We start from the raw sequence: 144,179 nt of genomic DNA, 5'->3' as shown, positions 1-144,179 counted from the left end.
TGCCCCCCCCCCCCCTCCACGATTTTTCTGATTGTTCGGGAACGCATATGGATCGCGCCCCACCGCTCGCTGACTTTTTTTCTTTCGAGTCTTGCGCATCTTTTAAAAGATTTGTTTTGAAAATCAGACCTACAGTTTCAAGGTCACGTGACCTTTTGTCTTTGCATGTCAGCCCGAAAATCGCTCATTTTCGTGATTTGTGTACAAAACATAAGGAAATGTCATTTTTCCTAAAAATAGATTAAACATTGGTTATTGGGTCTTGTTTAAAGTTTAGGTGGTTGTTTTGGAAGTCAAAATAGTTAAATTGTAGTTAGAAATGTTAAACAAACATCGATATACATAAGAAATTATCAAAACAAGAGATAACATAAAGAATAAGCTCGCTCTTCCAAATTTGTTGTCGTATTATTATTCCAAATGGTCTAAACTATTTTGGGCACATTGTTAGGAGATCTAAAGGTGTTGAGAAGCAAATACTGCAAGGAGCAGTCTAAGGAAAACGGGGTAGAGGTTGTCCACCAATATCTTGGACTGATGATATCAAGAAAGTGTCTGGACAAGGAATGAAAGGTGCAACACAAATGGCAGGTGAAAGAGTTGCATGGCGTGCTCTCGTGAAGACCACAGCAGCGCTTTAAGCAGGGCTCCCACTTAGCCGAGTTGTATTAGCGAGTTATGGGGAGTTGTGGTGAGTTGCCTCAAAGAGGCACTCGCAATAACTCGCGAATAATTTGGTATGGCTTAGCGTAACTCTTTACAACATTCCACGACTCTCCTCGAAGTCGCGAACAGTTCCAAAATTTGGAACATGTTCAAAAAATTTCCTCGATTCGTTGCAATTCGAGGTGAACTCGCCTACACTCGTAATATACACGCATTACTTGTAACAAGCTCCCGCTGCACTCTTCATAACTCGTAGCAACTAGCCACCTTATGAAGAGTGCAGAGCGAGCTTGCTACGAGTAATGCGAGTATATTACTAGTGTAAGCGAGTTCACCTCGAGTAACAACGAATTCACCTCGAGTAACAACGAATCAGTGAAAATTTTGAACATGTTCAAAATTTTCGCTGATTCGTTGTAGCTCGAGGTGAACTTGCTTTACACTCGTAGCAACTCGCCACCTTATGAAGAGTGCAGCGCGAGCTTGTTACAAGTAATGCGTGTATATTACGAGTGTAGGCGAGTTCACCTCGAATTGCAACGGATCGGGGAATTTTTTTGAACATATTCCAAATTTTGGAACTGCTCGCGACTTCGAGGAGAGTCGTGGAATGTTGTAAAGAGTTACGCTAAGCCATACCGAATTTTTCGCGAGTTATTGCGAGTGCCTCTTTGAGGCAACTCACCACAACTCCCCATAACTCGCTAATACAACTCGGCTAAGTGGGAGCCCTGCTTTACAGCGCCACCTGAAGTTGATGATGATGATGGTCTGATGAATATACGTAGTGAAAAAGAATGCCTAAATATGAATAATATATCATTTATGGGTAAAAATGTCATTTCTATGACCTTATTTGCATAAATTACCATAAATATGCAAATGAGTGAATTTTTCAAATGTTTGTATACCCTTCACTTGACACGCGTGCACATTTTCGCAGAGATCGGCCGTTTCACGGCCGAGATCTTAAGGGGAGCCATAATCCCCCCCCCCGGCTGTACTAAGGCCTCAAATAGCCCGGCCTTTTTATGGTTAAAGGATTTTGGAAAGATCCTCTTTTCCTATAACTATTGCACAATGGTGGTTCAACAAAATAATGATATCTTTTAAGTGTCGAATCAACATGAGATATGCTTACATAAACCTCAGAGTATGAAGTCCTTTGAAAGCATCAATAGCAATGTTGGAGATTTGGTTGTCACTAAGATATCTGTGGAGAAAAAAAGATAAGAATATTACTGACAGCATTATGCGACATCGTTTTCATATCTTTGTGGGGGGTAATTCACCAATATTTTCAAAACAAATCTGTTCGCTACGTCACTATGACGTCACTACGATTCTAAGCCGATTTAGCTACTCCTTCTCCAACGAACGTGAAATCCACTGGCATTCTGATTTCATTAATTATATGACTATTCAAATCATCGATCATTAAGAATTTCGAAGTTTGAATGTTAATATCAACACGCTGTTGCAAATATTTCAAAAATCGGATCGTAGTCAGATTATACAGTGTATGGTGCATGGGCATACAGTTTAGTCAACTTGTTCAAATGATTGAAAGTGAAATCCTCAATCCGATATATTTCATTATTTGTTAATGTCCTACAAAACCGAGAAAGAAGTTCTTCAGCAATATGGAATGTTTCTCCATAACGTGTAAATGACTAATGATTTTTTGAATTATAGTTTTTATGATTAAAATGTGATTTTGAAGTGGGGGTGACGGTAGCGACCAAACATTTTCCAATAAATGGACACTAGAACATAAATGTATTCCTGAATTGTATGCATAATCTTAAATGGACTTTAGATATATACAATATTAATATATTTTATTTTCTACGCCCGCATTGATTCCTTATCACAAGTTAAAATCTGTAGATAATCCAGGAACTTTCAGACCGTGTCTTGAATTTACGTTTAACACAATGTTTTTCGCAATAACAAGATGTATGAAATTTAACATTTTATTTTGTTATTCTTTTTTTTCCCAGTTTTTTTTCTCCAGTTTTTGTTTTTGTTTTTTTTGTTTTTTGGGGGGTCTTTTTAGTACCCTAAACAGTGATAACAATAATAATAATAATACATCCTATGTAAAAAGCGCTTAATTCTTATGTTTCTAAGAGCGAGTGATCGTTTGTTGGAAAAAGCAAATGTTTTCCAACATATACAAATTGACAATTGAGAGGAAAATCTAGTTATGCATGTATATATGAGCTGAAATAAACTAAGCTAATGTGTATAAATTTGATTGTTAAAACTTACAATTGTGTCAGACTGTTCAAACCGGTAAAGGTATTATTTGACAATGAACCGATGATATTGTGAGATAAATCCCTGTAGGAAAATGGGAAGCGTTAAAAATGTTACATGTATTAATATTACTACTACAATTACTAAGTGTATCAATCACTAAAAAAGGCTTTGCTCTTGATGTATGAGGTTCTACGTCGCTATCCTGTATTCAAAATATGATCTTCAAATATTACTTCTAGAAAGGCATATTACAGTTTGAAATACACTCCAAGTAACAGTAAAAGGACTTGTTGAGTTGACTAGTTGACGCAAGCGTTCACGCTCGCATAGAATTGGGAGAGCACAGAGTGGGACTTGGGTTCCGTACAATGAGGATTTTGTTATCCTTTATTTTCTTCCTACTCCCCAACCGTTAACCCATGGAATGCAATTTATTTGTAGAAGTTGATGTTATACATTCTAGCCATACAGCATTTCCCCCAGGTGATTGGTATTCTATAAACACCATTTAAATGTAAACATGACATACTTTATTAAAATGAACGTTTTAATACTCACAGCTTGGTCAACTTGTTCATATTGTTGAAGCTCAGATCCTCAATCCGAAATATGTTATTGTACGTTAGTAGCCTGAAAGAGTGATGGGAAGATTTAATACATAGAGAAAAACAAGAGGTCTTGATTCGGTGATCTAGATAATTTGATGTCGGTTCATTCGTTTACTCTTTACTCAGTGAAAGACAGGTTGGACTAAAACTCTACCCAAGTTTCTTCGCAACCAAATATCTGTCAATACCTTGAAAATATCTGAAAACTCACCACTTCTGTTTATAACTAGTTGCAAAGTGTATTTGAACATGTTTAATGAAAATGCATCATAATGTTTTGAAGGTAATGCAAAGTTTTAGGAAAATTTGAAAATTAGGTGGATAGTGATTCTTTACAATTTTGATATATTTGGATGCCCCTGTGGATGTTTTATAAGCTCTAGAAAAATTAGCCCCTTAAACACTTCTGCTTTCGAGAACATTTCAATATAAAAATTTACCGGTGCTCCCGGTAAATTTTGATAAATTTCAAATAGCGCCTACGGCCGTTCAATGGCAGCTGCGATCATGAACATTTCAGAATATGTAGTTGTGATACATAATTTCCAAATGGTAATAGCTAATCGGTAGATTTTAGGCAAGAAACATTGTTTTAAAGCTTAATTAATATCTTGACCTGGAGAGGGAGCTATACAACATAAAGAGTTTATTATTTAAAATTGCATAACTTTAGACTCCATTTCAACCGCGACAACGATCACTAAATATTGTAGGATGGCATATGCTTCCAATATGGTCATTTGAACCAAATTCATGACCCCATGCCAAAACTTTGTATTACCTTTAATTGTTATTACTAGCAATAGTAATAGTAGTAGTAGTATGTATTTCAATTAACAAGATGAGATAACCGGGATGAATCTGGAGAAGTGTGTTACGAAATTGACGTTAGTACCGCCCAAGGCCTAGGCAACTGGATTAAAAGCCAGGGTACTAGTCCTACTCAATAGGCACCGTGAGCATTCCATGGGATAGATATGTGCGTAATACCGTGTGAGTCAAAAAAAAGTTTACACCTAGAAAACTGCTTATTATTCAAAAAATCATAATTAAACAGTAAATTATTATACATCTTATAAAAGAGTAATTTATTCAAAATCATTTGGTATCATTTTTGTGTGGTATGTGTTCACGCTTGGATGAACAGGAGGCATTGTTTGCGAGAGTGCAAAAATCGACTTGCGCCAAAGTGATGCCTACAGCATGTACTATGTTCGGATTAGCGGAGTGAGAGAATGAATTGAATGTATCAAATGAAATGCATTGCATATGCTTTTTGCAGAAGCAAAGTCACACACGCGCACAAATGTTCGTTGATATTTGATATTCGATATTTGATATGTGTGGCATGATTAAATTTGTTAGGGATGTTATTTGGATCTGCAAAAACCGATTTAATACCCAAATCCCAATTGTTTTATGTAAATATCACAAAAGCAACTTTGGCGCAAGTCGATTTTTGCACTCTCGCAAACAATGCCTCCTATTCATTCAAGCGTGAACACATACCACACAAAAATGATACCAAATGATTTGGGATAACACACTCTTTGTATAATAATTTACTGTTCATAGACGATTTTTTAAATAATTAGCAACCTTATAGGTGTAAACTTTTTTTGACTCACACATAGCATAAAAATGATGCATTATACGATCCATCCACATTCGAGTTGAGGCTGTATGCATCTATCGTAAGAAGCCGTCAGACTTAGTATAATAGATGCATAAACCGGGGCATAAACAGACTCAACAAGAGCGGATATATTGTTAATAAATAATCGAATGAAAAAATGCACCTTTGATGTAGAACCAATTCAATTCAAAATGGTTTCGTGTCATTATCAATGACGTTTAAATCACAAGTATAGAAGGCTAACTGTAGCGTGTACAAAGATATAATCGCACTATAAACCTGTATACGCGTTTACGGGCAGGGCTACTCTCAAGTATTGGCCCACACACAATATAAGCACACAAACCTCATCGCGCACTGCTATGCATCTTGTACTCAAACCGTTGGATAGTACTGGAACGCTTTTTCATGAACAAACACCGTGTGATAGTGTGTGTTTGGCCAATCATCTGATTACGATCTAGCAGTTTTTGTTGTTTAGATGTAGATATCATAATTTTTATGGTATACCTTACTTTAAGAATCTTTCGTAATCCTGTCATGTAATTGGTAGAAAGTGAAGTTGCGTTTTTTTTACTATGCCCGCAAAAAGACGGGCATAGTTAAATTGTGCTACGATCCCCATTGGTGTATATGTAAAATATTGCTTTGTACAAGATCGAGCGCGGATACCATAATGGCAATGCGATTTGATCGCGAAATTGTCCTGTTCTACTGGAGCACAGTTCTGCTTTCCCTGTTCTACTGGTGCACAGTTTGATGATAATTTGTAAATGTGAGGACCCCATGATTTATAAAGTGAGTCGCACATGTATTCTTCGACTCTTTTTACGGTATATAAAAGATATATTGACTGCTTTAATGAGTTCGAGGCATAGTTATTTGTGTAGGCTCAAGGGGATGTTTCATCCTGCTATGACCCCGAGGCGCGCTCTCTCATAGCAGTCAATATAGTATTGTTATTATTATTATTATTATTAGTATCATTGTTATTCTTTTTAATATTATTATTACTATTATCTTTATTAGTTTTATTACTATTATTATTATCATTCTTCTTCTTGTTGCTGTTATTATTATCATTGTATATAATCACATTCCCCTGGGCATACTTATATTTCCATTTACAATTTTCTTCTTTTACGAATCCTTCACTTTACAGTTGACTATAAACTATTTTCAGTTACATATTGATTCATGATAATATAAACATTTATACAACTTACAGAATTTCGAGTTCTGTCAGAGTCACGAAGTCCGCTCGAACAAGTTCCGTTAGTCCAGTATTGGAAATATTTCTGCAAGTCATGACAAGATAAGTATTTGAAATTCCTTATTAATATAAGATGTCAAATAAGTTTCTTGAACTTTAAAGTGTTTGTCCTAGTTATTTGCATTGTTTGTCCGAGTTAAACAGTTTTCAAAACCCTTCATTACTTTAAAACATGCATTAAATGCAGGAAAAGAACAATCAACATAAATGATGTGACTCCACATCCAAAAACCACCAAAGAATTCGCATAGTTTGGTTTTCAATTATAACTCAATAAAGGTGTATTCGGTCAGGATGGTAATAGTTAAGTTTGCCACCCTTTGCATGAAAGAGTATACTTGTTTTTGTTATGTAATTTCAACATTTGAAAGAACAAAATAATTTAAAAGTGGTATTTTGGCAGTATTTTGTAGAATTATGTTTTTTCTTCTTCTGGGTTTGTTGTAAATCTACTAATTTTGATTTATTTAGGAATGATCTTATTTTGACCTTCAGCAACTGTAAAACAGAATAAGCTATTACATTGAACCCTTGAGGAAATAAAGGACAGGATTATCTTAAAGGTAAAGACCAGTAATGGTCATGCGATTGCATTGTGAAAGAAACGTTGTGGAATCGATCAGAAAAGGTTGATCATCTAGCATCTAGCATCTGCAAGGTTCTGGAATCATCAAAATGATAAGAAATTTGGCCCATTCTTCGTAAAGTTACAAGCACTATACACAGAAAGATGTATATGGGACTACCCTATCTCTCTCACACGACCATGAGAGAAATAAATTTACCAAATATATGAATTAGTAGGCGGTTTCCCGGCAAATTTTTTATCATCATGTATTAGGTAAAACATATTCTTTCACATGATTGGTAATGAGAGCTTCCATTTCATTTTTTGAAATTGGGGCGTTACCAATACTGGTCTTTACCTTTAACTAGTGCGCCAAGTTTTAGGACAACATGACTGCCCCTTTCTAGATATTTCTAAAGAGTTTTATTCCTCCTTTCGTCGCCTTGCACCAGACCTTGGGAGTCAGAGTGCTCAAATAAACAACATACTCTTAACACCCCTTTCTCTTAATTAACATTCTCTGGAACCGGACATTCTTATTTTAAGGATATCAAATTGTAATGAGTAGTATAATACAATTTTGAAGCTGAGAATCTCCTCTTTCGGAATAAACCCTGAACCCCCAAAATGCTTCTCTAACGATTCTTCGTGGTTGTGTAGTGCCCGTCATATATTGTCATTGTCAAAGTATTGCTGATGTCATATCTGTTGTTCATGGATATTAAATCACCTTTTTTCTTCTTTTTTTTCTTTCTGAAAGATGATGTTCAAGAACACTTAATACGAACTAAAGGTCATACATGTATAAATGTCATTGGCTAAGCACTGATCGGTATTTTAGATGTGGCGTTGTCCATTTGATAAGTTTTCGGACTGTGAACCTCAAGGTACGGGGTTGAAATCCCTGTCCCAGTACCGATGTCCTTTGGCTATAATCTACATTGACCACACACCACCAGGAGAGGTAAATTGATACCTGGAAGGAATTAATTACCTAAATGCTAGAGCGCTATAATGGCAGCCGTACGTGGATTTTTGTATTATCGTTCTGTGTTTTGAGGTTACCAAAGTTCAATATATTGTCATTGTTATTCATGAACATATAGCACTGACGTGTTCAGGATAAGCTGCTAATTAAAAAAATATATACAAAAAGATATTTTACTTGGTCTGGCTTCTGTCTTTTGGGGGGCTAGTTAAGAATAAGTAGTGTACACCATTTGCTATGATTACATATATGAATATACTTTTATATATATATACTAAAAATACTGAAATTCTATAATGGATATTTTACTCAGTGCTAGCTTTGTGTTCCTTACAATAGTTTTAAAAGCGGATATGTTGTCAGTTTGAATGGCATCGATAATGGCATCTTCCTTCCGTTGATCGATTCCCCAAAGAAAGATCTGCAAGGGAGAAGATGAAGAAGAAGAAAGAGAAGAAGAAGAAAGAAGGTGGCTTAAGACATATAAAGCTGTCACTTGTGCCTTTGGATTTAACGAAAAAGATGATCAAATAGCCCAAACCATCATGTTTCTTTAAATACTGTCCAACATCATTGTATGTAAACTTCTTCAAAATGATGTTTCAAATCAGCAGTCTAAATAACCAACCTGTCTGGACACACGACGTGTGGTTATTGCTAGTTGTCTTCTCATATTGCTTGAGAATTAAAAATTTAGGATAGCGAAAATTCTAAAATGTATTTTCCCCTCCAACTTACAGATTTCGTGTTGATTTTCTAATGTTGGTATCATCAACAATGGCAGGACCTTCACAAGATACATTGTAAGCAGCACATCGGCAAGACGGCACACAATCTAGCGGATCTTTAAAAAGAGAAACAATTATGTGATTAGCGTGAAAATGTCATTGATAATAAAATACACATATAGATAAAGAGAGAGAGAGGGGAGAGGGAGAGAGAGAGAAAGGAGGGGAGGGGAGGAAGAGAGGGAGAGAGAGAATGGGGAGGGGGAGAGGGTGAGGGAGGAGGGTAGGGAGGATGAGAGGTAGAAAGAAGAGAGGGGTAATAAGGGAGGGAGAGAGACAGAGATATATACAGTGTGAGTCAAAAAAAAGTTTACACCTAGAAAATTGCTAATTATTTTTAAAATCATCCATGAACAGTAAATTATTATATATCTTATGAAAGAGTGTTTTATCCCAAATCATTTGGTACCTTTTTTGTGTGGTATGTGTTCACGCTTGGATGAACAGGAGGCATTGTTTGCGAGAGTGCAAAAATCGACTTGCGCCAAAGTTGCTTACATCCCTAACAAAATTAATCATGCCACACATATCAAATATCGAATATCAAATATCAACGAACATTTGTGAGGGTGTGTGTATGTGCGTGTGACTTTGCCCTTTGCAAAATGCATATGCAATGCATTTCATTTGATACATTCATTTCACTCTATCACTTCGCTAATCCCAACATAATACATACTGCATAGGCATCACTTTGGCGCAAGTCGATTTTTGCACTCTCGCAAACAATGCCTCCTGTTCATTCAAGCTTGAACACATACCACACAAAAATGGTACCAAGTGATTTGGGATAAAACACTCTTTCATAAGATGTATAATAATTTACCGTTCATAGATTATTTTAAAAATAATTAGCAATTTTCTAGGTGTAAACTTTTTTTTGACTCACACGTATATCTATATACAGTGCATCCAAGAAAAAACGAAACCAAGAATTATCGATGTTCTATCATAACTTAATCACATTTATAATTGATAAATTACACATATTGGGAAAGCTTCGATCCTCTTCTTTCATTTGATGCAACTCATATTATACATATTTCACGCATGAGTGATTACATTGAATTTGAAGAGAGGAAACCAAAAAGTCATTTGGCGGACGGTATCTGAATTTCAAGGAGAAAATCACATTTCTAGAAAGTTGAGTTTCTGCCCTTTCATATGACACCTCAATCAGGAAAAATGAGCAAGGAATGACAAAGTTCTGTTTGTTTAAAGTAGTGCTTGCATTTCCATAATTTCATCAAACGAACTCGTTTTTACTGGGTGCCTGCCGTAGCAACAAACAGAGTTGACGAAAGACTTAACTCCATTTCGTTGACAATCAGCCGTAGACGAAAGACTTCATGCATGGCTGATAGTCAACGAATTTTGTCAATTCTGCATGTTGTTATGGCAGGCACCCAGTGAAGACGAATTCGTTTGATAAAATTATGGAAATGCAAGCACTACTTTAAACAAACAGAACTTTGTCATTCCTTACTCATTTTTCCTAATCGAGGTGTCGTATGAAAGGGCAGAACCCCAATTTTCTAGAAATGTGATTTTCTCTTTGAAATTCAGATACCGTCCGCCAAATGACTTTTTGGTTTCCTCTCTTCAAATTCATTTCAATTACTCATGCGTGAAATATGCATCATATCAGTTGCATTAAATGAAAGAGGAGGCCAAATATGTGTCATTTAGTAATTATAAATTTGACTAGGTTATGAAGAAACATCGATAATTCTCGGTTTTGTTTTTTTCTGGGACGCACTGTATATACATAGAGAAAGATAGATAAACAAAGTGAGAAATAGGGAGAGAGACGCACGCACACTCATCCCCTCTCTCGCTCTCTCTCTCTCTCTCTCTCTCACACACACACACATACACACACACACACACACACATATATATATATATATATAGAGAGAGAGAGAGAGAGAGAGAGGCAGTGAGATGGATAGATAGATATAAAGAGAGATGGACAGAAACAGGGAAAGAGATGAGTTGGTAGAAATATGATATGATTTGATTATGCAAGAGAGAATATGGAAAGTTCACGAAGTACATAGTATGCTAGGAAATCATGGTAATTATGAAACAGAATGGTAAAAGATGGAAAGGGGTCGCAGCTATTATATTTCAGTTTGCCTCTTGAGGCAATAGCATAGATAAGCACACAGATTATATCTTTTAGATCTTATAAACTGATAAATGATAGTATTTCTCTAACTGTGTTGTTACGTATCGTGAGTCACGAGGCCCACACGTTTCATTTCCATTATGTTTTCATTAGTTTGTCGCATCGGTTTGTTCCTAGTTGTTACCTATCTTATATGAACAAGGTGAGGTGTACTCCCTAATCCAGAGTCCTCATGCATTATGATCGAATACCTTACGTCATAATTCATGATAACGCAGCAAAATATTTGTTTTATATGTCTTAATGATAGCTGTACATTGATTATTGAACACAAACATGTTACGTCACTGTACCGACTAATCAACAACAAAAAGTAAACCTGTGAGACTTTCGCCTACTCGTTGCTGCAGGCATCATCCAGACTGACGTTTTATCGCGGCTGGATGGGGGTAGTACGACAGTCCGAGAGAATGGGAATGTAAAGTGATGAAAGGTTAAACTGGCTTATGTCGCGGTTCATGACATGGTAGAATTCTCTCTTGATATGCACCGCCTCCTTGATCCGTCTGCTGAATTTGTCATCTTTGGTTATGATTATTGCTCCTTTTCCAGTTTATGGTGTGGTTGTACTGTGCTACGTGGTCGCTAGTGGCTGACTTGTTGAAGGTTGTGCCGGACGGACAATTTCTTCTTGGCTCTTGTGAAGCGTGCCCTTGCTATGGACTCTGCTTCTTGCTGGTGTTCGGTCTTCCTTCCTCCAAACTTTCTGCCCTTCTCTTCTATGTAGACTTCGTTTTAGTCTTTACATGTGATGTTGTACAAAACCTCCTAGGAGTCTTCCATTGTACGCATATCTTTGAGATGCACTAATGAACCACGTAGATTTGAGAAGGGCCTCATCGTGGTGGTACTGTTGTATATCTTGGGCTCTGTCCATGAGTGTGCGGAATACCCCCGAGTTTCTGGTGTAGGGGATGGTGTGAGGTGAAGTGGAGGTATTGACCTGTATGGGTTTTCTTACGGTAGACTAAAAGCTCGACACTACCATCCGGTTTCTTTGTGACGCGTGTGTCCAGAAATGGGATGGAATTGTCTTCTTCCAATTCTTGTGTGAACTTGATGCTCCCAGTGATGTCTACTTGGTTGAGATGGTCCTTGGGTTAGCTACAGTTGTTGCCTTGACGATAGCAAGTACGTCATCCACATACCGCTTTCATTATCTTGGCTTGATGTTGAGGGTGGCGGTAGAAGAGATTGTCTCGTTAAGTTGCTCCATAAATAGGTTGGCTATAGTGGGGGACACTGGGCTGCCCATGGCTGTTCCGAACTTCTGGCGGTAGATCTGACCATCGAATTGGAAATAAGTGGTTGTGAGTATGAAGTTCAATAGTTCCACGATGTTGTCTACCGAGAGATTGGTCCTGTCCTTCACTCCACCATCCCTGGTAAGACGTTCTCGTACTTTGTTGAGAGATTGGTCGATGGGAGTGTTGGTGAAGAGACTGAAGACGTCGAAAGACACCATTACTTCACTATTGTCCAGAGTAATAGTCGTTATTTCTTCAGCGAATTCCTTCAAGTTGTTGATGTGGTGGTCCGAATTCCCCACTAATGGGGCAAGGATGTTTGCCAAAGCTCTTGATGTCTCGTAGCCTTATGAGCCAATGTAGTCCACAATGAAACGTAATGGTAGCCTTGTTTGTGGGTTAAGGGAGTTCAGTATAACCGAGGGAATGTTTTCTGCAGTGGGACAGAGAAAGTCATACTGCTTCACTGAAATTGTCCATGTTCCTTTAGTGACTTGATGACTGATACCAGTTTCCTTTTGTATCTAGCTGTGGGATCAGGTTTTAATAGTTATTCATATGTTTTTGTGTCATTAAGCATATCACCAACCTTGTTTTTGTAATTTTCTGTGTACAACAGAACAGTAGCCCTTCCTATTTCCGCGGGAAGTATGGTGATATCTTTGTCGTTGAACATATCTTTGAGAGGCTTCCTTTCCTGGCTGGTGATATTGGACTTGGAAGGGTTGGCGTCTTGAGAATACCAACAATGTCATTGCGAAGTTGGTTTGCAACTGATGCAACCACGAAATCCTCGTAAGGAAGTTTCGTGGTAATAATAATAATATTGGATTCTTATATAGCGCACGTATCGACCTTGCAATGTCCTCAAGGCGCTCCAACATTACCCGGCTATGCTAGGCTGCCGATTTCGACGCTCACAGCATTTAAAGGAATTCCTTCCTACCGGTACCCATTTAACACCTGGGTGGAGAGTGGCAAATGTAGATCAATGTCTTGCCAAAGGACATTAGTGCCGCGGCGGGACTCGAACCGCGGACCTTGTGATATACAGGCCGGCGACGTATCCACTCATCCACGAAGTTTAAACGTTTTACGATTAATGGTGTTTCGTTGGCTTGTGTTTGAAAACATTGACAACCGACTTTTTCAGTTTGTTTAAAGATAAACTTTAGTACTGGTAATGCGATTGTATTGTGAAAGAAAAGGTGTGGAAAGGATCAGAAACAGTTGATTATGTAGCATGTAAGTATTGGTGTGCACTGCAAGGTTCTGGAGTCATCAAAATCATAATAAATTGACCGAGTCTTGGTAAAGTAACAAGCACTCACATAGAAAGCTATATATGGGACAACACACATGGTGTCGGGGCTAGTACTACCTTGATTTCCTTGTCTTTCTATGCTCATTACTCAGCCAGTATACGTTTTCTTCCAAAATTGTTTGGCACATGTCATTTATTTGTAATCTTGAACATTCAGTGTAAGTTTCGTTTGATTCTGTGAGAATTTTTTTTTTTTTTACCAGTACTGGAGTTTATCTTTAAGTTTTTTTAAAGCTTATTCAGATGTTCATAATTATACAAAATGATAAATAGGAACATACTTTTTCTTACAGTATAAACATAGTACATTGTCTCATACATTATAAACGCAGACAAATTTAAAAAATAGTTTCCATGAGTATCCAAACTAATATAGTACATATTCAATCAAGTGTACAAATAGTGATGCAATTCGGCAATTCTGGAGAAAAAAATAGATTTTTCAATGTAAAAAAGGAAAAGGTGACGGTAATACTTCATATTAAAATTTTCGAATACAACATTAAAAAAAAACGAACAAATTTTAGGGCATAAACATATCTTCTATGTAAATTAATTAGTTCAATATAAATTAAGCAATCTGAATAAAGATTTTTTTATATAAACAAGAAGTATAAGGTAAAGGTGCTGCTTCATAACCCATAATAATCCAATTTGTTATATTTATATAGAATGACATGGTGCTTTTTTAACTCCTAGATTTCATTATAATTATACAAAGGGCCTTATATCAGTGGAGGTCTGTAACTATACCGTTATTAAAAAAATAAATAAAAAAAAAACGATAATAGATAAGTGTCAGGATCGATGAGTAAGTGAGGAAGTGCAGGAATTAAACAATAATGAAAAAAGATGCAAAAAAATATATAGATACAATCAGCTCCCCTGCATTAAGGGGTAACATGTTTTCATTTTTTATAATGTATTGGCAATTTGTCCTTTATTTTTGCTTTTCATGTTCAACTTTTTTTAAATTTTATCTACAGCTTTTCATATTTCTTTATTAGTTGGAAACTTTCCATTTCTACGATCACTGAAAATCATATAGTTGACTAAAATCAATACATGATTTAACAATATATTTGTGATCCTCGGACCACAGCCATCTAAACACAGAGTTTGGCCAACCCGGTTCGAGTTTGACACAACATGGCGACTACTGCTTTGTCGGGCAGCGTTATTTTTTTATGCGGCACAGATTGGGGCATGGCGCGTGTTAAACCTATGGGAAGTACGTTCTTTCCCTTCTGAATAGTGTCTGCACGTACGTGAGACTAGTCATGTTCGCTAGCGCATTAGCGCTGCGAAGAAGTTTGTTTATCCATCGCGAACTATGTGCTTAGATAACATTTCTCTTCGTTTAAGTTAGTTATGTTTTATTGACTAATTATTGTGATGTTCTCCTTATTGACGTACTGCCTCCTCTTCAGATTTACAATTTCATTTTAATTGTTGATGTAATGATTTTCCATACGGTAGTGGATTACATGTCACACTATTAAAACAGACCTCTACTACTAGTACGCACACGGTACGCACACGAACACTATTAGTCTGTAAATAAAGACCCCTTTAAAAAAAAAGCCCCAATCTGTGCCGCATAAAACGGGCAAGTAAAAAACAAAAGAATATACGCCATGTTGTGACCAAGTGAAACCAATTTGGCCAAACTCTGTGTATAGATGGCTCTGCCTCGGACTGTCGTGCTACCCCATCTAGCGGCAATAAAACGTCAGTCTGACGATGTCTGCAGCAGCGTGTAGGCATAGTCTTACAGGTAAAAGAAATACCGTTTTGATTGTGAAACTATGACTATTCAATCTATGGAATTACTACCAATCAGATGAACCTATTCAAGGATGTACCGACTGATATCTATAGTCACATTACTTAGTATATTATAACGAACTACATGTACCCTTTTCAACATAACCCTTCTTTAGAGCGAGTTCTATTCCAATAATAATATACGTAATTGTACATGACTGAAGAAAAAAGCTTTGCACATAATTTCCTTGCCTCTTTCGACTTATGATTGTTGGGGATACACAGAAGGCTACGTATGAGACAGCTTTACAAAGCTTGTCACATTCACCAGAGAGGTGTTTTTAAACTTTGATTTTAGCATTCAAAATTCGTCCCTATTTTCACGAAAATCGCATACAATTTGCGTGCGGATTTTCCTCACTACCGTCACTTCGTGAAAATAGGTACGAATTCCTCCTAGGGAACTGGAATCGAGAAACGATGTAGTTTATACCTACTTCGTTATAATGACATATTAATAAAACAAGCGGTTTTGATATTGATCACTACATTATTCAAGCAAGACAATGGGCCCTTCGATAGTCCTGTATTTACGATTTAATCAAGAAAACGGACCATAGTCTTTTTTTTTTTTTTTTTTTTTTTAAATCGTATGGATGACCTAAAAAAGATGACCTTACCCCCCCCCCCCCCCCTCCCCCAAACGGAACGCAAGGTCGATCGGTCAAATTTTCAAATTTCGGTACCATCAAAAAAAAATATATGTCCTGTTACCCACCCCCCCCCCCCCCAGTTTTTAATTGAATACGTACATGTAATGTACGTAAAATCAATATATACGAATACCCATGCACTCTAGTGCAAGTAAAAGGTTTGCAGATGCGAATATATCTGCATGTCAAGTGGTTGTAAGAAATTTAATTTTCAAGTTTATTCAGAGAATTGAAACTTATAAAACTCTTGAATTAAATACGTAATGAACGTAAAACCAATATATACGGATTATTTTGGCACTTAATGGCAAGTAAAATGTTTGCAAATGTGAATATACCTGCATGTCAAGATGTTGTAAGAAATCTAATTTTCAAGTTTATTCAGAGAATTGAAACTTATAAAAGTCTTGAAGTGAATGCGTAATGTACATAAAACAATATATACGAATACCTAGGCACTTTAGTGCAAGTAAAACGTTTGCAGACGTGAACATACCTGCATGTCAAGCTGTTGGAAGAAATTTAATGTTGAGGTTTATTCAGAGAATTGACGCCGATAAAAGTCTTGAATTGACTACATAATGTACGTAAATACAATTTATAAGCTCAGTGGCGGCTGGCGGCGGCCGCGTGGCGGAAATTGTAATTTTTGCATATATATATGTGTATGTGTATATATGTTAATATATATACATATAAAGGGTATAATATGTATTCCACACTGCTGCAAAATACCTCATAGGAAGGTTGTGTTTTTGGAAATATGAATTGCATTATTTTAATTGGCCATCTTGCAGAGCTCAATTGGTTTCCGGTGAGACCCCGATGATAACAGGCATTCCGTCCTGTCGTTTGTTCATAACCTGTACCTGCCTGTAAATTAGGCATCTGTTCGCCTGTCAAATGCAGGAACCTGTTTGCCTTCTTTGTATGCAGAGGGATGTTATACGTATATCCTGTACTCACAGTTCCAAGTGAGAAGGTAAACTCTGTTCGCCTGTTTAATGCAGGGAACAGTGTCGCCTTTTTACGGGCTGTGGGGGTTGTACACAAGTCTCGTCTGTTGGTGGCCTCGAGGCAGAGAGTACTTTGCATTGGACATGGTAGTTCCATGCTCCAGTGTTTTCAGGTGCAGATACTTGTATAAATTCATCTAAAGATTCAAAAGTAATACCCGGGTCCTTCCCTGTGGCGGATTGGAGCAGTGTAACATTTAAAGTAAACGTATTCTATATTCAGTTGGGAAAGTTTGTGTCGTAGTTGTTGCTATTGTCATGATGTTGATATTCAGGATAACAAGATTACATCCTCTATTAAATCTCAAGTACCCGCAAAACGCATCCCGTTTCATTATGTTACTGTGAATGTAAGCTGATAATCGCGTTTATGGTTTCAGAGTAATACATTACATCTCAATCAAGAGAAAACAAAGTACATCATATTTCGTTCAAAGAACAGAAGAGTTCCCAGAGACATGAATGACATTTCTGTTAACAGCATAGTCCTTCAACGTGTACTTTCATTATCATTTCTTGATGTCACTGTAGACGAATTCCTGGACTGGAAGACCCACATTAAAAATATAGCATTGAAATTATCAAGAAGCTTTGGGGTATTACCAAAATTTAAATTTACCGTTTCCCAAAATGTGATAATGTTTTTATATAATTCAATAGCATTACCCCATTCGTCTTATACTGCTCTATAGTGTGGGAAGATTCAAATTGAAAATTCTTCAAAAGAGGGCAATTCGAATTTTAACACATTCAACGTATAATTCTCAAACGAAACTGTAACTTAGCAGAATGAAGTTACTTCCAATCCAGGAACTGATTTCACTTAATACTTGTAAACAGTCCTTTTCAGGACTACACACCCCCAAGAAAGATTACCGAGTCAAAGTCCTTTTCAGGACTCCTCAATCCTCTCTCTCTCACATGGTGCACCCGCAAGCCTACTCTATAATACTTGTATTGTTTTGTATAATTCTCATACTGGTAATCTTCCGCACATTTCTTAAAATGTGTTATTTTTAGTAATCAATCTGTTCATTCCCATAACACAAGGCCAAAAAGTTATTACACAAACCCCTTGTACGTACAACCCATGCATTGAAATCATTTCGAAATGTGGGAATAAGCAAATGGAATGATTTTAAATATGGACATAAGATCAAGTTCAAATTTGTCAAGATTAAAGTTATGTGCAAAAGAGAACTATTTATTAATTTGTAAAACTGGGTAGAACTATAAGTTTTCATCTAATGTTTCGCATTCTTCATGTGCTTCCTCTTCTTCTTCTTTTGCTTTCCCTTTTTCTTGTTAATATTCTTCTCCTCCTCCTCCTCCTTTCTCTCTATCTTTCTCTCTCTCTCTTTCTCTCTTTATAATATGGTTTAAAGTGCATTCTGTGTGAGTAGGTGAGTATGGCTGAGTGTGTTTGCAAGATATTTGAAACTGTTTTGTAATAGCATAAATATAAATATGTGTTTTGTTAGTATATGTTTTGATTTTATTCAATTGTATGTTAATGGGCAAAATGTATAAGCTTTGCTTCTGAGGGGTCAATAACCTTTCATTATATTGTAATTGTACCAGTACCAGTGTCATTGTAAATTGTTTTTAATGATTGGTTGAATAAAATTGAGATGTTACCTTCACTTTTCATCATTAATTTAAGACTTTGAATAAATGGAAACCCAAAGCTGTACAAGAGGAACCAAAATATAAAAGGCCGTAGTAAAAATTTACAATGTAATGATAAATGCAATCATGTTAATGGAACCATAGATCCTAATGGTACTACACCGTATTACATGTCGTGTATTGATTACGTGCTAAGTGCCACGTTTCCTAGATTATTCCTCGATCAAGGCTTCTATATAATTTGAACACTGATGACTTATAATTGTGCTGGAACTACTTAAAGAGCAGGTTTGATTATTGCAAATTAACAGAAAATGTAATTTTTCTCATTCTTTGTGTACTAGTTGGGAAGAATATCACAGGGGAAACGTTCACTCCTTGTAAAGGATTGCTCTACGAATCCACTCACATTCGAGGTAATACAAGAAATAGCTGAAAAATTTGGAGTGTTATGCCACATGTGTTAGCATAACATACTCGTCTCTGTAAGTAGCACATGTGTTTTTCAGTATTAAAAATTGAGTAGTTGTTTTGTCATTTTCATTACCCCCTAACCTCACAGTATTCACTACTTCCTCTGTACTACATACTCAACCTTTCTAAAATAATTACATTTCACCCTTTTGCCAAGATTCGGTTGGTATGGAATGGGTTTGGCGAATTAACCGGACAATCCTAACTTAGAAGAGTTGCTTTATTTAGCTAAGGAACGAATCTATGTTTTTAACACTGTGTTTTGTACTTCGCATGGTTCCCCCTCAATTTCTTCCATTTGATATCAGATATTCTTAACGTTTTATTTGCATTACATGACCCAGAATTCAGTATAATTATACATTATATTGTTATATCTTCTTATCCGCTGAACATCTTAGACGATTTCCCTCAAATGTACATATACACACACCAACATACACACATACACACACACACACACACACACACACACACACAATTCCTCCACAATGTGCGACATCACCATTAAAAATAATTAAAGCAAACGGACACAACATTGAAAAGTGGCGGGTCATATATTTTGAGGTATATCGACAAGGTTGATAATTACAAATTTACCGACAACCCTTTGAATTGGAATTTATCACCCACCCCCCCCCCCCACCCACACACCCACATGCGGCGCTCCTGTTTCTTAAAGCATGCATTAACAATCATTTGAAAATAAAATTATAGTTATTCAATCCTGATAGCTGATCAAAAAACAACAACTAAAGCGTCGTTCAGTGATAATTCAGTTTTTAAATACATATGCTTTTAATAAAGCCTGTACGTGTGACATGAAATCCAAAAGAATGTTCTTGTAAGCGAAGCTTATCAACATTCATAAGAGCTTTACATTCACTTAGAAAGTTACAGGACAACTCACAAACCAAGCACCTCTTTAGCTCCAGAACCATGTAACTTGTTAAAACTTTAAAGATATATATTAAAGATAAACTTTAGTACTGGTAATGCGATTGCATTGTGAAAGAAAAGGTGTGAAAAGGATCAGAAACAGTTGATCATGTAGCATGTAAGTATTAGGGTGCACTGCAAGGTTCTGGAGTCATCAAAATCATAATAAATTTGACCGAGTCTTGGTAAAGTAACAAACACATACACAGAAAGCTATGTATGGGACAACACGCATGGTGTCGGGGCTGGTACTACCTTGATTCCTTGTCTTTCTATGCTCATTACTCAGCCAGTATACGTTTTCTTCCAAAATTGTTTGGCACATGTCATTTATTTGTAATCTTGAATATTCAGTGTAAGTTTCGTTTGATTCTGTGAGAAATAATTTCCTTTTTTTTACCAGAACTCAAGTTTATCTTTAAGCCCTTCCATATACGTGTACGTTTATTAAGGTGCTCCATTCGCAGGTCAAAAAAGATCATCGGTTAATATGCAAATAACATTTCTACATCGTCCTCCTGATGCAAAAATAGACCCCATTCTCACTCACTTTGCTGAATCAAAATGTATGTCATGGTACCTTCTCTGTCTATCTTTCCTTATCTTATTCTTTGTTTTTCCTTCTTTCATCTCTTATTGTATTCTTTATTTCGTATCATGCTATCATATTTTCTTTCTGTCTTTCTCACGTTATTTTTTTTTCCTTCCAACGTTTTCTTTTTCTGTTTATCTTACGTTAATCGTTGTTTTTCAATTTTTCATTTTCTGTTCTATCTTATAATTTTCAATTGTTCATCATTTTCTTTTTCTTTCTCTCCTTTTGTTAGTCTTTCTTTTTCCTTCTTTCACTATTTATGTTATTCTTTGTTTCATTATTCTATCACTTTTTTCTTTTCTATCCTTCCTCATGTTATTCTTTGTCTTCCTTCTATTATTTTCTCTTTCTGTTCAATTGTCTGATGTTCTTCTTTGTTTTTCTATCTTTCATTTGCTCTTCTATCTTTCCCTTATCTATTTTCTATAATTTTCTCTTTCTGTCTTTCCTTATTTTATTTTTTGTTTGTTCTTGTGTCATTTCTTATGCTATAGTTCGATGTTACCATTCTATCATTTTTATCCTACCATTTCTTATGTTATTATTCTTTGTTCACCCTTCTATCACCTTTCCTTATGTTATTCTTTGTTTTTATCATATTATTTTTCTCTTCCAATCTTTCCTTACGCTATCCTTTGTTTCTTTCTTCTATAACCTTCTCTCATGTTATCCTTTGTTTCTACCTTTTACAGTATAACCTTTTCTAATTTTATCCTATGTTTTTTCCTTCTATAACCTTTTCTTATGTTTTCCTATGTTTCATCCTTCTACCATCTTCTCTTATGCGGTTCTTTGTTTCTTCTTTCCATAACCTTTTCTCATGTTATCCTTTGTTTCTTCCTTCTACACGTATAACCCTTTCTTTCGTTATCCTTTGTTCTTCCTTCCATAACCTTTTCTCATGTTATCCGTTGTTTATTCCTTCTACATGTATAACCCTTTCTTTCGTTATCCTTTGTTTCTTCCTTCTATAACCTTTTCTTATGTTATCCTTTTTTGTTCCTTCTACAGTATAACCTATTCTTATATTTCCTTTTGTACTTCCTTCTATAACCTTTTCTTGTTTTTCTTCTTTACTCCCTTCTATAACCTTTCCTTAAGTTATCCTTTGTGTCTTCTTTCTATAGCCTTTTCTTATGCTATCCTTTGTTTCTTCCTTGTAAAACCTTTCCTTATGTTATCCTTTGTTTCTTCCTTCTGTAACATTTTCTAATGTTATCTTCTTTAGTTCCTTCCATAACCTATCCTTATGTTATCCTTTGTTTCTTCCTTCCATAACCTTTTCTTGTGTGATCCTTTGTTTCTTCCTTCTTTAACTTTTCTTATGTTATCTTATTTTACTTTCTTCTATAACATTTATTTTTGTTATCCATCGTTTCTTCATTCTTTAACCTTTCTTATGTTATCTTTTTAAAGTCCTTCTATACATTACGTCTGACCCTCGTAGCTCGCAAACCCGAGTAAACGGCCATACAGTCGGGTATTGAAATACCCCCTTCTTTGCTTGCTGCAGAGGAGGCCTAACCCATCAACTTGTTTTCCAAACATAGCGTTCGCGCTACTTTCGATCTCTCTCTCTCTCTCTCTCTCTCTCTTTCTCTCTGTCTCTCTTCGACACTGTTTCTTTCAGATTGCCTCCTTCAGTCTCTCTCCTCTCCTTTCTATCTATCTCTCCCTTCCCTAGTTCTCTCTCTCTCTCTCTCTCTCTCTCTCTCTCAATCCCTCTCTCCTCATGTTTGTTCATGTCTGTCTCTCCATTCCCCAGGTGTCCGTCTCTGTCTCTCTCTCTCTCTCTCTCTCCCCCTCTCTCAGAAATGTTAATTCTCTCCTCTCTCTCTCTCTCTCTCTCTCCATTCCCCAGGTGTCCGTCTCTGTCTCTGTCTCTCTCTCTCTCTCTCTCTCTCTCCCCCCCCCCCCCCCTCTCTCAAAAATGTTAATTCTCTCCTCTTTCTCTCTCTCTCTCTCTCTGTCTCTCCGGTTCGCGGCGTTTTTCTTATTCTTCTTCTTCTTCTTTTTCGCCTTCTAAGTCTATAGTGGCCCAGTCTTTTTATTATCTTTTACCTGTATGGCACCGCCGCCGATCCTATAGTCAGTCTCTGCAGACTTTCTTCTTGCGTTTCACTTTCTAATTATTCTCCATTTTTCATTTAAGCAATCACTAATGTCTTTCCAGGAGCCACCCCCTCCCCCATTCGATCAAGTTCTCAGTCCTCAGGTTTTTCCTGGTTGAAAACCCCATACATAAAATTTGAGTCCTCAATACAGGTTTTGAAACACCCCTTATGACCCGCGCATTGATAATATCAAGAAAGTTCTCTTTACACTGCAGTATTTAACTATTTTCTTTCTTGTGTCAGAAGCTTGTAATAGCTTAATTTATATTACATGTACTTTTTTTTAACAGTGAATACTCTTGCAACGGAATTCTTAATGAGGACTAATTTCTGTGCGGATTGTTATTAGGGGGACACTTTGTCCGCGCTCGGCTGCCCAACTCAGTGCAGGCACTTTAGGGTTACTACCAGAGGTCAGTGGTTACTATGGCGATCTGTCAATCTCTCTACTCCCTTCCAGCAACGATCAAAACCACATTGTTGACCTGGGATCAGTGGTTCTTGGCAGCCTCCCAATACCTCCATCCAAGCCTGGAGCAAGGGGGTATTTCAATTTTGCTACGAGGACTTTACGTCATGAACCTTTCCTTATGTTATCTTATGTGTCTTCCTTCTACAACCTTTTCTTATGTTATCCTTTATTTCTGGATCGGCCCAGAAAATTGCTTCCTGGGACGGTTGTCCGTTCTCACTCACCGTTAGACCGATCTAGCCTGGACCGGTCAAGCCTAGATCGGTCCAGGAAGTGAGTAAGAACGGTTGGTAAGAACGGGGTCATGCAGCCTTTTCACACACAGCTAAAATTCTATAAACATGATTAGTATAAACGTGTTTGAAACGTGTTTAAACTAATCACGAGCCTTTCACACACAGAAATTTCGGTGGGATCGTTAATTGTTTCGTGATTAAAGATAAACTTGAGTACTGGTAAAAAAAAGAAAATTATTTCTCACAGAATCAAACGAAACTTACACTGAATGTTAAAGATTACAAATAAATGACATGTGCCAAACAATTTTGGAAGAAAATGTATACTGGCTGAGTAATGAGCATAGAAAGACAAGGAATCAAGGTAGTACCAACCCCGACACCATGCGTGTTGTCCCATATATAGCTTTCTGTGTATGTGCTTGTTACTTTACCAAGGCTCGGTCAAATTTATTATGATTTTGATGACTCCAGAACCTTGCAGTGCACACCAATACTTACATGCTACATGATCAACTGTTTCTGATCCTTTCCACACCTTTTCTTTCACAATGCAATCGTATTACCAGTACTAAAGTTTATCTTTAACTACTGCTCGTAAAATGCGCAGTAGTGCCATTGCGCATTGAAGGTCATGTCATATCAATCAAAGCGCACGCTCCATCCAGTCTAAACACGTCTGAAACACGTTTAAAGATGAAGTTGAGTTCTGGTCATGCGATTGCATTGTGAAAGAAACGGTGTGGAACCGACCAGAAAAGGTTGATATTCTAGCATATAAGAATTTGTGTGTATTGCAAGGTTCTGGAATCATCAAAATGTTAAGAAATTTGGCCAAGTCTTGGTAAAGTTACAAACACTGTACACAGAAAGATGTATATGGGACTACACGAACACGTGGCGTAAAAAGCCGGCCCCCGATTTTTACGATGTTACATACATATTTAGAATATGAAGGCATTTGAAGAGCCATGCTCTTCAGGGAACATGTCTTATCTGATGTTCTTCCACACTTGCATAATAAGAATGAGTAACGCTCACAAATTATGTTTCACCTCTTCCCAGAACTCAACCTTCTCTTTAAACACGAATAACCTTTCACACACAAAATGTCAAGCTCTCTAGATACGAACTTCGTATCTGCAGCCTGCTTTTAGGGGCGTATATATATGGATCGCGACTTTGTATCTATCCCAACATCGTATAAACGATGTTCACACTGGGAATTTGTTTCTATAAACATGTTTAAAACTGTTGAGTTAAACACGTTGATTCTAATCATCTCTGGAAACGATGAATTTTAGCTGTGTGTGAAAAGGCTGATAGACACTTAAACGATACCTTATCATTATCAGTAGATATCAAAACTAATTAAAGTCTCTCTCTCGCTCCTTCCCTCTTTTTCTCCCTCTATTAATTTGTATGGGTCTCTTCCAAGATAGATGTTACAAATTTGATGCAGATTGATGACACAGATGATACAAATAATAGCGTGGACAAAGAAGCAAAATCTGCCCGACGGTGTCGAAACACCATACAATCTGCCTGATTGAGTGTGCAATCAAAATCGAGTTGTTATATTTTATGCTTGTTTACAACTTGCAAAATCATTCTTTACTTCATCTTAGATGAGTAAGATAAAATTGCGCACGATTCGTATCTAGATTTTAAAAAATTAATGTAAAAATGAAAGAATGAATAAATGAATGAATAATAAATTACTGAATACATACATGAATAAATGAAAACAATGCACGCATAGATAGATGAGTAAATATTGAATCAATAAATAAATATTAAAGTATAAAATAAATAAATAAATGAAACCTCGCATTCTTACTTTGGTTAGACGTGTTTCCCTGTGACTGAGCCTCGAAGTTTATGACAGCAATGACAACAATCATAACAACCAACCAACTCGTGAACGACGTCGAGTAAAGCGTCATCATGGAAAGAATATTATCACAAATCGACGTCAAAAAAAGATTGTTAAGTTCCCGTCAAAGGTACACTCTTGGTATGTATAGTAGTAGTAGTAGTAGACTTTATTGGATAACTTGTTTAGCACAGGGCTAATCTGCCACAAGGTCAGGCGCGCCGGAAGCAGTTTGGGATTGGGGGGGGGGGGCAAACATTCCAGGGGGCGTACCTTCCAGAGGGCGTACCTTCCAGAGGCAGTGACGTAATGAGAAAAAACGTTCGGAAGGGGGGGGGGGGGGCAGACGAACAATCTGCATCACCACCAGTCTTACACGTTACATGCAGGTCCCGCTGAACGTTTTTCAAAGTGGAGTATTAACGATCATGTATAGAGTAAATTGGCGTGGGGTCCAGGGCATGAGCCTCGGCAGGGGGTCAAGGGGCTGAGCCCCTGGAAGCTCTGGGGTTTCCGGTATTCAATTACGGTTAGATGAGCATTCAGGGGCCCTCTTTAAGGCCATTGACGTGTTCCAGGGGGGGGGAGCCCCCAGAAGCTCAGAGGTTTTAATATCTAACTACGGTCAGATGAGCATCCAGGGGCCACCTTAGAGCCCTTGGTGGGGTCCCGGGGGCAGAGTCCCCGGAAGCTTAGCGGTTTTAGGTATTTAATAACGGTCAGATGAGCATCCAGGGGTCCAGGGGCTGAGCCCCCGGAAGCTCAGGGGTTTTGGGTATTTAATTAAGGTCAGATGAGCATCCAGGGGCCCGCCTTAGGACCCTTGGTTGGGTCCAGGGGGCAGAGCCCCCGGAAGCTCAGGGGTTTTGGGTATTTAATTACGGTCATATGAGCATCCAGGGGCCCGCCTTAAGGCCCTTAGTGGGGTCCAGGGGGCTGAGCCCCGGAAGCTCAGGGGTTTTGGGAATTTTATTACGGTCAGATGAGCATCCAGGGGCCCGCCTTAGGGCCCTTGGTGGGGTTCCAGGGGGCACTACCCCCGGAAGCTCGGGGTTTTTTAGGTATTTAATAACGGTCAGATGAGCATCCAGGGGTCCAGGGGGCAAAGCCCCCGGAAGCTCGGGGTTTTGGGTATTTAATTACTATCATATGAGCATCCAGGGGCCCGCCTTAGGGCCCTTAGTGGGGTCTAAGGGGCAGAGTCCCCGGAAGCTCAGGGGTTTTGGGAATTGAATTACGGTCAGATGAGCATTTAGGGGCCCGCCTTAGGGCCTTTGGTTGGGTTCCAGGGGGCACTACCCCCGGAAGCTCGGGGTTTTTAGGTATTTAATTACGGTCAGATGAGCATCCACGGGGCAGAGCCCCCGGAAGCTCAGGGATTTTAGGTATTTAATTACGGTCAGATGAGCATCCAAGGGACCACCTTAGGGCCCTTAGTGGGGCTCGGGGGCGGAGCCCCCGTAAGCTCTGGGGTTTTAGTCATTTAATTACGGTCAGATGAGCATTTTTATACCTTATTTGTGACACTGGCAGGTCACTTATTTTTTCTCTCCCTCTTTTTTTTCCTTCTTTTCTTTAACATACTTTTTCAAAAAGTGAGGGGGGGGGCTCGAGCCCAGCCACTTAGCAGACCATGACATAAAGGCTTCTAAATAAGCGTATTTTTCGCCCCACTGTAATTTGGGAATTTCTTATTTTCCAACAAACGCATAAAAAGGTATGACTTACACAAAAATGGAGAAAAAATACCGGAAAATCATGTCATAACAGCAACCTTTTCTGTGAATGGAATTGTTTATGTGATTTAATTCAGGTTTTTATTATTGTTATGTTCATTTGGGTTAAAAATACAAACCATTTTTACTCTTTTACTGCTTTTTTTTTTTTTTTTTGGAGGGGGGGGGGGGCGTTTTGGGGGGCAAAAATGCGTTTTGCCCCCCCCCCCCACTTTTTTGATTGGGGGGGGGGGCAACTGCCCTTCTGCCCCCCACTTCCGGCGCCTATGCACAAGGTAGTGAGCGAGGTGAAGATTAACTGACTGTGGTTGTCTTTGCAGACCTCTAAAGCTTGAGTATTTTGCAACATGCAGGTTGAAAATATATAAAGGTTTGAGACTACCGCCGAGAACAAACTTGTAGACAATGTTTGTGGTCCTCGACTGTAACGGAACTACTAGCATATTGCGTCCCGTGCTTGTTTTATGGGTTTACGCGCGCTGGTTATCGTAAGTATTCAGGTTATTATTGTGAAGGTTAACACGGACAATGAGACTTGAATACCCATCCTTCCCCTTTTATACAGGCGGACCCAGGTTTTACAAGTACAGAGGGGGAAGGGGTGCTGATAAGTGTTGCACTTATTACTGCATAACATATAATAATAAAATATTAGGGGAGTATTAGTGATACTTTTTGTTCGTTTTTGGCACCATTTCCATGATTGCTACGAAAGTGCGGGATTTACTAGGAAATAGACAATTTTCGATGCTTCTAATACGTTTTAAATTTTCTTCACGTTACCCCATTTTTTCAACGTTAAATTTGTTTTTATTGTTGACGTCATATATGCGCAGTAGATTATATTATCGTACGTTACACATCTTTTGGACGAGAAAGTTTATACTAAAGTCTATTCATTCTCGCATTTTCTTTTAGAGGTGAGAATTTGCCACAGAACAAAGCACATTATGAATGAGACCAAAAGAGGATTACTGACCTTGAAGGAGGGGAGAGGTGTGTTATGAAGGACATTTTATATCACAAGAGGAGTCCCGTTTCAGTGGAGGATCCATCACCCCCTTGCGGGAGTGGGGGCTCAATTCTGCAAAATGTAAAAAAAGACTCTCACATTTTTAAGTTTCTTTTGGCATGTTGGGGAGATCTATATAAACCATAACGAGGGGGGGGGGGGGGTCGGGGGCATAACATATCAAAACGTGTGGGGGCGTATTTATCCTATATAGGGGTATTTTTAAGCGGGTAATTGTCCTCGGGAGGTAATCGTCCACAAGGGCTAATTGTCCTAGGGGTTTATTTTTCGGGGGGGGGGGTATTTTACGGGGGGTCATTGTCCTAGGGGGATGGTTTTCCTTGGGAGGTAATTTCCGGGTGGAATTTTCCAGGGGGTTATTTCCTTGGGGGTTGTTTTCAGGGGGTAATTTTCCTGGGAGTGATTGTCCAGGGGGTAATTGTCCGAAATTATAGGCATGCATTTTCTTTTACTCGCAACCAATCAAATGCAATGATCTTAATCACCTACTGTTAGTTGATGTTGTTGTCTTTCGAAATACATGTACTACCAGAGGCGTAATTCCTGGAGGAAAGGTTGCAAGACTATCCTGTTCAGGGTTTTGTAAGAAACCGTATATCGTCCAGATTTATCTGCATGCCAGGCCCCACGCACTTTCTGGTCACCTTAATCAATAGGTTTTGAAAAATATTAGCAGGTAAAATAACCAATATGTAAAAAGGGTATCTTTATCCTGTATATCTCGATATAGTTGTATACGTTTACATACAAAAGAGGTCATGGGTTGATATTATATTAATGTTGGCGATACTGTACTATGTCGTCAATAATTGATACACTATTGTATTTTTCCTAGCTATATTAGGCGTAAAACATAGCACGTTTAACTTTTTAAAGATCCGACTCTCCTTGTAGCACTTTAAATGACGTTACCGTGTGTATGTGTGTGTGTGTGTGTGTGTGTGTGTGTGTGTGTGTGTGTTTGCGGGGGTGTGTGCGTGTGTGTGTTGTGTGTGCGTGTGTGTATGTGCGTGTCGCATGTCACATGGTGGGAGGGGTGATGGTAGAAGTGTGTTTGGTAGGATTGGGTTATTTATTTTATGTTACAACTGATTTCATTTTTTTCATCAATCGTTCAATCAATGTATAGAAAATGCATTAAATCATGTCAAGATGAAAAACAACTGTGTTTCCAAAATTGATTTGTATTAATTAGGAATCAATAACAACAACTATGGAAAGAATTGTATTCAACAGAGCAACTGCAACTGCCAATGCCAATACCAGCACAAAATCGAAATTGTCATACATGTAATTTGCAGGTCTCGAATTCTTTGCTTTTCTTATATTGACATGGGATAATAATTGTGAAACAAGATGCTCAAATCACACCTTCAGTCTGCCTTACGTGTGAAAGTTCTCTTGTACGCACTTGGTAGTAAATCATAATTGTAACACCCCACTCTTTATTCCTAATCACTGCTCCTGTATGAAATAAAGAAACAGTGGTAATGTGAGCAACCACCAAGTTCAATTTTCTGACATATTTATTCTACTTCACATTATGACCACCAGCAACACAGCTATCATGCAATCGTAATAAGGATTCAGTTCTGTGGTTTTAAATGATTGATGAAGTAAGTTTGACAGCGGGTTAAAATATTACGAATGGTTATAAATCATAACAAATAATGGCAATAACTAGCTCTTTTTTGCATACATGAAGTAAATACAATTTCTGTTTTTGTCGCTGCTCGGGACTCAAATACTTCTAAGAGCTTGAAATGCCTTTCATTAGTCAAACAGAATTTTCATTCAATAATTAAAAGCACATGATGGTAGTGTGTACAAATAAATGTATGACATATCACCTACCATCCCAGTATAGCTTCCTGATTGAGCTGCAAAAAAAAATCGAATGACACCATATAAAGTCCATCTCATAGTGCTTTCGTCACAGTTATCAGAGTCATATCTCGGGGCACCTCGAGATACGTCTCGAGGTCTCGAGAGAAACAGAGACTGATATTTTCTATAACCCTCGGATAACTTTTTAGAAGACTCAAAAGGAGAGAGGCAGGGTGTAGAAAGATGTTACTCCATGTTATCCAATAAGCAACTGTGGAATTATGTACATGCCAAAATAAATATAAAAAACAAGAAATTTAAGCAAACACATTTTGGACAATAATGCACATAACACAAATGTCAATGGGGATATTTTAAATCACGCTTTTTATGTAACCCACAAACCAAAACACAGGCGAATTCAAATGCATTTTTTTCAAACGCGCTCAGAAACACAGCGTTTTAAACAAGACCCAAGAAAAGATATGTTGCATGGTGAATTAGAAATTCAGGAAAAGAAAAACATTAATTGAAAGAGGTAATGCTTTGTTTTCTGCAATTCAACATGGATGTGACATAGACATATCGACATACCTTTCACTGTATGTTTTACACATGCTTCTCAATTCAATTCAATTCAAAAATGGTTTTTATTATAGCAGAAACATGGTTCATACAAATACATTTTTACATGAAGGACAGCCTTGACTGGAATTTTCTTCTTTACATGTTCGGCACAATAGATAACACTTTTAAATATATACATGTAAAAAACTAGCAATATCAAAAATAAGACTTGGATTCTGTAACTAAAATCCATAAACACATTGCACAAGTTTCCAGAAATACAGCTGTAATTGTTTTAAAATGTCCTATAAAAGTCAATTCAAGCATGGTAAAAAGATTAAACTAGGTACATTTTAAACAGCCTGCTTGGGGGAGGAGACAAGCACTTAGTATACCTGCAATAACGATAAAAGAACGAAATAAAACAAGTTTTTCAACTTTTATTGAGTATGTCAACTAGAAATGACAGTGGGCTATTTTTAAAACTTTTGTTTTTAATTGAAATTGTTGATAAATGGGAATACGGCGAAGAATTATATTAGTGTTTTTTCTGAGGTAACCAGGTCTGACAAATAAAGTGATTTGAATGGGATTTTGCGAATTTTCTAGAAAGTGCTAGTCTCCTCTCCTCAAGAGTTGGTAAATTGCATTCTTGGTAAATTGCTTCAGACAACAACGCATCATGAAAATTAGATGAAAGAGATGTGACAAAGCAAGAAAACATATATTTATTTTTTGAATTGAGAGTTAATCTCTCATTTATGAAAATTTAATATTTGTTTACATCTTCTGTGATTCTGTCCAAATTAATGATAAAAATCAAAAATGGAAATTTAGTGCAGAAAAAAAAATCAATCATCTGCAATAATTATATTTGTGTGCGTGCACGCTCGGGAGTGTATGTTCGTGTGTGCGCGTGTGTGCGCGCGCGCGTGTGTGTGTGTGTGTGTGTGTGTTTGCGTGTGTTTGTGTGTATGAACATGTATCTTTCGTTTGTAATGATGAAATATTATTATAATGGACAATTTCTTAGCTGAATGATGTAAACAATCATGACTGATCTTCGTCATTGTTTTCCTGAAAACATCTCCAGTGGCGTGTTCAAACCTGGGCCTCAGAGGGGCAAACATTTCAAACTGTGATCCATATTACCTTCAGTAAGGAAAGTCCTAGTTTGCGTTACCGGGGGGGGGGGGTAGGGGCATCCCCCTAAATGACTTATTTGAGGAAGAAAGAGTTAGTCTGTTTAACAATATAATGTTTACATTGTATGCGTTTATTCGCTTACAGTGATTCGTTACCTGCTTGCTACCAGGCTTTTTCCTGATCGGAAACCTGTCAAGAGGGGAGAATTGCCCCCCTTGCTCCTCCTTTATTTATACGCTAGTGAACATCTCCAACTCCTACTGATCCTGGAAATGACTAATACAGTCAAACCTGTCTATAGCGACCACCCAAGGGAAACACAAAAAGTGGCATTTGTAGACAGGTGGTCTTTGTAGACAGGCTCATTTAGTACATGATCCAATGAGAAAACATTTTCAAGGGAAACAACAAATGTGGCCTTTGTAGACAGGTGGTCTTTGTAGACAGGTGGTCACTAAAGCAGGTTTGACTGTATAATATAATAAAAAAGTAATAATATTACATTTATAAAATGCCTTTTCATTAGATACAAAGCGCATAAGCTAGAAATACTAACAAACAACACAAAGAGAGAACATTATCATATACAACTTATATTAATTACAAAAAAGAGGAATATTACAGCTAGTTAGAAAAGATGTGATTTCAAACATTTCTTGAAAATTAGAGTATGACAATTCTTAAGTACAGGAGGTAAGGAGTTCCAGGTTTGGAGGGCAGTAACGGGAAAAGCCCTATCGCCTATCTTTAAACTGGTTCGAGGGACGATAAGTGGTTTATTACTGACTGATCGTGTATTATATATACATGGATGTGTGCGAATGGAGTAGATCTGCTAGGTATGCTGGGGCCTGATTATTGAGACACGTCTTTGGTATTATACGATTATTAACACGAAACCAGTGAAGATCAGTGATGAGAGGGGAGACATGGACAATGAATGAGCCGTGCTGCTTTATTTGAGGAGGAGTTGAAGGGAGTTAAGATCTTTAATCGATATACCATGGAGTGATGAATTACAATGATCTAGACGAGACAAAACAATAGATCTTACAACTGCATGTAAAGAATCTTTTTGTATGAACTTCCTCATTCTACTGAGGTTACGTAAGTGTAAGGATATACAGTGTATCAGAATTGAAATGAAAGTGAATAATTCTCAGTTTTTTTGTTGTCTAATTTGAAGAGATATGAGATATGAGGAAGGATGTCGATTACAGACGAGGAGGAACTATAAAGTTGTAATCGCTAATATTTCACCTGATGTAAAGACTATTTTTATAAATCAGTTTTCTTTTGTAGCTTTTCCCTTTCTCTCTTTTTTTCTGGGTAACAAGGAATTTTGTTGGGGTTAAATCGTGACATTATCAAAGGCTATTTTGAAGTCTGTGTATTGATTGTATTAACGTTGTGTGTACATTGTTTTTAAGGAATTATAAATGGCTGAATGAGTGAATAAAATCTGAAATTAAATTACGTGTAATAATTCAATATCATTGATGCTTTTAGTGACCTTTTAATTTGAAACGAATCAAGTGGATTAAAAAAAGATCAGTGAATATGGGTGGGATAGATAAAAGAGACGGGAGTCGTCAATATGAAGACTGAATATTTTGTTTGTTGTTCATGTTTTGTTAATGTATGCATGAGTCTTTGAATTGTGTGTATTAAACAATTTATGTGGTATTTATGATAGGTTACAGTATTAGGATTGTGAAATCATTAATGTCCTATTGGAGCTGCTTTCCTCAGTCAGGGGGTATTTCACAAAGACTAAGATCAACTGGCCTGTAGTGAAATGGATCAGAAATATTATGGAGAAAAAGAAAAGGGATGGAGGTGAGATAGGAAGGGATTGTGATGGTGAGTTGAAATTTGATTTCAACGTTACCCGACTTTCATCATTGTTAGTTTAAACTAAAAAACTATCGTTCTCTATTCCCTATAACATTATATTTATTTCTTTTAAATTTGTCTTTTTATTTGTACAGGATAGCCATTCCACCTATAAATATCAGCTTGACCAAGTGGCTCTTTATACATGTATAAAATAAAATTACGTTTGTATAACATGTAAACACATATAGATAATGGAATATGAATAAATTTGATTTAAACGGAAAGAAAGGGGAAGGAAAATGAATATATTCAGCAGAAAATAATTAATACGAAATTAAGTTGAGAGTATCTGTGATAGGGCATTCGCAGTATATACACCTATAAACATGCACACTATCTTAGAATGTGTCCTGAATCCTGAATCCTAACAATCGATATTGTTTATTTAATTATTTATTTTTTATATTTTTTTGTTGCATTTTCCTAGAAAGTACTGAATAATTCTTTTATCGGATACCAGGTGCATGCTCGCCATGAAGAACGCAAGCATCCCTGCCAACTACGCAAGCCACCACCAACTTGTCTTTGAGCAATGCGTGAAATATAACGTGTCTGGGGAGGCATTCGATCCCCACATCAACCCGTTTCACGACACGGCTGGCCGACATCGCAAGTCATTGAATGCGACGTCGGATGGGTGTACGACAAAATTCAATACAAATCGTCCATGATCACGGATGTAAGCTTCTTCCCAAATATATTTACTGAATGTATGAGAGGGCTTGTAAATGGAAATAACTATATAGTGAGAACTTTTCAATCATAAATAATCTCCATTAAAATTAAGTTTGTCACATTGTTTTGTTTCAACAAAGTTTATACACTTCTTCTGTTCTCTAAACGTCTAAATAATGATTTTAATCGTAGTTTATTTCATATCTGTATGTAAAGTGCTTTGAGCATGTTTATTTAAAGGTGCTATTACTTTACTGAGAAAGTTACCCTGTTTAAATAAAACGAATAAATAAATATAAAAAAACCTGTCCTGTGAATGTATATAAATAATATACATATATGTGTGCGTGTGCGTGTTTGTGTGTTTTGTGTGTTTTGTGTGTTTGTGTGTCGCATGTGCGTGTGTGCTTGTGTATGTGTGTGTGCGCTTGTGACTGTATAGGCCCCGGCCCCCCCCCCCCCCCCCCCCACTCAGAGGTCGGAATGACCGCATGCGTGTTGCCAAAATGTCCGGTAAAGGGGTACTTTTCGTGCGACAAAGTCCGGCCCGAGAATTGTAAAAAAAGGGGTGTATTTGACTTTTCACCCGGAGATTTCTTTAAAAAGGGGGTGTTTTTTCTTTTTTTCTCTCATCTCTTTGGACTTCTGAGAAATTATTGCGAATTTAGGGGGGTAAATTGAGCATTTTTCCTGATTTAGGGGGGTCTCCAAGGCAGGAAAAGCCCGCAAAAAGCCCGCGAAAGGGGGGTTCGGAAATGTTGGCAGTCCTCAGATAGGGGGTGCTTTCAAAAAGAGGGTACGAGCATATGCGTACCCTAAATAACACTGAGTGGGGGGGGGGGCCGGGGTATAGGCCCACGATCAAATGACCCCCTTGTTTGTTTTTCTATCATCTCTTATGTTATTGTTTGTTATTACCATTCTCTCATTTTTTTTTCTTTCTATCTTTCTTCATGATAAACAAATTGAAATTGAAATTAAAATTAAAAAATATTATTCTTGGTTTGATACTTTTACCAGATTTTCGTAAGTAACTCTTTGTTTTTATAATTCTATCATTTTCTTCCTACCATTTCTTATGTTATTCTTTATTTTACCTTCTACCAACTTCTCCTATGCTATTCTGTGTTTCTTCCTTCTATAACCTTTTCTCATGCTATCCTTATTTACTTCCTTCTATAACCTTTTTTTATATTATCCTTTGTTTCTTCCTTCTATAACCTTTGCTTATGTTATCCTTTGTTTCTTCTTTCTATAACCTTTCCCTATTTTATCCTTTGTATTTTCCTTCTGTAACTTTTCCTTATGTTATCCTTTGTTTCTTCCTTTTTTAACCTATTCTTAGGTTATATTTTTTTACTTCCTTCTATGACCTTTCTTATGCTATCCTTTGTTTCTTCCTTCTGTAAACTTTCTTATGCTATCCTTTGTTTCTTCGTTATATAACCTTTCCTTATGTTATCCTTTGTTTCTTCCTTCTATAACCTTTTCTTACGTTATCCTTCGTTTTTTCCTTCTACAACTTTTTCTTATGTTATCGTTCTTTACTTCCTTCTATAACCGTTATGTTATCTTTTGTTTTTTCGTTCTGTAACCGTTCTTATGTTATCATTTGTTTCTTCCTTCTATAACCGTTCTTATGTTATCCTTTGTTTCTTCCTTCTACAACTTTTTCTTATGTTATCGTTCTTTACTTCCTTCTATAACCGTTCTTATGTTATCCTTTGTTTCTTCCTTCTATAACCTTTTTTTATGTTATCCTTTGTTTCTTCCTTCTATAACCTTTTCTTATGTTATCCTTTTTTTCTTCCTTCTATTACCTTTCCTTATATTATTCTATGTTTATATTCGTGTATTGAATTGTTTTCTTCTCTTTCATTACTATCCCGCCTAAACACACTTACTTCCGGTTGAAGATCGCTTCCTGACTCGGTTTGAGTTCACACTGCACGCTAGACCGCTAAGCGAACCGGTCCAAAAGACCAAATCACAAAGTGACCTTCTGCATCAGTCTAGAAGATCGCTTCCCGGCACGGTTGTCCCATCTCACTCACCGTTAGAACGATGTAGCCTAGATCGGTCCAGAAAGTGAGTGAAAACGGGGTCATAGACACTAAAACTATACCTTTTCATTATCAGTAGATATCAAAACTAATAAAAGTCTCTCTCTCTCTCGCTCTTTCCCTCTTTTTCTCCCTCTGTCTATTAATTTGTATGGGTCATAGGCTTCGTCTCTTCGCAGATAGATGTTACAATTTTTATTATTTTGTATTTGTATCTTTCTCCCACAGTAGGGCGTTTTATTAAATAATACAGCAGTATACATTTTTCTTCATAACGACAGCTATGGAGTGATGACAACATTGACAGGATACAACATTGAACACGTAATAATAAGACACAAAAAAGATTGTAAGAGGACCTAGGGTTAGATGCCAATAATGTGCATCACAATGCCAGCCAGCACCCAGCCAACACCCACCGACCACACTCCAAACACCCAACAAGCCAGAACAATAGATGCGGTCCAGATGTCCTGGCTCGGTACCTCCACTGCTCCCGCCCGCCGAGCGCAAGAGTGCAGCCAATGAAAGCCGACCGCTATTGCATAACATACCATTAATTAAACATATTATCAGCATTCTTCAAAAAGGCCATTGAAACCTGACCAACATCTTTCAAATGAATCTTTCTTCATATTTTCACAAAACATAGTTTTTTCAAAACCAAAATAAATCTTTACCTCGTTTAAAACTTTTTGTGGTAAAAGGCGAGTTCCAGCCAATTTGTTGTTATAAATTATCCATTTAAACCAAATGATAAGTGAATTTAAAGCTTTATTACATATATTGTAAATCTGCATCAATTCTGCTCAACGGTGTCGAATAAACCATACAATCTGCCTGATTGAGTGTTCAGTCAAAATCGAGAGGTTATATTTTATGCTTGTAAACAAATTACAAATTATTCTTACTTCGTCTGAGATGAGTAACACAAAATTGTACACGATTTGTATCTAGATTTAAAAAAATGAATGTACTGTGCGTCCCAGAAAAAACGATACCGAGAATTATCGTTGTTTTATCATAACGTAGTCACATTTATAATGACTAAATGACACATATTTGTAAAGCTTAGATCCTCCTCTTTCATTTGATGCATGAGTGAATAAAATGAATTTGAGGAGAGGAAACAAAAAAGTCATTTGGCGGACGGTATCTGAATTTCAAGGAGAAAATCACATTTCTAGACAGTTTAGTTTTTGCCCTTTCATATGACACCTCAATCAGGAAAAATGAGCAAGGAATGACAAAGTTCTGTTTGTTTAAAGGTAGTGCTTGCATTTCCATAATTTTATCAAACGAAATCGTTTTCACTGGGTGCCTGCCGTAGCAACAAACGGAGTTGACATAAGGCTTAACTCCATTTCGTTTACAATCGGCCGTAGACGAAAGACAGCTTTTTAATACTTTACAACCCATGCATTGAAATCATTTCGAAACTTGGGAATAAGCAAATAGAATGATTTGTAAAACTGGGTAGAACTAAAAGTTTTTATCTCATTTTTACATTCTTCATGTGCTTCCTCTTCTTCATCTTTTTATTGAAAAATAAATTAGTCCCTTTTTCTTTTTAATATTCTTCTCTCTTCTCCTCCCTCTCTCTCTCTCTCTCTCTCTCTCTCTCTTTGTAATGTGCCTTAAAATGCATCGGATTGTGTGTGAGTGGGTGGGTATGACTGAGTGTGTTTGCAAGATATTTGAAACTGTTTTGTATTATCATAAATATACATATATTTTTTTTTAGTGTATGTTTTTATTTATTCAATTGTATGTTAATGGGCTCCATTTACAAGCTTTGCTTCTCAGTGGTCCATAACCCGTCATTATATTGTAATCGTACCAGTACCAGTGTCATTGTAAATTGTTTTTAATGACTGGTTAAATAAGTTAAAAATAAAATAGAAATGTTATCTTCACTTTTCATCATTAATTTATGACTTAAAATAAACCGAAACCCAAAGGTGTACTAGATGTCAAAATATAAATGGCAGGAGTACAATTTAACAATGTAATGATAAATACAATCATGTTAATGGTACTACACTGTATAGCATGTGTCATGTGTCCTAGATTATGCCTCGATCAAGGCTTCTATATACTTTGAACTCTAATGACTTATATATAATTGTGTTGGTACTACTTAAAGAGCAGGTTTTGATTAGTGAAGATTAAAAAAAACATTTGTAAGCTGTCTCTTTCTTTGTGTGCAAGTTGGGAAGAATTTCATAGTAGAAACGATCCCTCCCTACAAATGATTGCTTTACGAATCCACTCACATTCGAGGTAATACAGGAAATAGCTGAAAAGTTTGGAGTGTTATGCCACATGTGTTTGCATAACACACTCGTTTCTGTTTGTGGCACATGTGTTTTTCAGTAATATTGAGTAATTGTTTTGTCATTTTATTACCCCCTAATCTCACAGCAGTGGCGGATCCAGGCCCCCCCCCCCCTCCCCTGGGGAAAAAACGTGTAAAAACACGTTAATTTTTCCTTTTTTGTGGAGGTGCCCCCCCCCCCTAGCGCTAAAGGGGTGGGGTGCGATTTTTCACATTTGGGCCCCCCAACAAAAATTAGTGCTCACTACCCCCCCCCCCCCCCCAAAAAAAAAAAAAAAAAAAAAAAAAAAAAGGTCCCCTATAGTTGATAAGCATAAAAGCACACACATGCTTTAGCAGTTAGGCAAAACAAACAGTCGCAAATTATTATTCAATAAAATCTGAGAATGTACTTGGTACTTGGTACTTGATAGGATTCCTCCAAAAGACGCCGTAAAGGTGTTTAAATTGGAGGTATACTATTATCTAGATTTATAAGGAATACATAATTTTCAAAGTCATTACATAAATTAGGGTAAACCAAAATTATTCCATTATTATGACCAACAGTGTAAATCATTATAAATTGGCACAGTGGTAAACACATAGCGGAGGAGTCTATTTAAAAGGCATGGCTTGTATGTTATAGACCCCTTGATAATAAAAAAAAATACAAGTGCTCTGTAATATAATTAGAAAATATATGTATACAAATGCTTAGGTAATTCTACACCCCCCCCCCCCCCCAACGCTACAAAACAAAAAGGTTGTCTTTAACATTGGTATATTCACAGAATTTGTACAATTACCGGAAATAATAACAAATGATGACCTTTCTAGCAGTCTAAGAGACTACTACTATTACTACGACTATCACTACCACTACTTCTTCTACTACTACTTCTATTATTATTACTACTACTACTACTAATAATAATATTGATAATGATAATGATAAAATTGTTAGTGCCGATTTTATTGAATAGCGCCAACTTGTGCTAGAGTCTAGAAAGGAGCGAAATAACTTTGTGACAGCATGGTTTTTTTTTTACAGAGATAGGACCCGGAAGAGACTATAATGATAATGGAAATGACAATAATTTAGTGCCGATTTCATTTAATAGCTCCACCTTGTGTCAAGGTCTAGAAAGGAGTGAATTAACTTTGTGACAGTATGGAGACTTACAATTTGTCAACCTTCTCGTTTTTGTTCGATACTGTAGCTAAATTCACACTTTAGTAATTCGGGAAGATGGAATGATTCAAAGTTTGTTCGTCAGTTCTTCGTTAGGAATCAACTAATCAAGGCCATTGAACTCAATTAACATTGTGATGTTTCAATGGGGATCGAATGGAGATGTGAAGCATGAGAGCCCGGGTTATTACCATTTAGATTAGCACCTACAAGAATGATAATAATAATAATAATAATAATAATAATAATCTAATAATAATAATCTTTTAAAGTCCACTCCAAATTTTATAAAGTTAAACCGAAAATGGAAATTCTTTTTGCCCAATTGATCGTGAGCCCGGCAGCCACTGAGCAGCGCCAGATCGACGTTGCTCTATCCCTTATTGTTGAACGCCAAACAAGGTAGCAGCAACTCCCGTCTTTTAACGTATTTTGGTATGACGCGGCCGGGGTTCGAACCCATGACCTCCCGGTTGTGAGGCGGACGCTCTACTGACTGAGCCAACACACCGGTATTAATAATAATAATGATCATAATCATAATCATAATCATATTAGTAATGATAATAAATGATCATGTATCTCGATAAAATAATGTGCGTATATTAATCATAAGAAATGCAAAAGGCACCTTAAGTGTTTGAATATTTGATACCTCTACAATAAACTTATAAGTTATATAGAAGAAAGGATAACTCAACATTGGATGTACAAATTTGTAAAATATGTTGCAAATTGAATATTTTTGTTAATAATTTTTTTAACAAGAAACAAAGACCCGCATATATGAGAACTTGAGGGGATATGGCCAATTAGAGAAAATAGGAAACATATTCATTGGCAAATAGTACATTGAGTTAACGAAAGGCTTTTCATTTATGAAGAGATATGAAGCTCAGTTGAAAGCAAGTAAAAGTACTCTCGTATTCGGTAGTAATCATCCAACTTTGCTTTAAAAATAGGGCAGCCTTAATTATTGATAGTAATAATAATAATAGCTAGTTCTTATATAGCGCTTTTCGGGATCGAAGGCCCTCTCAAAGGGCTTTACAAATATTACAAATAGATATATATATTATTACAACGGTCATCGGATGCAGGCTTACTCTCACACAATGTATGCACATTCTCCACTCCCTGGGGAGCATTCCAGCCAGTCGCCATTTTACAAGCCCACACTTGCTCTTCCAACCACATCAACATTCGCATCCTATCGGGTAACCATTTAACACCTGGGTGGAGAGTAGCAAGTGCAGGTAAATATCTTGCCAAAGGATATTAGTGCCGTGTCGGGATTCGAACCCTCGACGTTCGCATCTCCAGTCAAGCGCCTTAAACAACTCGAACACGACAATCCCACTGATAACAAATAACTTATAAACTTAGTATTCGTATTTGAATTCATGGCTCATTTGATTAGCATCATTGAGTATATAATAGTAATAGAAATTTTGACGATAACAATATTAATGATAATATAACCAATGTTATACTGACAAAAACAATAGCAATGTTGATAATGGTAATAATAATAGCAATTAGATGGTTTTACTAATTATAATGAAAATAAAAATAATGGCAGACATCTAAGCACTCTGTGACAATAGTAGTAATGATACGGTGACCTCAAACAACCGTTTCATTGTTAGAATTGTGTGTTGCTTACATATAATATCATCAATCTCTTTGCAACGTTTGAAAAATGCAAAATGCAAGGATTTGTGAGAATAATAACACTAATTCACGTCTAGAAATAATAATTTCACCAACATATAATGTTTGTATTGTACTTTATGAGAATTTGTTATGTAAAAGTTTTAGGGAAGTGAGAAAGCCTGCGTAATCGTCGTCGTTAAAAATCGATAAAAAAAATCTTTTTTCCAAGGCTTCACATCTACATTAGAAATAGCTTAAAACTGATTAGGAAGGCTTGGGTTTTCGTAAGTCTTTTTTTTTTTTTTAACAGATGGGTATTTTTCATATATATGTTACGAAATGTAATGATGTGATCGTCTCTCAACTGTATTTTGACATCATCGGTGACGTCATGGTTTCGGTTCTACATGGTACAGTAAGAATGGCCCATACTCAAATTGATCATAGTACTTCCCATTAATCACATACACAAACAAACTTACACACAAGCATGTCAAGTTTCGAACCCACATTACTTTCTCCTTAAAGAAATTCCGACGTGGCACAATGTCACTATCATTTAATTGATTTAAACAAATACTTGAATAATTTAAGGTTTATTCGTATTGACGGATAACCGGGTATTAGTTTATCAAAGTCTGCAAATTGTCATTATTTGAGATCTAACGTCTTAACACCTATAAGGCATCTGAATAAAGAAAAAAGAGTGAAGTTGCTTAACCCTTAGCACCCCCACTCCTTTCACCGTCCCTATCACCATCATGGCAAATATTCTATCTTTCTTGTTCTTCATATGGTTATATATTTGTTGGTATTTTTATTTTTTAATAACGAATATGCTTTGGCACCATTTACTGGATTGAGTGACTCATTATATTTTCCCATGCTTTTGACAAACGTAATCATACCTGTTATGTATGGGCCACATACCCTGATTGTTATTGGTCAGGTCAAGTTTTTTTCATGAAATATGAAGCAAAATATCAGTATCAGATTTGTTAGCCAATAGGTCCACCTTAACAATGCTACAAAACATGTATACAGGGAAGTGGATTTATAAGCCAATGAGTCTACCATGAATATGCAGAGAAGTCTTAGGGCTGCCCATTATCCAGTCAAAAAACCTCCTCATGAATATGCAACGAAATTATCACGCCTGTGAACGGAAGATTGAAAAAAGAAGAGAATGTAATAGAATAAAGAAGGAACAACAGAAAGAAAAAAGAACTCCTCTTGAATATAAATATGCTACATATTGGTAGGTAAAAATACTTTATCATAAATACAGGCACGTAGCCAGAGTTTGATGTTGGGGGGGGGGGGGCACATACATGTAATCGATCGAGGTAAAAAAAGGGGTCTAAAAAAGTTCAACCGATCTTGGAAATGTTGGGGGGCACGTGCCCCCCCCCCCCCCCCCCCTCCCCGTGGCTACGTGCCTCCATACATATGCAATGAACTCGTTTGGCTTTTAAAGGTAAATCAAAAATTATGCCTCTCATGAATAAGCAGCAAAACCAGCGGGGCTGTTGGTTGGTGCAGGATAAACGTCTTATGAATATGCATCACCACCACATACATAATATGCCTCTGCGATGGCTTTGTAGGGAGGCGCGACGGCACAGTGGAAGAGCAGTGGTCTCGTAAACGAGAGGTCCCGGGTTCGAAACCAAATCGATGCGCTAGTACCCTTTGGGGCTTGTAAGGAAGCACACCCCGCCCCCGCCCCCACCCCCCCCCCCCACTCCGGAAACGGAGGGACCACATGCGTGTTCCCAAAATCTCCGGCTCGTAACAAAAGAAAAAGGTCTACCCGTTTTGACTTTACACACCGAACTTATGCTGAAAAGGGGGTGGGGGTGCTGAAAAGGCTCGTATAACAGAAGAAAAAGGTCTACCCATATTGACTTTACACACTGGACTTATGCTGAAAGGGGGGGTGCTGGGAACACGCATATGCGTACTGCGTACCCTAAATAACACTGAGTGTGGGGGGCAGGAAGCACACAGGCTTTCTTAGCAGTCAGGTTAAACAAAAAACAAAACAAAAATGAACCTCACCACCTGACACCTGGAGGGTCAATGTCTAGTACGTCATTTCTATTCCACCGCCAGATAAAGTTATCAAAATAATGAAGTTCATGCTATTAATACACATCCTGTTTTGAGGATTGAAAAAAAATGGTAATTAAAGGTATATGTACCGGATGTGTGCTGAAGTGGCAGGAATGAAGGCCGCTAAGTGCAGGCCTCTTGCACTCATTCTTCTAACACAATCGGTCTAGTTATGATTGGGTGCACAGGCAGAAAACGGAATATGAAACTCTTAAATCCGAGTCCAATAATACCGACAGAAACTGAAACTTGAACGTTGATAAGACTTGTATATTCTAAATAGAGGGGAATTTATGAGGAAATTTACATTTCCACGCGAGGTATACGTGGTGCTGGTAAATTATAGAGAACGACTTTGATTACAAATCAGCGGTTGTTGTCGGATTTGGTATAAAACAATTCAACGACGGCTTTAGGCCAAACACTTCTGTTGTGGTTGGGGTGTGGAAACGTTTCCATTTTGAGGGGATCTCTCGGATTTACAAGACTGCAAACGGTAAATATTGGCCTCGTCTTACTATCTTTAGCAGTTTTCTTGGTTTAAATTCTATTAGGGAATGATTCAAGAGAAGAAATGTTATTATGTTGTACGGCTTTTAACAATGAGTCTAATGGATGAAAGTGAATATGTGTGAACACTGATTTATAGAGCTAATATCTTTTAAAAGGCAATAATTTTTTACTTTTTTAGTGTGTTATTTTACTGTATCATGTCAGTTAAGACAAAAACATATTTACCCTAATTTTGTATCATCTTTTAAAAAAAACTATAGAATACGGCATTATTTTATAATATTGCTGCAATAATCTAATAGTCTTTTTTTTTCATTTATTAAATTGCCAGTTTGTTCTGCTGTGGGAATAATTACGACTCAGCGAAGTAGTAATTGCATTACTTGTTGTCATGGCGACAAAGAAGACATGTTGTGATCGATCAAGAGACAGGTGCTCCCATCTCATGTACCAATCATCACTAGAGACTCAAACGGCGGTTTCCTTAGGGGATATGGTTTATAATAAGCCCAAGTCAAGCCAATACATTCGTCCCTTGAGCCAGTCCAGCGAGGCACTCTGTAATGGATTGAAACGTTTGAGTTCGAACGGTCCTGATAACGGTGAAATAACAGAACACCAGCACGATGATCAAGAGGCGACATGCGCGCACTCTCAGACGCGCACTGTCGTGAACGGAGATACGGAATTCCTCAATGGCGGTGGCGACAAAGATCATCTTCTGACAGGCTCACATGGCAAGCACAATCATTACGGACGAGATAGATACGTGAATTGCATATGTCGACCACGTTACGACAGCGATTCATATGATGGCGGGAAGGAGGAGGAGGAATGTCTAGGTGAAGATGAACATGATGGAATAGTCACTGACTTGATAGTACATACCAAACACTTTGTTCGATCATTCTTTGGAAAAAGTTTCTTCAGATTCCACAGAGAGGTAGGCTCCATAATAAACAAATATACCATCCACTGAGAGGCTCTAGTTAAAATTATGGATCGAGGTGGAAGGAGTAGATAAATAGTGCTAAATTCTGTCGCCGAGGAATCCATAATTTCACTGGTGGCTTAAAATAGTGCATGATTCAGAGACGGCTGAAATATCCGTAAATATAACCATTTCTAAATTCGGTAATTTTGAGCCAGCCGTTGAAAAACGAGCGCCTTATACGTTTTATTCCAGTCAATTCCAATATTAGCTTTTTGTTGGCCTTCTCCTGTTGTTTATAATACGCACAACCAGCCGGCCCGTGTATTGTTATTATTAACGGGATAGTTGAGCTCTGTTGCAGAGGGCCCTAGACAAAATAATTTTGTTGTGAGTTAATTAAAAACTGAGTTTCAAATTTGAAAGAACATACAATTTAAATGACAAAATCATTTTGTTTGATCAAAATCGGTTCAGAGACGGCTGAAATGTACATGATTATAACGATTTCTAATATTTGTGTATCATCACAAATATTCCATAATTTGAAAAAGCCGTTACAAAAACGAAATAGCTAATTTAGGTCCTCAAAGGGCACTAGAACTGTCAAAAGAATTATTTATAAGAATAAGAGCAATATCCATGCACTTTGGAGGCAATTACAGTCTGAAAACAGAACTCAACTATCCTTTTAATTGATTAACGGTCACCGTATATATTTTGAAAGTGGAGCTGAATTGGTATGATCGTATGCAATATTCCTCAAGGACTTACATTTCAAAAGTGAATCTAAACAGTCTTGATTACGAGTACTTCAATCTGAAGAGTCAATTTCTGGTCAAAAATAAGATTAAAACATTTCAGTGATAAGAATATTAATAAATCTAATTTGTGCAATTTATATATGAAAATCTGTATACGCACTTTTTATGATTTTTCCCTTATTATTAATTCTGATAACTTTTGTTGCATCATAAGTACTTCAGGATTTCCCCAAACCGTTTTATATTGACGTCATTATTCCCAATGAATATCGACCATTATTGATGAGATGTGATTTGTATAACTTCCTCCCCCTCAGCATTCGACTGAAAAGATGGATGATAGTAAGAAAGCAAGGAGTGTGATGAACAACATCTTGGTTCCAGGCCCATTTCAGAATGGATTTGCATGTCTTGGTATCCATATTGAACAAGAGGAGATGGGGTTAAGGATCGTACATGTCTTCAGTGATTCACTCGCGTGTAAAGCTCATCTCAAGTAAGATTCATAGCCAATTATTCTTCATTTCTACGTTAACTTTGGTCTATTCTCAAACTATTAAGGCATTTTTTCATTTTGTATGTACATCAACAACAAAATCTACCCTTATGACTACCAGTGGCAGGGGCGGATCAAGCCGGCGGCAAGGGGGGGGGGGGGGGGATAATTTGTGAGAATTTTTTTAGCGGAGAATCAGCCGATGAATAAGGGAGGGAGGGGGGGGGGGTAATGAGCACTATTTTTTTTATTTTACTTGTTTTTGTTGCCAGGGGTGGGGGCTTGCTTCTTTTCTTTCTTTTTAAAGGTAAAATTGTGGCTAACATCTTTGTTTTTTACCTTTTTTGCCAGAGGTGGGGGGCCGTGCCCCCTGGCCTCCACCCTGGATCCGCCACTGACCTGTGGCGTAGATAGATGGCACATAAGGGGCAATACGCCCCCCCCTTGAATGGCGAAAAGGGGGGGGGGGCGAAAACTTTGACAAAACCCCTCCTATTCGTACGAGTGACTTCAATCAGAATGTTGACTTGTTTTATGTATCATAATATACAAGTAATTATCCGGGGGGGGGGGGGGGGGGGCAAGCGGACACTTTTTTTTTTTTTTTGGTCTCGAAATTTCAAAATTTGACATTTTTCTTCGTTGGGGGGGGGGTAAGGTCACCTTTTTTAGGTTAACGTGGGTATAATTTTTTTTTTTTTTTTTTTTAATAATTAAAAAAAAAAAAAAAAAAAAAAAAAACCCAAAGGGGGGGGGGGGGGGGGGGGGGGGTTTGGTTTTTTCAGGGGGGTTTACACACATAAAAATACCAAAGGGGGGGTTTGAACCCCCCAAACCCCCCCCCCCCCCTGCGTACGCCCCTGCCTGTTCTACATCACACACCGTTAACCTGGGTTAATCTTTTCATTTACATGTGCTTCTTGCGCTATGTCATTCGTTCTGATGGACGTATCTTTCCATTTGTTTCGATTGATTTATCCTATAAAACAAGGCTAAATTCATTGTATATACTTCTTTAGTTTAGAATGGGGCTGATTAAAGGAACACCATGTTCTTCTGCCATGCAAATACATAGATTACAGTTTAGGAGGTAAATGAACCAATTACATACACGTACATGCTCTGGATCTTACGAATATGATGTATGATAATGCATTGACGAACAGGATTGTTTCTCTTTTTTCTTTCTTCCTAATTGTCTTTCCTCGATTCTTTCTTTCTTTTTTAAAAGCCGGGAAAGGAAAAAAATGCTGGGGATTTCCCAATCTTTCAACAAATGAGAAGTTCATCTAGAAACATCCGGAAAGGCATGAACAATCTTTGTAAATGTATTTATTGCTACCTTCCTTTCTCCCTTCCTCCACTCTAAATATTAGTGAGGTTCTTCCCTAAGGTTTTTATTATAAAGTTGTTTAACCTTTGACACAAACAACGATCAGCTGATTTAATTCATCTTTCAGGGAATCTGATATTCTCACCCATCTAGACGATAAAGAACTGACCAATCAAGAGTTGGACGACATTCGAGGGATGTTCCGGGGAGTTCAAAAAGCATTCAAGCTGGTATGGATCACACACAAACAACTACAACTAAGAAGTATTTGTATTAGTTGAGAGTTATATTTCATAGACGTTAATTGGTAAATGTTGATTATGTAGGAATTACTGGATTTTATCGTTTAAGTGTTAACAGTAGGCCTAGTTTCCTATTACCCTTTCCTGAAACAATTATATTTTAATTTAGCGTCAAGGTAATGCAAAGTTTTGGGAAATTTTGAAAATTGGATGGATAGTAATTCTTTAAAATGTTGATATATTTGAATGGCCCTGTGGATGTATTATGCACTAGAAAATGTTACCCTTAGAGCGCCACTGTCCTACTTGTAGCTACTTGCTCCCTCTATATAGAAAACTTCCCCAATCGGTGCCTGAATCATTGAATATCATTGAATCGCATATGCTTCCAATATGTTCATTTGAACCAAATTCATGATCCCATACCGTTGTATTACCTTTAAGAATTCACTTTCAAATATTACTGTTTCCGTGGTTACAGACTATCTGGCGAGAAATCCATGAAGGAACCACGAATCGTTGGACTCAACTTACAATAAAAATCTCTATCACTGAAACGGGTAAGTATTGTTTTTTCTTTGTTATCGTTACCAACTGCATGAAAAATCATCAAGAACTAAATATTTGATCAAAAGTATGCTCTGAGAGTAAAGGTTTTGGAGTTGGCATCTTGTGTGTAAGTATTCTATAGTCAATAAAATGTCACGCTTAATGTATCTCTACTAATATCTGAATACTAAAGGTTTTCATTCGTAATTATTAACTGTTGTACCACTTTATTGTAAATTAAATCACATCTCTATCCTTGGTTTCTATGAATTCTTATTACGGTGTTTATCATGAGTAAAGATGATGTTTATTTATAAAATATATAACTTTCGACATATCTATTTACCCTAAATTATCTTAAGTTACTCGTACTAGCCAAACTAATCAGTACTTTATAACAACTCTTGATGGTCAGAAAGACAGCCATGGTGAGACATCGAGCCAAAGTTTTTTAACTGCAACGAGACCTATCCCGGATGCGTCAGCCATCCTATCGCTTCATTTGATTGGCTCAATAGGTATACGTCATGCGCAAGTCATCAATATTAATGATACGCACGCACACAGAATCTGATGCGATAATTTATCAAATATGAGACTTCATACAAAAATTAGAAATACAAAGCTAAGGTTACTTTAAATAAGTGACATTGCGACAAACCCGGATACATCCTCATTTCAGTTTGTGTGTTATTTTTCCTGTTCTGTATGTCTGGTAAAAATCACCTCTCTCGGATCGATCTAACGTATTCGGTTCTATTCCTTGTACTCACTATTATTCACTTTGTTTTCATCATGTGTCTTTCTCTCCTGTCTATATCCTTCCTACTTCCAATTACTTTGTCCGCGTGACGTCTTTAAAATGATTTGTTTTCTCTCTTTTTTAATTCTTCACGTTGTCCCTCTTGCTCTGGTTGTTTACAATTATCATCATATCGACAGATAATTACTTTGATTATCTCTTTAAAATGTTAACTGGTTGTGATAGCATTAATTGCGTTTCAGTCTCTTTAGTAATTTGTTCTGTTTTTGAGTTATTTGCCTTTGGAAATCTTATATTTATGAAAAAAGAAACAATTAGCATAATTATGATTTTTCCATGTAGGCTCACGTTAAATTGACATTGTTTGTAAAATTTCCAAAGAGGGAGAAAAATTACCCAATCATAATCAAATCAAAACTAATTCAACTTGTACTAGGAAAGTTTCTAGTTCATAAACAACAAACTAAGAATGATCTACACAATCAATTGAACTAGGCGTTGTGGCGTGCGCCTGTAATCCAGCTAACAGTGGAATTAAGTTACAAACTGATTCAGCCGAGGACGCAGGCTCGAAACGTCTTTCGGATGGTGACGTTTAAAGGTCGGTCCCCAGGCGTAAATAATCATATCTGATTGATACACGTCTGTAAAAACACAACACACACACACACACACACACAGAACGCACCTCTTCGACCCATGGTTCTCATCAAACAAGAGAAAAATCAATGCTGTGTAAATCATGTTGTCAAATTAATGAAAAAAGATCACGAAATATTATGACTGAAAGGATGTCATCAAACAAGGTTGAACCGAGCCGGAAGAAATACATGTCAATATAATTACCTTTCTGTTTAATTTGAATTGAATGATTGCATTTGGGTGTGGATCATGCGCGCTGACCTGTGATTGCCCTGTCATGTGAGGCCGGCCTTGCTATATGATGGTCGAGAGCATGATGATGATCAGGGACCCGTTTCACAAAGCCTTTTTGCAATGACAAATTACCAAAATCAGTGACAAATCTGCTGACAACCAATCAGAAGCAAGGATTTAAGTAGCTTATAACAAAAACTGTCATCTGTCACTGATGACAAGTTTTGTGAAACGCCCTCCAGGAACATCGTTTTCTAGATTATTTTAGGTCTAAATATTTCTTGCACAGTGTCACATCACTGTCCATACGGAATGAATTACTCGAAAAAGATATAGCGCCAATCAAAATTGTAGACGTACCATTGCCTTTTTCTATCAGTTCCTTTATTTCATTCGGTCAACGCCTATGACTGACTACTTTTCTGAACTATCTTTTCACGATCTATTTAATGATTCTCCTTCTTCTTTAAATTGTTCAGTTTGTCGTTCTTTCGAGATCGAAGTGATCGTGAGTCGTGCTCCTATTAGACCCATGCCAGCATCAACTCAATGTCATTTCATTACCAAAGACCGGATGGTGGTCATCAGATCTACATGCATTACGATGACGATGGCTCTCTCAACATGAGCGAACTCGTTCATGAAGATCCCGGATGTATAGATAGAGGTATGTTGCAACTCTGAAATCTCGCATTTCTATTCATGCCTTGATCTTTCCCTTCCGCTTTTTTTTCTCCCCTATTTTATTTAATCAGTCTGTTCATTTTGTATAAATATTGTAATCAAAACTCTTTATGCAATATTGTTATATAAATAAAGCGATACAATGCCTCGTCTGAGGAAAAACGAAAAGAAAAACTCTGAACTCTCCGTGTACAGAGAGGGGGGGGGGGGGTTAACATTTTTAAATCGGACCGAAAATTTCGCAACGACTCAGCCAGCCGCTGAATAAGGGGGGGGGGGGGTAAGAGGACACTTTTTTTTTTTGGTCTCGAAATTTGAAAATTTGTCATTTTGCTCCGTTGGGGGGGGGGGGGGTAAGGTGAACTTTTTTAGGTCAGCCATTGGTATATATTTTATTTATTTTTTAATGAAAAAAAAATTACCAAAGGGGAGGGGGGGGGTTTCCTCTAAAATACACACACCCAACCCCAAACCCCCTGCGTACGCGCCTGGGTGTAGCTATAGGTTATTGTAGAGATAGAGGTATGTTCAACTCTGAACACTCCCATGGTTACCTTGATATAGCTGTACTGGTGAGATTGAAAATGGTGAAATCCGAGACTTTTCTGGTGAAACCAGTTTTCAACGATCATTAATATTTACAACTTTAGTAAATGAACAAAATATGCTTTGAGGACATAATCATACAAATTGAAAGTAATTCATGAAAATGACTATAATTATCTATTTCTCTATTTCAGCGTCGTTTTACTTTGACTTCTACTTCTGCTCACGATCTCAATCACGTACAATCTTAGGACAGCTATGTACACTACGACACCGAACCACTAACCATGGGGACAAAGTGTTCAACTGTACGACTGGCTTGATGGAAGTAAGTTGACATATTCATGTACAAGAATAATAGAGAGGAGAGAGTGAGGAAGGGAGAGAGAGAGGGGCGGGAAGAGGGAGAGGGAGAGAGGGGGAGAGAGGGATACGTGTGTATGCGTGTGTGTGTGTGTGTGTGCGTGCGTGTGTGTGTGTGTGTGTGTGCGTGTGTGCGTGTGCGTGTGTGTGGGAGGAGGGCAGAGTTAGATTTCGGGTGAGGGGGTGATGTTATCATTAAAGGGAATTTTCCATGGCAGGAAAGGGTAGTCTTGGCTAACTAATTGTATTTAATTAATTGATTTGATTTACCTCATTAACAATTTACTTCCATTTAAAAAACTTTACAATGATAGCATGGCATGATTACAAACTCTTATCTTTATAGTTGAGCTTTGGTGATCTTACATGTATATTGAGATAGTTGATCTTTGTTGATCTTACATGTATGTTGGTATAGTTGATCTTTGGTGATCTTACATGTATGTTGAGATAGTTGATCTGAGGTGATCTTACATGTATGTTGGGATAGTTGATCTTTGGTGATCTTACATGTATGTTGGTATAGTTGACCTTTGGTGATCTTACATGTATGTTGGTATAGTTGATCTTAGGTGATCTTACATGTATGTTGAGATAGTTGATCTTTGGGGATCTTACATGTATGTTGGGATAGTTGATCTTAGGTGATCTTACATGTATGTTGAGATAGTTGATCTTAGGTGATCTTACATGTATGTTGGTATAGTTGATCTTTGTTGATCTTACATGTATGTTGGTATAGTTGATCTTTCGTGATCTTACATGTATGTTGGGATAGTTGATCTTTGTTGATCTTACATGTGTGTTGGGATAGTTGATCTTTCGTGATCTTACATGTATGTTGGTATAGTTGATCTTTGGTGATCTTACATGTATGTTGGGATAGTTGATCTTTGGTGATCTTACATGTATGTTGGGATAGTTGATCTTTGGTGATCTAACATGTATGTTGAGATAGTTAATCTGAGGTGATCTTACATGTATGTTGGTATAGTTGATCTCTGGTGATCTTACATGTATGTTGGTATAGTTGATCTCTGGTGATCTTACATGTATGTTGGTATAGTTGACCTTTGGTGATCTTACATGTATGTTGAGATAGTTGATCTGAGGTGATCTTACATGTATGTTGAGATAGTTGATCTTAGGTGATCTTACATGTATGTTGGGATAGTTGATCTTAGGTGATCTTACATGTATGTTCGGATAGTTGATCTTTGGTGATCTTACATTTTTTTTTTTTTTTTTTTTTTGTTTCTTTTATTTCTTTTATTTCAGAGTTTGCCGTCGGGACGAACTCGAGACATGCGAATATACCTTTTGGATCGTATCCACACTCCTGATGAGGAATATAAGTTTAGAGTCTTTCTACGGAATGGCAATCAGGGTAAATTCAACAAGATAGTGTTAGGCCATTAAAACAAATATACATGTTTAGCGACCCCGCCCGCTTCGTTTTTGGGGGCCGCCTCCTATTTTTTTTTTTTTTTTTTTTTTTTTTTTTTTTAAGAAAAAAAAAACATGAAAAATGCTGCTAAAATGGATCTATTTCTGATTTAAAAAAAAAAAAAAAAAAAATTGTCGGGGGCCATCTTGAAAAATAGCACGACTATCAGGGAAAATGTACCGAACGGCCATTTTGGGCGACCATTTTGAAAGAAAAGAAAGAAAAAAAAAAGGGCCTCCTCCTTCCTATTTTAAAAATATCAGGACGCCAAACATATTTTTAAAATATTTATTTGGCCTTATATTTGCAGGATGGGAATAAATCAAATGGAAATAATGACACGGAGATTTAGTTATGAAGTCAATAAGCAGAAAGTGGCAGAATATTGCTCGTTTGATTATCTCAAAACGTTCGATTACCAAATTTGAAATGTAAAAATTTTATTCATACGCGTTGACAAACCGTATTTATGAAGGTTGCCAAATTAAAGAAAGTAGCGCAAAGGTGCACAATATTCAGGGCTGCAATTAAAGTTATAATATTGAACCCAGGAATTATGTTATTGTGTCGCTTCAGAACGCGAATTAAACTTATATTTCCAAATATATAGGTTCGTGATATTAGAACCGAATCCGAGGCACAACAGAAAATGTGTGCATGTACCCTTTTTGAAGAAAAAAAAACTCACCTTTCGTTCATAATAACATACATAATATGTGAGAAATTAAAATGTTAATTGTCAAAATTTCAAAGATAATATCATCTTCTGCCTCTTATTTCCTTTTTAGTTTGCAAAAACATACTATAAGGAACGGACATTGATTAATTTTCCAGCTTCCTTTAATTGTTTTCCCCTTCCTCTTTTATCCCCACTCTCTCTCTCTCTCTTTCTCTTTTCTTCTTCCCATGCCTCTGTTAATGTAAAATCATTCTGATCTCTCATTGAACTGTTGCTCTTCTTTCGTTTGTTTGCTTCTTAATATTCTCTCTCTCTCTCTCTCTCTCTCTTCCTCTTTTTTCTTTGTTATTCTTTTTTTCTCTCTTCTTTTTTCCTTCTTATTTCTTCTTTTTTTCCTCTCTTTTTCTTCTTCTACTTCTCCTTCTTTTTCGTTTTTCTTTCTTTTTCTATCTGACCCAGATCAATACTTGACGAACGTCGATGGTAAGATTCAGCTTCGTTCTATGGATCAGGCCCGGTCAGATGCTCTCTTCAGAACTTACGATGTTTAGCCATCTTTAAAGATAAAGGCCAGTTATGGTAATGCAATTACTTTGTGAAAGAAACAGTGTGGAATCGATCAGAAAAGGGTTGATCATCTAGCATATAAGTATCGGTGTGTACTGCAAGGTTCTGGAATCATCAAAATGATAAGAAATTTGGTCCAGTCCTGGTAAAGTTACAAGCACTTTTCACATAAAGATGTATATGGGACTACGCGACACGTGCGCGATATCTATCAGGTCCAAATAGATATAATAATGTACCAAATACATTTTTGCTTCCCTTTATTTTTTTTATTTTTTTTTCTCTTCTTTTTTTTTTTTTTTTTTTAAACTTTTGTTTGTTTGTTCGTTCTATGATGGTGTGTGTTTTGTATACTGTTGTAGTTGTACTTGTTATGTGTTTAAATGTTGTGTGGGGAGGGGGTAGTAGGTGTTTTCTAGCTCTTTCTCTTTTTATATATATAATTTTTTTGTCTCAAAAGGAAAATTAAGAGGAATATAGATTAACAGAATAAAGTGGAAAAGAAATAATTTGAGATTTATAATCAAACTGATCGAGAAAATGGTACAAACGTTATTTGCGATTTTTTTTTGTTTTTGTTTGTTTGTTTTTTGGGTGGAAATATAATTTTGTTTATGTGAATATTTTTCATCTGTAAATGTGTAACTTTAGTTGGAACCTTGAATGTAAATGTAAAAGTTCATTTGCAAATTTATTAAGACCTATGTTAAAATTATTTGTTAGTTTGTATACGATGTCATAAATTATGTACAATTTTTCTTTGTGAGAGAAATTAATAAAAACCTATGAAAACAAAAAGTATATCAATTAGTAGGCGGTTTCTCGGCAAAATTTGTATCATCACGTATTAGTCAAAACATATTCTTTAACATGATTGGTAATAAGAGCTTCCATTTCATTTTTTGAGAGAGAGGAATTTCCAAAACTGGTCTTTACCTTTAAGGTTAAGTATTTGCCTCCATCCCGGCTCGGATGCTTGACCAACAAACGATATGGTCACAATTACAAAAAAATATCACAGATACACGTTTGGGAGACAAAATAGCCAATCATAAATATTTATTTTTCTCTTGCTGTTTGTTGTTTGAATGTTTGTTGTTTTTGTTGTTGTATATGTTGATCTTGATGCACATATCGTTCCGTGATAGTGAACTTTATTCGTCAGAACCCGTGTTGAGCTTCAAGAAGGAAGAAAAAAACCTTTGCTCTGTCCAGAATATTGGTAATTTCTCTAAGACGATAGGCAGTTTAAATCGCTTACGGTATAGGACTACTATGGATTACTTTGTAAATGGTATTAAGACGATATGAACTGGTATCAAAATGACTGCCAAAATCCTAGATGTGCTTCATGAATACCCTTTGCTTAACCTCTTGAAAAGAATACTTCCACCTGCACATTGGCAGTTATTATTCTAAGATGCTCAAAGTGGAACTTCTCCATGTGTAAAAGATCTGTGGATATTTTGGGTCATTTGTATCATGTGCTATCTGTAAATTCCCTTAACACCAGTACATATCACATATCATTTGATCTAGGCAATGTTCGATCCGGTTCTAAAGAAGACACCAATTCTCATATATTCAGTCAAGTGTTTTTCTTGTGATATAATTATTTTAGTGTCGATTTAAGACGAAATAGAAAAACTGCACATGTACAATTATTTGAGGTATCTGTTTATAAGACATCAGGGGCGGATCTAGGTGGGTTTTGGCGGTTTACCCCCCCCCCCCCCCCGCGGTCAAGTAAAATTTTGAAAAAAGGGGAAAAAGGGGGAGAAGAAAACAAAAAAAGAAGTATAACAGTAAAACGGCGCGATTTTTGGAAAATCCTGGATCCACCGCTGGGTCAAACCAACCCCTTGGCAAAAAGCTAGATCCGCTCCTGAACATCCCTTAATATTCCTGTATATACTTATTAAACTGTATAAATATATGTTCTGTAAATATTATAATAGTTTTTGTAAGAGATTTAACAAAATTGTTTCCTTCACTATCTTGCCTGTACAGATCGATTAGAATGATTTCCCGTCTTATATCAGCTAATTTCTTAACCCTATTCTGACTGCACGAAATCTACGACTACGGCGCAACCGCTGCAGATCGCGACTTTCTTTTTCTGTTAATTTTTTTCTTCCAAGTGTGCCGCAACTTTAGAAATTAATTAGCTTGCAAAAATCGGATAATCCTTTACGATTTTGCATGTTTGTGTACAAAATACTGCTTTTCCTAAATTGCTGTCCTATAGTCCTGCCAATTGTGTTTTTTATGCACGTTCTTGACCTTATATGTCTTAAAATTCATCAAGATGCATTTTTAGAATATGACAAATCATTACAACAAAGGAAATACATTAAAAAAAAATTAAAAAACGAATACATAAGAAAGTGTTTTTTTTTAATTAAAAAAAAAATTGATTTGAAATTTGACAATTTTTCAATACAAGATCGTTGACCATCGTAGGGCTACTTCTCAACTGTTTTCGAAAGATTGACCTTCATACCTCATTTCTAAAGTGAATATTATAATTATTTAAAAAAAATTGTAGGCATCTGATTTTCATTAATTATAATAAGGTAATAAATAGCAAATAATAAACAAATTATACGTGTCAATTTCAAATTCTTGCGTCAACTGGACTTTCCGCGGCAGAGATCTTGGGGTAGGGGCAATTTGACCCCCTCCCCCTCCCAGTCAAAACTTGCTCTCATAAAGCCCAGTCAGGCAAGGGTTACAGCTAAATATTATCACATGAGACAGCGATTGTACTACATATAGTGTAATATTAAATTGTAGTTTGGTTCAACAATGAATGATGAATGCGCGCATGGAAATGTATTTATGAAAGTCTTTTTCCTTCTTCAATCCTTTCTTTCTTTAAAGCTTAACGCCACAATTTGAGAGATTGAAGTCAGGTCTGCATCTTTTACAAAAAAATGTACAACATATGAAAATTAAAAATTGAATGATGAATGTGATGTTTATTCCTCGTTTGAGTTTGGCACGTTTTGTATAAACATGTACTAGCTGTGTAGTTAATTTTGATTCTTTTCTTCATTAATGACTCAATAGTGAGCAACATTATTATTTTGCTCAACAGGGGGGGGGGGGGGGGAATGGAGCAACATTTTTTTTGTAATCAACACCCCCCCCCCCCCCCCCCCTCCTCTTGATCAAAAAAAAAAGGGGGGAGGTTTGCGCGATCGAACCCCTTGTTTGTACGGGGTGCTGTAATATACACAATTATACTTCCGAATATCAAGCAATGATTACAGACATGTATATTGTATGTCAATAACGACACACCAATAGTCTCCCTTAAGTAAATGTGAGATTTTATATAACAAACAGAATCAGGTTAAAATGCTGAAATTTGAGTTGGTGTCCGGACAACTTATAGCATAATCAGGTGCAACTAAGATGATATTTTGCTATTTGATCAAATTTTTTATAAATTTTGATCGTACTTGGACATCATTTTTACTAGATTTAAGCATTGCCTTGTTTTAAGTTAAACGGACACACTGCAACATTTGCACTTGTATGACAATTAATTTACCCAGTCGGTCCATTTTGTGTTATTTGTTTGACGTGGTATAGGAAGTTCATATTTAGATAAGGCTATAGTACATATACATGCTAATCGCAAGACTTCACTACCTTGAACATTGTAAATATTTACTGTATGTTATATGTAATAATATTGCTGTATAAAACTTTTAAGTGTTAATTGTTCGGTATCAACGAACTTGAGCCTTTCTTGTTAGTTGGTTTTTAACATTTCAGAAAAAGTGTAGCTGTATTTTGCATGAATCTATCTACCACGCTGTGTATAAAAACATAGAAAGTTTTAGGCGAAAGATTAATCTATTTTAGACGAAGGCCTCTGTATTAAACTGAATAAAATAATTTGTATTCCATATTTTAGATTCTTAACTTTTCTTTTTGCAATCCGACAAAGGAAAGAGAGAGAAAACGTGTTGGGAAAGAGATATAAGATATAAAGAGAGAGTGAGAGAGAGAGAGAGAGAGAGAGAGAGCGAGAGAGAGAGAGAGAGAGACAGAGAGAGACAGAGAAAAGGCGGGAGGGGGGCGGGGGTGGGTGGTAACGGACTTTGTAAATGGCTTGTGCATACCTGTTGCTTATATCACTTCCAACCATTCCCCCTCTCTCTCTCTCTCTGTCAGTCTGTTTATCTGTCTCTGTCTCTCTCTCTCTCTCTCTCTCTATCTCTTTTTTTACCATTCTATTTCAACAAGGAAAGACACGCCACCATTTACATTGATAAACAAGGTAATCACCATGACAACCTCCCCTCCCCCCCCCCCCAAAAAAAAATGCCTTTCCTCTTTTATTTCTATATTCTGTTTTCTTCATCAAATCCCTCTTCTTTCTCATTTGTTCTACCCACATGAGAGAACATCATATTTAAATTGAAAAACTCAAAAGAGTAGCATTAGAATTGCAACATTAAATATTAAGCAGTTTTAACTGCATTTCGAAACATAAGGCTGCAATATGCAAAACAAATCAAAATAATTCACACAGCTTTACTTACACAAGAACTGTTATTTAATGAAATATTTTTTTCTTTTCCTTTTCGAGACAATTGGTATTTGATCAACATGGTCAAAAAGACTTGATTGAAAATCACATTTTAATACAAGATAGATTTATCAAATGACAGAATATTAAATCATTGGGTGTAGATTTACACATTTGAGACAAAGATAAAGATCCAAACCTCATTCATTATGGTAAAGAAAAAAACACCCAGCACACAATAGACCAGTTCGTGGTTGGCACATGTCCCAAATGATCCCGAATGTCCACAGATCTTAAAAACATGGAGAGGTCCCACTTTGTACATTTTGAAATAATCAGTCCTACAGCGATGGAGGTGCTCCATAAATAGCTTGTGTTTCCCCCTTTCAAAGAATACTTCCACCTGCGTATCATGGATTGTACTGCTTGTGCATAAATGAATAATGATTACATAACTTCCATGAGCATGTATCCAGTATCTTGTCTCTGTGTAATTGACAATTTGGTCTGCAATGACCTTTATCTGCTCATTCTCAGACTGTAACTATGAATTGGCAAGTGAGGATGACAACAAAGTAGTTCTGCACATCAGTAGCCTTCTAATGATGCATACTCACCTCAGTGTTATAAGATACAGAAATGTGAAATGTGCTACTCCTAAGTATTTACCTTTTTATCTCCCGCAACTTCTTTTTTTTTGGGGGGGGGGGTCAGTTTACCATGTCAAGTTTTAAAGAAGCTAAAATGTCAAAATGCATCAATATTTCAAATCCTGAAAATTATCATTCTTGCTATAAATATTAATCAATCTTCATCATGATTTCCATGAAAATTAGCCATTTTCCTAAAAACATGATATGAGAAAAATATATTAACATGAAGTAAATGTATTCATTGAGATGGTATTAATAAACAACTCAGAATTTCCCTGAAACGCAACAAGGGTTTGATAACAGTAGTTTTTATCTTATCATGGGGCAACTAAAATGGACTGACGAATGAATAAAAACAGTTTGTTTTGTTAGCCCATTTCATTTGCCCCTTTGAGACAAATCATTGCTTGTTTTAAAATGTGAAATAACGTAATTGTTATCAATTTAATATGTAATTCATATACATGTGATGCATTATAAATGGAAGACAAGTTACAAATGAAAACACACATACAAATGTCTTACATTTGATTTTACATTTGATTTATTTCTTTGTTTAGTCTTGGGCAAACAAAAATCAGCCAAGTTTGTTAGCATGACTGGACAACCAGGAATTCAAGATTAAAGATAAAGTTGAGTTCTGGTCATGTGATTGCATTGTGAAAGAAACGGTGTGGAATCTTTTAGAAAAGGTTGATCCTCTAGTATATAAGTATTTGTGTGTATTGCAAGGTTCTGGAATCATCAAAATGATAAGAAATTTGACCAAATCTTGGCAAAGTTACAATCACTGTACACAGAATGATGTATATGGGACTACACAAACACATGGCAAAAAAAATCCTACCTGGATTTTTACGATGTTTCATGTCATATTTAGAATATGAAGGCATTTGAAGAGCCATGCTTTTCAGGTAACATGTTTAATCTGATGTTCTTCCATCCTTGTATAATAACAATGATAATGCTCACAAATTGTTTTTTTACCTCTTTCCAGAATTCAACCTTCTCTTTAAAGGGATAGTTGAGTTCTGTTGCAGAGGGCGCTACACAAAATATTTTTTGTGAGATAATGAAAAACTGAGTGTCAAATTTGAAAGAACATAATATTTAAATGAAAAAATCATCTTTGTTTGATCAAATTGGTTCAGAGACGGCTGAAATATAACGATTTCTAATACTTGTGTACCACCACAAATATTAGATATTTTGAATTTTTTTTTAAAAACCGTTGGAAAAAACGAAATAACGCCTTTTACGTCATATTTCAGCCAATGGCGATGTTGGCTTTTTTGTTGACATTTTCGTGTTGCTTATATTACCCACAGTTAGCTGGCTCATGTATTGTTATTTTTAATTAAATAATTAATTAACGGTCACCGTGTTTTTTTTTAAGTGGAGCTGAATTGGTATGATCGTATTGGCTAAATTTCACATATTTTGGGGTCTAAAATTACCTTCATAGTAATTTTAGGTTCTAAAAAAATAAGAGCAATAACCATGCACTTTGAAGGCATTTGCGGGCTGAAAACAGAACTCAACTATCTCTTTAAGTTGACTCATCTAATTCTATTTATCAGAATATATTTGGGACTTATGACCCCATTATTTCCAGACATTAAACTGACTCATTTGAGTAAAAAGGAAAAAGAAAAAGAGGACTCGGGGGGGGGGGGGGGGGGGAATGGCATCTAACAACATTCCCCCCCCCCCCTTTTGAGTAAGAAGAATTGGGAAATAATGGGGTAAAATAGAGAAAATAAGGGGAAAATCGGGATAAAATCGGGGGGGGGGGGGGGGGGGGGGGGGGGAGGGGAGAATCGGGTAAAAAATTATTTAAAAAATCGGGGAAAAAAAATAAAATCAGGTTTTTATCAGGGGGGGGGGAATGGCATCTAACAACATTCCCCCCCCCCCTTTTGAGTAAGAAGAATTGGGAAATAATGGGGTAAAATAGAGAAAATAAGGGGAAAATTGGGATAAAATCGGGGGGGGGGGGGGAGGGGAGAATCGGGTAAAAAATTATTTAAAAAATCGGGGAAAAAAAAATAAAATAAGGTTTTTATCAGGGGGGGGGGGAATGGCATCTAACAACATTCCCCCCCCCCCCCCTTTTGAGTAAGAAGAATTGGGAAATAATGGGGTAAAATAGAGAAAATAAGGGGAAAATCGGGATAAAATCGGGGGGGGGGGGGTGGGGGGAGATGCGGGTAAAAAAACTATTTAAAAAATCGGGGGAAAAAAAAAAATCAGGTTTTTATCAGGCCTGCAGACAGAAAGCAATCATGAACGTTTCTGCTTAGATACCAACAACGAATCTAGGCAGTGTCAATGCATGTTTCAAAGTACCAGGATGACCATTAAAGGTAAAGACCAGTTTTGGAAATGCCCCCCCTCTCAAAAATTGAAATGGAAGCTTTTATTACCAATCATGTGAACAAATATGTTTTGACTAATACGTAATGATACAAATTTTGCTGAGAAACCGCCTACTAATTGATATATTTGGTAAAATATTATATCTATTTGGACCTGATAGATATAACGCAAGTACCATCAACCCAACATTTGCCTATAAATTCATTTCATGATTCATATTTATTAGGCATGTTTATTTATTGAATGCTTCAAAGTTGATTAATACTGATCGACGAAGGAAGGTTTCCTTGCACAGCACTGTATAGGTATACAACCTGAAAATATCAACCATTGCTTCTTGGAACTCAAATTATCTTGATTTTCCTTCCTCCAATAACATTATAATTGTCCACCAGCTTGGAAGCTGGATGTTAAAGGTCCTCTTAAAGTGTTGAGATTTCACTTAAATTGTATCATAATTTGAAAGAGGATGTCATTTAAGACACACTTCTGCAAAGATTTCCCCAAAAAAATTGTTTGAAGACAACTATTGATAGAAGAATACAAAATTGGGGTTTTCTGTTGTACATGTATGCAGAAAAAAAATTTTTGCACTCTTTCATCAATATTCGACTTCATACACATTTGTTTTGAAAATCCTTGCAAAAAAAGTGTCTTAAATGACATCCTCTTTCACATTATGATACAATTTAAGTGAAATTTTGCCATCAAATTTTGGGGGCTTCCAACACTTTAGAGGGGCTTTAAGTCTATCGAGGTTGCAGAAACCTATCGCTCTATTCCTCCATAATACCACTGTATAGAACCAAACAGACTTGCCTATGATCCTTGAGTAGAGGCTTGGCATACTTCTAGTATCAGTGTTATACGTAGGTCCAGGGGGGTGTTTCACAAAACTTGTCATCAGTGACAAATGACAGTTTATGTTAAAAGCTACTGAAATCCTTGCTTCTGATTGGTTATCAGCAGATTTGTCACTGATTTTGTCATTTGTCCTTGAAAAAAAGGCTTTGTGAATCGGGTCCCAGGTGTTGCTATTGTCATTGTATCTCAAGCTTGGCTAGATCTCTCCTCAGCTCAGTTTCAGCGCTTAGTTTATCTAACTGATTCTTCTCTAGCTCCTTACCGCTCGCTTGCTGCTCTTTCAGCTTCTCAATGGCTTTCAGTTTCTAGAGGGACAAGAGAGATAAGGCCCATAAATCATTATAATTATACTTCCCTGACTGAGCAATTACACTTTGCATTTGAGGTGTTCACACTTGTACAAGTATTGCTTTTTAGTGGACCCTTCTGTTTCCAACATGTATTTCTTAGATTTGTAATGTTTTGTTGGAAACATGAATATATATTAAATTTGAATTTGAATTTGAAATTATAACCGTTTTCTTTTAAACTGAAGCTCGCTTCTATTGATTTTTTTTTTTTTTTTTGTAAAATGAATTTATTGATAAATATATGCATTTGAACAAATCAAACAATCATACACAATCAATTGAAATAACATCATAGCATCTAAACATAGTTCAAATAAAACATGTTTCGTTTTCTTGAATAACAGTGTTTTCAAAAATGCATAGCTTTTTTGTTTTACAGTTCCTTTCGCTTCTATTGATGACCAGACAGCTTTCCACATGTGAGACAACAGTGTAGATTTTGGATTAACTGTGCACATTATACCTCAAACTCTGTTCTGCAGGTTCTTTTTAAACCAGGAGAAATTTGAGGACGCAGTTCATTCTCCAATAAAAGACTTATGTATACTTTCATTATCGATCTATTGATGTCCTGGTTTTTTTAAGCAAAACTTTGTAATAAAATCCCCCAGCCCTTTAGAAATCACTCAATACGCAGTTTAGCTAGTCAAAAGAACACAATTCATTTCATACAGTCTAATATTATACACTAAACATAAATTGTCAGTCCTGATATGAAAGCACACACATGTCTACTTCCTCCTACAGTGTAGTTTGCTCAAATTGCTTTTAGTTTCAGTTTATGAAAGAGATAACAGGGCCAGGCTCAAAGCGTCAACAATCTGCTCTCATTACTTAGTTTCATTATTTTCAATGTCTTCAAAATATTTTAAAAAGCTTTGAAGGGTCTGCACTGTAATTAACCAGACTGCAGTTTTCTTGTAGTATCAGGATGCTATAAATAAACGGACAATTTGATAGTAACTTATCTCACACTCAAGATTTATATCAATGTGAAACTAAAGTAAAACACTGGTGGAAGGTTTGCTATAATTTTAGTCTATTAGTTTCAAGAAGGAAAGGGGCAATCAATGTATTCTCCCTTCCTCAAATGGAATGAGGGGGGGGGGGGGGGTAGTGTGCATCTGGGAATTGAGAACTGTATTAAAGAGAAGGTTGAGTTCTGGGGAGAGGTGAAAAATAATTTGTGCACGTTATCATTTTTATTATGGAAGTGTGGAAGAACATCAGATGAAACACGTTGAGTGAAAAGCATGGCTCTTCAAATGCCTTCATATTCTTAATATGGCATGTAACATCGTAAAAATCGGGACAGACTTTTACGCCAAGTGTCCGTGTAGTCCCATATACATCTTTCTATGTACAGTACTTGTAACCCTACCAAGACTGGGCCAAATTTCCTATCATTTTGATGATTCCAGAACCTTGCAGTAGACACCAATACTTATATGCTAGATGATCAACCTTTTCTGATTGATTCCACAACATTTCTTTCACATGCAATCGCATGACCATAACTGGTCTTTATCTTTAAAGAAAAAGCTGATTTCTGGTCATGCAGTTGCATTGTGAAAGAAACGGTGTGGAATCGATCAGAAAAAGTTGATCATGTAGCATATAAGTATTGGTGTGTACTGCAAGGTTCTGGAGTCATCAAAATTATAAGAAATATTTGGCCCAGTCTTGGTAAAGTAACATGCACAGTACACAGAAAAATTTATATGGGGCTACACAAACATGTGGCATAAAAATTGGGCCTCATTAATAAGCTACTACCATACTCTGAAATTAGGAGGGCAATTTCTAACAGAATAAGAAAATCCTTCCTAATGCCATCTTGCCATGGGTATATAACGATGAAGTATTTCTTACCTTTCTAAGGGCTTTAATCTTCTTCTCAGCCTCTACATCTACTCCTACTGCCGGTGCTGGGGTGGGCTCTGAGAGAATGAAGGAAGCCGTTGCTAGGGCAGAACGTTGCTCAGCAGACCTGTTATCCTGAGATGTAGACAGACACACATCAGCAAGTGGATAGCCAATTTAATCAATATTAAAAACACAGGTCTTGAATTATGACCAGAACAGAAATATGAGATCACAGAATCTATATGCGAATAGCAAATTAGTAATTTGGTGACTGGATTCTGATGAAGTCATGGACAACTCTCCTTTGTGTCTCGTACAAAAATATTATAAATTTCCATTTTTCTCCCAAGTTGTCTTCTCTAAAAAAAGAAATGACCATCCCCTGCATCATTGGCATTTTAGTCATTTTGTGGGTTGGAACGATTGATAGGTTGTCCAGCACTTTGTTACATTGACACTGCCAATTTAGCCAATTTGAAGGGCCCATACTTGGTAGTGAATACACCTTTCAAAAATTCATTTTCTAGTTTTTGTGCAATATTTTCAAACTGTCACCATTTTTTTTTAGAGTAGTATATTATTAAGGTTAGGGTTTAATGGTACAGACTACAGATAACGATAAAGATACTCACTGTGATTCCTGGTTTTCCTTTGTTCTTTGCCTCTCGTTTCTTCTTGTTCTTCAGCGCTGATTTAGACAGCTTTTGTTCTAAAAACAAATGAAAACAACTTACGATAGCTAATAGCTAATTTTTCATCCCTGTCATAAGTTTTCAAAAAATCATCTTACAAGATTTCTGGAAAGATAACATTTATACTTTGTCAAGTGTTTTATTGAATAAAAAAAATAAAAAATTGATATGTTGGATTTCCCTTTAGTGATTCAGAAGAATTGAATTTATCAAACTGAACAGAATGGTGGAAGTTAATGCAAATTTGTTCATTGCATTTCAATGATTTAAAAATATTATTCTAATCATTGTATTGACAGTCCTTTCGCACAACAAGTATGTAATAGGACAACCAGCTTTTATACTCAAGTGTTACATTTGTTACGAATATGCAAATGAGATGTTGATTGATATGCTAATTCCAAGATGTGGCTCGAGTTGAGAGTAATAAACGGATCAAAGGTAACCAAATCGTCTTGATTTTCTTTATATATGAATATAATGGTGAGTTCTGGAAGAGCCAATGTGAGTTGATTGCCCTGACTCAACACATTCATGACCTAATAAGCAATAAAGCATAAACATTTAGAAGTAGCATTATAATATGTCAAGACTTGGCATGAGATTTACATTCTATTGATTCTTCTATTCAGATTGAAATATCCTCTTTAAAGAGAAGGTTGAGTTCTGGGAAGAGGTGAAAAATAATTTGGGATCGTTATCATTCTTATTATGCCAGTGTGGAAGAACATCAGAAAAGGCAATGTTCCCTGAAAAGTATGGCTCTTCAAATGCCTTCATATTCTAAATATGTCATGTAACATCGTAAAAATCCAAAGTAGGATTGGTGCCACGTGTTTGTGTAGTCCCATATACATCTTTCTGTGTACAGTGTTTGTAACTTTACCAAGACTTGGCCAAATTTCTTATCATTTTGATGATTCCAGAACCTTGCAATACAAAAAAATTCTTATATGCTAGATGATGAACCTTTTCAGGTCGATTCCACATCGTTTCTTTCACAATGCAATCGCATGACCAGAACTCAACTTCCTCTTTAAGTTTGATTAGAATTATATATCAAATTCTTGCCTTCTGTTTGTGGAGCATTCTGAGCGGGCTCTTCTTCATTCTGAAATAAAGAACAAATTAAAAGATTACAAGCTGATCTTTCAACTCTCCTTTTACATATTAAAGCCCCACTGTCCTACTTGTAGCTACTTGCTCCCTCTATATAGAAAACTTCCCCAATCGGTGCATGTTGGTCCCCCATGATCCTCTATTTCTTATGTTATTTGAGAGCTGAGTTGATGAGATAGCCACCTGTCAGTGACCTCGCTGTGTGGTCTAATCCCTCCTAGCCACACTAGTGGAAACTGGAAAGAAATTGTTGCATTTAAAATGAAGGGAAAAAAAGAATATTCAACCCAAGAAAAATCAATTTACTGTAATTTAAAGTGAACCTCAAAAAAAAGTCTGATTCTCTCATCTTACTTTTTTTCTTCTTATTTCATTATTTCAAGTACAGTTTGCATTCTGCTAAGTTTATAAAAAAAAAAAAAATGCACACACACACAAACAAACGTTACAATTTTTGTTCAATTCACGTTTTCATTATTTCAAGTACATGTACAATGTACATTCTGCAAAGTCTAATAAAAAATATAAACTATTAAAAACAAATTATAATTTCCATCCAATACTTAGAACAGCAATCAAACTAACATTTCCAACACATATCCTTCCTCTGGCTGGTTTTAGTTCATCTCAATGTTTCATTTACATTGCTATAGGCTTGGTAACGCCTGAAAACTACTTAGACATACCACCCATCCTCGCCAACCAGCGCTATAGTTCTCCTTAAAACTATAAGCTAAGAAAGATAACCAACAGTCTTTTTCAGAGGCATGAATATTCACTTCTGAATGACAAACGCCTATAAACTAAAACAACAACAACAACAAACAACATTTCAGGACTACACACAATCAAGAAAGAAAGATTACTGAGAGTCCTTTTCAGGACTTCCCAATCCTCCCCCTCTCACATGGTGCAACTGCAGGCCTACTGTATACTTGGGCGTTGTCATACATGTATTGAGGGGATGGAGGAGGGGGAGGGGGAGGGGGAGGAGGAGGAGGAGGAGGAGGGGGGAGGAGGAGGAGGGGGAGGGGGAGGAGGAGGAGGAGGAGGGGGGAGGAGGAGGAGGAGGAGGAGGAGGGGGGAGGAGGAGGAGGGGGAGGAGGAGGAGGAGGGGGAGGAGGGGGAGGAGGAGGGGGAGGAGGAGGGGGAGGAGGAGGGGGAGGAGGAGGGGGGTGCTGATACATACCAGTTTGAATGATGCTGGTTTTCCTCTTGCACCTGGTGGTCTATAAACCTCTTTAGATGCCTGAGGTTCCGCTGATTGGATGACCTTACCCTGTGGTTTAGAGATGGGTTTGTTCTTAAAGAGATCCGCTGGTAACGTCTGCCATGAAACATTGTATATATGAACATTGTCTTGTGGTACAATGTACTCATGGAGGAGCGAGCCAGACACATGCCAGATCTTGAACCTGAAAAAAGGTCAAACAAAACCAAAAAAAATGAACAAAATTGGGATTTAATAAGGAACACAGGCTTTATAAAACAATGTTTTTCATCTCAACTAATTGGAATCCACATGAGATTGTTTTTAAATGTAGGAAACCTCAGTAGAAAATTTGAAATATAAAATAGGCTAAGAAATGTTTAATTCTGTTTGAAAATTTGTCTTTATTCCCAATAATCCTTTATTTTTCTCCAAAAAGTATATATTTAGTAGTTCTGTCGTAGTATCAAATATATTTAGTAGTTCTGTCAAATCTTAGGTCAAAAGGTCAGAGTACCCCAACATTTACCAATCTTTAAAATGACGGCAGATTTGGAATCCTTATTGAATTCCCTTTCCAACAATACCAATTTTCTGATGATTGACGCATTAGTTCCCGAGATACAAGGGTTCAAAGGCAGACGGTCACCCCCATTTTTGCCAAAAATCTCAAAATTTGGAGGCCGTATCTCCCAAACCCCTCACCTGATTGACCTAAAATTTGAGATTTGGTGCTGTGAGATCACACTCAACAAGTACACCAAGTTTCATCAAAATAAAAAATGGTCAGGTCAAAACCATTGGGTGATTTGACATGGAATGACCACTTACCAATTACCAACCCTTAGTTTAAGAGCACAGATTGCTATAGCGTAACACTTACCCATTACCAACCCTTAGTCTAGGAGCACAGATTGCTATAGCGTAACACTTACCCATTACCAACCCTTAGTCTAGGAGCACAGATTGCTATAGCATAACACTTACCCATTACCAACCCTTAGTCTAGGAGCACAGATTGCTATAGCGTAACACTTACCCATTACCAACCCTTAGTCTAGGAGCACAGATTGCTATAGCGTAACACTTACCCATTACCAACCCTTAGTCTAGGAGCACAGATTGCTGTAGCATAACACTTACCCATTACCAACCCTTAGTCTAGGAGCACAGATTGCTGTAGCGTAACACTTACCCATTACCAACCCTTAGTCTAGGAGCACAGATTGCTGTAGCATAACACTTACCCATTACCAACCCTTAGTCTAGGAGCACAGATTGCTGTAGCGTAATGTTGACCATCTGGTGACCATTGGAAGAATGTTGCATCAGCTGCTTGGCTTTCAGAAATCAACTTGAAACTCTTCCTGTCCCAAAATTGCTATAAAAAAGGGAAAGATGGTAGATATTAAGGAAGGTTTTTAAATGGTCTAGGATACATCTTCCATTATGAGCAGTGTTGTAGCTTACATCAAATGTGTGAAGTTTACAGCTCATGTTTAGTCCGGACATATATACTTGAGCACTGTTGATGCAGAAACCTTTATTTAAACAAAGATATTCAGATATCACAAACCTCCAGGAATATGAATGCCATAAACCTACACTATGACCCTGACCTACAGTTGAGAAATAAAAAAATAAATGTCCCAATCACAAGGTATTCATAACTTCATATATTTATATTTTATATATTTTGGTCATGCTAAGACTCTTTGCAGCGCTAAAAGAAAATGATAGACCAAAAATGCAAATATTGTGATGCTATAATCATTTTATGAGTTTATGGGTATAAAAACTACATTGTCATCACTGATATCATTTGCTAAATTTATAAGAGAGACAGAGATTTTGACAAGATTTGTTAACTGCCACATGAAGAACAACATGAGCCTTTTCATTCCCTACATTAGGCCTAAAAAAAGAAAGATGTTGTATCACCCTTGCGACCGACCCAACAAAAAGTTATTAATTTCGCTTTAAATTTGTATTAATTTTTTTTGTAACCATTTTTTTTGAAAAAAAATGCATTAAAGGCAGGCTTTACTACTACAGCCAGAAGGGATTAGACCGCCCAGCGAGCCAGCGAGGTCACTGTGACAGGTGGCTATCTCATAAACTCAGCTCTCATTTAACCCAAGAAAAAGAGGATCATGGGGGACCAACAGGCACCGATTGGGGAAGTTTTCTATATAGAGGGAGCAAGTAGCTACAAGTAGAACAGTGTGCCTTTAAAGCATTAGAAACAGAGAAATATCAGCCCAAAGAAGGAGTTTAAAAAAAGGAAAAAGATTTCCGACCGACCAACCCATGTTTTGGCACCTAAAGGGCAATACAACATTTTTGTTTGTTTTAGGGCCTTAGAAAGATGATAGGAATGACTTACAATGTGACCTCTCAGGTTAGCGAATCCTCCAAGGGCAATAAGTAAGATAGTCAAGGAAAGTTGGAGACAATTACAAATTATTGCTATGAACAACTACAAATCAACATAATCAGCTTTTTTTAATTATCAGATTAAAGAAAGTGGCCCTCATTTGCAGACCCTCTCTAATTTCGAGGAAGATTTATGGGTAGAAGTTCTTAGGCATGATAATAACCCTCTTCTTATTTTAGATCTAACGGACCAGTAGTTTTTAATCAAAAGTGATTAGCTATTTTTTAGCACATTTAAATTGACCTGTGACCTTTGACCCTTGACCTCTTGACCCCAAAATGTAATCAGGTAATCTTTACATGGTCATAAATACTCTTACTGGCTTGAATTCACAAAGGAGGTTTGTCGACAAATCTAGGTTTATGTAGTTTCACTACGATAGCACAAGAATAATTACGGACGGACAGACAACCGAAAACATAAAGCTTCCAGTAATCACTACGTGTGGCAGAGGCATAAAACCATACAAAGACATTACATAGAGGCTCTTATTATAATCTGTACACTCTCATCATCTACTTCATGTTATGCTGATTTTGTCTAGGTTAAAATATAAATGCAGTGATTGAAAGAGGCAAAAGGAAGAAAAAAAAACGTCAGAAATAAATGGCGAAGTGGAAGATAATTTGAAATGGAAGAAAGAGGTAGATGAACTATGACAAAATATCAATAAAATATATGAGGATATAATTAAAATCATGATTTTCATTGAAAGGATATTGGTTCCTTGAGGGTTGAAGTAGACACAATTTCTTGGACCCGTGCCGAAGTCAAAGATGGATTCACATTTGAGGTTGAATAGCGTTGCTTTAGCAGGCATAACTGAAGCAAGGTCAGTGTTAAGGAACTCAAATTCTAGAATCACTCTTGAGCTCAAATAAAAAAGTAACTTCAGTTTGAAAGTAATTAAGAACTTGACATTGTTTTCATTCAAATTTCACATTTAAACATCAAAATGGCTATTAGGTGGGGAGAATGAAGAAGGGTTCATCAAAAGCGTTAGTTAACATTTAAACAATACATGTTGGAAATTAGTCCATTAGGTGGTGCAAAGGAAAATTATTTTACTAATTCATGAAGTTCTACTCGTTTCAGAAAAGAGGTTATCCTCAAATAGGCCAAACATAACATTAAATTTCTTGTGGAATCTTGTACAATTTCTTGTGGGATCTTGTACAATGTAATGTATTTTTCAATTAATTTGTAGAAGCAAGGATACATCCATAGACCACACAGAACTCTGTTGAGTTTGGACTCCAATCCACACTGTACACCGGACCTTTCTTGCCTAAGAATTAAAAGGGAGGGTAAAAGAATACAAATAACAATTTTCGTTAAATGTCAGATTGAAAAAGAAAACTTGCAAAAGCAACTGCCTCGTCAAGCCCACAGCTCCTCGTTTCTGTTTTCTGACAACCAACGAATCTATCCAAAGCCCTAGTTCAAGAGTTGGTGCCATGCAGTGACAAGGTATATTGGAAAGACACAAGAAGAAGATATCATCTGTTGAAAGACAGGCGGGTATTAACTCTGTGTAAGCAGACAATACACCCCTAGAATATTTGAGATTCTAAATCAAATCCTTATAAACAGTCACAAACCAAATCCATATAAACACAGTCACAAACCAAATCCATATAAACATAGACATAAACCAAATTATAATAAACAAATTCACATACCAAATCCATATAAACACAGTCATAAACCAAATTATAATAAACAAAGTCACATACCAAATCCATATAAACACAGTCATAAACCAAATCCTCATAAACACATAAGTATGTCACCATGGTTGGGTTATTTCTCTTGAGCTTTGTCTTCATAAATTTCTTTTTAAGTTTATCAAGGTTTAATTGAAAGAGTGGAAGAAAAAAAAAAATAATGAAAAGTCTAATCGGTATTAGATTTAATTTGAAAACAGTTGAAAAGCATTATAAACTTTTAAGCAAAGGAATTATCGTCCGGCATGTTAAACAGTAATTTGGGCTTTGAAAAAGAGCGTAGAAACTGGACAGACTTTACCAAAACTTTAATAAAGTAATAAAATTTAAATCAGTTTGAAAAGAAGAAAGAAAAATAAAGGTTTACTTGGGATCCATCTTACCTACGGTAACATTAGAGCTATCTCCATTGACAGCCAGGAAGTGAAGAGCTGTCTCACCATAGTAGGAGCTGCCTGTAGTATCTACGTCCTGTGTAGCTACTATTAAGGCAGCAGATCCTAGGAAACAAAGATTGAAAGAGAATGATGAGTGGTGATGGTGATCTCATGATGATCTTTATTGTTCTACACCGAGTTTGTTGATACCCCTGTCACATAGCCTCACCTATTCCAAATGGACTGATACTCAGTACCGGTACGTATCTTGGCCTTTCAAGATGATGTTATTTATTATATAGACCGGGCATGGTGGCTCTGTGGTTAGAGCGCCCGCCTCATGAAAGGGAGGTCGTGGGTTCAAACCCCGGCCGAGTCATACCAAAGACTTATAACAATGGGACCTTCTGACTTCAAGCTAGGCGCTCAGCATATTAGATTGGAGAAGGGAAGTAATAACATATATTGTTATGCAGGGCCCGCTGGAAGAGCAGTTTCATAAATGAAGTGGCTACCCTGGGTAAATAAAACGTTATTATTATATTATTATTATTATATTTGCTGGTTGCCTGTCATCTGGTGTTGGGTTCATCATTGTAACTATGGCAGTAGCAGCAAAAGAGCTGTATTTTACATCTTGGACAGTATTTAAAACATTCCTAACACGAAAGACATTGTAGATTTTGTATATCACTTGTTAAAAAATTGCAGGCCCCATCACTATATATAGACTCAATTAAGCTTTAGACGTCTACAGATTCAGCATTTCATGATCATTTTTCTTGCAAATATTCTACAATGGACTTAAAAAAATATTAATATAGTAATGTACAATGTATGGATCTATTCTGTTCACCTTTCTTGTTCCATATCATGTTAACGCTGTCTGCTTTGTAAAAGCTCTTATTCGCTATCATAGATCCAGGCCCATCAAAGTTTGGATACTTGAACAGTCTTACAGCATGAGGAGCTCCCTGAAAATCAAATAACATGGTAATGATTATAACAATGAGACAAGGTCAAACAAAGCTCAAATGGGCTTTAAATTTTACTGGAAAATCCACTATTGTATACCTTTGAGAAATCATAGCTTGTAATTGCTGTACCTATCCCCCCCCCCCCCCACCCCTCCCTCAGAAAGTATCGACATTTGGATTGGATAAAATTAAAATAGGACTGTAAAGCATTTGAAGATCCTATGATAAATCCTGTTGAAGATTTCAGTTGGGATATGGATAGGGGAAAGATGATAGCACAGCTGAAGAACTATATGAGGGGATGTGATATAACCTTATTGCCTGGAATGTGAGCTGCTATATGAGGGGATGTGATATAACCTTATTGCCTGGAATGTGGGCTGCTATATGAGGGGATGTGATATAACCGTATTGCCTGGAATGTGTGCTGCTATATGAGGGGATGTGATATTACCTTATTGCCTGGAATGTGTGCTGCTATATAAGGGGATGCAATATTACCTTATTGCCTGGAATGTGTGCTGGTAAATGAGGGGATGTGATATAACCTTATTGCCTGGAATGTGTGCTGCTATATGAGGAGATGTAATATTACCTTATTGCCTGGAATGTGTGCTGCTATATGAGGGGATGTGATATAACCTTATTGCCTGGAATGTGTGCTGCTATATGAGGGGATGTAATATTACCTTATTGCCTGGTATGTGTGCTGCTATATGAGGGGATGTGATATAACCTTATTGCCTGGAATGTGTGCTGCTATATGAGGGGATGTAATATTACCTTATTGCCTGGAATGTGTGCTGCTATATGAGGGGATGTGATATAACCTTATTGCCTGGAATGTGTGCTGCTATATGAGGGGATGTAATATTACCTTATTGCCTGGAATGTGTGCTGCTATATGAGGGGATGTGATATAACCTTATTGCCTGGAATGTGTGCTGCTATATGAGGAGATGTAATATTACCTTATTGCCTGGTATGTGCTGCTATATGAGGAGATATAATATTACCTTATTGCCTGGTATGTGTGCTGCTATATGAGGGGATGTGACATTACCTTATTGCCTGGTATGCGTGCTGCTATATGAGGGGATGTGACATTACCTTATTGCCTGGTATGTGTGCTGCTATAAGAGGAGATGTAATATTACCTTATTGCCTGGTATATGTGCTGCTATATGAGGCGGTGATCCTGCTCCGGACATCCGACACATGACCTTGGGCAGATGTAGTCTGCTTGCAATGCTTTCTACAATTAAATAATAATCATTTCACACATGTCAGGTATAAGATATTTCTAGATGAATTTCATGTATAGCAAGTTATCACTGTGTTAAATGAGGCTTAAGCCCAATACAAGCCATAAATAGATTTCTTAACGCTTATTGAGATAAGTCGCAGTAAACTGCTGCAGTTTTTGTGGGTGTTATTAAATGAAAGGCAACTGTGCGCAACGAAAAACTTGTACATATTCACCGAGCTCTGTTTTATAAGATACAGAAAAGATATGGTTATTACACTTTACATCAGCATAAAAAAAACATTGCGATCATTAATTCACATATAGAAAGACTGGTTAAATTCATCATTTCCTAGTGAGATTCTCAGTCTCCTGCATTAAGTAATTTATCAATATTTACTAAGTGTTTTTTAAATGAAAATTATTGGAAAGTTTGTCTCAAATACTAATGCTAGCCATCAACTCTTTCAAATCACTTACCATAGTTTCCATTTTCAAAGAAGTGTATTTCACTGTTGGCTTGTATAGCACATATCCTCTCATCATCCGTCCATTGAGGTTGCCTGTAATAGTAGAATTTTTGGTCAGTTGTAAATGTTTAATATAATGTTTAAACAGGTGTAAAATAGGTTCAAACATGTCAAGACCATAGCTTGGCCCTACTACAGAATATACAGTGCATCCCAGAAAAAACAAAACCGAGAATTATCGATGTTTTATCAAACTTAATCACAATTATAATGGGTGAGCAAGGGAATAACAAAGTTCTGTTTGTTTAAAGTAATGCTTGCATTGCCATAATTTGACTAAAAAAAAATCGTTTTAACTGGCTGCCTGCCGTTGCAACAAACAGAGATGGAAAAAAGACTTAACTCCATTTCGTCGGCGATCAGCCTTGCATGATGAAGACGAAATCACAGTCTAATGAGTTAATGATCTTACCATGCTTCATTCTGTCTCATAATAAATGACTTCACACATCTTCCAGACGCTATCTCCCATATATGTGCATTAGGAGTGGGACCAGGTGAACTAGGTGTAGCTACAAAGAGGAATCACAAGAATCCCATGAATCACAGACTCACAGTATCAAGAGGAAGACATTTATATTTCCTATTCAACACACATAGCTCATTCCCTATCAATGTCATTATTGTCATCATCATTATAACCATTATAATCCACATTATTACTATTATTGATATAATAATAATAATAATAGTAATAATAGGCATTTCTATAACACCCTCTATTCCGAGGCCCATTAATTTCTACCCCAGCTTTGGCCTAGTTGCTATTACAGCGCTCCAGCATTTCAAGGAATTAAGTCCTGCCAGGTACCCATTTACCTCACCTGTGTCGATATCATGTTGATGATATGATTATTATGATTATTATCAGTATTATTATTATCATCGATAATGATTTGCCATCTACTGTGCCTGGGAGGGAAAATGTAAATATAATCACTATGACCCCGGGGCCAAGGACTCATCCAAGGATAGATGATCTGGGGGTGTTTCACAAAGACTAAACAAATAAAAAATAAAATTTTCTTATTTTTCAATGATTTTGCTAAAATGTGCAATTATCTATTGCTCTCTTTTTTGGGGTATTAAAACCAGCTAACTATATCATGATGGACTGCCCCTTCAATAATAACTGATCTACATTTAGTGTGTCTTATTCTATTGTTACACCCTTAATTCACTTTTATCTTCAGGGGGTGTTTCACAAAGACTAAGATCGACTTCAAGTTGGAATTAACTATGGCAGGCCGTTCATGCCACTGTTTGCTCTCACCATTTACTGGCATTGGTCTCTCAAGGGATGTACAAATCATGGTCATAAATTGTTTGATAATTCATTGTTGAAGGAAAAATATTATCTAAAGTTCATAATGGTGAGAGCAAACAGTGGCACGAATGGCCTGCCATAGTTAAGTCCAACTTAAATTTGTATCCACTGTTTGTTTTTAAAAAATTTTACATGTCTTCCAGTAACAGAATAAGTTGAAAAACCAAACGATAATTGATACTTTTAGGGAACTTATTTTACAAGGCCCTTTGGCCTTATTTTAGTTCCCCTTTTCTTATTTCCTACTATTAAATTTTGGTGTCTTTGATACTGTTAACTTGTACGATTGCATGTAATTTTTTATATAATATATATTGTTGTAATGATCTTCTGTTTTTATGGATATGGAAATAAATGAACAACTGAAAAGTCGATCTTAGTCTTTGAGAAACACTCCCAAGGAACTGCAAGAGTACAGTCCACTCACTACTGTTTACACCAATGGTAACTCTACTCTTTAAAAGGAAGGCAGTGGGTTCTTTATGTTCAAGAAGTGTGTCTCTCCTACGTACACATTGGACCTCCATCATACTATATCCTACTCAATTATCCCTTAACCCTGATGAAGTGAAAAAAATGCTTAACTGACTGTGTAATGAATGTAGGTATTAGCTAGGTGACAAACCCTGTTGTCTTGGATTCGATAAAAAACCACTATTGGCTTAACTCTTATTAATGAAGAGCAATGTAGATGGTAGTGCGTGGACTGTACTCTTGCAGTTCCTGGGGAGTGTTTCTCAAAGACTATGATCGACTTTAAGTTGGACTTAACTATGTCAGGCCATTGATGCCACTGTTTGCTTTCACCATTATGATCTTTAGATAATATTTTTTCCCTCACATTTTTTCTTCCCCACCCTTCCCGTTCACTTATACAACAACAAAAATCTACCAATATTGTTTTTTTATGAAAGAGGTTTCTACTTACTGGAGTAGACTTCCCATGTAGCAAGGTATTTGCCTGAGGGAGAGATGACTAGACCAATTGTTTTAGGTTTATCAAGCTGAAGTAGGGTTTCACATTTTGCAAGCTGAATCACAAAGACACTGCAAAGAGAAGAAAAATATGTTGATTTGGAGCATTTTAAAACTTTGCGTGTGTGTAATGACCTGAAATTGGCCGGACGGATCATGCTAAATATGATTGAGAAATTATTTGTTGTTATGAAGATATGATCATGAGTAGACTTTCAGAAAACTTCACAAAATGGCGTCTGGATGACATCACAATAACCGGATGACCTTTAAAATGTGGCTGTCACGTCTTATGACAATAAGCTATAACTGTACCAAAATTGAAAGAAATTGACAGTACTGATCTCGAGTTATCCTATGCACAAAAAAGTGCGGAGAAATAAATAAAAATAAATGAAGTAATTGACGAAATCAATAGGTGATCTGTCGAATACAACAGACAACCTAATAATACTCATAATAATCATCATAATCCTCATCATTTTTGTTTACCTGACGGTATTGCAGTAAGCAAACAGTCTCCCACCAGCACCATGCGTCATCACACTGCATTTAGAATCACTGTCAAAGAAGAAAAGATGGAGGCATTCATTAAGCTTTACATCAGAATCCCTAAAACAGTGTAATGCCATTTATAAATGTAATTTATTAATGATATTTCAGTACTAAGGGAGATATCATAACAGATCGAAGACCGCTTTAGCAGTGCTCTCTTGAATTCTTTCCAACTGACATTCCACCCATCCCCTTGGAAAAAGAAAAAGTAGAAAAAAAGAAAAAGTGGAAAATATCTTTCTTAAAACACCACAAGAGTAAAGAACATTAACTATCTGTCTTGTCAAATAAACAGGATTGAAATACATAGAAGTAAAATGAGGACTTTAGAAGAGGGTACAACTATTGTTGTTTTATAGATGAATTGAAACACTTACCGTCCAAATGATTCATTAAGAGCAAATGATGGAGGTCCACTGATCATATACACACCTTCAGATCCTCGGACTATGAAAGAAAAAGATTAAAGAAGGATCGAAGAGTGCCTGAACAATTACAATTGTATACCGACAAAGGGATGCGAGCAGACCCCTGTGCGTAAACTTCACACATGCTTGCGGGCCCGCATCCCTTCGTTGTGGTATGCAATTGTATTGTAATTCTGCAGCAGTTTGCAGTGAAATCTGTGAGAAAGTGTATATTATGATGTCACAAATAAGGACATTTGATGAATATTTACTTCCTTTTGGGAAAGTTTTATGCTTTTAGTAGGGTATCTCCACGCCGAGTTACGGGTCAAATTTTGGCTAGACTTCTGAACTAGCGCCATCAAATCACCTAGATATTTTGTATGCAGGTAGACTAAGTAAATAAATATGCTATCTGGAGATATAGACTATAATCGAAAAACATATTTCGTTACTTCGTTAAAACCTGACGCTTTGAATATTCAGTCAATCTTCGGTCGGGTTGCACGTAGCTCCGGTTCTGAGCATCGCACACAAAAAAATTGATGAACGATACCAAGTGGAATTTCCCCACCTGTGGATCGATACCGTATTCACGATGTAAGCGCTTAATATAGCAGCGCTATTGAGATTGGAATAGAGCCCTGTTGATGCACTCAAAATTGATCGTGAATTAAGAGCGCGGTGCCATATGTACCGCGGACGCGCCGATAGTCACATAGAGTAAAGGAGCCGGTAATCGGCCAGCTCCAGTTTTCGGCCGATTGGTTGGATGCAAGGTAAAATCCCTCTAAAATACATCGCATAATAGCATAACACATATCCCACACATACCATACCATGCCAGTGTCACTGAAGAACCACATTTGCAATGAAAAATATATCCTAAAATATCACATTTTAGCGATGTAATCGGCGGTCCCGCTACCCGAATCTGAAAAATCGAGTATCTTTACGCGTGTCTGTAAGAAATATGGGTACCATAAAATGAGCTTTATTTCAAGTATTTTTCAGATTTAGAGCCCGATTTTGTGCTAGTCGCAAGCTCAAAAGTATCTCATCGCATGTATTAAATCAATGCAGCCGCACACCGCAACGCACACACGATATCTCTGTCTAATTCAGATTCCAATATCCGATCACCGCAGTACTAGTTTTCGGCCTGGCAAGCTCCGCAGAGCTCCGGCGTGGGATATCTGCTCCGCCCGCTAGTGCTTTATATCAGCGCGGAAATGCACGGCGCGTGCGCGCGCTTCCTATTGACTTTGTACATGCGGCCGAAAACTGGTACGCTATGCCGAAAACTGACTCCGAAACAGTGAAAATTGAAATGAATATTGTCATGGCAATTCGTGATTTTTTTCTGGGATTCTTGTTTTGTTTAGATCTGAATAATAATAATATTTGCTTCATGATTTGAACAAAAACTGATAATAAATAGGAAGTGTAAAAGGGTCCAAAAAATAGGATTTTGTGTCAAGTGGCCGAAAACCAGCTCCTTTACTCTACACTATCGCCTAGATATTCACGTGAACCGGAAACATGTTTATGATGACGTCAATTAAACGCGTTTACAAATGATTGTGCGTTTAAGCTTCCCCAGAAACCATCTTTTTGGAGTCTTGGAGTTTTGGAGAAACTCTGATCCAAAAACGCACCTTTTTGTGATCGTCATCAGGTCATCGCCGTTTATCTGTGATTGTGAATGTGATTCTACGAGAATGAGAAAGGACGCAACCTTTTTTTTAACTGAACGCATATCAAAAGCCTCATTCTGGCCTGAAAAAGACGAGCATAAACACAACCTAAAAAGCCTGGCCTCTTGCGTGCATACGTCTACGGCTGCGCGCGTGTGTCGTGTTCCACCGACGTCGACACTGCACTTCCATTCCTGTAAATGTACATGCATAAATTGCAATGTATGGGACAACGACCAGATATTCTTCGGGATCGCGCGCATATGCGAATACTTATCATATAATGAAAACTTTTAGGAGTAAATTACCAGCAAGCTGAGGGCACGGAGCACTTGAAATGGATGCCATGGCTAAGTCGTTCTTCTATTTCAAATACTCGGATATGCCTTCAATTGTATTCGATGCTCGATGACCGAGTGCGGCTAGAGGTCTAGGACTCTAGCTAGGTATCAGTTCAGTGTCCTGCAAGTGACACACGTTTTCATCTTTTCGTGGCACGTCGACCATCGATAGGATTGAGAGATCGCATCGGGGATAATCCGACCACCTACCCTTGACAGCTCGACCTGGTCGGGTTATCTATCCAAAATTTATGTGAGACGTTGCCTTCCCAAATTTCCTTCAGTCTTTTATGGGTTTTTTTCTTCTAGATTATCCTTTCCGAATAATTATGTGGCCAACGAATTGCATTGCCCTTTCCTATTGTCAACCTCTTTATTTATTATCCAAAACTCTCGCCCATTGAGAAGAACTGACCAGATAAAACCAGAAGTTAGTATGCCGTTCTGCATATTTTAATCACAATGCAACATTGAATCACCTTATAAAGCTTACTGGTACAGATTTTTTTAATTGTTTTTTTTTTATTTTATCCTTCAACCGTTTCCACATAACAAGATTAATATAGATTTAACAAGACAATGCATATATAATATAACATGCAATGCTAGACCAAGGAGTTCCATTCCAACTCCCTTGCTAGATATTAGAGATAATCCTATTTTGTTTTTCATAATTATGTTCTTATTTCCAATAATTACGGATTGGTTTATCCTTTGCCATTCTAATTCTTTTCTTTATCTCATGAATACTTTTCCCATGCATCTGATGCTAAATAGTGTACCCATAATATTTAGAAGTGTGGGTAATTTGCTTCATCCTCTCCCCTTTATAGATTGCATGGGGAAACCTCAGTCTTTAAAAAAAAAATATTATCATACACTCTGTTTTCTTGTTGTTTAAAGGGGGGGGGGGGGGGGGGTAAGAGGACATTTTTTATTTTGTTTTGGTCTCGAAATTTGAAAATTTGACATTTTCTTCGTTGGGGGGGGGGGGTGGGGGTAAGGCCACCTTTTTTAGGTCAGACATTGGCATAGTTTAAAAAAAAAAACCAAAGGGGGGGGTGTTTTCCTCCAAAATACACACATAAAAAATACCAAAGGGGGGGTCAACCCCGAACCCCCCCCCCCCCCTGCGTACGCGCCTGGGTCCAGGAGACGGAGCCTCCGAAAGCCCAGGGGTATTGGGGAATAAATAACGATCAGATGAGCATATTTTTTATACCTTATTTGTGACACTGGATTGGTGTTGGGTCCAGGTAGTGGCGTACGCAGGATTTTTTCAAGGGGGGGGGGGGTTTAACATTTTGAAATCGGGCCAAAAATTTCGCAACGACTCAGTCCACCGCTGAATAAGCGCGGGGGGGGGGGTTAGAGGACACTTTTTATTTTATTTTTTGGTCTCGAAATTTGAAAATTTGCCATTTTGCTCCGTTAGGGGGGGGGGGTGTAAGGTCACTATTTAAGGGGGGTTAAAAAACACACATCAAAAAAACTAAGGGGGGGTAACCCCCCCCCCCCCCCCCCCCCCCCTGCGTACGCGCCTGGGTCCAGGGGGCGGAGCCCCAAGAAGCTCAGGGGTTTAAAAATTAAATTATCGTCAGATGAGCATATTTTGATACCTTATTTGTGACACTGGCAGGACACAAATTGGTGTTGGGTCCAGGGGGCAGGGGGCGGAGCCCCAAGAAGCTCAGGGGTTTTATACATTAAATCTGTCGTCAGATGAGCATAAGTTTATACCTTATTTGTGACACTGGCAGGTCACGAATTGGTTTGAGGTCCAGGGGGCGGAGCTTCCGGAAGCTCAGGGGTTTTGGGCAATACATTATGGTCAGATGAGCATATTTTTATACCTTATTTGTGACACTGGCAGGCAGGCGCGTACACAGGGGGGGGGGGGGGGGGGGGGTGGGGGGTTAAACCCCCCGTTTGGTATTTTTTTGTGTGTAAACCCCCCCCCCCCCATAACCCCCCTAAAATACCCCCCTTTGAACTTTTTGTTTTTGTTTATTTAAGAAAAAAAGAAAAAAAAAAGCTGACCTTACCACCCCCCCCCCTACGGAGCAAAATGTCAAATTTTCAAAATTCGAGACAAAAAAAAGTGTCCTCTTACCCCCCCCCCCCCCCCCCTCCCCCCCCCCCCCCCCCCCCCCCCCCCCCCAATTTCCCTGTTAACAATGATGTCCCCTTTTCCTTTCTAATAAGGGACCTATCCCCTTTTTACAAATGCCCCTATCAAAATCTCATAGGTGTCATTTTAAAAATCTCTGGTAAGTGCCTCTTTCCAGGTGTAAGAAGTGCCCCATTTTTACCTCTGATAATTACCCTGTGTACTTTGACACTTGCACCTTTTCATTTTTAATAAGTGTCTTTATCCCTTTCGATAAGTGTCCAATTTTCCTCTCATCATTAAACGTGCCTCGAATTTAAAGCGAATAAGAGCAATTTCACTCAAAGCTCGCTCGCGACGCTCTCTTGCAGTTATAGATGATATAATTACATCTTATCAATGGTCTTTTCAGTCTTCCGTTATGAGAATGTGTTTATAACCCCATTAGGGATGCATGACCCTCTTCCTCTTTTTAAGTTGTAATTTTTCGCACTGCGCCGTCACAAATCTTTATGAAAAAATTATAGCTCGCTTTTTTCGCTCGCAAATGAATATTAATACAATCAAAAAACAAATCATTGAAATCGTCCCTGATAATGTTATCACAATGAAGGGGTATATATACCAATGTCAACAAATTGTATATTTTCGCTTTCAGATTTTCCTCTAAAGGTGCCCTTTTTCAGAAAGTGCCCTGTTTTGTTGGTGCCCCTCCCCAGTTTGGAAGTCACTCCGCCGCCCCCTGACAAGGGGTTTTCCCCCTCCTGGCCTATTCAATCTACAGGGCCTCAATTTCGACCATCATTTTGACCAACTTCACGACAACAAAGTATCAGAAACCCCAATATACCCAAATATAATATATCCCTTCGGGTAATTTGATGAGGAAATAAGATTATCAGAAATAATAAAGTACTGTTTTTTTCTAGCTCGCTTCAGTCGCTCGCATGTTTATTTTTAGAAACGGGATAGATTCAGGCAGTGGGGTCGGTGAATATCCATGATATATTAGGGCATGTCCCTGCCCGAATATCGGCACGATTCGGGCAGCATGGAACCCGAATATAACCTTATATATTCTATTTTCATATAAAATGAAATTATACCACAACAAGGTGTCTCCCCCACCCCCCCCCCCCCCCCCCCCCCCCCCCCCGTTTGCTTCACTTCTCGCAAAATCAAAACCTGGCAACGAGATGGTCGAATATATCATTTTACATTTTAATATCCCGATGACTAAATAAAATTTGTTTGCCATACTGAAAGTGCATTTTTTCGCTCGGTCGCAATATTCGGATAGTATTGTTTGGCAAGAGGCCCTCATGTCCATCACGCGAAAAAAAATGTACCCGTTCGTCTATGTTTAGGAGGGATGTAAAACAGATCCTCTCATTAATTTGTGATTGTGTTCACGCGAAACTGTTCAGCTAAAAAAAGAAAGAGGAAGGGATGAACAAACGCTGATCTATAGGAGACTAAAGACTGGTACCCTTGAACCCACGCTACTCCACTACACACATGTATCTTCAACCTACACCAAAATAGTTCCATACATAAGCCTAAAACAGCTTATCCTCCCCCCCCCCCCCCCCCCCCCCCCCCCCCCCCCCTCCCCCCCCCCCCAAAAAAAAAAAAAAATATATATATATATATTAATAATAATAATAATAATAATAATAAAAATAAATAAACACAAATTTAATGATAGCTAGCTACCATTTGAATCCGGCTGTAGAAACTTGAAGGTTAAGTGAATTCATTGATTGAAAGCTTGGGGGGGGGGGGGGGGCAGCGAACTGAGTTAAGATTCAGTGATTGGAAGGGGTGCATGTCCAGTATACAGTATTGCTTCCATCCCATGCAAGCAGTCGGTGAACGAGAGAAAGCGGTGACACGACATTTGCTCCTGCGACAATTGCTCCGGGCTTTATTTCGTCTAAGATGTAGGGTTAGGCAGGCGCGGATCCAGGGGGGGGGGGCGAGCGGGCCTTGGCCCCCCCCCCCCCCCCCCCGCAAAAAAAAAAAAAAAAAAAAAAAAGAGAGAAGAAGGAAAAGAAGGGAGAAAGGGAAAAAGGAGAAAAAGGGAAAGAAAGAAGAGGAAGAAGAAAAGTAAAGGGGGAAAAAGGAGATCGGGGGGGGGCCGAAAGGGCCTTGCCTCCCAGGCTATTAACCCCCCCCCCCCCCCCCCAATCAAAAAAAAAATAAGAGAGAAGGAAGGAAAGGGAAAGAAAACAAAAGGAAAAGAGGAGATACTGGCGTACTGATAGAGGGGGGGGGGGGGCTTGGGGGAAATCAAATTCCACAACGGTGTATTACAAATAATGCTGAAATGACATAATTTCCGAAATTTTTCCTCACTTTTTAGTAAATTATACGTTTGTATGTGTTTGTTGGAAAATAAAAAAATTCCTAAATTTACAACCAGGCAAAATATATGATTCTTGAGATTTCTACATGTCAGGGCCCGAGGTACGGCGGGGATCGAGAGCCTCGAGGCATCAAAATATGCTCATCTAACCGTGATTAAATGCCTAAAACCCGTAAGCTTCCGGGGGCTTTGCCCCCTGGATTCCATCTAGGGCCCTACGGCGGGCCCTAAGACGATCATCTGACGGTAATTTAATGCCTAAAACCCCTGATTTTTTGGGGCTCCGCCCCCTGGACCCCACGCCAAATAGTGACTTGCCAGTGTCACAAAATAATAAGGTATACACAAAAATATGCTCATCTGACCTTAATTAAACGCCCTAAAACCCCTGAGCTTCCGGGGCCGGCTCCGCCGCCTCGACCCCACCTCTTTGAACGGTACAACGCATCGTTTTCTTTCTCTAATAATAAAACGTCAAAGCCTCGCGCAGGAGGGGAGGAGGGGGGGGGGGGGGAATGAATTGAGACGAGGATTCAGAGGCGAGAACGGTAATACGAATCTTTAATTATTTAATGAAACGTAAAAGCTTATGCGCTTCGCGCGGGATGGAGGGGGTACTAAATTCCGATGAGGATTATTTTCGAGAACGATACAATGAATCGTCTTCTTCTCTAATGATTAAATGAAGATTAAAAGCTTCCGCGCTTTGCGCGGGAGGGGGGGACCTGAATTCAGACGAGGGTTAAGAGTCGAGAACTGTACAACGAATCGTCTTCTTTCTCTAATAATTTAATAAATCGTAAAATTTTCCGCGCTTCGCGCGGGAGGAAAAAACTAAATTCAAACGAGAATTATTTTCGAGAACGGTACAACGAATCGTCTTCTTCCTTTAAGAGTTTAATAAAACGTCAAAGCTTCCGCGCTTCGCGCAGGAGGGGGAGGGGAGGACTGAATTTAGACAAGGATTAAGAGTCGAGAACTGTACAACGAATCGTCTTCTTTCTCTAACAATTTAATAAGTCGTAAAATTTTCCGCGCTTCGCGCGGGAGGGGAAAAACTAAATTCAGACGAGAATTATTTTCGAGAACGGTACAACGAATCGTCTTCTTTCTTTAATAGTTTAATAAAACGTCAAAGCTTCCGCGCTTCGCGCAGGAGGGGGAGGGGGGCTGAATTTAGACAAGGATTAAGAATCGAGAACTGTACAACGAATCGTCTTCTTTCTCTAATAATTTAATAAATCGTAAAATTTTCCGCGCTTCGCGCGGGAGGAGAAAAACTAAATTCAGACGAGAATTATTTTCGAGAACGATACAACGAATCGTCTTCTTTCTCTATATGAAACGTCAAAGCCTGGGAGGGGGAAACTCCCCCCCCCCCCCGCATTACGTCACTGTTGATCACCATAACGTACCAATATTTGGCTCGCATAATTTCAAATTTGGGCCCCCCCCCCCTAAGAAATCCTGGATCCGCGCCTGGGGTTAGGGTTAGGGTTTCAATAGGGTTTTATGTTAGGTTTAGGGTTAGGTTTAGGGTAGGGTATAGTGTTGAATCCAGGGTTGAAGTTAGCCATTCGATTAGTGTATGAAATTTACAGCGGAGCAATTGTCGCCGGAGCAAATGTCATGGAATCGAGAAAGCACAGGCGCACACAGTTCCCAAGCTACACTATACTTATTTGCGACTACCTCGACTGATTTAACTAAGAACCAGAATATTTTCACATAAAGAAAAAAAAAGGAACTATAATATTTTATAGGCGCAAACATTAGTGAAAATTGACTAAACACAATTGACTTAACAACAACATTGACAAGCTTTTTGGTTACATTGACAAATTTTGATATTAAGGTCGCAATTAATGCTTTTGTAAATTAAAAAGTAAGAATAATTCTTTAAGTCCGGGATTTCAATCAATAGATTTAATTTAAAATGTTTATATTACATGTATTATGTACTTTGACTTTGTGAAGCAGTCTGCTGTGATGAAATTATGAGTTGTTTCCGAGACGTAATTTAGATTTGATTACTATAATTCTGTTAACGTCTAGAGAGAGAGAGATAGAGAGAGAAAGAGAGAGAGATAGAGAGAGAAAGAGAGAGAGAGATAGAGAGAGATAGAGAGGAGGGAGGGGAGGGAGAATCTGATTTTTGTAGTCCCTTTTACTCTCACAGATTTGCTCTGCTTTTATTTTGGTGCGGGGGCCGGGGGGGGGGGGGGGTTCTGAAATAAAATTATGAATCGTAATGATCACCTGTTTTACTAACTTTTACTATCTCTTTCTTCATTCAAGAAGGGACTCCATTAGTAATTGGAAAATAAGAAAGCCTTTATTTTTGTAAAATGAACTTAAGTTGAATTATTATTTAAAACAATATATATAATACATGTAATTCAAGCTAAAATACGTAGGGTATAAAGGGGGAATACAAACCCAAAGGCCCGAATTCACAAGGACCAATATGAGGCGCCGTTTGTAAAACAATTATATAGACAAATTATATGTTATATAATCATTATTTAACAAATAATAACCATTATTTACATATAATGCAAGAAAATGTACATTTTTATTTGTATATAATTCTTAACACATTTTTATTATTTATAAATAATGACAAAGAACGTTTCATTATTTATATATAATTGCCATTATTTATAAATAATTACAATTCACACTTTCATTATTATATATAATAAAAAGCGTATTTCAATTATATAATATATAATGAAAAGCACATTTCCATTATATAATATATAATGAAAAGCCTATTTCCATTATATAATATAAAATGAAAAGCACATTTCCATTATATAATATATAATGAAAAGCCATTTCCATTATATAATATATAATGAAAAGCGTATTTCCATTATATAATATATAATGAAACGCACATTTCCATTATATAATATATAATGAAAAGCGTATTTCCATTATATAATATATAATGAAAAGCACATTCCATTATATAACATATAATGAAAAGCGCATTTCCATTATATAATATATAATGAAAAGCGTATTTCCATTATATAATATATAATGAAACACACATTTCCATTATATAATATATAATGAAACGCACATTTCCATTATATAATATATAATGAAACACACATTTCCATTATATAATATATAATGAAACACACATTTCCATTATATAATATATAATGAACAGCGCATTTCCATTATATAATATATAATGAAAAGCGCATTTCCATTATATATTAAATAACGATTGTGTATGCAAATGTCAATGGTTGGTAACGCCCATAATATGAATATTCATGAGCTTGACTGATATTATTATCCTCTATTCCAGGCACCTTTCCATTTTGTGTTCTTTGTGCATTCTTATCAGAAATCCTACGTGCGGTAAATAAGTCTCTGTATCACCATTCTCCTTCTTATTTGTATGCAGATTTGGTTTTAATGATTGATAACTGTAATCATCCTCATTATTTTAATAAGAAATTTTTCTATCTGTGATGGAAGTTTTTATGTACGATTGCCTGATCTGAAGACAAGACTTTCGCTCTGCATGCATATTTAATGTATGACGTCACCCACACAGAGTGAGAGCTCGAAGTTTTCTTTGAAAGTTTGATGGTGAGTAGTTGTAATTACGTTCAAATCTCGTAAATTGAATCAAATTTATAAACATATCTGCTGTAGGTATGAATCTGCTGATTTGTCTGTACATTATGAAGTGGTTTAAAATGGTTATATCTGATGAATTTAGGAGTAATCTACACTCGAACTTTTGATTCGTTATTTATCGTCGTGAGAAATATTTCAGCTCGATTGCTCCTTGATCCTTGGCCCAAACTTTCGGGCGAGACCCTCTCTGAAAATTAGATACGAGTATAGGGTCTATATAGGCAGATCACTTCACTAGCGCTAGCTGCATCAATGATCCAAGCTTTTTGTTACGTTTAGGTCCAACTGTTGAAAAACCACTTTCATAGTTGGGTTAGAAGAAAGTTAATAGCTAACACTAAAAAGCATGGTCACAGTTGACATGAGTTGTGAACAAGCGCCAAAATTTGGACCAGATACCCAGATAGTTGGACGAGTACGAGAGTAGAAAATTTGAGGCCTAGATTCTAGGCCTACAGACCAGTAAATAATTGGACTACCTGTGAACAGGCGTGGATCCAGGATTTCTTAGGGGGGGGCCAAAATTTGAAAAAAATCTGCACCACCCCACTCTTACACGCAGGTTCCGCTAAACGTTTCTCTAAGTAGGTGAGGGGGGGGGGGGGAGGTATTTACGATCAAGTAGAGCGTTGTGAAATTGGCGTGGTGTCTAAGGGCAAAGAACGTGCGGGGGTCAAGGGGTGTAACCATTGCCATTGTCCCACAAACGCATTAAAAAGTATAATTATTAAACATTGAGGAAAATTCTCTGAAAATTATGTCATTTCAGCAACATTTGTAAATCACCGGTAATCACCGGTATCAAATTAGAAATAAACCACGTTTGAATTATATTTGGGGGGCATCTGTCAACCCCCCCCCCCCCCCCCCCCCCCCCCAAGTCCCCTTCCCATCAGTACGCCAGTGCCCCTCCCCCCGATCTACACGTAACTGATCTCCCCTACCTTTCTTCTTTCTCTTTTTTTCTTTCCCTTTCTCTCCTATTTTCCTTTCTTTCCCTTCCTACTCTCTGTTTTAGGTTTGCTAGGGGGAGGCAAGGGCCTCTTGGCCCCCCCTCCCCGATCCACACATTGTTGGCGGGATTAATCGCAACTGTTCTCCCCTTCTTATCACCCTTTTCTTTTCTTCTTCCTCTTTTTTGTTCCCTTTTAGCTCTCCTCTATCCCTTTCCCTTCCTTCTCCTTTTTTTTTTTGGGGGGGGGGGAGGAAGGAGGAGGCAAGGGCCTTCGCCCCCCCCCCCCCGAACTACAACTTATTGCGGGAAAATTGCAACTGATTTCCCCCTTCTTTTCTATTTCCTCTTTTTTCCTTCTCTTTATCCCCTCTTTAGTTTTTTTCTTTCCCTTTCCTTCCTTCTCTTTTATTTTTTGATGGGGGGAGGGGAAGAGGTTACAGCTGGGAGGCAAGGCTCTTTCGGCCCCCCGATCTCCTTCTTTTCCCCCTTTTCTTTTCCTCTTCCTCTTCTTTCTTTCCCTTTCTCTCCTTTTTCCCTTCTTTTCCTTCTCACTCTCTCTCTCTCTTTTTATTTTTTGCTGTCTCATAGCTGTCTAACAAATTAAAACACGATCCCCCCAAATTAGACTACACTGTATACAGGGGTACTTATAGTGGTGCCTGTGTGTTTCTTAAACTCTTTGTTGGCTTAGCCTAATTTGCCTCTGCTCTAGGCTCTATCTTTGGATTTTTGTTTGCTGTAAACACGATTAAGTTTTCTCTGTCATATATAGATCTAGGTCCATATCTATTTTGCGTTTTTTCAATTTGATAGAATGAACAGTTACGAGACATGCATCTAGATCATCTAGAGACTGTAGATCAACTAGATCTGGATCAAGGAATTGAATATAAATTTCAATGTTAGATAATGAAGGAGGGCTTTTTTGGTAAAGAGAAAGTCCAAAAGAGAACAGTTAATTCTGCAAATGCTCATCAATGTTTAAATGATCATGCTCATTTCCTTTTATTCTAAGAATTAAATCCCCCCTTCCTCTCTTTTACAGGAAAATGTACAGAGACTTGTCGCAGTTAATGCAGTACCAAATGCTTGCTTTCTTGGAGTATGTGCTTGAAACAAGAATGTCCTGGAGAAAACAGACCACCACAAGAGAAGGTATTTACTTTTGATCTAACTTGATCTGTTTAGTTTTTTCAAGTAAAACAAAATTTTGAATAGGTGAGGTCAAGGTCAAACTGAAGGGGATGCAAAGGGCTGGTTTGAGAAGTATGTATTCATGGGATGGCTATGTATGAATCCACATGTCTACTAACACGTTGCTGAAGTGTTTCACTTTTTAGAATTAACATATTAAGCTCATGTACAGGGGGAAAAAGGGGGGGGGGGGGGTCCAATACATGAAAAGGAACGACAAGCAAGCAAAAAAATAACAATTGACCTTCAAATTTTGCTGAAAAAGTAAACGTTAAAGACAACTAAAATATTAAATAGTGCTATTTATTTCAAATTTGGTTAATATTTATTGAATTGTTTATAATTCTGTTCCAGGGATTGAGAGATCATGGGGTGCCTTGAGGTTCCAGTCTTGATGTTCTGCCCTTACCTGAAAGCGATGGCCTCTTGTGCATGACATATCAGGAGCAAAGCACAATGGACTGGTAATTAATAATGAATATTACAATGGGTTTTTTTTTAATCTGGTAAAGAAACAGATAAAGTCATAGCAAGTGAGCCTGTCATGGCATTTGGAGTGACCAAACATTTGCTCCTGCAACGACTGCTCAAGGCTTTATTTGTCAAATGTGTAGGGTTAGGCCGAGGGTTGCAATTGGGATTGAGGTTAGGTGTAGGGTAAGGTCTAGTGTTGGATCCCGGGATGAAGTTAAGTATTTGGATAATAGCATAGGAAATTGATGTTGAGCAAATGTTTTGAGGAACAAGTGTCGTACAATCAGATTTTCCAGGTGCTGGTGGAGCTGTATGTATTGATACTCATCATTGGCAGTTTAAAAATCTTCCTTTGTATTAGTAAACTAAAAATACGCTGACCCCCAGTTTGTGAAACGTGTATCTGATTTTTACGACCTGCTCTATTGTTTAGTGGTTATGTTGTAACACAAAATGAATTCTTAATCTTAATCCTGGATCCATAGCTAAACGTAATATTAACCCTAAAGCTAATCTAAAACCCTATCACAACTTGAGCAATAACCATATATCTTGATGAAATAAAGCTTGTGTTAAGCATTGGCAGACCCAAAGTCAGGTTATCCTAAATTCCTTTCTACATACTGCTATTGTACAAAGTTGATATTTAAGTACATCCCATTGCAAGTTCTAAAATTTCTGTAAAAACCTTACCCTGCTGCAAGATGATAGTGTGTGAAGTAAGTTGGCTCATAGTAGAGCATGAATTATTACCTGCAATTCTCAACCAATACACTCTTGCCACCTGCAATCCATCTCACTTTCATAATATATTCTTTAAACAACATTAACTGAAGTTCAAAATTTTGATTAGTGATTAAGAAAGGCTACAAAGAATTGTATTCTTTTTTCACACTCGTATAATAGAGGGGGAGGGGGGGGGGGCAGCCTAGCAGTACAAGATCAAATTATCTTATATGATGAAATTGATATCCTACAAGTGTGATAAAGAAAAATATGTTTGTGTACTAAAAGTGAAACAAAAACAAATCACTGGAAACTCTTGGTTATTAATAACTCAAAAGTTACAAATCAAAACGAGGTTTTCAAAGCTTAAAGTTTAAGGATGTAAATTCTATGCCATTTCTATGAATGCTAATTGCTATTCTTAAAGCCCCACTATCCTACTTGCTCTCTCCATATAGAAAACTTCCCCAATCGGTGTCTGTTGGTCCCCCATGATCCTCTCTTTCTTATGTTAGTTGAGAGCTGAGTTGATGAGATAGCCACCTGTCAGTGACCTGGCTGGGTGGTCTAATCCCTTCTGGCCCAGTAGTATTGACGGTCTTTAAAACAATGGTCGGAATGTTTGATTAGATCTTTTACTCAGACATGTAGTATATTAGTAATAAACTACATGTTTGGCAATATGGTATTTCATTTCAGACCATAATGAGAAGTAATATTTTAATCTGGGATCTCTCGTTGGCACGGAAAATAAGGAATGTACTCCTGTTGAGCAAACAGTGAATTTATATAAAACTAATAGCTCTTTGAAAATTACTAGAAGAAGAAAAACAACAAGAAAGAAGAAAAAGAAATATACTTGTGATGTCAGCTTTAGATCTTAAAGTGTTTTTTTTTTCTTCTTTCAATAAACATTTTATTCATGAACAGCTGGCTTATTGGAATTGGTTACAAAGATACAAGTGGACTTGTCTGTAGTAGCTGCTGAAGAGGAGCAGTCAGCACAAGGAGCGTGTGCCTCCAAAACAACGTGGGAACTTCTCCCAAGTTCATCTCAAATCACAAGGCTCTTCAGGAATCAAAATGTAACAATGGAGGTTGAGAAGGAATTTGCGACCCTCCTGATTTGGACTACTCGCTATATACATTCTCAAACAATGGATTGTAGCACTTCTGCACAAAACTCAACAAGTCATGATTGAGGAAAACGCAACAAATACTCAGTTGAGCATTGATTTATGTGACTGGTATTAGGGTAGGTTTCAGCTTGGTAATTTTATATAAACTATGTCCCAAAAGAACCTCATTGGTCCTTATGGTTCCACGCCACAAGCTGCTCCCTCCCCTGTTTCGGTCTACCGAACCCAGACTATCAAGGGATCAAATGAATTAAAATCCACACTTGATTACAAATGAATTGATCTTTTGAATATTGTCATCATTTCAGGGTGGTTTTGGTTACGGGTTAGTGTGAGCTTTCTGTGCGTAAAATTGAGGGTACTTCGTGTGGAGATCAGTGAATGGATATTTCATGTACAATGCAAGAGAGGTGTCTATCTTCATTGGAATTCAGGATGTGAATTCCAATGAAGATGGCTTGTTTATAAGGAGAGAAGCAAGATAGATTGATGTAAACTGACATCAGGGAATGTTTGCCTGTATTGTTTGAATGACACGGATATTGAATAACATGAAGTTAAGTGGAAAGAATGGCATAATATATTCGATTTGTACACCATCCTATTGAATTTTTTTTAAATAGCATTATATGATAACATTTGTGCACAGGTCTATGGAAAACCAGTAAGTGGCATATACAATAAGATCATTTACCGCAGCTCAAGGAATACCGTAGATATCACTTACCGCAGTTGCTGCTATTTGTGCCCACATGCATATTAATATCAAACAGTTGAAGCTAAAACTAATATAATCTAATTAACAGGTTTTTTTTTCTCCAATTATCATAACAAGAGAGAAAAACATACTTTTATAATAACTTCCATTATTTCTTTATTTGATCCACGAGACCGAGTAGTCCAGCCCTTGTGAATCTGTATGTTCTCCAGATTTCATTGTCAGGGCCTATCGGGGGGGGGGGGGGGGGGGTTGTCCCTATGACGATGCAGAGCATCGCCCACGAGCCACATAGCCGCGAGGCGATTAACGCATTTATAAGATGGATTTTTAATTTTTTTTCTCTCTCTCTCTCGCTGTCTCACTGCATTATAAATTTTTCATTTTCACGACATCAACATCTCTCACCATTAAACAGTTCTCTCATTTCCTTTCCTTTCTCTTTTGCTCTCTCTCTCTCTCTCTCTGAACTCTCACGTTCTGTTTCCAGATTTTTTCCACATATGATTCTATTTATCCAACCATATATGCACACTAAAAAGAAAAGATATGAAGGGAATACTGTATATAAGATAATAAACATGTTTAATTTATTCATTTTATTACAACAAACTAATATGTTTACAGATTATAACATTGATGGTCAAATATTAAGCACAAATGACCTCATCTGCTACTTCCATTTGTAGATTACTTTTTTTTTAAAAATTCAACAAAGCATACTTAGGCTAAATCTGAGCACTATTTTTTTCTCCAGGGAATGTATTGTATCATGACCCTTATTATAAAACACATTATAAAAACATGCTGATTTCTTAAAAAAAAAAAAAAAAATACCTATGACTCAATGATTGCAATTTTTTCCAGAGAAACAATAATAATGTACAATAGTATACAACATCCTTTAGTGTGATGGTTACTCCGTGGTCCACACACGCACCAAGGTATATTAGACCTTTTATTAACAGTTGCTTGTTTTATACAATATATAAATCATACTCATGGGCCCATTCCCAAATGTTATAATTATTATCAATAGAAATTGATAAAAGATGACCCCTCCCCAAAACTCTTATATTCCAAAAGTTTGATCTTGGCTGACAGGTGGTAACTTGAGTACTTGACTACATCTTATTTGCCCTATAGACACATACTTAAAATGAATGCCTTGGCAAAGCCTCAGTTTTATAAATGATTGCTTGACTTAGACTGCCGATGAACATATTTCTTGTGTATTTATCTACACCATTAACTTTTCTCCACATCGTGCTGTCAGATTGAGATGCTTTGGTGTGATATACTTAATGTTTTACATCATGTTTTTAATGAACTCCTACCTTGCTTAGTTATGCAGACATTGGGCCCTTTTTTTAAAACTTGCGATATCAGTGGAAAGGATGTGCATAAAAGAAGAGGCGGGATATCCATACTACTACCATGTACTACTACAACCATGTACTACTACAACATGGGTAAAATTGCATCATTGTATTATACCTTGGTTCCTGGTTACCTCTCCTTGGTAGTTTGAAAACTATGTTTCAGTACCGGTAATCATTGTAATAGTGTTTCTGTTTCATGGTGTCACTGGTGTGGTTGTGTGTATGAAGGCCAAATTTTCTATTTTCCTGCTTCGCCTGTCCACAATCACTAAACAATTTGAGCTGAAATACAGGGCCTAATATACAAGGTGATTAAAAAATTAAACATACTGCTTGCAAGGTGAAGTTACACGTACTGCTTGAAGAGAATTGTGAATGATATTTATCTATTGGGAGTTTGACCAAATCCAGGTTAAAAAATTTCAGCTTCGGAGGGGGGCACATTACCCCTCAACCCCCCCCCCCCCTTTGTGCGCGCTTTTGACTGATGTGTCCCCCCAGGAGTGGCGGAGCATCTTCCAAAGTGGGGGGGGGGGCACCAACAAAATAGGCACTTTCTGGAAAAAAAAGGGAATCTCAAAGCGAAAATATCCATTTTTTTAGACAATGGTATATACCCCTACATTATGACTACATTATCAGGGACGATTTCAACATTTGTTTCTCTTTATACACCATACAAGATATTGCTTAAGTATCAGTTTGGTGTGATGGTATGAAAATTGATTTGCGAACAGGAAAATTTTAAGTTTTGTGAGGTCGCAGTTCAAAAAATTGCATCTTATTAAGAGGGAAAAACCCAATCCTGATGGGGTTATAAGCACATTCTCACAATGGAAGACTGAAAAGACCTTTAATAAGTAACGTAATTATATCATCTATAAATGCGAGCGAGCTTTGGGGGAAGTTACTCTTAGTCGCTTGAAATTAGGGGCGCGTTTAATGATGAGAGGAAAAGGGGACACTAAAGGGATAAGGGGAAAAGGAGCAAGTGTCATGTAAAAAGGGTAATTATCGGAGGTGAAAATGGGGCACTTCTTAGACCTACAGAAAGAGGCACTCACCAGGAATGAAAAAGGGCACTTATGAGAATGGGAATTCTCACGTGATTGGGAATACTTGATAACCCTATAGTCTAAGTTTCATTGACTAAAAACTTAAACTTTGAAAATTATATCAAAAATTAAAAAACTTAACCTTAGGTTAAGTTTTTGATGTTGACGCCGTCGCCGCCGCCGCCGCCGCCGTCACCGGAAAAGCAGCGCCTATGTCTCACTTTTTGCTCGTAGGCGAGACAAAAAGGGAGGTGCAGATCAGATTTTAATAGGGGCATTTATTGGAGGTGAAAGGGGGCTATTATGAGAACGGGGAAGTGGCTCTTATTAAAAAGAAAAAGAGGCACATGTTAAAGTAAACAAGGCACTTATGAGAGATGAAAAGGGGTAATTATGAGAAGGGTAAGGGGTACTTATGATCAGAAAAAAGAGCATTTATTAGGAAGGAAAAGGGGGCGTGTCAAATAAAAGTGGCAGTTATTAGAGACAAAATGGGACACTCATCAGAGATGAAAAGAGCACTAATCAGGAGATGGAGGGGGCACTTATCAAAAGTGAAAAGGGGCATTTCTCGTAGTTGAAAAGGGGCACTTACTAGAGATTAAAAAGGGCAGTTATGAGAATGGAAAATGAACACTTATTGCATAGAATAATGGGAACTTGTCGAAGGATAAGGGGCACTTATCAGAGGTGAAATGGGGAAGGGGCAATTTTACAAATTAATAGGGGAACTTGTCAAAGTAATGGCACTTTACCTATGTGAAAAGGCCATAAAAGGGGCATACTGGGGGTACTTGAAAAAGTGGGAGGGGGGGGGCACTGACCCCTCCCCCCTGGCTAACAACATATCTCCGCCACTGGTTATGAAGTTTATAATACCAAGGTTTTGATACCCAGTCGCAGCTCCAGCAGTTCATTGAAGAGGCTAAGTAGAACTTCATAGTCCATACTGTACATGTATGTCTGTTGAATGAAAAGAGAAGAGAATGAAAGTAAAACATTGATACGATACCTACATCATACATGTATCTCTGTTGTAACATAAAAATGTCTTGCATGTACATTGTAGGCCTAGGCCTCAAATTTTTTCATGTGGAATCATACATAGCCATCCCATTAATACATACTTCTCAAACCAGCCCTTCGCATCCCCTCCAGCTTGGCCTTGACCTCACTCATTTCAAAATGTTGTTTTACTTGAAAAAAAATAAACAGATCAAGTTAGATCAAAAGTAAATATGTTTACCTTCTCTTGTGGTGGTCTGTTTTCTCCAGGACATTCTTGTTTCAAGCACATACTCCAAGAAAGCAAGCATTTGGTACTGCATGCATTAACTGCAACAAGTGTCTCTGTACATTTTCCTGTAAAAGAGAGGGGGGGGGGGGAGGATTTAATTCTTAGAATAAAAGGAAATGAGCATGATCATTTAAACATTGATGAGCATTTGCAGAATTAAGAGTTTAAGAAACACACAGGCACCACTATACGTATCCCTGTATACAATGTAGTCTAGACTGAATATTTTTTTTGGGGGGGATCGTGTTTTAATTTGTTAGATAGCTACAAGACTCTATACGACTACGAGTATCACATTCACAGACAGGCGCGGCCGAGTGGACCTTGGCCCCCCCCCCCCCCCCCCATCCGCAAAAAAAAAAAAAAAAAAAAGAGAGAGAGAGAGAGAGAAGGAAAAGAAGGGAAAAAGGAGAGAAAGGGAAAGAAAGAAGAGGAAGAAGAAAAGAAAATGGGGAAAAGGAGATCGGGGGGCCAAAAGAGCATTGCATCCCAGCTGTAACCTCTCCCCCTCCCCCCATCAAAAAATAAAAGAGAAGGAAGGAAAGGGAAAGAAAAAAAGTAAAGAGGGGATAAAGAGAAGGAAAAAAGAGGAAGAAGAAAAGAAGGGGGAAATCAGTTGCAATTTTCCCGCCAACAAGTTGTAGTTCGTGGGGGGGGGGGGGGCAAAGGCCCTTGCCTCCTCCTCCCTCCCCCCCCCCCCCAAAAAAAAGGAGAAGGAAGGGAAAGGGATAGAGGAGAGCTAAAAGGGAACAAAAAAGAGGAAGAAGAAAAGAAAAGGGTGATAAGAAGGGGAGAACAGTTGCGATTAATCCCGCCAACAATGTGTGGATCGGGAAGGGGAGGGGGGGCCAAAAGGCCCTTGCCTCCCCCTAGCAAACCTAAAACAGAGAGTAGGAAGGGAAAGGAAAGGGAAATAGGAGAGAAAGGGAAAGAAAAAAAGAGAAAGAAGAAAGGTAGGGGAGATCAGTTACGTGTAGATCGGGGGGGGGGGGAGGGGCACTGGCGTACTGATGGGGAAGGGGACTTTGGGGGGGGGGGGGGTTGACAGATGCCCCCCGAATATAATTCAAACGTGGTTTATTTCTAATTTGATACCGGTGATTACCGGTGATTTACAAATGTTGCTGAAATGACATTATTTTTCCGAGATTTTTCCTCAATGTTTAATAAATTATACTTTTTAATGCGTTTGTGGGACAATGGCAAATTCATAAAGAAAGAAAGAATAGTGACGCCAATAAGTGTCCTACCAGTGTCACAAATAAGGTATGCTAATATGCTCATCTGACCGCAATTAAATGCCTATACCCCTGAGCTTCTGGGGGTTCCACCCCTTGACCCCCGCACGTTCTTTGCCCTTAGACACCACGCCAATTTCACAACGCTCTACTTGATCGTAAATACCTCCCCCCCCCCCCCCCTCACCTACTTAGAGAAACGTTTAGCGGAACCTGCGTGTAAGAGTGGGGTGGTGCAGATTTTTTTCAAATTTTGGCCCCCCCTAAGAAATCCTGGATCCACGCCTGTTCACAGGTAGTCCAATTATTTACTGGTCTGTAGGCCTAGAATCTAGGCCTCAAATTTTCTACTCTCGTACTCGTCTACTACTGTATCTCGGTATCTGGTCCAAATTTTGGCGCTTGTTCACAACTCATGTCAACTGTGACCATGCTTTTTAGTGTTAGCTATTAACTTTCTTCTGACCCAACTATGAAAGTAGTTTTTCAACAGTTGGACCTAAACGTAACAAAAAGCTTGGATCATTGATGCAGCTAGCGCTAGTGAAGTGATCTGCCTATAGACCCTATAATCGTATCTAATTTTCAGAGAGGGTCTCGCCCGAAAGTTAGGGCCAAGGATCAAGGAGTGACGATGGCAATCGAGCTGAAATATTTCTCACGACGATAAAACACGAATCAAAAGTTCGAGTGTAGATTACTCCTAAATTCATCAGATATAACCATTTTAAACCACTTCATAATGTACAGACAAATCAGCAGATTCATACCTACAGCAGATATGTTTATAAATTTGATTCAATTTACGAGATTTGAACGTAATTACAACTGTACTCACCATCAAACTTTCAAAGAAAACTTCGAGCTCTCACTCTGTGTGGGTGACGTCACATTAAATATGCATGCAGCGAAAGTCTTGTCTTCAGATCAGGCAATCGTACATAAAAACTTCCATCACAGATAGAAAAATTTCTTATTTAAAATAATGAGGATGATTACAGTTATCAATCATTATAACCAAATCTGCATACAAATAAGAAGGAGAATGGTGATACAGAGACTTATTTACCGCACGTAGGATTTCTGATAAGAATGCACAAAGAACACAAAATGGAAAGGTGCCTGGAATAGAGGATAATAATATCAGTCAAGCTCATGAATATTCATATTATGGGCGTTACCAACCATTGACATTTGCATACACAATCGTTATTTAATATATAATGGAAATGCGCTTTTCATTATATATTATATAATGGAAATGCGCTGTTCATTATATATTATATAATGGAAATGTGTGTTTCATTATATATTATATAATGGAAATAGGCTTTTCATTATATATTATATAATGGAAATGTGCGTTTCATTATATATTATATAATGGAAATGTGTGTTTCATTATATATTATATAATGGAATGTGCTTTTCATTATATATTATATAATGGAAATGCGCTTTTCATTATATATTATATAATGGAATGTGCTTTTCATTATATATTATATAATGGAAATACGCTTTTCATTATATATTATATAATGGAAATGTGCTTTTCATTATATATTATATAATGGAAATAGGCTTTTCATTATATATTATATAATGGAAATGTGCGTTTCATTATATATTATATAATGGAAATACGCTTTTAATTATATATTATATAATGGAAATGGCTTTTCATTATATATTATATAATGGAAATGTGCTTTTCATTATATATTATATAATGGAAATATGCTTTTCATTATATATAAATAATGAAAGTGTGAATTGTAATTATTTATAAATAATGGCAATTATATATAAATAATGCAAAGTTCTTTGTCATTATTTATAAATAATAAAAATGTGTTAAGAATTATATACAAATGAAAACGTACATTTGCTTGCATTATATGTAAATAATGGTTATTATTTGTTAAATAATGATTATATAACATATAATTTGTCTATATAATTGTTTTACAAACGGCGCCTCATAGACCAAGGTCTAAGACCCAAGTCTAAGTTTTTTTGTTTGCTGCCATCTACGTTTTCTTAGAGCACAATCTTGTCAAAATGTCGTCCAACAAGACTCAGCCTCGAGATGCCGAGATTATGACAGCTATTTTGAAGGATATGGGAGTTACAGATTACGAACCCAGAGTGATTAATCAAATGCTCGAATTTGCATATAGTAAGTAACATGAACAAAAATGTGTAAAATATAAGTCTAATGTAATAAATAAGAAAGTAAGCTGTGCTCAGACCTCGGACTTGGCACTGCCACTGTGCTGCTGGCCACCGCCAGGGGGACGGGCTCCCGATCCCGACGCGATGTGATCACGGGAGTGGGTAACTCAAGAGGCGCTAGGCGCTAGTGTACTTTTATATCCATTTTTGGCGCTTGTTCAGAAACGTATCCAAAATTTGACCCGTGACTCCGGCGTGGAGATACCCTACTAAAACATACCCAAAATGAAGTAAATATTCATTAAATCAAATGTCCAAATAATTTTTCACCATTTTTGTTTGATAGAGTAAAGGAGCCGGTAATCGGCCAGCTCCAGTTTTCGGCCGATTGGTTGGATGCAAGGTAAAATCACTCTAAAATACATCGCATAATAGCATAACACATATCCCACACATGAGTGTAGATAGGCAAATTCATGCAAAAAAATATATTCAAAAAATTGACTTGAAAACACATCAGACAATTAGTCTGAACCGAGTCAGGAGCAGATTTGAAGAAATTATATTTTTAAATGTTGTAAAACCAAAGATATAAGAAGAAAACTGACCAAGTATCTGTACTAAAAATCGTACATGTAAAATTGGTCGTACACATTCGACAGCTCTAAATGACGCGCACGGTTGCGTTACGTGCGTTCTCGAATCCAAAATCATATCTCACACTAGACCGAAAGCTTCAGTCTCTACCGTCGGTTGTTCCACTGAGACTACGTCTGGCTCCACTAGACCTCCGGTTATAGAGACAGAACGATCGCCTATGCCAGCCTATGTTGAAGATATCACGGCTAGATTTTAGCCGTTAGGCCCCTCCCACAAACATGAACAAACTTGCCACGGCCGTATTGTTATGCCCCCAAAATCCCCCAAAATGTCATTTTACCTCGTGCATATCCAATTTTACATTAGGCCTAGGCTATAATACATCGGTTCCACTTACTAACTTGATTGAAATAATCCGTTTAATGGTCCCTTTTAAGGAAATTATGGGTCAAAATCGACATCCATGTTGAAAATCTTGCAAGCCGTGTTAAACTCTCGCTGCCGTCAATCTCATCCCTTCTAGTCTACGCCGAAGGCAAAATGATTATGAAGGAAAAACTGTGCGCCATCTACACGTTCGTAATGGCGTTATCACAGTTTTTCCTTCATAATCATTTTTGCCTTCGGCGTGGGATACCTGCTCCGCCCGCTTGTGCTGTACTTCAGCGCGGAAACGCACGGCGCGCGCGAGCGCTTCCTATTGACTTTGTACATGCGGCCGTAAACTGAAACGCTCGGCCGATAACTGGCTCCAAAACAGTGAAAATTGAAATGAATATTGTCATGGCAATTCGTGATTTTTTTCTGGGATTCTTTTTTTGTTTAAATAATAATAATATTTGCTTCATGATTTGAACAAGAAATGATAATAAATAGGAAGTAAAGAGTCCTAAAAATAGGATTTTGTCTTAAGTGGCCGAAAACGGGCTCCTTTACTCTAGATCTATTTGAATAAAAAATGTTATCAGAATAATACATTTCGAATTTCATGTCTAACCGATGTTTCTATCAAAAGTTACAGCCCCTCCAAAACGCTGGTATATTCATATCATTTTGGTCAAAATCGACGAAAAAGACGTCCACGCAGAGTGATGTTTTTTTGCTAAATTCAGACAAACAGCTGTATCGCGCGATATGCAAGCGTATGCATATAGTACGCATGTTGCTAAGCCAATGCGCGACTTGCAGCTTGAGCCACGCTGTCTCCGCGATATGTGCCATTGACTAGTATGGGTGGCCGTTCGCGGCATAGAACCCGGAAGTGAATACAACGGCCACCCATACTTTCATTCACTATGTGTAATTGAATTTGGGGTTTCGTTCGTACGTGGAGATATTACGCGATGTAACTATGGTTTGGACTGAGCGGAGCGCACGCCCCCTAATTAGCTGATCCACCAAATAGCGAGAAGGGTATTTTTAAACTGTTATCAGTTGTGATCCCTGGGGGCTAGCGAAAATATAAGCACATAGAATTGTTCCTTAGGACTGGGACTACTTATCGATCGGGGCGTCATATCTCAAAAGTGACAAACCTCAGAGTTAGCCAGGACACAATGTTTAAATTACTGTTTTGACCAAGATATTTTTAGAATTTCGGGGGCTACGCCCCTTTGGAAATATTGGAATTCACCTGCTCTTTCATAATTATGACACCTCATTTATTGAGTATCACCTTCAGGATCACAACAGATAAAGGTTTGAATCTCGAATTGAAAAAAAAAATTGACTTTTTTTTGCATGGTCGCGCAATGCAGAATTTTAGCACACACGGGTGCGCGATCAGACACCCTAATAAAGATCATGAGTTAATAAAAGTTGCTATGTTTATGTTTCGTGTCAATTTTCTTGTTATTTTTGGAGTATTTTTGGGATAAACGTTGATATTAGTATACACTTTTCACGGCAAACCGCTGCACAATACAGTACATACCGATGGTGGGTTGCGGGAAGGCGCGCGCCTGTGTGAAGTTATCTACCGTAATGTCTCAGAACTCAGATCCTCATTACGGTAGATGTCATAGGCGCGCGCCCACCCGCAACCCACCATCGGTATGCACTTGTATTGTGCAGCGGTTTGTTGAAAATCTTGCAAGCCTTATTTTAAACTCTCGCTGTGCATGACGTCATCTAAATATCATCCCTTCTAGTCTACGCCAAAGGCAAAATTATTATGAAGGAAAAACTGTGATAACGTCATTACAAACTTGTAGCTTGCGCACAGGTTTTCCTTCATAATCATTTTGCCTTTGGTGTAGACTAGAAGGGATGATATTTAGATGACGTCATGCGCGGCGAGAGTTTAAAATACGGCCAGGGCGCGACAAACCCGCTTGCCCGACGTCCCGGGGCAACCAAATTGAGCCGTCGGGCAAGTAAATCAAATTATCACTTGCCCGATTCGGGCAAGTGATACTTTTACAGTAATTTCCTAGTGTCCAAGAACTCTACCATTCACCCGTCAACTTCTTACCCGTCGTCAAAATCCAGAAGCAAAAAAGCGATCGTTCCGATTTCGAAAAAACTTCACAGACAGCTAGCCAGCTCAGCTAGCTCATGCCGCTCCGCCTCCACGCACGGCCGGCCGTGAGCTAGCTAGAGACAGCTAGCGCGATCGTACCAGCTGCGAGCTTATTCGCGCTCTCTCTCTCTAGCTCTGCAGGCCGCACCGACAGGCCTTTGCTATTCTCTGATTGCCGATTGGTTGAATCACGCCAAATATGACGTCATTATTCTAGGGAAATGAACACGTGCGAATCGGAATGGAATAAACAACAGGGATTTTCTAGTAAGTACAAAAAGTCAAATGTTTGATATTTATTCATAATGACTGTTAATGATTGTGAACATATTATTTAAAACTCGCTGCTCATATAAATCAGATGAATGTTTTTGTCTCGTTTTCAATTTATTACTGCGGTCTCAAGATCCGACCAAGGAGTTACTACACTTGATCCGACCGAGCGAGTCATTTTGATAATAGTATCGAGACCCCCAGAATATAAGCCGTTGTTGTTTTGTTTTCATGGTTTTAGCGACGTTGTTTAGTCTAGTTTTCGCATACTTATCCGAGATTTATCGTAAAATATCTTCAATATTATTATTTAGTAAGAATTTACAAATTTTGGCATGATATTTATAGCAGTGAATGATGAAATAAAAATGTCCGTACTTTATTTAAAATAGTTGATTACCCATTATTTACATGACGTTTCTTGATGGAAGAGTTGACCCAAATTATTAACAGCTGAAAATTAGCCTACGTTTCCAAATGACAGCGGCTTGCACAGACACACTGTACATGTATGTGCATTAATTTGCTATCTAAAACACTAACTTATCATTACGAGATAATAAATGCTTTAACCTCGAGTCCTTTTTCGCTTTAAAGTTTTGGGCAAGTGGAAATATTGTTTGGGCAAGTAAATTGAAAACCCACTTGCCCGACAGGGCAAGTGGTGAAAAAAATTCTTGTAGCACCCTGACGGCTTGAAAGATTTTCAACATCGTTTCAACAAAAGTTTATACAACTGTTTTTTGGGTCTCAGTAATAGAAACCTGATGTAGCTTTGAGCGGTTTTACTCCTTTTAAACGACCCACTGTGGGTTTGTATGGGTGCAAACCATTTCTAGAAGTTAAAGTCATCTTTTGAGTGAGATTATCCTAGACTAGAGGTAATGTTATTCTAGAAAATGTCATAATAATAATTTGGGTGTAACTATAATAACAAAGTTTACATGTGTTGATATTTAATGACATTTTTGATTTACCGTTAGTCATTATGGTATTCTCTCTTGGGAAAATGATTTTTTTTTAAATACCAAATTGACTGTGTCTCTGTCTGCTCCTTGTGTAGGGTATGTGACTGATGTTCTCGACGATGCTCAGTATTGACTGTGTCTCTGTCTCTGTTTCTCTGTCTGCTCCTTGTCTAGGATATGTGACTGATGTTCTCGACGATGCTCAGAATTGACTGTGTCTCTGTCTCTGTTTCTCTGTTTACTCCTTGTCTAGGATATGTGACTGATGTTCTCGACGATGCTCAGAATTGACTGTGTCTCTGTCTCTGTTTCTCTGTCTACTCCTTTTCTAGGATATGTGACTGATGTTCTCAACGATGCTCAGTATTGACTGTGTATCTGTCTCTGTTTCTCTGTCTACTCCTTGTCTAGGATATGTGACTGATGTTCTCGATGATGCTCAGAATTGACTGTGTCTCTGTCTCTGTTTCTCTGTCTCTGTTTCTCTGTCTACTCCTTTTCTAGGATATGTGACTGATGTTCTCAACGATGCTCAGTATTGACTGTGTATCTGTCTCTGTTTCTCTGTCTACTCCTTGTCTAGGATATGTGACTGATGTTCTCAACGATGCTCAGTATTGACTGTGTATCTGTCTCTGTTTCTCTGTCTACTCCTTGTCTAGGATATGTGACTGATGTTCTCGACGATGCTCAGAATTGACTGTGTCTCTGTCTCTGTTTCTCTGTCTACTCCTTTTCTAGGATATGTGACTGATGTTCTCAACGATGCTCAGTATTGACTGTGTATCTGTCTCTGTTTCTCTGTCTACTCCTTGTCTAGGATATGTGACTGATGTTCTCAACGATGCTCACTGCTCAGTATTGACTGTGTCTCTGTCTCTGTTTCTCTGTCTACTCCTTGTCTAGGATATGTGACTGATGTTCTCAACGATGCTCAGAATTGACTGTGTCTCTGTCTCTGTGTCTCTGTCTCTGTTTCTCTGTCTACTCCTTGTCTAGGATATGTGACTGATGTTCTCAACGATGCTCAGTATTGACTGTGTATCTGTCTCTGTTTCTCTTTCTGCTCCTTGTGTAGGGTATGTGATTGATGTTCTAGATGATGCTCAGTATTGACTGTGTCTCTGTCTCTGTGTCTCTGTCTACTCCTTGTCTAGGGTATGTGACACATGTTCTAGACGATGCTCAGGTGTACGGTGGGCATGCAGGAAGGAGGGATGTAGATGTAGAGGATATCAAATTGGCCATTCAAACCAGATTAGATCATTCCTTCACAACACCACCCCCAAGAGAGGTAAGGCTTAAACTCATCAACATTTCTACTCGGTGCTGGTAGATAACATTCATGTTTTTTATTGATAAAGCACATTGACAGTTGCCATAAAAACCTGAGTATTTTTTTTCCTTTTTGCTAACATGTCTTAAACAGGCCTTAAATAATATCCAAGGCCAATCATAGGGGCATCCACGGTCATGACCTTGGATTAAAAGCCCTGCTTAAAGGTAATATAAAGTTTTGGGGAAAATCAAAAATTGGCTGGATAAACATTCTTTTAGCTTCTAAAACACTTCTTGGATATCAAAATTAACCAGTGCTCCTAGTAAATTTCGAAAATTTTCAAATAGCGCCTATGTTGTGATATATAATTTTCAAACGCGCATAGCCAATCAGTCAATTTTACTGAAAAAGCATTGTTTTACCGTATAGCTAAATTAATGTCTTGACCTTGAGAGGGAGCTACCCGTATACAATGAAAAGAGTTTATTATTTACAATTTCATCACTAAACATTGTAGGATCGCATATATACAGGTGTTTGGGAAAGTGATTTTTTGTAAATACTATATTGACTGTGTATCTGTCCCTGTTCTCTGTCTACTCCTTCAGGTCTGATAAAAACCTGATTTAAATCAGTTTCCTGATTTTTTTAATTGTTACCCAATTTTTCCCAATTTTTTTTGCTTCCCGATTTTTCTGATTTTCCCCTTATTTTCTCTATTCTCCCCTATTTTTCCTATTATTTCCCAATTTTTCTTACTCAAAAGGGGGGATTGTTGTTAGATGCCATTCCCCCCCCCCCCCCCCGAATCCTCATTTTATTTTTTTTACTCAAGAGGGGGTGTGGTTGAGGGAAAAAAAAACCTATTGTTTTTTTAGTGCTCACTATCACCCCTGACTCCTTGTCTCATAACTAGGATATGTGACTGATAGATGATGCTCAGGTATATGGTGGTCATGCGGGAAGGAGGGATGTAGGATCCCATATATGTCTCCAATACAGTATGTTCATTTGAACCAAATTTATGACCCCATACCAAAACTTCGTAATACCTTTAAGTTTGAAACACGTATTCACAAGTAAAACATATCAGTGTTTGGAATATCCTACTCCTATAATTGCAAAGGTTTAGACATGATAGAATGTCAAGATGGGAAGATTTTGTTAGATATATATATTTATGATTTAGCTGGGGGGTCATACTCTGAGATTACCCCCAAAGTTTACCATATGGGGGGTGTTTCATAAAGCTGTTTGTAAAGTTACACATGACTTTACGAACGACTTGTATATGTAGTGCCAGATAGGATGCCCAATTTTTTCCTGATGTTTTAACAAAGTGTGACTATATTTCCAATAACCTTGAATGAATTATGGCCAAAAAATATACTTTACCATAATTCTTTTTGTTATGATAAGAATGTTAATCTACATCTGCACAGTTCAACTTTAGTTGATGCAGTTAATAACAATTGAGCATCCCATTTTGCTTTTCATATTTAAGTAATTCGTAAAGTCACACGTAACTTTACGAACAGCTTTATGAAACACCCCCCTGGTGATTTAGAGTCCACTTACCATTATTATACTTAGTATGTTTCCTTTTATTTTGCACAGTTTTTGATGGAGATAGCTAAGCAGAAGAACAGCAGTCCTCTCCCAGCCATTAAACCTCACAATGGACCAAGACTACCCCCAGATAGATACTGTCTCTCTGCTTGTAACTACAGGCTCAAACCACCTCATAAGAGGGTAAGTCAGGTCCTCAGTTCAGTTCAAGATAAACCAGGGAGTAACATTTACATTTCTATTGTTTAAAGCCCCATTGCACTACTTACAGCTACTTGCGCCCTCTATATAGCAAACAATGCCTAATTGGTGACCATTGTCCCCCATAGTCTCTGTTTTCTTATGTTGATTAAGAGCTGATTTGATGAGATAACCACATGTCAGTGACCATGCGGGGAGGTCTAATCCCCCCGGGCCAAACTAGTGCAGAGGTGCTTAATATTGGTGTAGGAATAACAATTGTTTGTTTTATTTCCAAAAATCATCATAAAAACAATAGCGCAATATACAAAAATCAAAGACTTTTTATAACAATAATAGAATGATAAAACGGTTGAATATTCCATTTCAGAGTCATTAACCTAACGGCTCTGTTCTTCCGTGGAGTCCAATCAGGATAGACAGGCTGTTTGATGAGTTGAAAGAAAAAGGAGACGAGGAGTTGTAAATAAGTTGAATATGTGTAGTATCTATTTATTATTGATCAATATCCATAAACTGAATCTATCTCAGTTCAATTAGATTTGTTTATCACCTACAGGTGTAGATAGTTCCCAAGATTAATCACAATTGATGTCTCAGCAGGTATCCCCCTTCTTACTTTGACTTCAGTATTATACTGGACACCTTATTTCCCAGTATTAATAGCACTTTTTAATTTTTTACTTTCATGAAATCATTATTTTCTTTGAATACACCATCTCCTTCTTTTCAACTGACCCATTGTAAATGTACCAATGTAAACCTTGAATTAGGTGTATGAAGTGTTATATTACTGCACTGTGTTTCATCTTTGATTTCTCACAGCCCACTCTGACGATAAACCCAAGATTATCTCTAAGTTCAGGTAAGCATCAAAGACCTATCAATTCATTTATTTTAATTTGCAGTGTTTTTTTTTTATTATGTGTTTACAAGTGTACTTTCCAATAATTGTATTTTTATGCCTCATTACGAAGTAGCCGGAGGCATTGTGTTTTCGGGTTTTCAGGTCGTTCGTACGTACGTCCGTACGTCTCGTTCTCGTGATCGCGTTATCTCAAGAACCGATGGATGGATTCCTGCTAAACTTAGGTCATGTATATATATAGCAGAGCTGATGAACTGATTAGATTTTGGTTCAAAGGTCAAAGTTCACAGGGCTCATTATGTATGCAAAAATAGCTTATGATCACATTATCATTAGAACCGATGGACAGATTACAATCAAACTCAAAACATGTGTTTATCTTGCAGAGCCAATGAACTGAGTAGATTTTGGGGTCATGAGGTTAAAGGTCATGGGGCTCATTATGTATTCAAAAATAGCTTGTGAACGCCTTCTTATTAGAACTGACGAATGGATTACTATCAAACTCGGGACATGGTCACATGTATGTATCTTGGAGAGCCATTGAACTGATTCGATTTTAGGGTCATATGATCAAAGACCAAAGGGTCATACATATATATAAAAATAGATTGTAATAATGATATTCTGCGAACCTGTTAATGGATAACAATCAAACTTGAATTTGAAAAATTGCTCTAAGGCGGAGGCATCATTTTCGACTGTGCGCAGTCGAACATCCATCTAGTTTCAATGAAATATATAGTGTGTAGAATTTAGAATTGAAATAGAATTTACTAAAAATATTTATATGTTTTATTGAGAACCTTTTTTGGTTATGAAAATGCAATTATCATTTTATTCATCAGGTATAGGCTCCAAGCCCAGTCCTACCTTCTCTCTTGTCTCTAAGAGTGGTGGTTCATCATTCAGTTTGAAGAGCAATACTTCATCTTACACCATGGTTACTCAGTCACCAACCATCAGTAAACCAGCTATCAATATCATCTCTGGATTAGGCAGCAGTTTGAAAGGTGAGTTACACAATACACAATGGTTAGTTAGTCACTAACCATCAGTAAACCAGCTATCAATATCATCTCTGGATTAGGCAGCAGTTTGAAAAAATCTTCATATCATTGTTTGAAGTAACAACATTTGCCGGCGATAAGGCCGCACCCCCAATTTTTACATTTAAAAAAAAAAAAAAAAACTTTTGTCGAAGACGGGATTTAATCTCTTGCGTACAAATGTTGATATGACTAAAATCACGGCCTTAGACCTCTCGGCCATCCCGCACTGATGCTTTCCCCTGCAGTTGTCTCTGATGTGTACATTGCGCCTCCCTCTTGTGTATTGCGCCATAGCTCTTGTGTATTGAAATGGATTCAAAATGGCGACTTCGCGTGCTGGATGCTTCGCGGCAGCTCCGTTAACGGGCCCTTCTTTACTTTTGCAATGTATTGGCACGAACTTAGATCAAGATCTATCGGCAGATGTTGTTATTGGAAGTTTATTTTCGTCTTCATGTCAACAATGCAAGATAAAATTGTCGGTAAGATGTGTGGAAATGTCCTGTACCATAGTGGTATAGTTATTGTACCATTCGTAGTCTTATATGTGCAAATTCGGGCTGGTTTTGACTTACTCTTTTTTTTTTTTACTCTTTTTCCGCATAGGCCGCACCGTGACTTTTTGATATTTTCTCTTCCAAAAATACTGCGGCCTTTACGCCGGCAAATATGATAGAGCACATACATGTAGGAGAAAGGTTTTGTAAAGACGACTAGTATTATGGAGTTATCCTTCAGTATGGTTGTTATCCCTGTTCAGACATTTGAGGTCTAAGGTCATCTCAGGGTCATCTAAGTTTGTTTAAGGATGCTTATTATTTTCCATTTGACAGAAATGAATGGATATTAGCTAAATTAAATGCTACATACAGTACATGTAGTAGGAGGGTTTAGGGCTAGCAGTGTCATGCTTTGATTAAAATGCTTTGTGTCATTGATCATGCATGTATGATGGCAATTGTTAATTCACTAGTTATAAATGGAGCCAGGGGGGAAGTTTCGTAAAGAGTTCGTAAAGTTACGCATGACTTTACGAACGACTTGTATATGAAGTGCCAGATAGGATGCCCAAAGTTTTTTCTGATATTTCCAATAACCTCAATTAAATTATGGCAAAAAATATACTTTGCATTAAATTTTTTTGTTATAATCTACATCTGCACAGTTCAACTTAATGAATAATAATCAATAATGATTGAGCATCCCATTTGGCTTTTCATATACAAGTTGTTCGTAAAGTCATGCGTAACTTTACGAACAGCTTTATGAAACACCCCCCTGGTCGCATAGTTATCTCATTGATCTTGTGTTTCATTGTTTTTGTTAACTGCAGGTACCTCACTTAATCAGAGTGATGTGAAGCCCGACATCAAACCACCAATCAGCATCATCACCGACTCAAAGGCTAGTGCTAAAAGAAAGCGTGAAGATAATGACTGACTTGGACATGTCTTGCTTCCCCACTCCTAAGGCTACCTGTGTACCTGACCTTCTGTTATGTGACCTTCTTGCTATGTGACCTTCACCCACAGTCAGATGTGGCATGTTTTCTCATTACAGACTCGAAGACTAGTGCTAAAAGGAAGCGTGAAGATAATGACTGACTTGGACATGTCACTTTCATTCATACAAAGAACTGAAACTGCGCCGGAACATCTGGTTGAGGACATTCTGCTCAATTGATTTTGAGAAACAGCTTTGGAAGAAGTTATTGAGCAATGGATTGTATCATGTGAGTGTATTGATGCACACAAGGACAAGGGCCAACTATTGGAAAGAACCTGTGGAGCAATCAATGGATTATATGATGACAGACCTGATATGCAACAGGTCTTGCTTCCTGGCCTTCCCCACTCCTAAGGCTACCTGACCTTCTGCTATCTATTCTGGAGAGACTCAGACGATGGACCACATCTTGCAGTGCGGCAGAACGGGTTGCACAGATGAAGACCTGGCCCTTGTAAATGAGACGGCTATCGCAGCCATGGGGCGATGGAAGAGCTTAATTTAATTTAATCTAATTTAGGAACTGTACACTAATCTTGATCTGAGGAGACACGAACGAACGAATCCACAGTTAGATGTGGCATGTCTTCTCTTATCAATAGCGTGCTTTCAGTTCGCAACGGAAGCCAAAGACGACAGGAGAATTCACTCAACCAAGATCGTCCTGTACCATGCTCCTGTCTTCATTGCAACCTGTTTCGGTACTGGGGACGGGGACGTTGATGGCTACTTACCAAACAGACATTAGAATAAGCAGATTCCATGCTGTGTGGTTGTGTACTATCAGAAATAGTGTAGATAATTTGTCCACAATTGGATATTCAAGCTCAAAGTACAGTTGATATACAATCATACGACATCTACATCGTAATTGTAATGTTTAGGCAATGAACTATTTTGGCCGAGAATGATCGTGAAAATCAACGAGACGGAGAATATTCAGATTCGCGCATGCGCAGATTGATTTTTTTCTCACCCGTGTTAACGTCATCTTGGCTTCCATTACAAACCAAAAGTATACTAATCGCGTTATGTAGACAGACATCGGCACGGGCGTCAGCCCGAACGCCTATCATCACTGGTGAACTCATCATTATTCATATCATATGTGTGACACGCGTATTTCATGCATGATTCATAACACTAGCCTTATTTGGTGATTGATCCCTTATATTCAACCAATCAAATATCATCTCCAAGTTCCTCATCGTTCATTGGCCTATTTTGGTCCATGTTACATAAATATTCACGACAGAGCTTTACAGGGGGTTCTTACATTTTCTACAAACGAAATAATGTAAATAAAAGAAAATCAAACTTTTCATGTCCACCAGTGATGATGGGCGCTCAGGTTGATGCCCGCGCCGATGTCTGTCTCCATAACGCGATTATTACACTTGCCTTAAAGCCCGACGCATATCAGATACATGTAGGCTAGGGTTAGTGCAGCTTTCTGTACTATAGCAGTACATCAAATTAACTTATATTTTATTTGCATTAATAACCCCTTCCTCTATTTTGTTTTCATTTCTTTTTTTATAAAGAAGACAATTCAAGTGGGAATTTGTTCAAAGTTTGTGGAAGCACCATGAAACCATGACTGCTGAATATTATTTAATTCCTATAAGCTTCCTGAATTTTGTTAAATAGTTAAATGTTAAAGAAACTATGGAATGGGGTCGTTGAATGCACATTGCAGTGCACATTGTAGTAGATGTGTAAACGTGATTGTGTTTTGAAAATAAACAATATACATGTATCAGATTGTATTGTACTGTTCAATTCTATGATGTACAGATAGAGGGAAGGATGGAGGGCAATAGAAACAGGGCATGAGAGAGGAATAGATACAGAGAGAGAGAGAGAGTGAAAGAGAGAGAGAGGGAGAGAGAGAGGAAAGAGATACAAAGAGAGAGGGAAGAGATACAGAGAGAGAGAGAGAGAGGTAAGAGATACAAAGAGAGATGGAAGAGATACAGAGAGAGGGAGGTAAAAGATACAAAGAGAGGGAGGGAGGCATGAGGGAGAAAGGTAAGAGCTACAAAGAGAGGGAAGAGACACAGAGGAAAGAGATGCAGAGGGAGATCGGAGAGGGAAGAGATGCAATGAGGGAGAGAGAGAGAGAAGGGTAACATTATAGAGGGAGAGACAGAGGGAACAGATACAGAGAGAGAGGGAAGAGATACAGAGGGAGAGAGAGAGAGAGGGAAGAGATACAGAGAGAGAGAGAGAGAGAGAGAGAGAGAGAGAGAGAGAGAGAGGGGGGAATGCTAACATCGAGACACAGAGAGAGAGGGAAGAGATTTCGACAAGAATGGGAGATGACAACAACATAATGAGAGAGAGAGAGAGGCAAAAAATGGTTTAATACTACATTAACTGTAACTAATTCGATTGTGATATGATTAAGTTTGATTTTTTGCTGACTTGTGAATGAGAGTAACAGTTGCCATCATTTCATGTACAACCCGTCAAGAAAATTGGAGTTTGATATTCTGTAAAGCATAAGAGATCATACATTTCCTACGAAATAAAATACACCCATTAGATATCCAGATTGAGTGTCTCCCAAAGTGTGTGTGTGGGGGGAGGGGGGGGGGGGCGGATCCACGGGCCGATTCTACCGCCCCCCCCCCCCCCCCCCAAACCGGTAAAAAAAAAATGGGATAGTAACATAAATTTTACCTTTTGAAAAACAAAAAACAAAAGCGGCCCCCTGAGGCCCTGACCCCCTAAAAAAAATGATCAACTACATTTAGAAATGAAGCAGCAACAAAAACTTATAGGGTTATCTGTTAGGTGAAAGTGAGAGTTAAAAAGAAAGTCATGTAAAAATGGCGCTTCACCTCCCCCCTAAAAAAAAAATAATAATAATAATTAGTGGTCCTCTCCTCACCAGCATCCCCCCCCCCCACCCCCCCGCTGGGTCAGCGCAATTTTTTTCCCCCAAAACGTACTGGACCAAAATAAAAATATATAGTGCTCTTACCACCCCCGCCCATTCGCCATTCACCGGCTGGCTGATTCGCCGCTAAATATATTCTCAAGATTTGCCCCTCCCCCCCCCCCCCCCACCCCTTGCCGCCGGCTGAATTTCGTTGTGGAAACCATGGACTAGCTACCACTAGCCTCGGGTATATATATATATACTGTAGATGAAGTTTTATTGGTGATGGATTTCATTATTTATGCATTCGTCTCCATCTTCATGCAAGAAACTTGTTCCAATCTTGAAAAAGTAGTCCTATATAGGAAAATTATGCTTCGTTTATATATAGGCCTAAACCTTTTTTGCCCCTCACCATTCGAAGCACTTTGGTAATTTGTTTATAGTTCATTTGAGTAAAGTTCCTCATCATAACAGCAATCATGCATGCTCACGCCATTATTTAACATGTTTTGAATATTAATAGAATCAGTTGTTCATTCGTCAATTCAGTGTATTAATTTTATGATTATATTTATGTATCTATTTATTTATTCATGTATTGATTGATTTAGTTTCTTAGTTACTTATTTATTCATCTATTCACTTGTTTAATTATCATTCATTATACAAAATTGATCATTTTCTTATTTAGTTTTTAAAAAAATCATTTGATTATATATTTGCCTATACTCGTTTATTTGCCTAAATTTCCTTGTAAAATGATATAGGGTCTACTTCAATTACTATATATACAATTTGTTTGTTTGGTTACAATAATTTATTTTTACATATTTCATTGTATTTTCCAATACCCTAATTATTATGGGTACCATGAGAAAAATGTTATTGCCATCGTCATTATCATCGTCAACTGTGGCTAGTTTAAAACACAGACCCTATGATTTATAATGCGCTATACAACAGTTCAATAGTTTGATATCCGGGCTGTAATCAATGTAGAATTAAATAAATCTTAAGTTTAAATAAATTTTCAAGTTTAAATAAATTATCAAATTTGCGGAGGCATGTGTTTTTGCCAGTTCTAAATGATGTTATGCTTTAATAAAATTAAAAAATTGTGCATGCAGCGCAGACGTAGACTATATAGGCCTAGCACGTTTACCTAGTGATTCGGCAACGTAGCCGTAGCAGACAGATGATCCTGTCAAAATGATGGATGAAATGGTAATTTCGAATCTCAGGAAATCAGTGATAAATGATGCTAAGGACAAATCAAGAGAAAACAGCCATCGCGAATCAGAACACGCATGTCTCCTTGATTCGGAAAACGGTGAGTAAGCTGTAAAAAAAGAAGACATAGATCTAGATCTAAAACTAGATCTAACGTTAGAATCGACCGGGACCGTCGTCGCCTCAGTCTGCCGGTTAAGCTGTTCTTCACCAATTGTCACGCCTCTAGGACCGGGCCATCGACTTCAGCGTAGCCGTTGGTCAAAGATATTCAGCAGGCAGCAGAACTGTGTCAGTCAGTTTGAAATAGTCGATAGTCTAGGCCTAGCCTACCCCATCCAATTCAATAAGCTATAGACCCCATGTTATTTTTAATTTTTATTATAATTGCAGCAGTTATGAGGATGTAAACATGGTAAAGAGTGAAAATCTTGTTGCATAGACTCTATCTCATTCATCGCGGTCCGGTCGAACCGAACCATTTGTTCCGTACAGTCCCGTACAGTCCCGATAGGCCATAGATCTACTTCAGTCTCTATAATCGGAGGTCTAGTGGAGCCAGACGTAGTCTCAGTGGAACAACCGACGATTAGAGAGACTGAAGTTTTCGGTCTACACATAGCCATGCCAAATTTCACGCTCCAATTACTTTGCAAAACATAAATAGCGCCCTCTAAAGTTCTGGGAATTGGCTTTCTTTCTGTGGCCGTATCTCCATTATCGCTTGGCAGACCCGTACCCTTTTTTGGATTTAGATACTTGAAGTTATGCCCTTTCCAGCCATATACAAAATTATATACCCTATCACTGACCAAATTTGAGAAAATTGCCCTCCAAATTCACCATTTTCAAGAAAATTGAGAAATAACTTCAACTTGCTCTAAAATGGCGATCTTTATACCTGCCTCATTGAAACTTGGCAGACACATGTATCCATATACGTGACAACTGTCTGCCAACTTTAGTAATTTTTAATGCCCTTTTCGCAAAGTTATCGCCAAAAATGATGAATTTACTATGCATTGCGTAACAGCGCGTTTGATCCGTGCAGTACGTTGCGAGCAGATGACAATGGTGTCAAATTGACCGCAATGAAGTGCCCTTTCGAATGATACCAAGTATGGTATATGTTCACATAGAAAATTTTGAGTAAATCGCATTTGAACAAGGGTCACTATACAAGTTCCGCCGAGTTTCCGCCCGATTATAACACTTATCGGTCATGACGTCAGTTTTTTAGACTGCTTCGTAGGCGTATAGTCACTACCATCCCATCATGAAGGTCCCTGTTGAGGCCTTTCTTTCGCCCTACCTATCTACAGTATCACAGAAGCTACAGACTTTGTATGAATTGCTCTGGATAGTCCGAGATAAGCTCTTTCGTTTGACACGTAGAAACATGGCGTCATTGCAAACACATCGTTGTGACACGATTGCATTTCTAGTTATTATTATTGTAATTATACTTATTATTGCAATTATTAATATTGTTCATTTAGACCCTATTCATTTATTCATTAATTTATTCATTAGATCTAGTCTAATTAATTTATTAATGATGATTAATTTATGATTTGTAATGTATTGTCTGGATCTAGACCTCTAGATCTGAATAGGGGGGGGGGGCAGCTTCGGTGCTAGTTTAGAAGTCTATCCAAACTTTGACCCGTAACTCTGGCGTGGAGATACCCTACTGTACTGAAACCAGGCCTTAAATTAATCGACGGCCATCGACGGCCAGGCCGTCGATGCCCCTCGACTGGCCGTGGTGCCCTCCCAAAAAAAGATAAATTCACGGCCAAAAAGGCCGTGCCCTTTTTTTCAAACTGGCCGACGTGCCTTTTTTTCAAACTGGACGTGCCCCTTTTTAGAAATTTGCGCTCATAAAACCACCAATTGCGCCCATAATCATCTAAAACTAGACGGCAAGGCGCAAGTGTTTTCCGTGAAAATGCGCCCATAAATTATTAGAACAGCACGAATCACGAACAGTTTGCTGCCCATGAGCTCTCTACTAGCTTCGTATTGTTGAATCTCTGTGTAAAATTGTATACACAACAAATCGGGCGTAAAAAATATCGAACCATATTCCATACCTTACCTGGCTTACCATGTCGCACACAAGTATGCCAAAACACGTACATTTTCGCAGTTGCGAGATCGAGTAGGGGTCGAGTTTTTCGCGGTCGATTTTGTTTTGGTGGATCATATTAGCTGAACCTAGACCTCTAATCGCGAAACTGAAATCAATTTCCATCATGATTGCCGCAATTTAATAAAGTTTCCATGAATAGAGGTATGAACTTAAAGCCTATTTTGTGATTATTTTCCAGCATCGCCATGTTTACGTAATTTTGATAATCATTTCTTCAAAGTAAAGAAAATCAGACAAAATCACCATGACGGACGCTGCGCTGCAGTTAACTCCAGGAGGCTCCAACACTGGCACCGTAGGCGGACGGCTGCGGCGGCCGGTGTTGGAGCTTCCTGGAGTCACGCTGCGCGCTGTGCAGTGTGTGAGTTCTGAGTCGAAGAGTTTTGACACTTTGAAATTGCTATAGCTGTTGGTTTGTATCATTATTGCCGCGATTTCTATATAGTTTCGGGAATAGATGTACGAAACCTGAGCTTAGAATTAGTAAAAGTATTACTAAAGTTTTTAAACGACTGTCTGATTTTCTTGGAAAAACTTTACTTTGAAATATGATTATCGAAATTCATGGCCAGAAATAATCACAAGCTAGGGTCTATTATGTCACAGTTCTTGCATCAAATCAATGCATGAAAACTTAGTTAATTGAACTAGAAAAAGGGGTTTCTTTTTTAATAGGCAATTATGAAGCAGGAAGCCCGAAACCTTAGCCTACTAAACAAATCTCAACAAACTGTAGACCCCCTAGGCCTATCCTTTTAAGAATTAATGAAAAAGTAGCCCCCGAAATGGAAAAAAAAGCCCCCAAAATTTGAAAAAGTAGCCCCCGAAAATTTCCAAAAAATTTGAAATGGAGCCCCCGAAATGAAAAACTTAATTTTTTCCCTGGGTTGGTTATACAACAATTAAAAATATAATTTCTTCAAATTTTCTCCTACTACCAGTTACCAAGAGTGTGGCGGAAGGTTTGTGTGTGAGATGCGATTTCGATTTGGGATACCCGGTAAACTTGCCAAGTCCTTCTGACTTTCGATGTTTGTGAAATTTACAATTTAATTATTCATTTGCTCATCAATATTTTTAGTTACTTTAAAATATGCAAGTTTAATCTTTCCTGTTGATATTGTTAAGATTAAAAAGTTATTAAATTGATCGTTCTATTCACATTATGAAATAAACATTGTATCTTTGAACTTATAATTAGATTAGGGGCCTAGTCTATCTATTTTGGAAAATTGCCCCTGGTTCTTAGGGAATTGCCCCTTGCTCTGGTAAATTTCCGTGGGCAAGGGGCAACTTTAGAAAAAAAATTGCTCCTTGCTCCTGGCTGCTTAATCTAAGGCTTGCGGGGCCGCCGCCGTTGTTTGTATGTACCGTAGACCTCTATACATTCTGTGAAGAAGCTGGTGCTAAAAGTCATGGGAAATTGATCCCGCACAAGTTTCATTATAAATACACATGACATCTAACAAAAATAGATTCAATTTTTTTTTTGGCCTTGATGCCCTTTTTGTAAAAATATTTTGGCCTTGATGCCCTTTGTAGTGGCCTTGGTGCCCTTAAAAATATGAGGTACTTTTAGGCCAAACTGGCCTTGCCCTAAAAATGACGAAATTTAAGGCCTGTGAAACATACCCAAAATGAAGTAAATATTCATCAAATGTCCAAATAAAGGTCATGATTTAAAAGTTGGTAAACTCTATGTTCGTTACATGTACTTGTGTCGTGTCAATTTTCTCATCTTTTTCAGAGTATTTTTCCTAAAAACAAAGACTTATAATATGCACTTTCTCACGGATTCACAGCAAACTGCAGCACAATAAAAACGGACCGACGGTGGGGTGCGCGTGCGCGCGTATGTGTTCAGTTAGCAACCTAAAACTAAGATTACTGTCGCTAACTTAAGGAGAGAAAAAGTGTGCTGCTTGTGGAATTTACGTAATTATAGAAACATCAAAATGTGTAACAAAATGGTACCTGAGAGAAACAGAATACTCCCTCTTCTTTCAAAGGGTTTAGAGGTCATATTGGTTGGTGTGAATGGTTCTCTTCACCTCCAACTTAGGTTTGAAACTAAGCAGGGGGCTGTCAACCCTCCCGCATTTGGAGGGAGTCTCACGCCACCATGTTCATTCTCCCGCCGTCTCACCGGCACCTGCTCGTAAGTCGTAGCGGGAGACTTCTACCACCACGCCCTTCCTCCTGCAATCTCCCGGTTTAATTATTGAAAAACCTCGCGCCAAACGTGTAAAATGAACCAGCGTACTTGTATCATATGAGGGGGGGGGGGGGGGGGGGTGAGCACTTTGATTTTTTTTGTTCATACTCAACACCCCCCTTCCCCGTTTGTTAGTGTTACTAGATTTTACTAAATTGCATATGATCTCCCTCGAAGCAGTTCCCCAAAGTTGACAGCCCTGTTGAAAGGGGTATCAAAGGGAAGTCAAACCTTGATAGCAAACTACTCTCAGAGATCCATTCTTGTGAAAGTTCGAATGATATTGAACAAAAATTGAGAAAGTTGTGAATTTTTGAAAGTGGTAATCACTAGTATAGGTTTTGAATGAATCGGTAAAGTCTCTGTGATGTAGCCACAAACAACTGTATGTTCCAACATAAAATGACTAAAATTTCAAGTTTTCATTTATTTATTTCTCAGGAGGTTCTATTCTCTTTAGAGGATCAATAATGCTATCCATTATAGTGGCCCAAGAGAGAAGGCACTTAAGAGAAAAACAGAAATTGATTATCTTTCTGTACACGAGACGAGGCGTACACCTGCATACCCCAATCAGGCCAAGTCTACGGCATCTGCAATAATCTTCAGTATTGAAGGAGGCAGATTATCTTTAAAGCTTATCTGCCATAGTTTACAGGAGGGATTAGACCGCTCTGCAAGGTCACTAGACAGGTGGTTATCTCATCACATCAGCTCTCAGTTAACATAAGAAAAAAAGGATCATGGGGGACCAATGGTCACCGATTAGGCATTGTTTGTTATATGGGGCTCAAGTAGCTATAAGTAGTGCAGTGGGCCTTTAAGAAGAAGACACGGCAAACGAGAGAGGTCTCAATCCACTGATCAAACGGCCAATTTGAGATTTGCATAGACTGTTATTAGTGATCTCATATTTCAAACATTCATAATTTTCATTTTTGGGGTTGATTTGTTTATTTCATTTTCCAGTTTGGACTGGGTCTTTATAGTCTCAATGATTTAAATTCCATCATTGCTTCTTTGTATTTTCCTTTCCTTTTTATATTCTATGAGTTATTGAACAGACCTATTCAAGTAAATAGGTTTATTGACCTGGACTTGTTATAATTATTGTACTTATGCAAATTTGTATGCATTTCTATACTTTTCTTTGGCTACAACATCATTTTCTCATATTGAATTTATTCCAAAATACAAATCTTGTAGTTTCCAACAGTCTACATGGTCTTCAGATGGTTATGGTCAAAGCATGTTTATCAATTTATCATGAACCATGAGTTTGACCTCTTCAGAGTTAGATATACACCTAAAACTAAAACAAGAGTCTAAAAAAACAACACTATACCCTGACTCATATAACCTTAACCCTTACCTTTAACCTAACTGTTTTATTTTCAATGAATAGATAAGGGGTATGAAGAAAATAAGAGAATGACATAAAGTCCCATGCACATATAACCAAGGGGCTCCATACTCATCATTTCATTGATCTACTATGTACATGTATGTATGTATTCACAAGTAACAAGTTGCTGTTATCTGCATTTAAACAGTACCGTAAATCTCCGTGTATAAGGCGCACCTGTGTATAAGGCGCACCCCTATTTTGGGGGCAAAAAAAAAAAATTGTTTTTTGTTTTGTTGTTGTTTTGTTGCCGAAAACCCACGCGGGGAAGGACCTTCATTTTACATCGAGGTGCAGTTGAAGTTGTGAACTTGTCACAAATAATAGTAACAACAGTCTAAGGCTTCATGATACCAAGTGTCCCACACCAGCCTCATCACATCACCTAGCAGAAGCACTGTGTTCTATGCCAAACATCAATAGGCATGCATGATATGAATAGCATCCTCTAAATTTTTGGCAATGGAGTACCTAGGATAGAACCTTGTGGTACACCATTTGTTATAGAAAAAAATTGAGGAATTATTATTATAAACTACATATTGAGATCTATTAGAAAGATTACTTTCAAACCAAGATGACAGACAAATTTGAGTGTTGTTGTAGTTTCCGAGTGGTGAGTCAACACACTGATTACTGAGCTAGGAAACATTGTTAGGCATAGCGCCATAAATCGAAACTGTACCTGTGTATAAGACGCACCCCTGACTTTCAAATTTTTTCAGCGGCAAAAAAGTGCGCCTTATACACGGAGATTTACGGTACTTTGATAGCATATATGCACTTGGTGGTACAGCGAAACCTGGCTATGAAGACCACCCAAGAGAGACAGGAAAAGTAGTATTTACACACTGGTGGTCTTTATGTACTGGTTCCTAAAGTGCATGTTTAAATTTTTCAAGGAAACAACAAATGTGGTCTTTGTAGACAGGTGATAATGGGCCATAATTGACTTATTTCTATCTGTATATATATGCCAATACACCATAATTTCACATGGTAGTTGTCATGGTAGTAATTAAACATTTTGTCTTTTCAATATATTTTCAGATGAAGAAGAGGAATACACAGTGGAGGAAGCCATTGATGCTCTTGGATTTGGTTGGTTCCAAATCAGAACGGCTGGCATCGTTGGGTTTCAAGTTGTGAGTATGAAATAAAATGCTTCTCTGACATTGGCAATACTTGCTTCAGGATTTATTTTGTCATAGATAAGGGTTAGGGTTACAATTAGGTTTTGGGGGTTAGGCTTAAAGGCATCATATAACAATGTTAAATCTGAGAAGCATGCATGGTCCTACGTAGGTGCTATCGATGTCTATGATATGGTGTAATGTTGAAGCCCTAACAAATTTGCGCTTCAAAATGATCATGAAGTGCCTCAAAAAGTAAAAATCTTTGAGTGACCATTTTTACCATACTTGTTTTCTCTAATAGACTGTAGTGTTATAAAAACCGTTAGGAAAATGCAAAATTTGATTTCGATTTCCAGTCATAAATATCTTGATAATCAACCAGGCGATCGGCTAGTAAAAGCCATGGGGTTCCTGACTGACCTAAAGGTTTATAATTATCATTGCAGCATGAGCTAAATCCAGGATTTTGTTTCAGAATCTGTTATTTGGCAAATTGAGCTAATGAGGACAGGCCTATTGTTTGTTTTTTGTATACATTCAAGAATGTGAAATAAATTCATATTCAATCAATCAATCAATCAATCAACAGGCGTTGTCAACCACCTACATGAGCTTTCAGTTTTATGAACAACAGGCCTTATGTAGATCTAATGCTAGATTTTCCACAATTCGTCCCGTATGGAAAAGTCAAATCTTAAAGGGCAATCCAACCCTTGTAATAAGTTGATTTGTATGAAAGCAAAAAAATAACAGAATGGCAAATATTTTGTAATCATTGGACCAATAGTAAAGAAGTTATAAATGTTTGAAATATGAGATCACTCAGTCTATGCGAATCTCAAATTGGTAGTTTGGTCAGTGGATTGTGACGTAGGACGTGGATTACTCTCCCATATTCCGTGTACAAAAATATCACCAAGTTCTGTCTTTCTCGTAAGTTCCTGTAGTCCGGTACTACATCGCATTGACATTACCGCTTCAGCCAATTTGAAGTGCCCATACGTACAGTGATTACAACTTTCAAAAATTCATAACTTTCTTATATTTGTCAGATTTAATTGAAACTTTCATCAGTTGCTTCTCTGATTTTTCTACTTTCTTTTAGAGTAGATGTCTGTTTGGGTTGAATTTCCCTTTAAATTTCCCTGACCCACTGCTCTTAGAGAGACTTGGGGTAGTTATTGATGGGACATTGAAACTGATCACCATCCCCCTTTAAATTTGTTCTCTCCTCTCTGTTCATTGTGTTTAGATGGCTGATGCATTTGAGATAATGCTGATTAGTGTACTCTCAATCAAGCTCAAGTGTGAATGGAAGCTATCGTCATGGCAACAAGCTCTATTTACTACAGTGGTGTTTGGAGGATATTTCTTGAGTGCTCCTTTGTGGGGTATGGTCGCAGATAAGCTGGGAAGAAGAACAGTAAGAAACTTATTTCCCATTTGTAGAGGTGTCGTGGTCGAGTGGAATATATGTCACCGGACTGTTGATCGCAAGGTCCGCGGTACGAGTCCCGCCGCTGCACTAATGTCCTTTGGCAAGACATTAATCTAAATTTGCCACACTCGACCCAGATGTGTTGACTCACTACTCGGAAACTAAAACAACACTCATATTCTTGGTTTGAAATTAATATTTATGATAGATCTCAATATGTAGTTTATAATAATAATTCCTCCAATTTTTCTTCTATTACACGGCGTTCCACAAGGTTCTATCCTAGGTCCTCTACTGTTTTTTTAATTTACATTAATGATCTTACACATTCAGCTGCACCTCGCAGTTAAATGAAAGGCCTTCCCGCGTGGGTTTTTTAACACGGACCTGGCTTACTGGCAATTTTTTTTTTTAATTTTTTTTAAGGGCGAAAAAGAGGGCGGTTTATACACCGTTAATTACGGTAAGCAAAACTGGGAACTGGGTATGTTTTGTAATGAACTCACTTTGTACCTCTCTCATGCATTCTTTTTCAGACACTTTATTTATGTTCGTTCTACATATTCTACTTTGGAGCTCTGAGTTCGTTTTCTCCAAATTATTTCTGGCTTCTCTTCTTACGAGGACTGGTTGGGTTTGGACTGGGTGGAGCATCACAAGGGTATGAACAATGTTTCCTAAAAATGTCTTTCAATTGTCAAGAATGTGATTTCACTCGGATCTATGTTTGGATCTATGTAAAAATGTCTGTAAAAAGTTGAATTTTGAGCAGAATTGTTATCATTCATAGAGTGAATAGATTTGCCTTTTCTTGTTTTACATATTTCCTAGAGGCATTCAGGAGTACATGTACATGTATACCATGATTTTTACTGATTTGCTGCAACATCAATTTTAAAATGGCAGTGTTTAAGTCAATGTTAGCCATGCCCATAGGCCCTTTTGTTAACTACATGTAGGTATTTTGTTTCTTGTGCCCTTTGACAGATGTTTAACTGATGATGTTCAAGGCATGTCACATTTTGAATTTTTAAAGTGTATTTTTTTCGTTTTTATGTTGTTTGTTTGTTTGTTTGTTTTATTCTTTATTCTGGTCTAAAACTGTTTCTTGTTTGTTATTACACTCAGAATTGATTTTCTAATTTCATTCTTCTTTTCATGTTGAATGTGTAGTACCTGTAAATCAACCTGGAGAGTCTGGGTGGTACCTAAACACACTCTTGGGTTGTTTTAACTAGTATTTCCATGTTTTTGTTTTCATATTCGTTTTCCCTTTCCTTAATCTTGGTTAAAGGTAATACAAAGTTTTGGTAATATTTCAATAGGATTGGATTATGAAATTAATATTTGCATTACCATTGTGAAACCTAGTGTTAGAATAAGCAACTTAAAAAATATGGGCTCTAAAACACTAAGGATTTCAGGAAATTAAAATATCAAATTTATCGGTGCTCCCGATAAATTTCAAATAGCGCCTACGACAATGGTAGCTGCGACCATGAAAATCTTGGAATAAACATTTCTGATATATAATTTCCAAACAGGAATAGCAAATTGGTCGAATTTAGCCAAGAAACATCGTTTTGAAGCGAAAGTAATATCAATCTTGAGAAGGAGCTATACAACATAAAGAGTTGTTTATTCACAATTTCATCACTTTGATTTCAACCGTGACAACGATCATTGAATATTGTAGAATCGCATTTGCTTCCATTTGAACCAAATTCATGACCCCATACCAAAACTTTGCATTACTACCTTTAATATTGGGATATATTGGGATATATGTCATAGGGACCTTTGTTGTGTAAAAGATTACTTTCTTGTTTCATTCTCTCATCTCCATCCTTTGTGTACGTTTGTTTATTTGTTGTTGTTTTTAGAGTGACAATTTTAGCAGAATTCTTACCTTCCAAGACGAGAGGACTGTGCCTTGTATTTATTTCTGTGAGTAGACAAGTGGAGGTAGATTTGAATAGTAGTAATAATACAATAATTATAATGATCATGAGAATCCTGCAAAATCTTAGATGGGTTATGATGGATGCATGTTGAACAAAGTTGATAGGATTATATTTTAGTTACCAAAGAGAGATACATGTACATGTAGGATACTGGTTTGGTGAGCATCAGAGTCAATTATTTTTTCCCATCAAGTTCATCTGGTAAGTTTGTTACACTTTGTTTTAAATTTGGTGTTTCAGTCAAACAAACCATTATTGTAGAGGTGTTGCGGCCTAGTGGATAAGTCACCAGACTGCAGATAACAAGGTACAGGGTTCGATTCCCAGCCCAGCACTAATGTCCTTTCCATTTTGTATCTGGTGTTCTTCCACACTTGCATAATAACGATGATAACACTCACAAATTTTTTCACCTCTTATTATTGATACCCTAACCAAGTTTTGGAATGTTTAAGTATATGAACGATTGATATGCCCCAATGTATGTTTCTTAAGAATGTAACATATGAAAGCTAAAATTTAAAAGTATTCAACAAAGGCCCTAATTCAACCAGTCCACCTTTCATTATTAAGTTACGTAAAACACAAAAAATGTCAAATTTACAAGGGGAATGAATAATTTATAGTTGTTAAATATACATAATATAGATATCATAATTTATGCAGGACAGTAATAGAGCCCAAGGTCCATGCTCATACCATTATTTTTTGTTATTAAATCTACCATAATCCGTTGAAGAATGATGCAGGTACATGCATTCTACTAATGTAGTGACTGTACTACATTGTATGATGTGAGTATCCAGTACTCACAGACAGATCAAAGTAAAATAAATTGATTTGTTCATATAAACGTATGATGACTTCATGCTACTAGAGAGGATTTAATCCTTACATGTTCTTGGTTCATAGTGGACATCTTCTCCAGATATTGTACCGGTTGTAAATAAGATAAATCGCTGTAAATCACTTAGAGACATCTTTGCTGTATTAAGCAGTATATTTATTGTGTCATAGTACCATATTATATTATCCATCTGATTAATTTAGGTAGGATGAATTCATATCAAATTGAAAGAGACAATTGACATGAATAGTGTAGGGGTAAGGGTTGTAAAATGTATAGCATTTTTTTGAAAATCTTGAGCTACAAAAATTAAAGACAATCCTTTATCAACAAAGCCAAATGTGCAGTCTATACTTTTCATGTCGAATTTTCTTGTGATTGTTTTTATTTGTATTTCAAGGTATTCTGGGTGACAGGAGTCTGCTTGCAAGTGATAATATCAATGATTGTTGTGCCGACGCTTGGTTGGAGATACCTCATGTTCTTCTCATCGCTTCCACTTTTAATCTTCATGCTATTTCTCAAGGTATTTAGGTGTTCAAAATTGATATCTCTCACATTTTTAACCTGGAATAAATTGGAGTGGATTGGAGTGGCGTAGTGTGAATTATATTATTATTCAAATAATGTATGGATACTATAATCCAATTGTGTACATGTGGTTGGAATGCAGATAAGATTATGATTAAGATGTAAAGCACCAGGAGAGGAATGTCAGTCTGTAGCTAATAATTCTTCTGTAAAATTTAGTATTAGTTCACATCACTCTTTTATTCAATTTAGAAATTAGAAAGGAGAAATAGGTTCGTTTTATATATTCTTAATCAGTATTGTAAATAGTGATTTGAATAGTAAAATTTATAAAGGAGAGTACTACGGTACCTGTTTATGTATGAAGTTAGCTTGATTAAGATTCAAGACATGTTCACATTGATGGACCGATAATGGAACTTTTCTTCTCATTTTAGTTTAACAAAATTATACAATGAAACCAGAACATTTTACAAATTGTTTTTACATGGCAAGAAACTTTCATGGAATGCAAAAATACAATGTTGATTCGGTTATTCGGTTATCTTGCAGTATGAACTTTCACCAATCAAAAGTCAGAACTTTATGCAGAATTCATAAAAAATTCATGCACTCTACCATATTCTAAAGTACTTTGGTGGTGGTGGTTATTTTACCTGACTGCTTCCTGGTTCCTGGTTTTTACATGCATTTTATTCAAAATCTAATTTGCTCTACTAATGACTTAACATTACACTCACATTTCTTCTCAGTTTGTAAACTTTGTAAAAAAAGACTTAATTATATTTATTTGATTAATTTCAGTTTGTACCAGAGAGTATCCTATTCCAGCAAGGCATGGGGAATATGACGGGGGCCATGAAAACTCTTAAGATGATATCTCGGTTGAACAAAAGACCACTACCTCCTGGACGTCTTAAAATCAGTGTTGAAATTGTAAGTTGAGTTCAGGTCAGTTCTCTTTTAATAATACTCCACGATGTCTTAAATTCAATGTTGAAATCGTAAGTTGATTTCAGTTCAGTTTTCTAACTCCACAATGTCTTAAAATCAATGTTGAAATCTAAGTTGACTTTAGTTCAGTTCTCTAAACTCTGTTATGTCTCAATGTTGAAATCGTAAGTTGATTTTAATTCAGTTCTCTAACTCCACTAAGTCTTGGCGATCCAACTTTACAGGTTCTCGCAACCTTCATGGAAAGCCCTGCATATAACCTTTGTAAATCTAGTTAATTTTCTGTTACCTTGTATAATTTGATTTTTATATTGCGAAATAAATTGAATTGAATTGAATTGAAGTCTTATAATCAGTGTTGAAATCATAATTTTGTTTCAATTCAGTCTATCTATTTCAAAGACATCTTAAAAAGCCATGTTGTTGATATCGTAAGCTGGTTTCAGTTTGACATTTATTAACTTGTAGACTGAAATTATATAAGGACTGGAGAATGTGATAATCAACTTTAATATCAGTAGAGTTACATTGTGTTTTGGTGTTAATACATGTTGTTTCTTCACCTTCATATTTGTATGAGCTAGAAACCAAAAGGAAAGATTACAGAACTGTGTAAAACCAAATCTTTAACAACATCCACCTGCATTCTATTAGTGTTATGGTGAGTGTAGTCTTTAACTCTTATCCTGCCGTAATGAATACAGCCCAGTGCCACAGGGCTATAATCCCCATTGTGCCAGGCCACAAATCCCCCCTGTGCCAAGTTTTATGGTTAGTGTACTATCTTTAACAAACTTTCCTCTGGGCTTCATACTTGTATCTGCAAGGACATACCAAAAGTTATTGGCTGGGTTTTATTTAACAGGTAAAATATAATTTCTATCCCTTTTTGTATTCAAATGAAGTGATTATATGACGTTTGTTATATTATTTTATCTTGTGTACACATGTACTTAATAGTCTGTTTTTTTTTAACGTGGAACTATTAGAAAATTTTAAGAAAAAATAAATCTAAATTTGAAAAATGATTAACAAACTGTAGTTTATTTGAGATTTTATGAAAAATTAGTTACATGACTATTACTTTAAAAAAGTGTTGTTTTTTTTTAATAACATTTTGTGACGTATGTTTACTTGTATTTATTTGCAGGTTTTTTACTGCCTTTTTATACTATGGTATAGTTCTCATGTCTACTGAATTGTTTTCATCAGGGAATACATGTGCATGTAAGTTCAATTCCTATTCTACACAGATCTGTTAATTTATTCAGAAGTCCTTCTAACAGGACATGTTTGTATGATGATGCTGGTATAGAGATTTTGATGGATTTATAATGGATGAGCTGTGCATATACCATACGGCATCAATAGAGAAAATCAAGGTTGTTTGGATTTTGTGTATTTATTATATTAACAACAAGTTACTGCAGTGTACCTTTTACAATTTGGCTTGGATCCAAGTTAGGAAATGGCAAAGACGTGGCTTTCAGCAATCGTCACAGATAATGCATGATCTCAATCCTGGGTGAAAGTAGCCATTTATATCAAGATGCTTCCAAAAGACATTGAAGCTGTCACTGGGACCTGAACCATGTAACATTTCATCCACTCACGGTCTGTTCATGATTTATCTACTAGACCGACATACCTGTTTTTGTCATTTTGGATAAGTTTGTTTGATATTGTGTTTGATTTGTAGCTGAACCTGAACCAGACCTGGTATGTTTTGCTGGATGTAGAACACTGGATAGAAAAGGATATCTTGAAATTCTTGTCACTTCATTAGCAGAATACCCTGGTAATTTATACATACAATATATACTTATTTCTTACATTGTGCAAACTACATTACAAACTGATTGCTTATTATTGTGCACACTACATTACAAACTGATTGCCTATTGCTAACTGTAAAATAAGGGACAAATATTGACCAGTGCACTTTATATAGTTATTTAACATTAAATAAATTAAGATGTAGCAGGGTTATTACCTACACTGTAGATATACATGTATGGATAGGCAAAGCAATAGCCCCCTCTGTAGAGAGAGAGAGAGAGAGAGAGAGATCTATGTTTAGGGAGACATGCTGGTAGAAAGATGAATTATAACTGATTGTAAATACAGAGAGAGAGAGAGAAAGGAAATGAGAGTTGTGTTTAACAGCTTAGCTTGGTCAATCATAGCACAGGGTAGGATAGTTATACACCAAATTATACCCCTTCCCCCTCCCCCCTCCCCCTCCCCCTCCCCCCCTTATCCCTTTCCCCCTTCCCCTCCCCTTGCCCCTCCCCTTATCCTTTTCTCTTTCCCCCTTTCCGCTCCCTTATCCCTTTCTCCCTTCCCCTTTCCCCTCCCCTTTCCCCTCCCCTTATCCCTTTCTCCCTTCCCCTTTCCCCTCCCCTTTCCCCTCCCCTTTCCCCTCCCCTTATCCCTTTCACCCTCCCCCTTCCCCCTCCCCTTTCTCCTCCCCTTATCCCTTTCTCCCTTCCCCTTTCCCCTCCCCCTTATCCCTTTCTCCCTTCTCCTTTCCCCTTTCTCCCTTCCCCTCCCCTTCCCCCCCCCTTATCCCTTTCTCCCTTCCCCTTCCCCTCCCCTTTCCCCTCCCCTTATCCCTTTCTCCCTTCCCCTTTCCCCCTCCCCTCCCCTTATCCCTTTCTCCCCTCCCCTTTCCCCTCCCCTTATACCTTTCACCCCTCCCCTTTCCCCTCCCCTTATCCCTTTCTCCCTTCCCCTATCCCCTCCCCTTTCCCCTCCCCTTTCCCCTCCCCTTTCCCTCCCCTTTCCCCTCCCCTTTCCCCTCCCCTTTCCCCTCCCCTTTCCCCTCCCCTTTCCCCTCCCCTTTCCCCTCCCCTTTCCCCTCTCCTTATCCCTTTCACCCTCCCCCTTTCCCCCTCCCCTTTCTCCTCCCCTTATCCCTTTCTCCCTTCCCCTTCCCCCTCCCCTCCCCTGATCCCTTTCTCCCCTCCCCTTATCCCTTTCTCCGTTCCCCTTTCCCCCTCCCCTTATCCCTTTCACCCCTCCCCTTTCCCCTCCCCTTATCCCTTTCTCCCTTCCCCTTTCCCCCTCCCCTCCCCTTATCCCTTTCTCCCCTCCCCTTATCCCTTTCACCCTCCCCCTTTCCCCCTCCCCTTTCTCCTCCCCCTATCCCTTTCTCCCTTCCCCTTTCCCCTCCCCCTTATCCCTTTCTCCCTTCCCCTTTCCCCTTTCTCCCTTCCCCTTCCCCCTCCTCTCCCCTTATCCCTTTCACCCTCCCCCTTTCCCCTCCCCTTTCACCCTCCCCCTCCCCCAAATCAAAGGAATAGGGAATGGATACATGCATATTTGAATTAAAATTATATGAACGCATTTTGTTTTTCACGTTGATGAATATTTTAGGACTTAAAATTAATCTTTTCCCCTTTCCCCTTTCTCCCTTCCCCTTCCCCCCTCCCCTCCCCTTATCCCTTTCACCCTCCCCCTTTCCCCCTCCCCTTTCTCCTCCCCTTATCCCTTTCTCCCTTCTCCTTTCCCCTCCCCCTTATCCCTTTCTCCCTTCCCCTTTCCCCTTTCTCCCTTCCCCTTCCCCCCTCCCCTCCCCTTATCCCTTTCACCCTCCCCCTTTCCCCCTCCCCTTTCTCCTCCCCTTATCCCTTTCTCCCTTCCCCTTTCCCCTCCCCCTTATCCCTTTCTCCCTTCCCCTTTCCCCTTTCTCCCTTCCCCTTCCCCTCCCCTTTCCCCTCCTCTTATCCCTTTCTCCCTTCCCCTTCCCCTCCCCTTTCCCCTCCCCTTATCCCTTTCTCCCTTCCCCTTTCCCCCTCCCCTCCCCTTATCCCTTTCTCCCCTCCCCTTTCCCCTCCCCTTATACCTTTCACCCCTCCCCTTTCCCCTCCCCTTATCCCTTTCTCCCCTCCCCTTTCCCCTCCCCTTTCCCCTCCCCTTTCCCCTCCCCTTTCCCCTCCCCTTTCCCCTCCCCTTTCCCCTCTCCTTAACCTTTCACCCTCCCCCTTTCCCCTCCCCTTTCACCCTCCCCCTTTCCCCCTCCCCTTTCTCCTACCCTTATCCCTTTCACCTCCCCTTATCCCTTTCTCCCTTCCCCTTCCCCCCTCCCCTCCCCTTATCCCTTTCTCCCCTCCCCTTTCTCCCCTCCCCTTTCCCCTCCCCTTATCCCTTTCTCCCTTCCCCTTTCCCCCTCCCCTCCCCTTATCCCTTTCTCCCCTCCCCTTATCCCTTTCACCCTCCCCCTTTCCCCCTCCCCTTTCTCCTCCCCTTATCCCTTTCTCCCTTCCCCTTTCCCCTTTCTCCCTTCCCCTTCCCCCCTCCCCTCCCCTTATCCCTTTCACCCTCCCCCTTTCCCCCTCCCCTTTCTCCTCCCCTTATCCCTTTCTCCCTTCCCCTTTCCCCCTCCCCTTTCTCCTCCCCTTATCCCTTTCTCCCTTCCCCTTTCCCCTCCCCCTTATCCCTTTCTCCCTTCCCCTTTCCCCTTTCTCCCTTCCCCTTCCCCTCCCCTTTTCCCCTCCCCTTATCCCTTTCTCCCTTCCCCTTCCCCTCCCCTTTCCCCTCCCCTTATCCCTTTCTCCCTTCCCCTTTCCCCCTCCCCTCCCCTTATCCCTTTCTCCCCTCCCCTTTCCCCTCCCCTTATACCGTTCACCCCTCCCCTTTCCCCTCCCCTTATCCCTTTCTCCCTTCCCCTTTCCCCTCCCCTTTCCCCTCCCCTTTCCCCTCCCCTTTCCCCTCCCCTTTCCCCTCTCCTTATCCCTTTCACCCTCCCCCTTTCCCCTCCCCTTTCACCCTCCCCCTCCCCCAAATCAAAGGAATAGGGAATGGATACATGCATATTTGAATTAAAATTATATGAACGCATTTTGTTTTCACGTTGATGAATATTTTAGGACTTAAAATTAATCTTTTCATCATTTCATACAGGGACCATCGTGACATTCATAATAATCGAATGGTTTGGAAGAAGGAAGACTATAAGCTTTGAGATGTTTGTGGCCAGCATATTCTCTTGTCTTCTCTTTCTCTGCACATCAAGGTTAGATAACAATTCTAATTCAAATATAATTTAAAAATCATCTTTATTTTTTTTTTGGATGCGAACCCCGGAGGGATACTCAGATTTGGTTTGGACGGGTATGTATCGCTCAAACCTCGAAATCCCTGCCCGTTTTTAAGGGTCATTTGGGGGGATTTTTCTTGAAGTAACGCTCATTTTCCACAGTTTTGGAGTGTTTGCCATGCAAACCTTGGAAATTTTGAAAAACAGACCCATGTCTAGGGATATTTTTGTTGAAAATAGGACCCATGTTTAGGAGATTTTTGTGGAAAAGTAACACAGATCTAACAACTGATCAAATGGGGGGGGGGGGGGCAGGGTATTTGGCTTCTTTATCCCTATTACAGGCCTGATAAAAACCCGATTTAAATCGGTTTCCCGATTTTTTTTATTTTTCCCGATTTTTTACCGATTTTTTTTTTCTTCCCGATTTAAAAAAAAAAATTAAAAAAAAAATCATTTTTTTTTTTTTTTTTTTTTTTTTTTTTACCAATTTTTTTTTCCTTCCCTATTTTATCCTGATTTTCCCGATTTCCCTCTTATTATCTCTATTCTTCCCTATTTTTCCCCAATTTTCCCCCCAATTTTCCCCCCAATTTTCCCAAGTTTGTCTCAATTTTCTTACTCGAAAGGGAGGAATGTTGTTAGATGCCATTTTTTCCCTGCGAATCGTCTTTTTTTTTTTTTACTCAAGGGGGGCGTGGTTGAGGGGAAAACAAAAAACCTATTTTTTTTTTAGTGCTCACTATCACCCCTGCTATTAATAACCCAATGGCACGCAATCTGGTAGCGATATTAGTTTTGTGACTATAGTTGAATCTCATAGTGTGAGCATGGAGATCCATGGTGTGAGGTTGGCTTATTAGTTAGCACCTTTACAAATTTGTAATCAGATTTTGCTTCAGTAAAAATGACACCTGGCTGGAATGATCCCCAGGGAGTGCATTGTGTTCGGGTAAGCCTGGATCCGATATACATGTATCTGTAAGGCGCTTTGAGAGGGCCTTCGGTCCTGAAAACGCTATATAAGAACTAGCTATTATTATTATTATTATTATAATCTTGAATGGAGAAATAATGTGCAAGTACAAACAGTAGTTGTGTACAGACACCATTCTTGTATACACTGTACATGAAAGCAAATTTTACACTTGTTTCTTTACTTCCGTTAGTATATAGTCTGGACTTTTGGCAATCTTCATATTCTTCATCTACATGAACATATATTGGACAGGTATCAAGTCTATTACGTGTTTACATTTCTTTTTTTGTTGTAATCTTGCAGTAATATACAGATGGCATTCATCTTCATCGTACGAGCTATGATAGGTGGTACCTTCCAGACATTATACGTCTATACACCAGAGGTTAGTATCAATTTTTACTATAGAATGGATGTATACATTACATTGGAATTTTTTTTATAGGGAAAAGGCCCCAATAGTAAATAGGTGAAACAGTTTTGCAGAAAGATTTTTATGATAGTTAATGAGATCATAAAGATGGGTAAATGCGCCTCTTTTCCAGTAGTTTCCTGTGAAGATCTACTCTTAGTATGTGGAATTGTTGATTATTCCATAGCTAAGAACCGCTTAGGAGGGGAGGAGGGGGGGGGGGGGGTGTAGAGGAGGAAGGGTTCCTTAGCAGTAAAGCAAGATAGAGAACCCGACATCGTAAGTCACTACGCTTTCATACCTCAACATGTTGGGAAGTTTACTTTGTCCTTTGAAAAGACTTGTTTCGTTAAAAGACCTGGGGGCGTTTCACAAAGACTAAGATCCACTTTAAGTTTAACTTAACTATGGCAGGCCTTTAATGCCACTATTTTCTTTCACCATTTACTGGCATTGGTCACTGAAGGGACTTACGAATCATGGTTACAAATCTACAGAATTTACATTTTTGATAGTTCGTTATTGAAAGAAAAAATATTAAAAGATCATGATTGTGAGAGTAACCAGTGGCATGAACAACCTACCATAGCATAGTCCAACTTAAAGTCGATCTTAGTCTTTGTGAAACACCCCCCTTGTTTTGTTAACTTCAGGATTACATGTATCTCTGTACCACTGCTGATTATCTATGCTTGCTCCTTACTTTGAATCTTGGGGTCATCGCATCCGAAAGGGTGGTTGCATTACATGACCTTTTTTTGTGAAACGAAAACTGAAGATCATGTGAAGATGCACTTTAAGGATGCAACCTTTCAAAGATTTGCTGGAGGGTTTCCACAAAGTGTTGGACCAGACCATTTGTAGATGAGAGGGGTTGATTTCACAAACATTACCCCCTACATTTCATGAATCTAGGGGGGGGGGGATGTTTTCACAAAAGGTGAGGTAACCTTACCACCTGACTTGTGTCCGGATGATTTCACAGTACCGGTAAGCCGTCCCAGTCTTTGTATCTATGCTCACACTTTGCTGTAGATCAGGGGGGTTTCACAAAGATCCTAAGTCAAACTTAACTCTAAGTTAGACTTGAAAAATATGGAGAGCCATATTTGTAGCCTCAAAATAAAATGTATTTAACAGTGAAAATTCAAATATTTTTGACATCAAGAACATGAAATCTCCCATGATAACAGGAAAAAATGAATGATTAGAATCAACATTTTATGCCTTTTAAAATAATTTGTACAAAATATTTTCAAAGGTGCTAATGGCTTTCCATAATTGTTAAGTTCAACTTAGGATCTTTGTGAAACACCCCCCAGGTCTCAGTCATGGTTAAAGTTACACTGGCAGAATATACATCATTATGAAGGATGATGATTTATTGAAACCTGGGTATATCAAGAGTAATAAGAAAGATGAATAGATAGATGTGAGACCCAGCTTGGAATTATCTCTTAAATTGAGAGTTTGTTATAATAATATTGCTCTTTGAAAAGCAAGCTCAGCTGCATCAACAGTCCAGTTTAAATATTAACAACTCTGGTAATTTTGCTCATAGGTTTGGTTGGAATTTGAGACCAAACTAGCAAAACAATGGAATGCAGTGTGACTAGAAGTTGTTGGTATTATTTAGATGGCATTCATCATTGTATTCTGCTCATCTGCTTTTCTTTGTCAGGTGTATCCAACCCATGTGAGAGCATTGAGTCTTGGTGTATGTGTCTCCGCATCAAGAATAGGAGCTATTCTTACCCCCTTCGTAGCACAGGTGAGAAGTTCTCCAGTGCAAATAATGAAAAGATACTAGATTTTAATAGTCAAACATAGGTGATTCAACAGAGCTAACAAGATTTCACGATTTTCCAGCGTAGAAAATACTGATTATTGTGTCATTCTTTTTATATCTATTTAAGAAATATTGATTCCCTCAAAAATGACTGATTATCTGGTATTGCAAAATCGAAATATTCCAGTGAAAGTTGGCATGATCTTGAAAACATAGTGTCAAAACACAGTTGCATGTTAAAGCCCCACTGCACTACTTATAGCTGTTGCGCCCTCTTAATAGCAAACAATGCCTAATCGGTGACTATTGGTTCCCCCATGCTCCTCTTTTTCTTATTTTATTTGAGAGCTGATTTGATGAGATAATCACATGACCATTCAGGGAGGTCATGTTAGATGTACCTTAGTAGCTTCGCAAAATTAATGGCACAAAACCTTGTCTGGAAGGAATGATTAGTTCAAACTCGTATGTACATGTCTTGGCTAGTATAAGTGCTGTCCTCAAATACTGTGCAACACTTGTTTGTGAATGAGCACATTTGGTTCTTGTTTCTTCTCTTTTTAGGTATTGATAAAGCGATCTGTGGTGACAGCCATCTCTGTGTATGTAAGCTTCTCTATTCTCTCGTGTGTGATGTCATTGTTTCTACCCATCGAAACAAAAGGAAAGATTCTCCAGTAACAAATATCTCTATATATAGAAAGTAAATACTTATCTGTGCTTCTTAAGCTCGTCGTTTGGTCTGAACTATCTGAATTCATATACGGTACTATTTAGATTTATCAATAGATTATTTATTTTACATTAATTTTTATATCTATAAATTCACTGCCGTTGTTTAAAAGTATATATACTTAATGGATTCCAGGGTATAACATGATAGGTACGGTAGTGCATTTTTTTCATTTATCTGTCATTTTTTAATTTTTAAATTTTTATTCCTATTAATTGGTATAAAATTTGGTATTGAGAGGTACACTACTGCCTAAATGTTTTAGCACCGGGCCATCCAGGTCCATAAAGTTTAGGCAGTTGTATATTATATCAACATGTAGCCATGAGAAATATACTTTATTTTCTTTTATGGATTTCTAACTTGATTTATGTTAAAGGTAATACAAAGTTTTGGTATATGGTCATGAATTAGGTTCAAATGAACATATTTGAAGCATATGCGAGTCTACAGTATTAAATGATCGTTGTCGCGTTTGAAATTGAGTGTTAAGTTATGAAATTGTAAATAATAAACCCTTTATGTTGTATAGCTCCCTCTCTAGGTCAAGATATTAATTCAGCTATAAAACAATGTTTCTTGACTTAAATCGGCGACTGAATAGCTATTCCCTTTTGGAAATTATATATCACTACTACATATTTTGAGATTTTCATGGACGCAGCTACGGCCGTAGGCGCTATTTGAAATTCATCAAAATTTACCGGGAGCACCGGTAAATTTTGATATTCAATTTTTCTCGAAAGCAGTAGCGTTTTTATAGTGGCTAAATTTTCTAGTGCCTATATTACATCCACAGGGGCATCCAAATATATCAAAATTGTAAAGAATCACTATCCACCCAATTTTCAAATTTTTCCAAAACTTTGTATTAAATTTATTGCTATTAAAGTGCAATATGCTATCTGAATACTGTGCAAAAGACAGTACTAATTAGATGTAAACCTGAGCGTTGTCAGCTCTAACACTGCATATATCAAAGTCTTTCATTCTTGTTGTTTAGTACAGTGTTGATGTAATATATCTTGTTAGGTATGATATTGTGCAGTAAGTCTTGAAATGAGGAGGTAGTTTAAAAGCTAACTATTGAGAATAAAATGGTTCTTCTCATAGTTATCTGACAACCTCAGCAGATATCTTCGTGGATCGTCAGTTGCGCACTACTTGGTCAGCCTGCTCAACACCATCCACAGAGGGCTTGACAAGGGTGGCACTCTCGCTAACCTCTGCGTTGTGGATTTTTCTAAAGCTTTTGATCATGTCAACCACACCATTGTTATGAACAAGTTGATCGACTTGAGTGTTGATCACTCTATCATCCCTACTATCTGCAGCTTCCTTTCCAACAGAGCGAAGACTGTCCGCTACCATGGGAAATCCTCTTAACAACAAGCCATCACCTGTGGGGTACTCGCCTCGGACCGGTCCTGTTTCTGGTCCTTATCAACGATGCAGCTCTTGAAAGTGATAACCGATGGAAATATGTGGATGACTTGACAATCATGGAGGTCTTGAAGAAAACGCATCCATCTGAATTGCAGTCGCATCTAGACTCGTTGATCCAATGGTGCAAAGACAACGACGTTGTCCCTAATGCTGCTAAGTGTAAAGCTATGCAGATTTCATTTCTTCGCCGGCCCCCGCCACCAATCGTTCTTGACATCAACTCTACCACACTAGAAGCTGTCTCATCCCTTAAGGTCCTAGGGGTCTTCCTTCAGGATGATCTCAAATGGGATGGGCAGGTCAACCGTTTGATCTCCAACGCTTCCAGAAGACTTTATCTCTTGACTAAGCTTCGGAGGAATGGTGTTACCACCACGGATCTTGCTACTATCTACATGTTAGAATTTGCAGCACCTGTTTGGACATCAGGGATCACAAACAACCACTCTGTAAGCATCGAGCGAGTTCAGAGGAGAGCTCTCAGGATTATTACCTACCCTGACTCTAGAACTTATGATGAACTGCAATCTCATCTTTGTGTCTCCTCTCTTAAAGAGAGATGCACATCCCTTTCTCTAAGATTTGCAAAATCACTTCACCAATCTAAGGTTCATCGACATCTCCTGCCTGAGAGCAGAGTCAATGACTGTAGCCGCATTCTGCGAAATGCACTTGATTTGTCCTTGCCTAAGATGAGAACTACGAGGTACCGAACTTCCCCCATCCCATCTTTCACTCGATCCTTGAATAATAATAAATAGAGGCTTAGGTAATTATCAGTATGTTGTATGTCATGTATTTCAGCAATAATATAATTATGTGCAATATTAATTGTCATGATGATTGGCACAGCAGGTTCTTCCATTCATTCATATTTTGATGTTGCATGTACTTTTATCCTTCCTCTCACTCTCTCATCCCTTTTCTCTATCTGAACTTACCACTTTTCAAATTTCCTTTTCTTCTTCAGTTCTGGTCTTTCCTCTCTATTTCTATTTCACTCCCACCCCCTCTCTCTCAGCTCTGTCTCTCTGTCTCTCTCTCTCTCTCTCTCTCTCTTTGCTCTCTCTCTGCCTCTTCTTCTTCCTCCCTTCGTCTCTCCTTCCTCCCCTCTGTTTCTCTCTCACACTTTCTGTCCCTCCCTCCTCCTCTCCACCTCTTTTCTCTCATAATGTTTTACAGTACAACATTCTATAATTATATGTTATTTTTACTGTGACCAATAACACCTGAGGAATTCCATTTCTTTTTGAAAATAATGATAAATTGAGGCTTAGGTAATTATCAGTATGTTATATGTCATGTATTTCAGCAATATAATTATGTGCAATATTAACTGCCATGATGATTGGCATAGCGGGTTCTTCCATTCATTCGTATTTTGATATTGCATGTACTTTTATCCTTCCTCTCACTCCCTCATCCCTTTTTTCTATTCGAACTTGCTACTTTTTAAATTTCCTTTTCTCTTCTTCAGTTCTGGTCTTTCCTCTTTATTTTTATTTCACTCCCATTCCCTCTCTCTCAGCTCTATGTCTGTCTCTTTGTCTCTCTCTCTCTCTCTCTCTCTGCTTCTTCCTCTTACTCCCTTCGTCTCTTCTTCCTCCTCTCTGTTTCTCTCTCTCACTTTCTGTCTCTCCCTCCTCCTCTTCACCTCATTCTCTTCTGATGTTGTTTTACAGTACAATATTCTTTAATTATCTGCTATTCTTACTGTAGCCAATAATACCTAAGGAATTTCATTGTTCTCATGTGCAATATGTTTATACATTATACTGTACTCATATCACGCTTGTGATTAGCACACTGCCAAGACTCCAATTGTAATACTTCTTAATACTTTTTAATACTTTTTAATACTCACTATACCTTCTGAATGGAATTTGTATTATAGTATTAATGACTGCTTTGAGAGAAATAGTTGTTTTTATACGCTCAAGAGAAGGTTAGAATTGTGCTATTGCCCCGAGGCGTGCCGAGGGCAATAGCCCAATTGTAACCTTCCCGAGAGCGTATAAAAACAACTATTTCTCGAATATTAAAGCAGTCATTAATACTTTTATATGCCAAAAAAAAAATAGACTAAAAAAAAAAAATAAAAAATAAAAAAACTTTTGTCGAAGATGGGATTCGATCTCTTGCGTACAAAAGGTGATGTAACTAAAGTCAGCGCCTTATACCGCTCGGCCAACGCGCTCTGTTAACATATTTTGCAGTTTTCTCTACTATATATATAGATTAAAATGGATTGAAAACGGCTTCGAGTGGTGGATGCTTCGCGGCTGCTCGATTAAACGGGCCCTTCTTTTACTTTTGCAATGCATATTGGCACGAACTTAGATCAAGATCTATCGGCAGATGTTGTTTTTTTGTTTTTGGAAGTTTATTTTCGTCTTCATGTCAACAATGCAAGATAAAATTGTCGGTAAGATCGATCGAGATTCAATTGTATTGAAATTATCGACCAATTCTTCGCACACATACGGTAGCCTCGATCGCTCAAACCATATTTTTAACATGTAAACCTATGGGGTAACCATGGAGACTGACCTATTTTCCCAATAACCATGGTTATTGGGAAAATAGGTCTGTTTTTACAGGAACAGTTAAAGTTTATGAATGCAATTTCGACCAATCAGATTGCTGGATTAATTAAGTGAGGTATATAATGCATTTTATTACAATTTTTCCAATGTTACAGTTAATTGAATTCACGTATCTGTATACATTTTATTTGTTTAAATGTAAACATTTATTCATTTTTGCTAGCAATATTTCATATCTTGTATTTTTTTTTTTTTTTTTTTTTCTTGTTACTACTTTAATGTTTTGATTTAAAAATGTATTCATTGTTATATATTCGTCCTCATTTGCTATGTTATCTTTATGTTTTTGAATGCTTTTTATATTGATGTAAACTTGCATTTTTAGTCTTCGGACTTGTTGACAAGTAATGAATAAAACCTTATTTGAACTTGAACTTGAACTTGAAAGATATCTAGGGGGTGTAGTTGACCATGCCCCGTAAACGATGAATGTCGTCCTTGCAGGTTGGACGACTCATGTTTAAGATTTTTGATGAATCTGGTTTGAGTCTAGAGCTAGATACTAAGGGGCCTAGAAATAAAATTTTATTCAGTCAGAATTGGCATTTCTTCTTGTTCAAAACTATGCCAACAGCATAGTAATATAAAAGTAGAAAGCAATTCAATCCATGTATTTATAAAGCACCAATATCTGGTTGCCTTATCAAAGGGGCTGATGAGACTGAAAAACTACCAAAAATGTCTGTTCATGATTCTAACTGGGAAAGACAAAAAAAGCAGTGACTAATTGTAAGCAATATGAAATAGGTATGTCTTTAGTTGAGTGCTGAAAGTGGATTCAAGATAAACCAAGGTGTATCAGGCCGGGTTAAATGTATCATGCATGCAAATACACTTATCTCACCACTGCCACCATGTTTCTATATCGTTTTATTAGCATTTATAAGGGTCATTAGAGTATTGTTAACAGTGAGGCTGTATGCTGCCTTCTTCTGATATAAACATTGTAAGTCTTTCTTTTCTTAAATCTCGTAAACAATTTTATCACAGACGGGACTACAATAAAGGGTTTGTTGGCTCGTTGGACGACCAACGGACATACGTGTACTACGTTTTGGTTGGGTATTTGAAAGTTAAGCCCCTCATTTTGTCGAAGTTCCAAGAAGGGCTTTCCATTGTATTAATCTGGTTGTTGATATGATTCAGAGTATCTTTCTTTTGTTTTTAGCTGCTGCCTTCACAAAAATTAAGGATCTTGGAAATAGCTTTCGGACACACGTACATGTTTGAACATACATTGCGCATGCATAATAAGCGTACTAGTGTATACTGTGTACTGGACGAGATCTGAAGTTTATTTTTGATAATTTGTTAACATGCATGGCCAAAAGACTGAATAAGATGAATTCAAGAAGATATGTTCACTTCCAAGTGTTCCTTAATGACATATTCTTTTCATTCTTTTTATTAGCTAGGAATTCTTTTGTAAGGTTTATATTTTCTACATAATTTCGATATTTATTGACTTCATATATAATATATTAACTAAAAAGTTATTTACTAAAACCATGTATACCGGTAATCATGACAATTATATGAACAAATTGTATGCAAGACATTTGTGCCTATGATCTAATGTCACTATCTTTATAATACTGATTTTGATAGGTGTACATGTATTAAATACAGGATATATTGGATATGGATTTCTGATTGTTATGAAAGTTTTGTTCCTTGTTTAGAGTGTACTTGATTTGACTTGCTTCTCTTGTATGTCCTATATAAGCCTACTCCGACTTTCTTAAATTAGTTTTCGAACTATTGCAGGGATTTTTTTCTTTCTTTTCAATAAACACAAAGTTGATGAAACAAAAAGAACTTGTGCCAAGATTTTTGACGGACATAAATCTCAATAAATAATTCAAATCCTATGAAAAAAGTATTGATCACAGACTAGACAAAGCTTGATTCCAAAGCTCGGTTCGAAAGCTCACCTCAAATTCTTATTTATTACCAATTGATTATTTACATTTTCAGTAAATTTGGCTTGGAGGAATAACAGTCGTGGTTAGCATTGATTTAGCTTTCTTGTATCATATGCTACTATAACATGAGTATTTTGGACTTTTAGTAAGAGGTAATTAAGTGGTAGGCCTATGTGGTATCAAGAATGCCCAACGTCTAGTGATGATAAGGCAGTACATGTTCTTGATCTTTGTTCTTGGATCAGAATTGTATTCTATGGCATTATCATAATGCTATTTTGTGACTATATGGTTTTATGAGATATACTTAGCATATGAGAGAGCCTACATTTATCCGTGGTAGTCCGTGTTTCAACTTTCATCCCATTATCCAGCAATTAATGATTGAAAAAAAAAGACTATTCCCCAAAATGGACTGCTAATAAGTGCTAGGAAAAAGACTGCTTAGTCCCCCAAAATAGACCATGTACCCTAAAGAGGACCCTATAAAAATAGACCTCC

General features: G+C 37.7%; 6 protein-coding genes and 2 long non-coding RNA genes across 8 annotated transcripts in view; 5 read left to right on the top strand and 3 right to left on the bottom strand.

The window, feature by feature from the left end:
• LOC105437559 (slit homolog 2 protein-like) overlaps positions 1–5,526 on the bottom strand; it is a 15,808-nt gene extending 10,282 nt beyond the window's left edge. The window contains exons 1-3 of the mRNA XM_030982504.1: positions 5,522–5,526; positions 3,490–3,561; positions 1,808–1,879 (exon numbers count right to left, since the gene is read on the bottom strand). Coding sequence (XP_030838364.1) covers positions 1,808–1,879; positions 3,490–3,561; positions 5,522–5,526 — 149 coding nt within the window. The remainder of the gene's footprint in view (positions 1–1,807; positions 1,880–3,489; positions 3,562–5,521) is intronic.
• Positions 5,527–43,830: 38,304 nt separating this feature from the next.
• On the top strand, positions 43,831–46,322 carry LOC115918145. Its single transcript, XM_030982503.1, has 3 exons — positions 43,831–44,110; positions 44,459–45,070; positions 46,140–46,322. Exons 2-3 carry the CDS (start codon positions 44,519–44,521, stop codon positions 46,320–46,322), a joined length of 735 nt encoding a protein of 244 aa, XP_030838363.1. The 5' UTR covers positions 43,831–44,110; positions 44,459–44,518.
• On the top strand, positions 46,265–50,620 carry LOC105441282. The gene is made up of 4 exons (XR_004063471.1): positions 46,265–46,318; positions 47,779–47,881; positions 48,375–48,453; positions 50,561–50,620. It is a non-coding gene; the product is annotated as an uncharacterized LOC105441282 (long non-coding RNA).
• A 4-nt stretch (positions 50,621–50,624) lies between these two features.
• LOC115918179 lies at positions 50,625–53,156 on the top strand. The gene is made up of 3 exons (XM_030981533.1): positions 50,625–50,748; positions 51,506–51,639; positions 52,953–53,156. The coding sequence occupies exons 1-3, from the start codon at positions 50,631–50,633 to the stop codon at positions 53,091–53,093; spliced, it is 393 nt and encodes a 130-aa protein (XP_030837393.1). The 5' UTR covers positions 50,625–50,630; the 3' UTR covers positions 53,094–53,156.
• Positions 53,157–62,598: 9,442 nt separating this feature from the next.
• On the bottom strand, positions 62,599–80,733 carry LOC756337 (eukaryotic translation initiation factor 2A). The gene is made up of 18 exons (XM_030981532.1): positions 80,610–80,733; positions 78,575–78,644; positions 78,135–78,203; positions 77,596–77,714; positions 75,753–75,852; positions 75,291–75,373; positions 74,722–74,819; positions 73,444–73,561; positions 72,594–72,710; positions 71,703–71,771; positions 71,204–71,305; positions 70,433–70,473; positions 69,294–69,427; positions 68,026–68,251; positions 66,789–66,828; positions 65,658–65,734; positions 65,032–65,157; positions 62,599–63,114 (listed from the first exon to the last, which is right to left on the bottom strand). The coding sequence occupies exons 1-18, from the start codon at positions 80,647–80,649 to the stop codon at positions 62,986–62,988; spliced, it is 1,758 nt and encodes a 585-aa protein (XP_030837392.1). The 5' UTR covers positions 80,650–80,733; the 3' UTR covers positions 62,599–62,985.
• A 6,703-nt stretch (positions 80,734–87,436) lies between these two features.
• LOC581784 (transcription initiation factor TFIID subunit 9) lies at positions 87,437–113,746 on the top strand. Its single transcript, XM_030981531.1, has 8 exons — positions 87,437–87,583; positions 100,958–101,149; positions 106,665–106,801; positions 108,404–108,538; positions 109,382–109,421; positions 110,273–110,437; positions 111,810–111,923; positions 112,088–113,746. The coding sequence occupies exons 2-7, from the start codon at positions 101,032–101,034 to the stop codon at positions 111,914–111,916; spliced, it is 702 nt and encodes a 233-aa protein (XP_030837391.1). The 5' UTR covers positions 87,437–87,583; positions 100,958–101,031; the 3' UTR covers positions 111,917–111,923; positions 112,088–113,746.
• On the bottom strand, positions 97,100–99,871 carry LOC105442015. Its single transcript, XR_004063470.1, has 3 exons — positions 99,806–99,871; positions 97,679–97,794; positions 97,100–97,395 (listed from the first exon to the last, which is right to left on the bottom strand). It is a non-coding gene; the product is annotated as an uncharacterized LOC105442015 (long non-coding RNA).
• A 2,186-nt stretch (positions 113,747–115,932) lies between the features above and the next one.
• LOC580709 (synaptic vesicle 2-related protein) lies at positions 115,933–138,103 on the top strand. The gene is made up of 14 exons (XM_030981530.1): positions 115,933–116,202; positions 122,928–123,022; positions 124,266–124,436; positions 124,988–125,112; positions 126,335–126,398; positions 127,663–127,788; positions 128,598–128,729; positions 129,332–129,408; positions 129,898–129,974; positions 130,447–130,545; positions 133,653–133,764; positions 135,071–135,152; positions 136,861–136,950; positions 137,533–138,103. The coding sequence occupies exons 1-14, from the start codon at positions 116,082–116,084 to the stop codon at positions 137,647–137,649; spliced, it is 1,488 nt and encodes a 495-aa protein (XP_030837390.1). The 5' UTR covers positions 115,933–116,081; the 3' UTR covers positions 137,650–138,103.
• The last annotated feature ends 6,076 nt before the right edge of the window (positions 138,104–144,179 follow it).

Source organism: Strongylocentrotus purpuratus, unplaced genomic scaffold (assembly GCF_000002235.5).
Source record: "Strongylocentrotus purpuratus isolate Spur 01 unplaced genomic scaffold, Spur_5.0 spur5_scaffold_12, whole genome shotgun sequence".
Taxonomy (NCBI): Eukaryota; Metazoa; Echinodermata; class Echinoidea; order Camarodonta; family Strongylocentrotidae; genus Strongylocentrotus; species Strongylocentrotus purpuratus.
This window is presented reverse-complemented; position numbering and strand designations above follow the sequence as displayed.

Bases quoted from the DNA above. Each gene is read 5' to 3' on its own strand.
- LOC115918145 (XM_030982503.1), top strand. From the start codon at position 44,519: ATGGCGACAAAGAAGACATGTTGTGATCGATCAAGAGACAGGTGCTCC. The intron at 45,071-46,139 runs GTAGGCTCCATA...CCTCCCCCTCAG, and splicing joins TCTTCAGATTCCACAGAGAG to CATTCGACTGAAAAGATGGA.
- LOC115918179 (XM_030981533.1), top strand. From the start codon at position 50,631: ATGTCATTTCATTACCAAAGACCGGATGGTGGTCATCAGATCTACATG. The intron at 50,749-51,505 runs GTATGTTGCAAC...TCTCTATTTCAG, and splicing joins TCCCGGATGTATAGATAGAG to CGTCGTTTTACTTTGACTTC. The intron at 51,640-52,952 runs GTAAGTTGACAT...CTTTTATTTCAG, and splicing joins GTACGACTGGCTTGATGGAA to AGTTTGCCGTCGGGACGAAC.
- LOC756337 (XM_030981532.1), bottom strand. From the start codon at position 80,649: ATGGCATCCATTTCAAGTGCTCCGTGCCCTCAGCTTGCTG. The intron at 74,820-75,290 runs GTAAGTGATTTG...ATTTAATTGTAG, and splicing joins CTTTGAAAATGGAAACTATG to AAAGCATTGCAAGCAGACTA. The intron at 70,474-71,203 runs ATATCCTTTCAA...TGACTATCTTAC, and splicing joins CTTCAACCCTCAAGGAACCA to TTATTGCCCTTGGAGGATTC.
- LOC581784 (XM_030981531.1), top strand. From the start codon at position 101,032: ATGTCGTCCAACAAGACTCAGCCTCGAGATGCCGAGATTATGACAGCT. The intron at 108,539-109,381 runs GTAAGTCAGGTC...GATTTCTCACAG, and splicing joins TCAAACCACCTCATAAGAGG to CCCACTCTGACGATAAACCC. The intron at 109,422-110,272 runs GTAAGCATCAAA...TTTATTCATCAG, and splicing joins AAGATTATCTCTAAGTTCAG to GTATAGGCTCCAAGCCCAGT.
- LOC580709 (XM_030981530.1), top strand. From the start codon at position 116,082: ATGATGGATGAAATGGTAATTTCGAATCTCAGGAAATCAGTGATAAAT. The intron at 128,730-129,331 runs GTAAGTTGAGTT...TGTATGAGCTAG, and splicing joins TTAAAATCAGTGTTGAAATT to AAACCAAAAGGAAAGATTAC. The intron at 129,975-130,446 runs GTAAGTTCAATT...TTTGATTTGTAG, and splicing joins ATCAGGGAATACATGTGCAT to CTGAACCTGAACCAGACCTG.